General features: G+C 38.8%; 9 protein-coding genes across 19 annotated transcripts; 7 read left to right on the top strand and 2 right to left on the bottom strand.

Annotated features, from left to right (window-relative positions):
* Positions 1–11,753: 11,753 nt before the first annotated feature.
* Positions 11,754–73,435, bottom strand: LOC116178534 (tight junction protein ZO-2-like). Of its 6 annotated transcripts, XM_031498046.1 has the most exons (22): positions 73,317–73,435; positions 28,210–28,373; positions 27,874–28,103; positions 27,536–27,826; positions 24,318–24,602; positions 24,206–24,272; positions 23,999–24,149; positions 23,679–23,952; positions 23,457–23,629; positions 22,290–22,461; positions 22,016–22,238; positions 21,788–21,965; positions 21,363–21,587; positions 19,661–19,885; positions 19,213–19,613; positions 18,691–18,863; positions 18,396–18,624; positions 18,281–18,349; positions 17,939–18,230; positions 16,552–16,898; positions 12,364–12,824; positions 11,754–12,286 (listed from the first exon to the last, which is right to left on the bottom strand). In XM_031498046.1, exons 1-22 carry the CDS (start codon positions 73,428–73,430, stop codon positions 12,063–12,065), a joined length of 4,968 nt encoding a protein of 1,655 aa, XP_031353906.1. In that variant the 5' UTR covers positions 73,431–73,435; the 3' UTR covers positions 11,754–12,062. The 6 variants fall into 6 exon arrangements, with proteins under 6 accessions (XP_031353906.1, XP_031353904.1, XP_031353905.1 ...); XM_031498044.1 differs by having other exon boundaries at positions 18,396–18,863; XM_031498045.1 differs by having other exon boundaries at positions 18,402–18,863.
* On the top strand, positions 32,685–34,692 carry LOC116178536 (farnesol dehydrogenase-like). Its single transcript, XM_031498051.1, has 4 exons — positions 32,685–33,696; positions 33,748–34,212; positions 34,257–34,406; positions 34,459–34,692. Exons 1-4 carry the CDS (start codon positions 33,601–33,603, stop codon positions 34,498–34,500), a joined length of 753 nt encoding a protein of 250 aa, XP_031353911.1. The 5' UTR covers positions 32,685–33,600; the 3' UTR covers positions 34,501–34,692.
* On the bottom strand, positions 40,725–41,796 carry LOC116178537 (farnesol dehydrogenase-like). Its single transcript, XM_031498053.1, has 4 exons — positions 41,596–41,796; positions 41,086–41,550; positions 40,892–41,041; positions 40,725–40,839 (listed from the first exon to the last, which is right to left on the bottom strand). Exons 1-4 carry the CDS (start codon positions 41,689–41,691, stop codon positions 40,798–40,800), a joined length of 753 nt encoding a protein of 250 aa, XP_031353913.1. The 5' UTR covers positions 41,692–41,796; the 3' UTR covers positions 40,725–40,797.
* Positions 71,078–73,288, top strand: LOC116178535 (heat shock protein 68-like). Its single transcript, XM_031498050.1, has one exon. The coding sequence runs from the start codon at positions 71,340–71,342 to the stop codon at positions 73,230–73,232; it is 1,893 nt and encodes a 630-aa protein (XP_031353910.1). The 5' UTR covers positions 71,078–71,339; the 3' UTR covers positions 73,233–73,288.
* Positions 73,436–84,748: 11,313 nt separating the features above from the next.
* Positions 84,749–88,099, top strand: LOC116179567. The gene is made up of 5 exons (XM_031499365.1): positions 84,749–84,752; positions 84,970–85,103; positions 85,152–85,585; positions 86,380–87,061; positions 87,542–88,099. Exons 1-5 carry the CDS (start codon positions 84,749–84,751, stop codon positions 87,713–87,715), a joined length of 1,428 nt encoding a protein of 475 aa, XP_031355225.1. The 3' UTR covers positions 87,716–88,099.
* Positions 88,100–96,226: 8,127 nt separating this feature from the next.
* LOC116179369 (lysozyme-like) lies at positions 96,227–97,148 on the top strand. Its single transcript, XM_031499155.1, has 3 exons — positions 96,227–96,535; positions 96,586–96,851; positions 96,906–97,148. Exons 1-3 carry the CDS (start codon positions 96,484–96,486, stop codon positions 97,047–97,049), a joined length of 462 nt encoding a protein of 153 aa, XP_031355015.1. The 5' UTR covers positions 96,227–96,483; the 3' UTR covers positions 97,050–97,148.
* Positions 97,149–102,814: 5,666 nt separating this feature from the next.
* Positions 102,815–104,738, top strand: LOC116179049 (lysozyme-like). 2 transcript variants are annotated; one of them, XR_004146946.1, is made up of 4 exons: positions 102,815–102,986; positions 103,034–103,305; positions 103,352–103,540; positions 103,590–104,738. XR_004146946.1 is itself a non-coding variant. In XM_031498753.1 (3 exons), exons 1-3 carry the CDS (start codon positions 102,935–102,937, stop codon positions 103,484–103,486), a joined length of 459 nt encoding a protein of 152 aa, XP_031354613.1. In that variant the 5' UTR covers positions 102,815–102,934; the 3' UTR covers positions 103,487–104,738. The 2 variants fall into 2 exon arrangements, 1 of the variants encoding a protein (XP_031354613.1); XM_031498753.1 differs by having other exon boundaries at positions 103,352–104,738.
* Positions 104,739–105,526: 788 nt separating this feature from the next.
* LOC116179047 (endothelial lipase-like) lies at positions 105,527–122,923 on the top strand. Of its 5 annotated transcripts, XM_031498749.1 has the most exons (9): positions 105,527–105,550; positions 108,291–108,685; positions 108,744–108,974; positions 117,827–118,125; positions 121,602–121,850; positions 121,907–122,194; positions 122,328–122,510; positions 122,591–122,747; positions 122,798–122,923. In XM_031498749.1, exons 4-9 carry the CDS (start codon positions 117,912–117,914, stop codon positions 122,898–122,900), a joined length of 1,194 nt encoding a protein of 397 aa, XP_031354609.1. In that variant the 5' UTR covers positions 105,527–105,550; positions 108,291–108,685; positions 108,744–108,974; positions 117,827–117,911; the 3' UTR covers positions 122,901–122,923. The 5 variants fall into 5 exon arrangements, 4 of the variants coding, with proteins under 4 accessions (XP_031354609.1, XP_031354612.1, XP_031354610.1 ...); XR_004146945.1 differs by lacking the exon at positions 105,527–105,550 and having other exon boundaries at positions 107,026–108,685; positions 122,559–122,747; positions 122,798–122,889; XM_031498752.1 differs by lacking the exons at positions 105,527–105,550; positions 108,291–108,685; positions 108,744–108,974 and adding an exon at positions 110,071–110,135.
* Positions 122,924–130,291: 7,368 nt separating this feature from the next.
* Positions 130,292–132,233, top strand: LOC116179131 (cytochrome b5-related protein-like). Its single transcript, XM_031498846.1, has 5 exons — positions 130,292–130,558; positions 130,604–130,995; positions 131,041–131,229; positions 131,277–131,492; positions 131,778–132,233. Exons 1-5 carry the CDS (start codon positions 130,352–130,354, stop codon positions 132,067–132,069), a joined length of 1,296 nt encoding a protein of 431 aa, XP_031354706.1. The 5' UTR covers positions 130,292–130,351; the 3' UTR covers positions 132,070–132,233.
* Positions 132,234–133,154: the final 921 nt, after the last annotated feature.

Raw genomic sequence — 133,154 nt, 5'->3', positions numbered from 1 at the left:
CGTTTCCCGTGGTTGTACGGAGAACTATTTATCGCAGACTCAAATATTTTTTTGCAAAACCTGTAATTTTGCTCGTTACAGGAAATATTTTTACCGTCAATTTTATACGTACACATGGTTTTACACATGCCAATTTTGACTTTTGAAAGATTTAAAATAGGAACAAGTTATGTGACCGTAAAAAGTGTTGTGTGGCGGATTGTAACGATAAAATATCAAAAAGGCATCGTTTCCCATATTTTGAAACAGATTGTTTTGTGCTCGAAACGCGAAGAGGGTTGAAATGTGCTGTTATTTCTCTCCTATTTATAATGTTTGTAGCTTTGAGTATCAATAATATTGGAGCTTTATCACAATTAAAGGATGAAGAAAAGAAACGTGTTAACGTAACGCGTGTCTATTTATTAGTTACCTTACGTACATATTCTGAAGTAGAGGTCGCTACTTGCTATATGGAATTTTCGATACATAACAACACCCCCACTTATCGTAAATTCAATTTTCACTCATTATACAAACCTAAACCTGTAACAAACTTAGCATTATTAATATTACCTAAAGGTTTAGTTAAAATATCTGCCACCATTTCTTTTGTCGACAAATATTGAATATCAATTTTCTTCTCGGCAAGAACGTTCCGCAAGAAATGGTATCGTATGTCTATATGCTTTGATCTCTCATGCGAAATTGGGTTATTAGCTAATTTCTGAGCACTCTGATTATCATTATACATAGTGACACAATATAATTTACCAGTGAGATCAAAAACAATATTTCGTAAATATATGGCTTCTTTAGTTGCCTCACTAAGAGCCACATACTCGGCTTCCGTTGTGGACAATGCAACGGTTTTTTGTTTGCAACTCTTCCATGCAATAGAACCACCTGAAAGTTTAAAGACATAACCAGTATATGACTTTCGATCCTTCTCATCAGAGCCCCAATCTGCATCTGCAAAGCCCACTAAATTTGATTCGTCTTTTGTGAATTTCATTGAATAATGCTTGGTTCCATTCAAATATCTCAATACCCTCTTTGCATTTTGCCAATGAATTTTAGTATAACAATTATTATACTGACTAAGTAAGCTAACTGCGAAAGCAATGTCTGGACGAGTCATTACCGCCACATACATAAGACTACCAATTAATTCCTTATATGGCAAACTGACGTCACAGGTATGATCCTTGACCTTACTTAACTTAATGCCATTTTCTAATGGAGTACAAACACTCTTACAATCTAACATGTTAAAACGTTTCAGAATGGCAACAATATAAGATTCCTGATCAATAGTTATACAGTTTTCGTCCCTAACAATTCGTATCCCCAAGCACTGTCTCGCTTCACCAAGATTCTTAATTTTAAAATGTGAACTTAACTGGTTTTCAAGAAAGTTATATTCCTCCGAATCATTAGTAAAAACAAAAAAATCATCGACATATAAAGCAACTACAGTTAACATGCCATTTTCTCTTTTCTTGGTATATAAACAAGGTTCGTAGTCTGATTTTCTATACGCTATATCAATGAGAACTTGATCTACCTTTTCATTCCAAGCTCGGCTCGATTGTTTCAAACCGTATACTGCCTTTTTCAATTTGAAAACCTTATTTTTATCATCGCTAACAAAGCCCTCTGGTTGCATCATAAATACATTCTCTTTGAGCAAACCATTAAGAAATGCAGTCTTAACATCTAAATGCCTAATTTTTAAATTTAATTGTACTGCTAATGCGATTAAAAGTCTTAAAGTAGAATGTCTCACCACTGGAGAAAAAGTTTCAGTATAATCTACACCCTCTTTCTGAGTGTAACCCTTAGCAACTAACCTCGCTCTATATTCTAAGTTACTTACACTGTCACTTTTCACCTTAAACACCCACTTGCAACCTACAATTGTTGCACCATTTGGAGGATCGACGAGTTCCCAAGTTTCATTTTCATAAAATGAATTCAATTCATCTGTCATTGCCTGCTTCCATCGGTGACCGTCTACCCTGGAAAGCGCTTCAGACACAGTTCTCGGAGGATCCAAGTTATCTGATTCCATTCTCGCACCACCTGCACCAAGATATGTTACGAAGTCCTCGAATTGCTTCTTCTTTGCTGGCCTTCCCGACCTTCTGGGAAGCTCTGAAGAATACGATTGCTCCTGTTCGATGGCTGCATCGGGCACATAGTCACTGTCATAATCGTCGATGCTACGTTCTGGTTCTGAGACATCTGGCACAGAAACATCGAGCGATGTAGATTTCTCGCTTTCTACCCCCACTGCATCGGTGACCTCTTCTGAGTTGGCAATTGGTAAAACGTTCTCCCTCATGTTCTCCATAATTGTCACATCTCGACTTGTTATCAGCTTTCTTGTAACTGGGTTGTAACACCGATATCCTTTGGTGTTATCATCGTAGCCTACAAGTATATGTTTAGTTGCTTTCGGCTCCCATTTGCTCCTCAAGGCTTTTGGGACGTGGACCATTACTACGCTACCATAAACACGTAGATGACTAACGTTTGGCCTCTTGCTGGTCCATAGCTCAAATGGTGTCTTGGAAATCCCTGCAGATACACAACGGTTTTTTAGATAACAAGCAGTATTACATGCCTCGGCCCACAAGAACTTACTGACATTCTCATCGAACATCAAACACTTTGCTTTTTCTACGAGTGTTCGATTGAATCGCTCAGCCATCCCATTTTGTTGAGGCGTGTGGCTGTTTGTTCTCTGATGAACGATGCCCATGTGTACATTTGGAACTCCTTGCTGCAATATTCGCCGCCATTATCTGTTCGCAACACCTTTATACTTGTGTTCTGTTGATTTTCAGCAAAATTTTTAAACTCTTTAAACTTTGAAAATGTTTCATCCTTCGTTTTAATAAAATATATGAAACACATACGACTATAGTCATCAATAAAAGTTAAAAAATACCTGGCACCTCCTAATGATGTTGTCTCCATCGGGCCACAGATATCACTATGAATGATTTGTAAAACTCCTTCTGCACGGCTACCTTTCTTGGGGAATGGAACACGAGCTTGCTTTCCTTGACAACACACCTGGCAATTCGTTATGTTTGCTTGTCCCTTAAAAACAAGTCCTTCAACCAACTCACTAGTTTTATTCAGATAACTGTTGTTAGGATGACCGAAGCGCCTGTGCCATATTTCGCTGCTCGCTAAGAAACCCGCACAACTATCTTGTGTATTTAACTTATACACGTTGTTAATTAAACTAGCAGTTGCTACTAAAACGCCATTGGAATTATAAATTTTACATCCATTGTCATCAAATGATACTCGATTTCCATTGTTAATAAGCTGACAAACTGACAGTAAATTAGTCGTCAAGCCTGGCACATAGTGCACCTTTTTTAACAAAATACGGTGCTTACCATTGTCCGCCACTGTATTTATTTCAACCTCACCCGCACAATCTAGGTAAGTGTTGAACGATTTGCAACAACAATGTCCGATAAATCAGGGCTCACTTTAGATTTCAGCCACTCTCCTTTTGCAGTTAAATGAACACTGGCACCACTATCGACATACCAGTCTGTCACGCTAAACTGTCCCGTTGAGAATACGGCACTAAAACCACTTTCAGATTTATTGTTTGGACATTTTGACATGTAATGCCCATTCTTCTTGCATTTGTAGCAAACTATGCCACTTAAATCCTTTTTGTTTACAAACGTTGAACTTGCATCAGCTGATGACTTTGTCGACGAAGTTGTACTGCTGGTGCCACCTCTCGTTGCCTTTCGGTACGATCTGAAGTTTCCAGCCTGTTTGCTATTCGCTACAAAAGCACCTCTGCCGTTTCCGCTACTTCCATCTACCTGCATATCCAAAAGTTTCGTTTTTATGGAATCTGTTGTAATGGTTATTCCCGAGTGTTCCACGGCCATTATTAATGGCATGAACCTGTCTGGTAATCCTGCGAGCATCAGTGACCCAACCCAGTCTTCGCTTATGTCAAATCCACTGCGACGTAGTTTTTGTGCAGTCTCTATCACCTGGTTGATATATGTCTCCATTGATTCACAATTTTCTAAGCGCAAGGAGATTAAGGTACGAAGTAAGCTTATCTTCCTCGTGAATCCTGAATCATCGTACATGCTTTTTAGTTTGTCCCACACCTCTTTTGCTGTATTGGCATCTTTTATATGGATGTACAAAGATGTGTCTAACGTAAGCACTAACTTTGCCTTGGCTTTGGCCACAACTTCAGTGTTTTCTTCTGTGCCCGAGATGCACTTCGAAAGTCCTTCGAGAACGAAAAAATTTTCGACGGCAAAAGCCCAGTCGTCATAATTTTCACGTCCTAGCAGCTTCGGTACACTCGACATGTAATTGACGGCCATTTTTTTTTTATTAACACCTGCGTTTTTCTACGAATCTACACAACTGTTCTTTCCAGCACCGAAACACCTTTAATTAATATCACTGGTCCCATAACCTAATGTTTGTAGCTTTGAGTATCAATAATATTGGAGCTTTATCACAATTAAAGGATGAAGAAAAGAAACGTGTTAACGTAACGCGTGTCTATTTATTAGTTACCTTACGTACATATTCTGAAGTAGAGGTCGCTACTTGCTATATGGAATTTTCGATACATAACAACAATTTATGCAAGGTATTGAATTTATAAATTACCAACGGTATAGGCGCAAAAGGGTGTAGACTTGAGTTTTATATTTATATAGAAGTAGATACTTATATTGTAATTCCTTTTAGATAATGAATAAAAAATACGTTTTAGATAATTCAACAACTTCCACCCTCGCTTCTCAAGTAACAAGTAAGCACCAGGATCAAGTTAACATTTGTTGTCAAAAACTTGTGTGACAATTTGCTGAAACGGTTTTATTACCTCTTGGAACAAAAAATTTAGTTCTAAAGATATTTTTTAACAAACATATGTAGTCCAAACAGCAATTAAAACCAAATATTTCGTACGACAAATCGTTATGTAAGGATCTTTCTGCATAGTGTTAACATCTACAAAGCGTAAGTTCCACTCACTTCTGAGTTTTATATGTAATTTGTAAACATGTAATTTAAGTTCTTTGATGTGTTAAATAATGTAATGTGATTGTATCTAAATACACTTTAATTTAACAACTGTGTATTCTTTATCGATATTTATGAATTGGATCGAATTGGGGAAATTACTTCACGGCTGGTCACCAGATGGCGCTGCTCTGACTTTGATGCTTTAGTTCACAGTACACCCACCAGGGTCCGCCAAAATACCATACAAATTTGTAACATTGCTGTTTCTATTCTGAGAAGGCCGTATTCTGTGCATTAAACTTGGTATTTCTGTCGGAAACTTTCGAACATTTGCATGCGCATTATACTGACATTTTAACGATTATGATTTTTGATCAAATTTTTGGATTTTGTTCGTACCTCCTCTCTTTCCCCCGCTAGACATTTTTAAACTTGCCACTTTACCGTATAAAGATCTCGCGCTTGCAAAACAAAGAACTGGTTGGGGTACAAGCAGGCAACAAAAGGATAAAAGGATGAAGAAAATGTGATTTTCGTCTCTAGTGGGGAAAGTAAAAACAATTGCTGCGTTAATCTTACTAATGACATTTAAAATTAAAACATACCCGTATCTTTGTTTATTGAATAAACAATGGTCGTATCTAGATTGCTATGAGTCAAACTTCATTACTGCATAAGATAATTTTTCAATTTTGATTGTATAGTTTCAGAAAAAATTATGTGTAAAACTGGAGAAGAAAGTTTTTTCATCTTGAGCTCGTGAGTCAAACTTTGAACTCGAGTTGAAAACTCCACTTTCTTCTCTAGTTGTACAAATAACCATTGTTGATAGCAACATGGAAAGTTACATGGCCTTGGAGGGCAAATTTAACGTTTAAAACTATGGGAGCATTGGTAATTATGAAATCCACAACTCGTAGATCATAGCTCAGGGCTGGTATCTTTCAAAAACCTAATGATTTCAAATTATTTCTTTGGGCTTGCACTTGCCATTTTGTGTTGCAATGATTGGAAAATCATAATCGTGAAATAGTTATTTACATAAAAGTCAGAAAAATGGCAAAATGCTGGCGAGGAAATACTGAAGTACCAGGCCCCAATACTTTAATTTCCGATGAATTATTATTTGTACACCACTTGAAAGCTCTTATCCTCACCACGTATTCGAAAGTTGCGTCGCAGTATCAGCGCCATCTAGCGATCACCTCTCTGGAACCGTACATCCGTATGAGGAACTACTTCGTGCGGGATTTCCCAGCCTATGGTTGAGATTCGAGATCAGTCCCAGCATTAGGCCCATATATATAAGAGAAGTATATATGATTAGGCCGAACCTAAAGGGGGTTGTGGGGAGCGTCGTACCCCCCCAAGCTGCTTACAGAGTCGGCAAATTCGTACAAAAGTCATATATATATAAGAGAAGTATATATGACAAAAGTTGACAAGTCGGCAAAAGTCGCGGGTTTAGTTACCACATGGAACGCATCGAAAGAACCTCGGAAGGAACGGAGAGTGGTTACTTAATTATTGGACAAATATTTTTTTTTTTTTATTTGTTTCAACATCTTATTACGTTATTATACATATTCTTAATTTCTTATTACGAGTTACGACTGGGTATGTTATTCTTTTTCCTTTAAGTAATAAATTTTATTCTCGATTTTATAGTCGGCAAACTTTGGTCTCTATATACCCCCCCCCCCCCCACTCGAGTACCACTAGGTACGGCCCTGGGCCCGCTCCCGTGTCCTGACCAGATAAATTGGAGTGTAATTAACTGAATTGTGAGAACTATTATTATTCAATTTGGTCATTTTGCAAACGGGGTGTATTATTCAAAAAGGCACTGTTTGCCTTAAACTTTTTTTTGATTTTGTTTTCATGATGTTTGCTACAATAAATTCGTGCATTTTCTTTTCATTAAGCAATTATGTGTCAATTTGAGATGAGGGTTTTATTTTTGTGTCAGATTTTTCTAATTTCCTTTTATCCGAATGTTAATCTCAATTCAAAATTTGAGCAGCGATGAATTTGAAGTCAGTGTTAGGATTTTTCTCGTATCGCAACCTGGTTATGTGCCCGTGAAACATTTAAAAAGAAACTAAGTGGTGTAATTTGAGCTAGCTAGGTAGGTGCCTGTTGGATGGTCGTTTTGACTGCATACCATATTGCACACAGCAATACATTATGTAGTATGAACTTTTTTGATACGGTGAGTCATATGGTGGGATTAAATCGTGCTATACTTATGTGAACAGAGTAACTTAGAATATTCTAATAAAATTACATGACCTACGGAGGTAGGAAAGTCATGTGATGTTCCAGACCTGCATTTTTGATGTACCTAACAGAAAATCCATCTGAACTAAATTCAAAAATCAAAATTTCTTCCAAAGAAATGGAAGAAGCAACAAAATACCCCTCTCTGAATCTTTAGAATAATTAATTTCATTAATTAAGTAAAATACAGTATACCTATACCTAAAGTAAAACAGAGATTTTCAAAGAATGCCTTTTATAGCATGGAATGGTGATAGAAATAAAATGCACTTTATCAACGTCCCTTTTAACTGTCTCGTCCAGTAATTCTGAGACTAACTCTCACGCACTGTGACGTCCTTTAATGTGTTTTATTAAAGTCGATTGCCACTTAGTCGTAAACGCACACTCGGTACATTTAAGTTCACCAGAAATGTGGCACACCCTAAAGTGATTGGTTAAATTTGCCTTCCACCTTGTCACAAAGTCGCACCGGTCACAATTAAATTTTTCGAATTCATGACACCCTTTCACATGCTTAATTAATTTTCCTCTCATTCTCGTGGTAAAATGGCAATTGTGACATTTGTACTCGATGAAACCGGGTGGGTCACACTTTACACTTGCGAGATTGGACTTGCCCAAATACCTTTTCCACTTCATCGAGGAGCTGCAATGGTGACAACTGAATGCTTCCAAACCGTGACATCCTTTCGCGTGACTAATTAGATTCGATTTCCAGATTGTGACAAAGTCACACTCGGGGCATTTAAATTTTTCTCTATAACGGTGCCCAGAGTGACGGCCTCTGATATGAGTTCTTAGACTCGTTTTCCACATTGTAGTAAACGTGCATTGTTCACAATGAAATTCTTTTAGCTTGTGGTAACATTTCGGGATCAAAACTCCATTTTCATTTTGTAATTGGTTCAGTTGTAAGTTCGATAGATTCGTTTTTTTCAATATTGCGCCTAGTCTTGCACGTAGTTTATCCTTCAAGTCTCTACAAGTCAATCCAGAGCATTCTTCTGTTGCTACAAAAGTTTCTGTGAACGGATCCCCATTGCTACATTCCTGTTTTATTTCTAAACTGTCGGAATTGTACTCTTGACAATGGACAAGCACTTCGTCTTCTTGTTTAATTTTAACATCAAATTGGATGCAAGGCACTTCTTCTAAATCTAGTGGTTCCTCTTTAATTTGCATTTCTCTGTTTTCTATAGACATGATCCACAACAAAAACAAATGACAAAGAGACGAATAGAACTACTGTAATGAAACTAGAACTACCGGTACGATCATTACAACTACTTTGGAGTCTGTTCAAAGCATACAGGGTGTCTCGGATCGAAGGACACCTGCTTATTAAAAATGGAGATTATGTTTGTAGCTTATGTTATGATGCATCTTCTGCTGGCGTTTCAAACAAATCTTTAGGATGCTTACGGTCAACGCGGGGCCGTAGTCAGGGCAGTGTGCTGAGCCCTGGTAAAAAAATTCAGTACTGATACTCAAAACAACAGAGAAATAAAGAACCGATAAAGCTATATAACCATAATTTTAATAACGCATAAGTACATAAATTTTTTACAACTGATTTTTAAACAATATCAATTAAAATTATAACAATTTTCAACTATTAATATTGTAATGTTGCAATTTAAGTCGGCACGACGTGAAATATTCCAAATCCCCTGCTTTAACGGAGTCGCGTCAGATTATATACGTTAGCAGCAGATGCCACCAACTCACCAGTCACCACCACCACACCTGACACCAGTAATAAACAGTCTATCTATTGGGTCGGTTGTTTCCATATATATAAAAGATCAAATTCTTATTCTATTCTGGATTTGAGTACTTACTTTTAGATCGAGGGATTGATATATATGGTTGTTTCTTATTTGTTGTAACGAGTATTCGGCTGCAGTTTATGGTGGTTACGAAATAAGTGACATTGGAATTGAATCTGATTGTTACGTAGTAAAAATAGTAACTCTACGTATATTTGGTAAGTAACTATGGATTTTAAGATTATGTACCTAATACAAGTTGAATTTAGTAGGTATACGAGTAGAAACAAATGAAGATCAGACATTTCAGATAGTGAAATCAATGTTGAAAACGAAAATAAATCAGAAAATGTTACATCCACATCTGCCAACCTTAGGAGAGCCTATCAGACAAGTTATATTGCCCATTTTTTTAAGTACCTGAGTTTAATTACACGTAAGTATACTTATAATTCAATAATAATAATTTGAAATTGAAAAGTGATATGTTATCAAACATCTAAGGCAGGACCCCCTTACCTTAGTTCTAAACAGCATGGAAATTAAGATGGTCTTGGGGGGCAAATTCAACGTTTACAACAAAATGTGTGGAAATGATCGCATCTATTTATAGATATATATTCTAAAATGAAATCCTTTGAATAAAATGATAGACCATATAAGGTAAAATTACAAATATTAAAAAAAGAGATTCTAAACCGAAGAGTTTTGTGTTAGCAGAGTTCCACCCCTGGAACAGGTAAGTAGCGAATTATGGGCCCTCATTCGAGATTTCTCAGTTTATACTTAGTTCAGATTCGCGAACAGTCCCGGCATTAGGTGTCGTAACTAATGCGGTTACAGTTATTTATCAACGCTGGGGCCGTCTCATTTACGGCGAAAATGTTAGTTTACCAACAAGTCCATACACACATCAAACAATTCGATAATTTCCGCATGTTTAAAAGGATGGTCAACATTTATAAATTTAAGTTGGGGTCAAGACCATATAGTAAAAAAAATAACTGTAAATTCAGTTCACATTTACACCAAAAATGAAAATGATTAAACAATAAAGGCTAACGGAATTTTTCATATATGTGATGCATTGAAGTTAAATCATGCCAATTTCAAAACAAAGATATGAAATGTTAGGTATATACAAAACACAAATAAATTATAAAGAAATGCAGAGATTACTACTTGCATTAAATAACATTCAAGATACTTTAGATTCTGTAAGGTAAAGTGTACGGTACAACTATAACACCCTGTAGATCGGTAACGAAGCGTTTGCGAGCCTATGTTTATATGTATGAACTATTAGTAATAAGCGAAAGAATTAGTTTCTTCTGAATTTACATCATATTTAGGAACACCGTGTATATTATCCTTATGAAACAAATCTCGAACCAAAAGAGTCAATTAGAGTAGACACAAAGGCGAAAATAATTTTTAGGTTAAAATCATTGAACTGCATAAAGTATACTCTTAACTGGAAAGGTGTCAATAACCAAAATCGCGTGTCACCTAACGCAGGCTGTGGTCCTCATTCTTATGTGGCACGTTGTTTGCATAATCATCCTTGTTTGGCACGTTGTTTTGTAAAATGCATAAACACCCTGACGTGAGTAAAACACGGTGAGGTCGACTCATCTCTCTCGTCACGGCGCCCTTGCAACGTTGTTTACACGGTGTCATATTGTTCATGCTTAATTTATTAAACTTCTCGTAGCCAGGCATTAAATATTAGCCTGCGAACAGTGGCTTCTATTCCACAAATTTATAACTGGGGCAAACCTCTAGAAAGTCCTAAAAGACCAATGAGATGTAAGAAACCCGTTAGCGATGTGGATGGTTTCACACAAGTAACGATTCGGAACTCCGCTACGCGTTGTACCATTAAACTCGTTGCGTGTGCTTTAAAGACTTGATTATACCCTATGCCTCCTAATAAACTATTTTTAAAGCGTGTACGTTGAAATGTATCAAATGTTCCAGAGAAGCATGTGTATTTTTACATAATTTCTCTTATAATTATACGTCCAACCAGCTGGAAACATAAACGTTGACTTTTTGGAAAAAATATGACGTCCCTAGAATCTTGAAATTCGTGCCCTGATTTTTATTGTTACACAATTTGAAATGTTATGTGGATTTTCTTTTACTTTTGTTAATTTAGTTCGTGTATTTGCGTGGGCTATGCAAGGGTTTTTGTCCCGAAGAAGGTTTCCCTGTCATCGCCTGGTTGTGTGCATAACATATTTGATATGTTCTCGTCTTTTCTTACGCACAAAATTAAGACTTTGTATTCAGTTCCCTTTCCCATTTGTGTATAAAAAGAACCGCCAGTTTGAACACAGACTGCTATTCATACTCGGAAGTGCCGCGAAATGTCCGTCGTTTTGACATGAAAGTTAACGGTGGCTCTGCTTGTGAGTATGGGGGTAAGTCGCTTCTCGACTTCTGCCGCTAAGTATTGCAGGCATACTGCAGACATTTTTTGTAGTAATTGGTCAATATAGAAGTCGTTTATGTAAGGGGTATCCTACCCACAATGCAGCACTGTCCATATGGCTGCCTACATACGTATTCCCTTCAATTGATTGTACGACGCAATGAAAACATCTTAGCGATGATAAAGTATAGATGGGATGAATTATTGAATTCGTCTTTCGAAATAGCAATAACACAACATTAATAATATTCTACTATATTTTTTTGTAGTACAGTATAAAACTTTCTTAAACTAAATTAAACAAAAAAAAACGATAAAGTTTGTAGTTTGTCGGTATAAAATAAATGTACAAATAAATCGCAAGCGCAACATTCCCAAATTAAATTGCGCAAAATGAACAAAATTACGATCGAATTGTCTAAAACAAAATTGAGCTGCTGAATGCGACTGGTAAAAATTAAACCTAATCCTGTTAAACCTAATAATACAATTATTAGTTAAAACTAAAAAATCACAAAATATTGCAATTTAATAATAAAAGTGACACACTAGAAATGATCGACTTTAACCGAAACTCTATTAGTGGCGTGATTGCTTGGTAACAATATATTATCCCAATCGGTATGTATATCCTTCTCCGAGTCGGTCGCCTTCAAACTTATACCTAGACTGGGTAGAGTATTTGCGTAATGGGGAATACTTAGAATCACAGGCTTCAAAAATTCAGTACCTTGTGGTCCACACATCACTAGTGGCGACAGCATGGTTTCACCTAAAACAGAACGGCTTATAAATGTAAAACGGTCAGAGTGGTCGTAAAACGTGTACACTGGTATTAATTTTGTATACCGTTTTCTAAGTCCAAAGGCGGCGCAGTATTGCAAAGTCGTGGATCGGTGATGACGAAATATACCTCCTGCCTCCTACCTTCGGGTATAGCATTTTTCGGTATATCTAAAGACACCCCCCAGTAATGATTTATCAGCGTGGCCCCGTTCGTGTCCACGACGGCGCACGTCACATCCCTGCTATTTTGTATGTTGCCGTAAATGTGCGCGTCGTCGATTTCTTTTCGATTCTCTACCTTTTTACCACTCTTAGCCGAGCCGTCTTTGTTTCTGTGCTTAAAGAGGAACTTTCTAAAAAGCTGCGGTGTACTTAGGCCGTCTCGCTTACGATGATTAAATGATTGTGTTTTGGTCAGCTTAGGCGTTATTTTGTTTGGCGTGTTGTTAGTAGCGGAGGCATTATTCGTGTAAATGTGAGCAATGTTAGGTTGCGATCCGTAAAAAGCATATTGCCTCTCATCCCTTAAAATAAGAACATGTGTTAATTTCGATCGTGATCTCTTTTATTTCAAGCATGCACATTTTTTTTATTGGTATTACTGGTCAAGCACAAGAATAAGCAAGCCAACAGCCGTTAAGTCTAAAGTTCTCATTAGAGCCGAAAAGAATGTTCTAATTTGTTACAAAATAGCAACCTTTTTGAAATCTGGTTTTATCATTTTGGATTTTTCTTAGAAAACTCATCGGATTTTTTCCATTCAGTTTTCAAAAGAAGTCTTATTTGAAGGATAGGTTCGCTTCTCAGTATATAAAACTAAAAATGCATTGGAAGGTTTGAGGTTGAAACCTTAAACCCATATGCGATGATGAACTCCTGCCAGTCTACAGAGCGGGCGGACAAAATACTAATAATTTCCTGTGTCCGCGCAGATACCGCCCGCTAAAGAAATTCGTTTTTACTTTTCAGCGCAACTCAGGAAAGTGGAGCGCTTATATCCACACATTTCCGTCCTTCTGTCTATCGTTCTGTGTTATACCTCAGTCCCTAGACCTTGTGTCGACCTCGAGTTTTCGCTATATGAAGGCTTATGTGTTCCAGGTGTGCAACTATCAAAACTTAACTTTGGCATTCATTACGTTGTTGCCCTAAATCGTAATTTATACACCAATTTTGTTGGGAGAAACTCAACTCGATTGCTCAACATAGTGTTTTTGCTTTATTTGTTCTCACAGTATAATTTGGTAGCATAACGTTTAATTGATTTAATAAATAAAAATAATAAGCACATTTTCGAAAACCTTTCAGTTTTTCATCTCACGCGCTAGAACGCGATTTAGTGGTTTCGCAGAAAATAAGCGGACTGATGATTAGGGATCCAAAACGCAGATTTCTGTCATTTCTAGACCTTTCTTATACCTATTCTATGTACCTATTGCAGGTAGTCAAGATAATGAAAATGATAATAATATACAGGGTGCTCATTATGTATGGAATATCGCTAAATAACGGCTGTATACGAAATTTTCCTATATTAAGTTGTTTAATATTTTATTTCTCATAATAAGACACCGTTCAGTTGTTTTTATTTTAGAAAACAAATGAGTAATGAAAAACAATTGAATTTTTTTAAATAGCAATGGATAGGTTAGGCCACTGCCTTACAGTTAATGGCGAACATTTTGAAATATTTTTTACTTCTAATTTCGTTTTGTCTTCCAGGTTTAATAAAAAACGTACACCTTCATTTATTTTATTTTGATGTAGGCTATTTACTTAGAGTGCTATTGATGTAATTACTTAATAGTTTTATTGACTATACCTGAATCAAAATCTCCGTTTTGCACACTCAAATGCGTGCCAAATCGGATGTGCTTTAAAGGTTGCTAAGTAGTGTTACTTGAACTATGACTTATTTCTGTAAATGCAAAAGATTTCTTTTACTTGTACCTACCCTTTGTTTAAAGCTTTCACACACGTGTGTAATTTGGGCTATGCGGCCAAATCTGTCCCATTTGTTAATCACAGCATTGTTAGTATACCAATGGGTACTCTATCGCGTACATAGTTGTAGAAAAGGAAAACAAAGGGTCCCTTTTCTTGTTGCGCATCACCCGCTGTAATGTATTGTTTGAAGTTTTGAATGAATGCACCAAAGGATAGAAGATACCTTTGAAATTTCCTTCGTATATGCCAGCATCGTCGATGGATTTAAAACTTTGTATGTAAGATGCTTTCTATTCATCCACGAAAACAACTTTTTTACATTCTTTATACTGGGCTTTACTAGATTTGAATTTTGCACCTACCAACTTTTCTTCTACTTTTGCAACAAGCCATTGAATGGACGGTGTGTTATCTTTTTCAACCGAAACCGTTTTATTTACAAAGAGGGTGAGTTTTAATAGCCGACGTCAATCGACATGGCAATCATGGAATTACATTAACAGCCCACTTAATTAGACATATATTCGAGTAATACGTCAATATGATTTTAATTTATTTTTATTCCTAATCTTTGTGAACGTAAAACCGCGTGACACATCAGTTATAAACGGAATGGAAAATTTACAGTTCTTATCGCACTCGCGTTTTCTCAACCTCTTAACTACCCACAGGCTAGTTTTAGAAAAGGTCACAGTTGTGCCACGGCATTGATAAACTTAACGGATGATATATTCGCACCTACTGATAAAAATAAACTCTCTCTAATAGTAACGCTTGACCTTTCCAACGCCTTCGACACCATTAGTCGTGAAATTTTAATAAGTTTATTATTATTATGTCAGATTAAGCTCGGTGCAAGTACATTATCTTAAAAATCGTAAGCAACTGGTACTACATAATAAATCTGCTATACTACCGATTTGCTGGGGGGTCCCACAAGGCTGTATTCTAGGTCCACTATTATTTATATTATACATCTCGAATTTTTACAAATGTCTACAACATCAATACGCACATGGATTATACATTAATCCTTTAAAATCGCTATCTATGTTGTTTGGAAAAAGTATATACCTATTAGAAGTAATAATTTTTTTTTTTTGAAGAGGGGCGGCTGGGGGGTTGTCACTCATAACGTCATTCTGGTTCCCCCTCGATACCCCCGAAACGGTTTTGCGCGATTTTCAATATCTTCTTTAGTTTGGAAACTATGTCCGACTGCAAGTTTTAAAATTGACACCCTGTATAATATAATAGGTATAAGGATGCTGTAGAACTGCGTTACATGTTCAAGACAAAGTAAAAAATATTGGAGTGGTTCTAGAATCTAGCAGATTTAAAAAGTACGCATCTGAAAATTAATATTCCATAATCGGTTCTGTCAAATAACTTCGAAACCATGTCAGTTAGACAGCGTCATATTAACAAAATCATACTGATTTTTTATGAGGAATTCAAAAATGTCATCAGAAAAGATAGTGCCATTTGAAATAAAAAAGTTCCGGTATCGTTCTGATACAACCGTATGGGTTCCGAATCAAAATTCCAAACCGTTCCTAAGATACTTCTAATGGTCCACGTAAAAACACCACCCTGTATAGGCTTTCATTTCACACCAATTCCATTCATATCTGCCAAACAGTTATTTTTTTAACAAGTCTCAAACTTGAGCCTCCAGTTTGTCCTACATCTTTTTATGTTCTCTGAACAGTTTACTTCAGAAATTAGTAAAACAATTTTTGAAAAAACACAAGAAAAACGTTGTTTTGAATTTTTAAAACAAAGATTCAGTTTAGCTGTTCAGCAGGGAAATACGGCTTGTATTTTAAGCAATCTACCGCCACAGATAGCATTTAATGAAATTTTTTATATTTTAAGTATACGGAATTTTTTTTTTAATTTTTAAAAAAATTGTTTTTTAAACAATTTTATTTGCAATATGTTAATGTTGTAACCTTTTGTTAAATTCATAAATATAATATTCTTTTTGGTGTAGTTTCATGTGCGAGGATCAAGAAATTTCTCATGATTAAGGATCTACCCTTGGTCACATTTAAAAAACGAAAATTTTATCTATACAATGACAAACTGGATAATTAAAACAATTTGTAAGGTAATAGCAATTAGTGTTAATCAGATTAGCTGAAATTAAGTAAAATCAATGATTGAACACGAAAAAAGCAAGCAGAAAAAAAACCACTCCACACAACATACCAATCTACTTCAAACGTCTAAAGAATACAGTATCCTACATAAAAAATAATCAATACCAGTGTACACATTCAAAGAGCGAAACTGACTAACCTCATGTTGTGATGCATGGGTTTACGGTAGAGCTCGAACGCCGACCCCCTCTGCTCCCGCGAGCCTTGCAGGTCGACGATGTTGTGGCGTTCGGGTAGTCTCGCCTCGACGACGTCCGCGCTCTCCATGCTGTACGAGTTGTCGCGCTGCGAGATCGGCGTTATTTCGCTGCGCGACGCGTACGATATGTTCGTGTGACGATGCGAGTCGTACGGCGGCGCCATATCGTACGGTCCGTGCACGGACGAGTTGTATCTGACCGCGGTTTCGGTGTGCCAGTTGTTCGCGGGCGGCATGTTGTAGTAATAGTCGTGTTTGCTGTTCATTGTGGGCGACCGCTGATCTTGCTAAGAACAACGTTAATGAAAAGCGTTCACAAGGAGTCCAAACCATACTGCACAATGACCATAATATAAAATCAGAAATGTTTTTTGGATTTTTGAGTTTAAAAAATGAAAACGTCAAAATGTGTAAAGTTATATGGCTTTTCCATGTCTTACTTGTTAGTCAAGTTATTATACTTGTTATTTTGTACAGTCATCGAAAAAGGTGGACTCGATTTTAATTTAAAGTATTATTGGAGCGATTTCAGCGCAACGAACGTTAATACAGACGGAATATTCGAGTTTTAAGTAGTCATTAGGTTGATCTTGAAGATGCAACTATACGCATGCGCATGTGCCACCTCGGTCGATTGTGGACCAGTCAGTCTGTAGTCGCGATTTCTTTTCGGTGTGACATCCAAACCATTGTCTGCGCTGCAAAAATCCGGGACATGCGACTCAACACTGCCATTAGAACTGTGACTCATGAAATGATTCAGCGGACATGGACGGATTATCGTTTAGATGTCTGTCGTACGACAAGGAGCGTTCACATAGAAACATTAAACTAGGTAAAAAAAGGCCTGTAAGGTTTTCTTTATCTATTTGTGAAAAAGAAATTAAACTATCTTTATTACAGTCGTACACATTAATGTTTAAAATCACGTCCACATTTTTCGATGACCCTGTATGTTTTTATACGTCTTTCAATCTCTCTTCATTTTTCTGATTTCAATATAAATCCATTTGTAACGGTAGCCGAGGGAAAGGTTGATTTTTTTAAAATTAATGTATACGTGGCTTGTAGGCTGATTTTCTTCTTTTAATGTGAACCCTGTGTGGTAAGAGTCCGGTAATCAAAGACAACCCTCTGCTTCTAGCACCTTGTGTGCACCTATGCGGAAAGTACTGCCTTTGACTTTTTCGATTATGACGTTTTTTTAAATTTATTTCTCGATTTCTTCCAGTTTGTGAATTCTGATGCTGTTTTCAAATTTCACTCAAGCGATGGGGGTGGTTATAATTTATGGTCACTGGGCGCTATGGTCGCGCGCCTCACTTACCATCGAATTGCTGTAACTCTTAGCGTGCTGGTACGGCACCGACGGTTGGAGGATGCCATCGTTCGGTCCGTAACCTTGGTTCTTGTATGGCGGCTTGTAGTTTTTGGGTTTGGGGGGAGGAACGGGCTTGTACGCGTTTGGGGGGCCATTTTGGTGCTCGAACCCGTTGGAGTGGTGGTAGTTGTTTTTCACCTGATTGTGATGATGGGGAGGCACGTTGTGGACTGTTAGTTGAGCTTGCGTCAAGTCTTGATGGGAGGTGCGCGTGTAGTCTTGCGAATTGTTGTTGCGGCTGAAAAATGAGCTGTTAATTTCATGCTTACGGGTCCTTTTTAAGCTAACCTATACTTTCCATAATCAGTCTTAGTTTCAACGTAGGTCTTGGTGAAGCTATTCTGTTTTGCTGGCGATCTAAAACGGAGAGTATACAAATGATCTGTGCTTCTTTTAGACTAACCTATACATTTCTTGTCGATCTCGTTCCGAAAGCATGCGCGGGTTGAGGTGATCGAGAGGTGAGGACTCTTTATCGACCTCGTGCGAATTACGCGGACTTTGGTCAGGGTGATCGTTAACATTGTTGACCCCCATAGCGTACTTCAGATCTAACTTGGAGCCCAGCCGATCGTGTCTGTGATTATTTTGATCCCATCTTGCAGGGTACTTTGATGGTGTTGTCGGGTTATCTGAGTCGATTTTAGATAAAGTTGTTTTTAAGTCATCATGCGCGTTCGGGCCTATTCCCGAATTACCTGGAAGTTGCTGTTTATAGGAGTCGTAACTTGACAGCGAATCCGATTTCGAATTCACGCTCCTTTCCAACGAGCCTAATTTATTATTAAAGCTTTCCGCGTTATTATTTTGCTCGTTACTATCGCTTTGTTGGAGAGGCTTCGTCCCAAACAAGCGTTCGTGGGCGGATCGGCTAGAAAAGTATTAACAAATTAATAAAACAATTGTATTTGCAACATAGGAACATTTATACCGCTTCATAGCGAACATGAAGAAAAGCATGTCTGGCGATAACAATCTATAACAAGAATTGGGGAAAGCGAGTGCGTCATTGGATAACGCATTGAAAATTTTGTATACAACGGCATATGGCAGGAAATTTTCAAGACAAGTAATCAGTGCATTTTAATAAATTGGGAAAAATGAATATCAACACAGCGGATCATTGGCATTTTATTCTTTTGCATAATCACAATCTGGAGATACACCGAGTAAAAAGTAGAGGAAGGTCAAGAAAGATAGGATAAAGCAATAGTACCTACCCATTAGTCTTTGTCGGTGTAACCAAAAGTCCAATTGGTTTTACCGCTCGGTCGACCCGCGGCGGCAGATCCGGCGCGGTGGCGTACATACGTTCATCTTTCGGACTGCGTGGGTTCTGTTCGTTTAAGCTATTCCCCTTCGAATGATTGAACATCCCATGTAAAGTACTACTTTGTCTCTTATGGCCTTCTTTGATGTAGTCATTCCGCGGTTCCTTCGAGTAATCATTGGAGTGGGAATATAAACCACTCTGCTTGTAGGGATTTTGAGGGTCCAAATTTCCTGGCACCTCGGGAGTTAGGTTCGGGCCTTGATTCGTCGGATTGGGCGGGGTACTGGGGGGAAGCTGCGATTCCGAATTGCTTTGATTTCCGAATCCGTATCGTGTATCGTAAGTGGGCTGAAACAGATTAAATTAATTTGGCAACGCCGTTTCGGTACACGTACTTGATACGGTGGTAAGACATCGGTTGTGCTACTGTCCGGCATAACAACGCTCGGATCCGAACTGGCCTTTGTGAGTCTTCCCGCATTGCCGTTACCGCCGCCGGACAGTCCCGTCGATACGGGCGGGCCCGGGCTGTGCTCAAGATCGCTTTCCGGCGAGCTCGCGTACGATAAACGCAGCGATGACATTGGGAATAGGAAGTCATCGGATAATGATTCTTCAGGCTAAAAAATATATTACGATACACATCACAAATGCTTGTTAATACATTGGAAACAAGAAGGTTATTGTCAAAAATTAGTGGAGAGCATTGAGAAAGCAGAACAAATTTCACAGTATCATTAGGAATTAGGACATTTTAAATGGTAATGCAAATTGTACTATGTAATAAGTTGGTCTCGATCTTCATGAGCTGTTAACCTTTTTATGTACAAAAATGACAATATCAAGATTGTTACTTTACGCTCAAAAAATAACAAGATGCAAAACCTCTTCTAAATAATAATATGGGTCACCTTATAAACGGACGATATTTATTTGACGCAGTTGCAATACTATACATTTTCAGAACTTGTCACATAAACAAAACTTGAACACGGGACTGATTGAACAAACAGAAATGCTTGGGCACGTTTCGTTGTTTCCAGGAAGTAATAAATAAAAACCGAAATGGATATTTAACTTGTAAAGAAAGCGCTCGGGAAGGCAGTCACTAAGAAAGAAAGAATTAATTAATTCCTCCTCTTATAATTGACTCATTTTAATTGTATCACTTCATGAATATGCATTGAAGTGTTTCAAAGAAAGTTACACTGGTTTAGGTAGGTTGTAAAATGTTTACTGCTGCTGACAGTAAGCCGACCTAGGCGGAACTACTATAATAAAGATTTTATCATTCTATCAGTGAGGCGATTGAGTCTCCAACGTTGGTTCTGCAAACCGCCGGCCATTTCAACCCCTAATACCAGTCTGCGTTTTCGTGGCCAATCGGTGCCGAGTAATGCCATTTATACGTTCGCTAGTAGTAGACCGAAAATTACATTTTACTCCGAAAGTAGGCGAAAAAATGTTTGTTTTGCTATTATGACCAGTAATCAACCTAAATTTTCCACTGATTGACACAATAAACTGTCTTTCAGTACTAGTTATAATATCTATCTACTAAATGTAATTATGTATCTGATTGATGACCATTGTTTCTAACTATGTTCGTTAAGATCTAGGCGACTTAAAGATTTTACCAGTAAATCCTTTTGTATTGGCGGTTTTTTGAATTTTGAATTTGAACTTTCTACAAGAAAACCAAGAAGACAGAATTTGCATTTGCCTACTTTTCTTCTACTGTTAGAAATTCAGCGGATATCTCAAACGCCACTGATAGGATGAAATGCACCCAACTACTGTTAAATAATAAATTTTAAAACGTTTCTAAAAATACACAAACAAATAAATAGAATGAAACAATTAAATTTCCCCAAACACTTCCTCCGTAATAGTCAAATTTTGCACATTAAAATCAATCGGCCGAGGCAAAAGAGGCGGACCCTCTTCGATTTCAACGATTGGAATACCGACATCGTTAAAATTATTATTGTCGTTAAGAAACTCACTGGCGGCATGCACACGGTTATCGAACAGATTAACCGAGTAAGCGTCTGGCACACGTTTATCAGCGTTCAAGCACTCATAAGTTCTACTTGCATAATATTCGTTCGCGTAATGATGATTGCATACGCTGCATTCGCTAGGCACGTGATACAGAGGTTTGGAAACGGGTAGGTATTGGGGGTTGCTGTACATTGAGAGGGGGGCGCGTTTGGAGTGCTTTTTGGGTTTGGAACGTTGACGACTGGGTAGGGAATTGCTACTTCGCGTCGAGAGGTAAGCGATGGGAAAATAGAAATCTGTAAATAAGTCAATGCCCAGCTGAAAAAGAAATAAGAAATTACCACCACCGGAAGAGTTTGGTATTGTCCATTTCAAGTTATAGCTTCCATTCAAAGTAAGAATCACATTAGTGCCATTAGAATGACTCGAAAACTAAACAAGGACGTAAAAGTGTATTGTTTTGGTGCTAATGGGATTCTTGATTTGAATGTACGCTATAAATGCATCCAAGTACAAACCTTAGTTTCGCTCATCCAAACCGCACCGCTTTGTTGCTTGTCGATTATCTCGCGTACTTTTCTGTACCAATTGTCAGTGTTATCGTTTAGGGTTATCGTCGAGCAGAATATGTGATTCCACACCTTATCCAGCTTTTGGCACTGCTCCAAAAGCTTCTTGGAACTTTTGTGCGCCGACCTACAGCAAACGAACAGATTAGCGCGCCCTCTACACAACCGTCAACTCACTTTGGTAAACCTTGCCGCATTTGTTTTATGATTATCTTACTTTCCGCCTTGAAGAACACGACGACCGGATACAGCTGGGCGTAGTTCAACCGCTCGACGGTATTCGGCGTGATGTCGAGAAGCGCGTGTTTTCCAGTAGAGATCACCTCGCGAATTGCGGACAGTCGAATAATGTTGGAGGACATCTTTTGCGGTTTTGAATCGTCCAAATTGCTATCGAGCTCTAAAATAAATATCAGCCAATAGGGGGCGACATTTCAAAATTGAAACTTACGCGGCGAAATGAACTTGTCGGGAAAATCTTTCAGAAGCTTATCCCTGGCCACGTCCGCGATTGGTCCGAAGAGAATGACGGGTCGCGTGAAACCCGGGTGTTTTAGTACGACCCGCTCGTAGGCGGGGAATTTTGATACGGTGTCGGAGAATAAAATATCGTCCCAATGCTCCTGTAATACATACAAGTGTGTATTGTGTTTGCAGCGGACCTAACACTTGCGATAGCACTGATGCCTATCATTAACCTTATGTTACCCATGTTTTAGATAAAGCATTAACAAATGATTCATTACATTTGTCAAAAAGTATGCGAGTTTTTAAAAGAAAATCCAATGGGAAGTTTGAATTCAAAGCACAAACTATGTGACGTCATAGCTCTGATATTAGATCGACCCAGTACAGTGCGGTACACAACGATCCTTCCTTGTTTAACTTCACAAATGCTGGGAACGTGAAAACCTAAAGACAATGATAAGCATAATATTCTTTACCACCCCCGCCATGTGTGCGTAGGTAACGAAGCACTCAGTTCTCAGACCGAAATTTATGAACACGCTGTACATAGATGACTACCAGCTTTATTGAACACCTGATATCTAAAGGCACTTCGTTATTAAAAGTGTTGTTCCGGAACTATTTTTTTTTGAGACGGAAGGCAGAATTACTTGCTTTAATTTCTAGTGCCGTCTTAGCCGCTGATAAGGAAACCAATTGCCGTATATAAGTGTTCAGCCGCTTGATCTGAAATTCCATGTAGCAATAAGTGTTAACTAGATGACCGATTTAAAAATTCTTATCTTGGCAAAACAAGTAAGACTAATTAACCATGGTTAATTAAATGAGTTGCAGTAAGCGGCATCCGATTAAGTCGTGAGTGGTCTTATAAGAAGCGCTGTTAATTAATTTGAATTTTAATTTTTATCGTTATCTATCAAGTAAAACGGCCGGGTGGGAAATCCGTAGATTCTAGAGGTTCATAAGACTATGAGAGCAATGACGTCACTTTCGTTTTCTGGACTATTTCATTTTATTTCTCTGACTTATTAGGTCAGCAAATTAAAGCAAATTAAAGGTATGAATGCTACTCTTGTATATTCATGTAATAAATCAAAAAGAGCAAATGTAAAACTGTTGGCCATACCCAATTGTTAAGAGAGAATATTACCTTCCCCAAACTTTTTGACCGTCTATTAGAGTTCCGCCGTCGCCTGAAAAAGCTTCCTCTCGATTCATTGGCCGACATTTCCTTTTTGGTAGCGTTAAACTGCGCCGTTGCCAGTTCTTCGGCCCGAGACTTGTTAGGTATAATGCCCTTCTGCCCTTGTTGATTATTTCGTCCTGGTGATTTGGAAATTTAACACGCAATTGCTACACGAACAGTACCTACCGATTCGATACACCTGCCAACAGCCCACTACTCCATTATACAAGGTATCAATGACGTGAAAGATGTCACCACTCTTAAAGCTCATTTCGCCCTTAACCGAATTTTCGTAGTGAAAATGCGTCTTAATATAAAAACTGTCGCCCTTCTGCGAGGCGACGATGCCGTCGTACTCCTCCTTGCAGAACTGAACGATCAACTCGATGCGATCCTGAAGGCTCAACAGGAACAGGACGGCCTCCTCTCGTGTCACACCCGTCATGTCCATGTCGTTAACCTAAAAATCGAGCGTGCGCATTCGAAATTGGCACCCTGGCAGCTACCTTTAAAATTTTATCCCCCGGTTGTAAACCTTGCAATGATGCCGGACTACCCGGTTGCACCGCCGTCACGAATATCCCGACGAAATTTCCACCAGTCAAACGAATTCCAACCGATCCCTCCTTATGGAATGTTATGTACCTGGCATCAGGTCTACAAAAAAAACAAACAAAAGACTAAGTGAAGATGGGCGGTTTCAGGCAACGTACACCGGTTGCTTCGTTTTGTGAATAATCGGATCGTCATCGTACAACTGCCTTCGACTACTGTAATAATCTAAAAAAAACCAATTAAGTCACAATTCATTATAGCCGTATGTACCTTCGGGTCTAGGCGGGGGCGGCCGCGGCGGTTCTTCCCGATTTTTCGCCCTCCCATATCCTTCGAGACTGTTCCTGTTCAATTGATTAATGTTTGCCTCCGAAAGGGGCTGTCGCAGTCGGCCGCGCGGCGCCAGGTTGCTTTTGTCGTCCAACGAACTGGGCCCGCCGTTTTGTTCGAGTTTGTCGTCAAATCCGCCGTTCGCGTTTACGTTCGGATTCCTGGTCGGCGGTTGGACATACAAATTTTGATTGGAGTAGCTTTGCGGTGAGGTCAGGAAGTCATCTAAAATTAACAGGTTCCAGCTACCCCCATCAACAATTTTAAGCAGTTGCTCTTTACAACAATCTTCCTATGTTAAATAAATGCAACAATTAAAGTATTATATTTCCTCAAATATAAGGTATAATTTGATGGGGACAAATATTTGCCAAGGAACTACGTTGTATGGATTTAAGAGTGTCTAGAAATCATTTTTAAAACATTTTTTAATCTTTAAGAAAATTTCCTCTTCCTACCAATTTTCAACTGCGGGGTTGTAACTTTCCCAAAACGTAAAATATTTTCATTTCTTTGATAGATTAGGTTGAAATAATCTACAAACCACCCTCGAATCGAGTTTTAAAATAAAACCCCTTCACTTGTTGTAACAGGTGGTGTCTTAAAGGCGTTTTCAAAAGTTTTAATTTTTCTAATTTGTATTTCATTCAACATAGGAAAGTTTACCCATATACCGCTTCTTAGCGAACATGAACAAAAGTATGTCTGGAAATAAAAAGCGATAACAACGCGTGGAATTTTTGAGACAAAACGTTGGTTAGACCGGAGGGGGGTTTTCGGAGACAAGGTTAGACCTTCAAAGAGCTAGCATATTATTTGTGTGGGAGAATGTTATCTTTGCCTAATTGTGTTAACGTGACGTTATTAAGCCCCCCAGGTACGATCTTGAAATGAATAAAAATGTCTAGAAGGCACCTTAATTAAGCGTTTTCAACAAAAAATTTGCGGGCCAAAATTTACCACAATTTTAATTAAACGTTCATTTCATTAATCGAAATCTGAGGTTACGTTAACTTTCTTCTCTACTAACTTGAACTATGCTGCGTTTAACGTGTATATAATTAACAGTTAATGTAATAATAAAAGTATGTACTAATAGGTATAATATACAATAGCATTTTAGGTTTAGTCCGACACTTCCATGTCATTTGAATGCTTTAGGAAAGAAGAATGTGGTATAGAGAGTTTTGCATATGGCAAGGATCGCCTTTCTGTATTGACCACCGAGAGGGGAAACCTTATCAGTCGAAAGGGGAAGGTACATCGTTAGCATCTTCCATAGACCGCCTCTTTGTTAGCGACCGCCGATTAACTTGGACAGCCTTTTCTATATAAGCCGGTGACTAACATCGATCGCCTCATCACTCGAAAGGGGGAGTGACCCCTATTATGGTGTAATTAGAAACACATGTATGGCTATACATAATTTTTTAACGTTTATTAAATCATGAAAATATAAAATAACCTTTAAGAAATTGAAGTTGGAAATCTTACCAACTTAAAAGTAATCGTGAAATATACATAACCTAATATTCGACGAAATTATGTTAACTGTGTATTAAGATTGTGGAAAATTTAGGACTTCTCCTGCAATTTTTGTTGTTGAAAACGCTTAATTAAGGTGCCCTCTAGCCAGTTTTATCAATTTCATGATTGCACCTGGAGGGCTTAATAACGTCATGAAATTGAAGCAGGTTTTCTTGGATGATCGATTCATACGATCTTTTCTTCCGCCACATTTTGCATGCATCATGAAGATAAGGTTAGCCAGGGTAGTGCACAAAGTCAACTGTACCATCCAAGCGATCTGTTTCCATATTTCTAAACGAAGCAGAATGTTCAAGGTGAGATAAGATCAATTTCTTACCAGAAGACAATATTACCCACGTCAATAGCTGTAACTTATTTTACATTTTTTGATTTGTATAAAGTAGTGGCCGGTTATTTTTAGGAATTCTCAGAAGGAATTTCGTTCGAAGTAATTTTAATATTCCTAAAGGAATCGACCCCTGAAAATTATTGGTATGAAGAAAGGATTTGCGTTATTTTGCATTTAATTTCAGTGGTTGGATTAAAATTTTGTTTAGCATTCAAGGGTGTGTGTATATTTAACAGGAGATTGTACCATTATCTGGTAATGATAAATTTCAAAATCATGGACATGTGATCACGAAATAGGCATTGCATTTTTTGTATTTCATTTAATGAATCAAACCTATATTTTATATCCAGCAACGTGTGAAACAAAATTGAAATTGTGTAACGAAGCACCCGTTTTCCGCCTTGAAGTCACCCGTTTTCGTGTATACTCTGTAGATGAATACCCGGAATTAAGAAACGATTTAGTTGGGCGCTTCGTTACGGAAAGTGTCATTATTAGGTTGATACGAATCCTTTCTGCCGACCTGAGAAATTCCAAGAGACAATGGGGGTTAATTAGATGTAGGAATTTAGTTGCAGTAAACGTTATCGAAATCAGTCGTGTGAGGTGTCCTTGGATGCAATCTAATTTTACCAGATGTTTGTAAATTGTCCCGGATTTGTATGATGACCAGAAGCCGAGAAATAAATTAATGAAATTTTAATCTTTGGATGTAGATAACTGAATAAGTACGCTGTGTTGGTTGGGAAAACCGTATCTATATCTTTGGCTTTTTCTTGTACAGTAATTTCTCCCGCTCCGGTAATTGCAAGGTAAGCTTTTCGCTACTTTCTGTTCCATTAATTATAAGGGGGGGATATTGTTTCGCTTTCCTGCATTTGCTTTCCCGTAGATACCGCTACCGAATCCGATTATTTACTATTCCCGCTTAGGGAAATTGCTGTCCGGTTTAATTTTGTTTTAGCAATCACCAGTAGCAAGGCCGTACTCTTGGTGGCGCTCGAGTTCGTCCGTCCGTCCGTTTCGCCGACAGAACACCCCGGTTGCCACCGACGTGTCGAGATTTGTTTGTCTTTATTTATTTTCATTCATCTAATTAGTTCGTCGCAACAATTCGCAAACAAAATTTTTCTGACTAGCTATTCTAATTTTGTGAAGTTGAAGACGTATTGCATGTTTTGCACATGGGAAGATTTGTGTGTAGAACAACGTTAACGTTAAATATCGTCTCGAAAAAATAGTAGAAGTTGAAAAATGTAAAACTAGCAGGTCGTACCTTTGTAAAAATTGTTAACAGCACCAGTTGTGCTCACAGAACTTTGAGTTTGATGCGAGATCGTGGAGGTCTGATTAAAATCTCGAGCAACCGTAATGTGCAGTTTATCCTTTGAGCTATCGATGATCTTCTTCGCCTCTTTTAACGACATCAAATCATTGCAGTTGGTGTTGTTCAGTTTCGTTATAAAATCGCCTTCGTTTAAACTTTGGTTTGTGCTTAACAGCTGCTCCCGCGCTTTCGTCGAGAGCTCCTTTATAAATAATTTACATCCGATCACCACTCCGAAATCTACAACAGTCGATGCAATGATGACACCTGAAAGTGACACCACAAACCTTCTTTTTTGGAATTTTTCGTTAGGGTAACCTTCGCAGGGAGCGGGTTAATTCCTAGCGCCGCCAGTGGAGGCCCCGAGCCTAGGCTGTGGCTGTGCTGATGGTTCGTCACCCGTCTCTTGATCAACAGCACCACCGTATCCCCGGAGTCTCGCAGTACCTGAACCGCTGTTGCGTAATCCACATTTTGCAGAGAGATCCCATTTACGGTTATAATTCGGTCGTTAACGCTAAAATTGTGACCAAAACTCAAATTACCGTTTTTTGAAAATTAAAAAAAAATGCTAGTACAAAGTCGAGAAAATCAGGAAAATTTAAGCAAAGTGAATTACTCACTGAAGCAGTCTTTCGGCAGGTCCGGATGCGAGAACGTCACTTACGGCTATGCTGGGATCACCAGAGGCAAAATGCGGATTGTCCCGTCCTCCCGAAACGGCTATACCGAAACCGTATCCCTGCACTCTTGTAACCGTCACCTGCTTGTATTCCCAGCCGCGTTCCTGGAAAAAAATCATCTTTTGAGTTCAGAGTAACACTAACACCGTTGATTCACCGAAAGTAAAAGCTAATACCTTTTTGGGTGAAACTGTAAACATCTGGCGTTTGATGATGAGATGTAATAATTAAGAAATCGAGAGGTTCAATCGTAAATATTCATTTATTGATATTTGAAAGTGGTATGCCTCATGGTATGCATAATGAAGTTGTAGGTGAGAGGTTATTACAACAACGATTTAAAGAGATCGGCATAAACACTACTGCAATTTTGTTTACTTGCTGGTGCACCTCAGGGGTCCGCCCTTGAACCATTGCTATGTTATTAATATGCAGCGTGTATTTTTATTTTTTATGTTATGAATATTCTATTTGTTTTCTGTATTTTTAATGCAACCAATACCTGTATGGATTGCGCCTGTCCCTCCGAGGGCATGAAATCTCATTACTGAGGCCAGGGAGGAAGCTGCGTTTTTCTTTTATAGCTTTAACGCAGCGTGAACGAAAAGAAAGAATTTTCAGGAAAAGGTTTTTGCACGTTCGGGATACTACCAATAGGTAGCTTCAGTACTATCAACCTGCTAAAAATCGGTATTATTGAAGATGCGTTTTCGTCACCCGTGCGATTGCGATGGTTTTACCATTTGCTATAAGCGCTTACATTTTACCCTTTATTGGGCAAAAAATAACAATTTTGTTCACCATAAAAATTCCGGTTGGGATCACTGGATCCAAAAAAATGCGATATTTCAAAAAATGCCACTCAATACAGTGTGTACTTTTTTTACGGGCCATATATAAACTAAAGTTGATGATTTCTCCGCAATTAAATGTTGTATTGAAACTCTCTTAACGCTGGTGTCTTTTAGAGCTCAAAAAGTGGCAATGAGAAAGTGTTTGCTTTTATTTTTAGCGCATTTTCCATCCATTTTCATTTGGAAGGCGCTATTATGGCCACTTTCTCCGTCCGTCCGAGGCCTTAACTACGCCTACAGGTTTCAAGATATGTTATTTAGTTCGTTTTTTTTTGCATTCGGTTGCTAATAACTCTGGCACCTCAACCAAGAAAAATCTTGAGGATTAATGTGCGCATGCGCAAAGTCAACTGTCTTATTTATGGATATCTTTCAAATTTTAAGCACAGATGCGTCTAGTAAAGAGAAACGTATTGCATATTGTAAAAAACAGATGTGCGCATGCGCAAACTGCGCAATGTCAATTTTCTTAGTAATCGAAATATTTCTTTTAAATTTTAACCACAGATTCTTGCAGTTAAAGCAAACATATCGCATATTTTAAGCATCAGGTCCGTGAATGCGCAGAATGTACATGGTGAGTCAACGATTGCGCGGAGTAACTTAATGCCTTGAAGATAAGATTTTTCGATAGAGTGCTTTTGTATTATAATATGGTTAAATATTCTCCACATTTTAAAAATATTTGGAATTATACAGGGTGCGCTCACAAAGTAGGGCCCCCAAATGGTACATTTTTTAAATGGAACCCCCTGTATTTGAATGCATTTTTGAATTCTACGTGTAATTGTACGTCTTTTCTATTATATGGTTAATATCCGGAAAGCTAGTAGTTTTAAAGATAATTCGATTTTTAAGAAAAATTGAGCATTTGCAAGCATCAGTATATTGTCAAAATTATTACTTAAATTTTGTTTCCAGGTTTTATATCTTTTATCCTGGGTTAAGTAAAAGTCAAATAAATACATCTACTATGAAACATTAAAAAAATAGCTTACAGGGTGTTTTTTTGGTAGATCCAAAGTTGCAAAACTTCATATGAAAAAATCTCACTTTTTTTAAATGGAACACCCTGTATATTTTTCTGTCATCTTTTAGCTCTTCTAAAAAGTTCAGTTTCGTCGAAAGTGAGGTTATATTGTTCCAAATTACATTGTTGTTTTTAAGTTGGTTATAGTGTTCTTAACATGTGCCAACTTTAATTTCTTAAAAGGTTATGTTATTTTTTCATGATATAATAGACGTTAAACAATGATGTACAACTATTATACATGTGTTTTTAATTATACCATAATAGCAGGAAGTAGTTCCCTACATGTTTTACATAAATGAATGCGAGAGATATTCCTTCTCCTCTCGACCGTGTAAGGCAGTGGATGCTAAGCAGCGATTTATACGGAAAAGGCGTTTCAAGTTAATCGGTGATTGCTAACAAAGAGGCGATCCATGGAAGATGCGAGAAATATTCCTTTCCCTCTCGACCGTATAAAGCGGTGGATGCTAAGCAGCGATTTATACGAAAAGGGCATTCCAAATTAATCGATGATTGCTAACATAGAGGCGATCCATGGAAAATGCGAGAGTATTCCTTCCCCTTTCGGCCGTATAAGGCGGTGGATGCTAAGCAGCGATTCAGGAAAAGGCGTTCAAAGTTAATCGGCGGTCGTTACGAACGAATTGGTATATGAAACATGCAGGAACTGCCCGGGTTTCGGTTTCCCCTCTCGGTGATCGATACAGAGAAGTCTATCTTTGTCAGATGCAACCTTCTCTACAACATTCTTCTTCCCTAAGACATTCAAGTTTAGACTGTATACCCTTCGAACAGTGGCCAGTGGGGTTATTAAAGTGCATCCACATGGAAGTGTCGTTTATTTGGTGTAAAAGTCGAACAAAACCTCAAATTGTATTTTATATTATACCTGTTATACTACTTTTATTACGTTAGCTGTTAATGTACACGTTAAACCCAGCATATTTCAATTTAGTAGACGAATAAGTTAACTTATCCTACGCAAATTAGCTGTCACTTAAATTTTTCAGTTTCGCCAACTTAAGAACGACGAAATATAAGTAAAATAACACCCGAGAGGACATCCTGTCATAAAATTGTGTACACCAGATATCCTTTTTAGACAAGATAACCTCGGATATCCTCAGATCTCCCCAGATATTCTCGGATATCCACAGATATCCTCAGTTATCCTTGAGTATATCCCTAGATATCCTCCGATATTCCCTGATATGCATGGCCTTCTAAAAGTATAGTAAAAAGTGATTTGAAACCTCATTTCGAACATCTAACCTAGCGAGAGGTCTAGTTAGTATACGTACAATAAACAATAATAATTTTTTTATTTTATAGCAGATGTTAACTAAATTAACATTTTAATAGGTTTGAATAAGTAGGCTAACTCGCTCTTTAACCGTAAGGGTAGATAAAGTGATTGCTTTAACCTCAAGGATAGATAAAGTGAAACAAATGATGCATTCTGATGACATTGTCATTCTTGTTAAAAATGGGACGCGGAGCACGAAATAAAATGAAGTTGAGAATAGAATACAATATTGTTTCCATGGCAGCGACGGGACATAAGTTTGCTATTTTTGACGTCTAAATTAAATTCCGAATTTTCTTAAGCTTTATAGCTAATGATGGCTTCTGCTGTAAAATAAGGTTTTGCATTATACACGACGATAAAGAGAAACTAACCATCTCGTGAAAGTTAATTCCCTCAATGGTTCCCTTTATCGTTTTGTATAATAAATAATTAAGCTTTCAGCAACATAAATATTTGTATATTTGTAAAAAATACATTAAGAAAAAAAAACAATTCTCTATCGCAATATATAAACACAAAAAAATTATCAAACAATAAATGCGAACACCCTGCATACCTATCAATAATAATTATAATTACTGAATTTTCTTAAGTATTTTGTACTTCTTTTTTATTTTCAGCAAATCATTTCTTTTGATACGAAAAGGATCGGTGCCTATTAGGTCTAGTACTCCGTAGAATATATATTTCTCGTGAACTTGTCTAATATCAGTATTTATGGTTTGTGGCCATACAAACACATCCATATATTGTTTTAAAAATTTCAATTACAATTTAAAAAATGTTGCAAAATGGCACAAGTGCAAAAAATATTTCAAAAAGAAGTTGTGTATCATAAAAACTCGAATAAAAACTGTTTCTAATTAATTAAATGTTTGTTAGCTACTTACGTTCGAAAATAAATGGGATGCGCACTATTATAAACCTCGCTATATCACTCGGGATAGCCTCAGATATCGGGATAACCTCAGATATCCTCGTGCATGTATATCCTCTACCGGATGCCCCCCATCGATAACACCAGATTTAGAGGAAATGAACTGAACTTTTAATTAAGATTGTGGAAAATTTAGGGCTTCTTCCGCAAAATTTTTTTATTGAAAAAAATTAGCGTCATTTATTTATTATTTATTATCCCTCTCTTGTTCTGGGTCCTCAACAGGCTTGCGCCCAATTACAGAGTACCCGCATAATGCTTTTTAGAGGTGCCCATAAACGCTATTGTCCGTGCAGGCCCGTAGCTAGGGGGTGGCCCCACCTAGAATGTGGTCTTGCCCCCACTGGAAATTACGGTTGATGGGTCCTTTACAAAAATTACAGGGGAAGCCTTTATCAAAAATTTCTTAAGCCCCACCGGCCACCCCTGCGACTTCATTCTGGCTACGGGCCTGTGTCCGTGTCTTTCCGTCTGTACTACTATGTACTAGTCCTCCAAGGATATGGATATTTTGGAATGCATCAGTCTAGTTAAATATTCGAAAAGTCTCCCTTTAAAATTTGAGGGGCATTTTATATTACTTTTGGGCTCAACGTTATTGCAAATTAGGTTGGAAAATAAAAGAAACTTTCACGCTGAATTCAAGTAGATACTTTTACATGGATTAGGTACACAACTTTATGCATGGCACATTTGCCCTCCTACAACTGGAGTTTATGGTGGTACATCGGCAGGACCTAGTAGTATCCGGAAGTACACAGAATTACTGGCAGAACAGGGCGAGTACTCCAAGTAATGCCAGTTCCGGTAGTACTAATTCAACCTAGTGGAAATCCAAGGATTGTGCATGTACTTGTTTTAAGTTTCACAAATCAAAATCACATCCTCGATTTACTGTTACCAACATCCACAAAGAAATGCATAAGGTTGAAGTCACATTGTGAAATTTAAATTTCTTCTTTTCGGCGTGACCCGTTTACTTTATAAGATTAGACTTTTAGCGTTGATGAGTGATATCATTGAATAAAGAATCAGATTTATTATTCAATGGTGATATTTAATTACTGAATGCTGTTAGCCTTTCATTAGGAAGTTACCAGCCGATAATGTGCAATTAACAAATATAAACACGCGCTTATCATGAGTTAAGAAGATAACTATAATAGCTTGGCGACCCAAATATTTCGCAGTAGTAGCCATGGAGAAGTTGGAAGGAAAACTTGCAGTGGTGACAGGAACTTCCTCTGGTATCGGCCGGGGAATTGCAATCAAATTGGTGGAAGCTGGACTGCGTGTGAGTGCTTCCCATTGATTTGCATGGTCATAGGACCGAACGCATTTTCAGGTCGTCGGTATTGCAAGACGCGAGGATCGCGGTCGAGAACTTGAGCTGGCTTTGGATGGGAAAAAAGGTCGATTCTATCATCTAACCGCCGATATTACAAAGGAGGAGGATGTGCTCAAGGCGTTTAAGTGGATCGAAGAAAATTTGGGAGTGGTTCATATTTTGGTAAATAACGCCGGTACAATGCGAGAAACTACACTCATCGATGGAAAGACGACGTGCTGGAAAGATATTGTGGACCTTAATATTTTCGGTTTATCCATGATGACAAGGGAGGCTGTAAAATCGATGCGAGCGAACAATATAACTGGCGAAATTATACATATAGGAAGCGTGGGAGGTTGCATATCATCATCCCCTACGAAGGGATCACGAATGTATTGCGCCAGCAAGCATGCGGTACGCAACTTGACAGAAGGGTTGCGACAAGAACTGATCGAAGTGGGTAGCGAAATTAAAATATCGGTAAGAATTACACGCGGCTTTCTTCGAGTAAGACCAAGTTTTAGTGCATCAATCCTGGACTGGTCGAGAATACCGAAATTGTCCAGTACAATGAAGCGATAAAGGGGTTCTTACCCTTACTCGAACATGCACTGAAACCTGAAGACATCGGGGACATGGTTTTGTTTGTACTTTCGCGACCACCTCATGTTCAGGTATTTAGCGCTATAGGTGTATAATCAACGAAATGATTTTGTCAATTCATAGATTCACGACATTCAAGTTAGATCAGTCGGTGAAATAGTTTAAAGAAGTCGATTGGAATACTACAATTAGTTTTTTTAGTCGATAGTCGGAAAAATGGCATATTATTGTTTTGTTTATGTCATCACAAAGCATGTGATTTCCGTACTGTACGGGAATCTTAATTCCTGTACAGTACGGGAAAATATCTATATTCTTGTGAGCATGAAAAAATAAAAGAACAGTTATACACGCAAATGAATAGTTTATTGCCTATTAATATGTACATTAATAGTACAATTATTGCAGGTTCCAATCAAATTTGATAGTCCAGTCAATGTCGACTCTACTTCATAATTAATTGAAGAAGTGGACTCCGTATTTGTTTTGGAGATGGTGCTAGTAGAGACGCCAACATTGCTTGCACCCTTACACTGAATATGTGCGCCAGAAATTGAAGTAACTATTCTCTCTGCCACATCCATTTTATTTTTTAAGGATTCTTCTATATATCCTTCCGCCACATTCGACGATTTCCAACCGCCGTGACGTTTTAAAACAGTCAAATCTGCACCATTATCTACCAAAATTGTCGCAGATGTCCTTCGAAAACAATGTCCCGTGTAAAGGTTTGCATCGGACAGTTTCAAAAAGTTAGCAACGATTTGTGGAATGCTGGCAAATGTATGCACCCCCACTACTTGCTTAAATCCTTTACCATTATGGTATTTGAAGAAAAACCTATTGCAGTGAAAATTGGATGGTCGAACGGCTGCATATTTACGGTATGTTTCTAAATAAGTGTCGTTTACTATAAACGACCGTGGTTTATTGGTTTTGTTGCATGGAATCTTCACCAGTAGTTGTGAACCCAAATCCTCAATGTCCGTAAGCTTTATGTTACATAACTCCTCTCGCCGACAGGCGCCATAAATTCCGAAAATTACCACAACCTAAAAAAATTAAATTATAATCTTCAGGCCTTTCAATTAAAATCTTACTTTAGCCATGAGGTAAGTATCATCTGGAGCGTTCATCATAAATTCTCGGATTTGTTCGTTGGTGAAGACTTTCGACTTCTTTGCTTTGTAACCCACGGATTGCTTTTTCAAATATGCTCGCAGTTTGTTATATGAAGTGATGTCTACATTTTGCTTTAACATAAGAGTGGCCTTCAACATGGAGTAATTTGCCCAAAGTGTTGAGGGTTTCATCTTTTTCGACAAATCAAGAAAATATCCGAGTACCACATTTTCCGAAAACGAATAAGTTCCTTTACTTGATCTATATTCCATAAAACGTTGATAAGCATTTTCATACTTCCCCTCGATTTAGTTGGCAACAGATTAAGAGTAGCTTCATTGACTGCCTCCAAAACTTCAGGTGGTGTTCTACAAAATAAATCTTCATCAAAATTACCATCGATATCCATTTTATATTAATATTGCACATCAACTAATTATAAATTCACTCAAACGAAAAAATTTTCGATTTGTTTACGTCATGTCCATGGTAACGTTCAAACAATGCATGCTCGGAAAACAAACTTGATGTTTGCATTTATTAAACGGTAAATAAAAAAAAGGCGCCGCCCGGGTTCGATCCTCGCACCTATCGCATACAAGCCTAGACTAATGACATTAGACCAAATGACAATTGGTGAAAATTAAATTTAGTTTGAAATGGTATATTTGGTGTTTTAACTATTGGCTATCGACTAAAAAATAGTATGTACAACACGTAGGAAAAGTATATTCCTGGACTCTGATAGTTGTAAGCCTCGGCTAACGCCTCGGCTTACAATCACTATCATCGTCCAGGAATATGCAACTTTTCCTACTTGTCATACAATCTACTATTTGTGTAAATAAATTAAAACAACTCAAATTAGTTAAACCCCACTTGAAACTAATCTTTCCTTGGTCTTAATAAAGACCATACCAGCGTCATCGTCTTTGAAAGAAAGAGAAGCGCAATGTTCCCAAATCACGTTCTTCCTGAGCACATGGCAAAGTATGTGGTCCTTGAGTAAATAGAGAAAAAATATGAATAGGAAGCCCCCGATTAAAATATCGTAGTAAATAACAAAGTGGGGGTGCGCTTGCGCAGAAATGGAAACTTATTCGACATTCTTTTTTTCCCCGCTCACCCTACCTCTTGAAACCTATTAAATAAATTTAAAAAATATGTTAAAAATAAAAAAAAAATTCGATGATGGTCGCGCTAGTGATTGATTAAAGTATATTTTTCATCAGACGTAAGTACCTACTTACCGACCCTTCGACACGTGTTTAATTGTTTTTACTAGACGGACGTAGGTAATATCAAAACTGTATAAAAATCGCTCGATATACGGGGTGGTGATTTGACGAACGCACCATACGGATCCGTACATACTATTATTTCCTTTTGATAAATTCAGAAACATTAAAAATTTAAAAATTAAAAACTGTCGCGTTTATAAAGTCGGTAATGCCATGGAGTTATGAGCTTTGTTAGATCTCAAACTGTCATGGCACCACTGATTTTCTTAAAAGCGCCAGTTTTTAGTTATCCAATTTCTTGGTTTCAAAGTTTAAAAAATTAATAGCCACAGTATAGATGGATTCGTAATTTTTTTTCTTTACAAAAAACCTAAAATAATTAGGGAAGCCAATAATCAGAAATGAAAAAAATACTATTGAAATTCCTATGGTGCGTTGTTCAAGTCACCGCCCGGTATAAGAAAATTAGTTCTGTAAATGCGCATGAGTATTTATGAAAAAAACTCGCGGTATTTTACATCAAACAATAACAATGTATAATCAATTGCGAAAATTCGAGTGCAAAAGGGCAAAGTAATTTTGGTGATACTCAATAATCGAAAAATGTATATTATAAAAATAAAAGGTTCAGCCTAGTGAATTGTAAATGGACGTCAATGCAACAGAGAATGAGTACATTACCTACTTCGATCCCTATGAAGGAAGTGTTTTACTTTTACCTTTTATAAATTTATTATTGTTCGACTTAATGTCTTTATTTTGGCATTTTACAAATGAACAACTGATGGCACAGGAAAATAGATTGCCATACAAAAGAATCAATAGTTCATACAGAAAAAATCGCTATATCTAAATCCTCAAAGGACGAAGTGTACGAAAAAAAAGAAATGTTTTTTCGTGCTCTTGCACTTAACCCAGAAAAATAAACACAAAATTAACAGTAAAGTAAAGAGTTCCCGAATACAGTATTAACCCAAACTATGAATCTTAAAAATAGAAAAGACAATGAGTTAAAAGAAAAAAATGAAAAACGATATAAAGAAAGGAAAATGAAACAAGTGTAAATTGTGCACAACTCTTGCAGATAAAGCGCATTTTTAAAACCGAAATAGCTTAGTAAATGGTTGCGTTATAAGGTAGTAGCATGGTATATTTATCGATGTTTCCTTTCTTGTTAGATGATTAATGGGGAGACCAATAGATATGCTCGTCAGGACAATTCATTTTGCCATTGTGGGTACTTTCCTCCGACAAAACGTTTTCGAGATATTCGCTCGTAGAGTTTTGACATCATCAATAGATATATTTCTTCCAGGCATCTCAATCGGCCTTTGCGAGTATATCCTCCAACAATCTGTGCTTGAAATGTAAGGAATTATTATATCCAGTCCCCTTTCCATCCCCTTTTACAATTAGGTGTCAGAAAGTAGGGCGGGTAGTTGGTAAGAAATAGTTCCTTTTGTTGAGACCTTTAATTGGAATACCATGAAAGATAAAATTAATTTCTACCCCCTCCCACCTCCCTTCAGCCATCGATTGATCTCGGAAAAGAGTCGCGCACGAAAATTATAGTTTGTACAAACCAATTCATTTCGGTGAGACCTTTCATTACGATAGAATACCATGAAGGGTAGAACGTGTGTTCGCCCCCACCCCCCTCCCATTTTCAAAAATTTTACGTGACAGTGGGCATGCGTATGCAAATTCTGAGACTAGTTGGTTGCAGCATGTAACAGTTATGCACATTTTACATTCAAGAACAGCATCTCACGAAATAATTAAGGGGGGGGGGGCTTGAGACAGCGAAATTTGATGGCCATCTGGCACACCTTCCAGATATGGGTACATATTGCAAAAAATTCCAGGACTCTAGGACCATTCCCCTAAAACTAGTTCAAAAACCGCACACGCGGGTATGGACGGACGGACGGACAAAACGCAAACAATAGCACGTTTGGAAAAAAGAATGGCGAGTAAGTTTCCATTTCTGCGCAAGCGCGTTCCAACTTTGTATTTACTAAGATATTTTGACGAAATTTTAATTGGAGAATTCTTTTTAAACACTTGACGGCATTTCATTTTTAGCACATTTTTTAAGAATTAAAAAAATCTGCTATTGTTTGCGTTTTGTATGTTCGTTCGTGCGGACCCACTTCTGCCGTTTTGAACTACTTCTAGGGGCAGTAGTAGCCTATAACGTGAAGGTATGCCAGACGGCCATCAAATTTCGAAGTTTCTAGCCCCCCCCCCCCCCCATGAATTATTTCCTGAGATGCTGTTTTTGAAAGTAAAACGTGCATAAATTTTACATACGACCCTTCATGGTATTCTAATGAAAGGTCTCATCGAGATAAATTGGTTTTTTACGAACTATATAATTTTCCAGTTTTTTTACCAACTTCTTTATCAAAAGAAAGGGTTGGAGATGGGGGAGGGGGGGGGGAGTAGAACTAGTTTTATCCTTCATGGTGGTTCATTAATTTCTACCAACCATAGTCCTCCTACTCGACCCCTTATCGTGATCGGATATATTTCCTTATATCTCAAGAATAGATTGTCAGAAGAGTGTACTCACAAAGGGCGATTGGGATGTCTGGATGACATATATCCATTGGTGATATCTGATATCAAAACAAGAGCGAGCGAATACCTCGAAAACGGTTTGTCGGAGGAAAGTACTCTCAAAGGCAAAATGAATCGACTGGACGAGACATATCTGTTGGTGAAGTCAAAGCTTTCAGTGCAAATATCTGCAGAATGAAGCGTTGGAGGATTTTGAATGTATGCCAGGCGGTCTTTCAGGTTTAAAAAAATGCGCTTTATCCAGGTAGTTTTTTTCTAATATGAATTGCGGAGTGAGCGAGTCCGATCGCCCTTTGAGGATAGACAATCGCTTAATCGCCTCGCCCAGAATTCGAGAATGGCCCACTTCAGTACCTCTGCTATTCATCAACTCCTAATTTTTCAGACACAAGAATGCCAGAGTGGCCTGCTCTCTCGTTTTCGTTAAACCGTGGTGGCGTAAAGCCATATCTATTGTTTCGAAGGTTGTTTTGTCAAAATCCCATTCTACTATAAAATACTCCCAGTGTGGACTGTAGTACAGAGACATATCAATCCGCCCTACGATGCAGTGCAGAGCTGACCTCCTGGGGAGTATGCGTGTTGGTTAGGGTGCAGTGGAAACCCCCGTATCCCTTATATACCTTATATAACTATCGCGCAGTCTTTCAAGTGTCTTAAGAAGAAAAGACATCAAACTGATGGGCGGTAAGCTTTGGGTGTAATCACCTGTGCCATGTCTGGGGGTAAAGACAATTTTTTATCTCTCTCCATTGTTTAGGTATACCTATATCTGAAAGCGATACAGCCCGTATACAGTGACATTTATTACGAAGTAGACATAGGGATTTACGTGTTTTTCCCTATGTCTACTTTTAAGACAAAATCTCTTCTGAAGGGCGCCTAATTTTATGCATCCAAAATAATGTTTTAAAACAAATAAACATTTGGCTGTCATATTAATTAGTTTGAATATTATTGCTCTGGCTTAACACATAAGAAATCTTTTACGCTCCTGTTATACCAATTGACAATATCAACTTCTTCTTCAGTTGAATACATCGCACACGAACGAAAATAAAAATACGGAACCCAAAGCAACAATATTCAAATTAATTAATGTGACAGTCGGATCTTCATTTGTTTTAAGAAGTTATTTTGGTTGCATAACATTAGGCGCCCTTCAGAGGAGATTTTGTCATTTAAAAGTAGACATAGAGAAAAACAATACACATAAATCCCTATGTCTACTTCTTAATGAATAATTACCACCGTATATTCTCACTATTTTTTTTAGTAGGTAGATGACACTAAGTAACATCATTGGGGAAAATTTCGCCATTCTTTCTCAAAGACTGTGCACGGGGAAAATTTGGTGAAACTAAAAGTACATTTAGTGTGGTCTTGATGAAGTGTAAGGGATGATTGCTATGCAACGACTCAAAAAAAATCAGTTGTAAGTGGGGTCTAACTAATTTGAGGTGTTTTAATTCATTTACAGAAATTAATTGGAGTATTCTACTCGTAATTGATTTGTTTAAACTATTTCACCGGTTGGCCTAACCAGAATGTCGTGAATCTATGGATAGACAAAATCATTTCGATGGCTATACATGTATAGATCTAAATACCTGAACATGAGGTGGTCTCGAAAGTACAAACAAAACCATATCGCCGATGTCTTCAGGTTTTAATATTTGCTCGATCAAGGGAAACCACCCCTTTACAGCTTCATTGTGCTCAATAATTTCGGTATTCCCGACAAGACCAGGATTGATGCACTAAAAGTTGATCTTACTCGAAGAAAGCCGCGTGTGATTTTTACCGATATTTTAATTTGGCTACCGACTTCGAGCAGTTCTTGTCGCAACCCTTCCGTCAAAGATCGTACCGCATGCTTGCTGGCACAATACATTCGTAATCCCTTCACAGGGGCTGATGATATGCATCCTGTCAGGCTTCCTATATGTATAATTTCGCCAGCTATATTGTTGGCTCTCATCGATTGTACAGCTTCCCTTGTCATCATTGATAAACCCAAAACATTAAGGTCTAGAATATCATTCCAACACGTCGTCTTCCCATCGATAAGTGTAGTTTCGCGCGTCGTACCCGCGTTATTTACCAAAATGTGAACCACTCCCAAATTACATTCGATCCATTTAAACGCGTTGAGTACCTCTTGCTCCTTTGTAATATCGGCGGTGAGATGATAGAATCTACCTTTTTTCCCATCCAAAGCCAGCTCAAGTTCTCGACCGCGATCCTCGCGTCTGGCGATACCCACAACCTGAAAATGCATTACGGTCCCTGCAAGTCAATGGGATACACTTACACGCAGTCCAGCCTCCACCAATTTGATTGCAATTCCCCGGCCGATGCCGGAGGAAGTTCCTGTGACTATTGCAAGCTTTCCTTCCCATTTCTCCATGGTTACTACTGTGAAATATTTGTGTTGAAGCACGCTATTATAAAGTTATCTTCCTCTTGCGATAAGGACGTGTTATCGACTGTTAAATGAAAAGCAAACCGCCTTACGTTGTGTACCAAAAGTTTCAAGTTTCACAATGGAGCATTTTTTTTGTGGAGGTTGATAACCGTAAATTGAGGATGTGATTTTGATTTGTGACTTAAAACAGTACAGGAACAATACTTGAATTCCACAAGGTTGAATGCTGGGACCCATAGTGTGCTGGAACAAATTTCCATCTAACGATTCATTGCTGGAATCCAGATACTGACATTCAGCAGGCAGTGAGATGGTCTCGTCCGAAGTCAATCCTGGAAGCTGCACTAGAAATTGATGCCACGAAACCATTGATGCACCAATCACACGCAAAAAAAGATAGAAAATCTAGAACACCGTGGAAAGAGTCGCCCTCAATGTTAAGTGCACGCAAAAAGTCCCAGGAACCCAGATTCGTCGGAAAACTAAGCAGGATCGATGAGATGGCGCAATCGTCGATCCGTCCCCGCATCAAGCCCATAGCCAAGACTATAACTGTCGCATCACCCTATGGCTTGATTAATGGAAAACCAAGGAGTATGCTGATGGATACGGGTGCCACGGGGCACATCGGCTTATTAATACCGCATGCCGATTAGGTACTGCAATTAGAGATGTCGCCAAAGTAACATGGATTGACCAATGTTCATATCGCTATCAGGACGACTATCGTGCGCTGGTAGCGGACATCGAGGAAAATATCATCTTGGGTAGGGACATCATGGGCAGATACGGTTTTTAACTTGATCTCAAACAGGGACTATTGAAACTGGAAGATAAAGAATTGGCGTTGTATCAGCGAGAGGACAGGTAGAAGTGACACATTCGTTAAGGAACGGTTGGAGGGAACTGCCACGAGACGATGAAAATAGTCCAAGATATGAAGGAGGAAAATGTGATTGTAGTTGTAGTAAGTAGTCCTTGGGCTTCTTCGGTAGTTCTTATGAAGAAGAAAGACGGTCCTGCCAGGATTGGTGTGGATTTTCGTCAACTAAACAACGTGACTAAGAAGGACGCATATCCGTTACCGAAAATTGTCGACACTTCTGATACGCTGGTTGAATATTCACAACGTTACATTTACAAAGAGTTAAGAGACTTCCAGAAGATAAGGAAAATACGGACTTTCCCTTTGGATCAGGAACCTTGAAGAGTATCTGCTGATCCGAAAAAGACAGCGCGATGCAAGATAGGCCCGCTTCAAAGAATAAACACTAAGTTTACTAGTTTATGTACCGAGTGACCCAATAAGACTGTTCCTCGGCCATATCTCGAGAACCGTTCGTCATATGACTTAGGGGTAAAAAAATTATTGGGTAAATCGTTCATGAAGAATCGCTGGAAAATACTTTCAAGTTATAAAAATGACCAACAGAGGGCGTAACTGCCTTAAATTTTAAAATTGCATTTTCTTTATATTGCGCATGATAAACTAAAATTTTTTTTTCACATTTTTAAAGAGAACCAGTTTATGTATCATTTTCGTAAAAACAAAAACTCAGTTATTTAAAAAACAAAGATGGTGCGAGGCGTTCAATTGTTTTTGCAACAATCTTCTTTAACTTCTTAACGGTTTGACCGATTTTAACAAATTTGGTATGGCTGAAAAGAGCATTCCTTGGGCAATGAGAATCAACCAAAATATAGTTAATCTAGTTGAATCCTTCTCCGCCAGGGGGCTAGTCTCACCGCCGATATTACAAAGGAGGAAGAGGTGCTCAAAGCGTTTAAATGGATCGAAAAAAATTTGGGAGTGGTTCACATTTTGGTAAATAACGTGGGTACGACGCGTGAAACTACACTTGCCCATGGGAAGACGACCTGCTGGGAAGATATTGTGGACCTTAATATTTTCGGTTTATCCATGATGACAAGGGAAGCTGTAAAATCGATGCGAGCGAATAACATAGCTGGAGAAATCATACATATAGTAATCGTGGTAGGTGCCATACCATCATCCCCTGTGAAAGGATTACGAATGTATTGTGCCAGCAAGCATGCGGTACGAGATTTGACAGAAGGGTTGCGAGCAAAACTGCTCGAAGTAGGTAGCGAAATTAAAGTCTCGGTAAGAATCAGGTACTAGCGACTTCCTTCGACTTCAACTTTCAGTGCCTCAATGTTGGATTGGTCGGAGATACGGAACTAGCCGAGCTCAATGAAGAGATAAAGGGGTGGTTTCCCTTTATGGAACAAACATTGAAACCTGAAGACATCGGAGATATGGTTTTGTTTGTACTTTCAAGACCACCTCATGTTCAGGTATTTAGCCCTATATAACCAACGAAATGATTTTTTCAATCTATAGATTCACGATATTCTGGTTCGACCAACCGGTGAAATAGTTTAAAGAAGTCGATTGGAATACTCCAATTAATTTCTGCAAATCAATTAAAACACCTCAAATTAGTTAAACCTGACTTACAACTAATTTTTTTGAGTCGTCCCAAGGAAATCTTCCTCGTATCATTATACTAGAGGTACCATTAGTTTCACCAAATTTGCACCGTGCAACGTCTTGGAAAAAAAATTGCTGTGGCTAGCACAGATACCACCTGCGCATGCGCGTTCTGCTCCAAAGCTTTTCAGCTCTTCCTTTTATGTCTAAGAATATGTGTACCAAATTCCAATCGGTTCAGCCGTTTAGCCGGAAATGAGAATACAGATGGACCGACAGACAGACCGTGCTTGAAAACGTGTATTTCCGTAAATTTTATTCGTTATATTCGTTATGGCTGGCTGGCCGGCTGTCCGGGTGAGATCTCAGCAACTACAATAGCTAGAGACTTCAAATTTTCACTAAAAGCTTTCTGCTATAGTGTAGATGTGCAGGCTCTAGTCTATTTTGAGTTAGATTACTTGTGAGATCGATAATTTAAGAAAATAATTTCGATATGGTGTTCGGAGGTGCTATAATTTTACCGTTAGATAGCGCTACCAGTATAAAAACTTAATTATTTACCCTCAATTGAAATTAAATAATAGTATATTAAGATACAAGTGTATAATCAAGTCTTTAAAGTACGTGCAACGAGTTTAATGGCACGACGCGAAGCGGAGTGCCTTTAACGTTGCAAGTGCTTTAAAGACCAATTATACACGTGTATCTTATAGTATTTTTTATTATACCTGCAGTATAATTTAAAAATAGGAAATACAATGAAATCATATTGACGTTATACTGGAATACATGTCTAATTTAAGGGTCGGTTTTACAATTACACTTTTACGGAGAATAAGATATTCTTGGAATAAGTGCCATAGCAACATGTATGCCATTGGTTGACAAAATGGTAACCAACGCAACCGTCGACATTTATTCTAGGTATAGCTTATTCTCGGTATATACCTTCATTGTAGAATCGGCCCTAAGTGGGCTGGGTGTTCGTAATTTCACGACTGCCATGGAAATGTCACTTGACGTTTGCTTATAAAAATCATCGTCTTTGTGAATAAAACGATTTCCGTTGAGAAAGATAATACACCGTCCATTAAATCTAATAATTTTAAACTTCGCTAATAAAATACTGACCTGTATTACCAAAAATGCGCTTTAATCATGCATATGCTGATTTACAACTTGTTTACCCCAATGCAATACCTTCCTTACTAACGTGCGGGTGGTAAAAAAATAGAATAGCCGTCAAGTGCAGATGCGCAGAAATGGAAATTTACTCGACATTCGCTTTTCTTTTCGTCCACTCCATGTGTTGAAACCCATTAAATAAAAAACAATACAGGTTTCTCTACCAGAGTGCTGAGATCTCACACCCTTCCACGGACGGATGATCAGAATTCACATATAAGCTGTATGTTCCGTGAAAATTATGTTAAACAAGACTTTGAACTCGCTCAAGAAAATTGTAAAAACATTCGCAAAACGAAAGGAACCGCCAAAGATAGAATGATTGAATTTGTAGTTTTAAATTTTTGGGTGAATCCAGATGTGAATCCCTAAACGGGGGGTGTGAAAAAAAAATCAACACCAATTCAAAATTTCGTTTTTGAAAATCCAAAAAATTCAACCGCAATTCTTGATCAGACCACAAAAATGGTTAGACTTTTTTTATCGCATTTTTTAAGAATTAAAAAAAATGTGCTATTGTTTGCGTCTTGTCCGTCCGTCCGTCCGGGCCCACTTCTGCCGTTATGAACTACTTCTAGGGGAATGGTTCTAGAGTCCTGGAATTTTTTGCAATAGGTAGTCTATACCTTGAAGGTGTGCCAGACGGCCATCAAATTTCGCAGTCTAAAAGGCCCCCCCCCCCTCCACCAATTATTTCCTGAGATGCTGTTTTTGAGACTAAACCGTCCATAACTTTTACATACGACAACCAATTGGTCCCAGATTTTGCATGCGCATGCCTTTAGTGGTGCCAAGTTAAACTTTAGAAATTGGGGGGGGAAACACATGTTCTACCCCTTCATGGTATTCTAATGAAAGGTCTCATCGAAGTTTGTACAAACTAGCCCCCCCCCCCCACGAATTATTTCCTGAGATGCAGTTTTTGAAAGTAAAACGTGCATAACTTTTACATACGACAACCAATTGGTCTTAGATTTTGCATACGCATGGCTTTAGTAGTGCCAAGTTAAACTTTAGAAAATGGGGGGGGGGGGGTTAACACATGTTCTACCCTTCATGGTATTCTCATCGAAATAAATTGGTTTGTACAACCTATATCTTTTCCGTGCAACTCTTTTTCGAGATCTGTGAGTGACGGCGCCTGAGAGGGGGAAGGGGTTAAAAATTAATTTTATCTCTCATTGTATTCTAATTAAAGGTCTCAACGAAAGGAACCGTTTTCTACCAATTACTGCCCTTCTTTCTGGCCTCTTATCTAAGTACTAGGTGGAGGGGGAGGGGGGGGGGGGGAACTACTTTTATCCTTCATGGTACTCTAATGAAAGGTCTCAACGAACGGAATTAATTTCTACCAAAAAGGTCATAATTGGTGAAGATTTTGAAGGGGTTGTGGGTGTTATTCTCACCAACTTCGACGCCACTGGAAAAAGTACGGTTTTGAGATGCCCATTTGAACCGCCAGTGTTTTCTACACAAAAAAGGTTTTCTTGGTTATAAGTTCTAAGGTTTTTGGTAAAAATCCACTTTTATGTTGAAAAACATGGTCAATTTTTTAAAATAAATTTTTTTTACTAATTAAACAAAATTTATTTAAACGTTAGAGCAAGTAACAAAATCATAGGCCGGCTATTATCAGCAGTATTCTTTTTAAAACTTCCATTTTCTCATAGTCGTTGGTCAATACGTTTAACAAGTTATGGTGTGGTACTTGGCGATCAGGATGTCTCTCTTGATACAAACGCCTTGCTTATGCCGAATTACCGCTCGCCATTCCGTAAAGGTAATGCATTTCGCACATTTCCGCGTTTGTGTAATTCATTTTCAATTTTTTTATACAAATTTACTTTTTGCAGGTACAAAATAATTGTTATTTTGACAGGAAGTAAGTACCTCTTATTTTAAAATTAAAATTATTCATTTTTTTACTCCCACTCTCGCTCCCACTACCCCTTCAAAATCTTCACCAATTATGACCTTACACAAATTTTTCTGTACGATAAACGGTTCCGGACATATTCGCAAAAAACGATTTTTTCCAATTTCAACACCCTGTATCTCGAAAATTTTGATTTTTAAAGGGTAGGTTAATAGAAACTTTTTTCAAATTTTTTGACGAGCTATCACATCCTGAAGTCCTCCGTATATCGAGGCGCATATATTATGAAACATCCTGTATAGTAGAGTAAAGTTTTTTATGCTGTGCGTTTTGCATATCGAGATAATTAGAAATCTATTTTTTCGGTCAAGCAAAAGTATTGCAGTTGAACATTTTGGTCAATTTGACCAATATGGCGATATCAAACCAAGAAGTTTTTTTCTGTGCCCATGGTGTGCACGCGCGCATGATCACGAGACGTTTTCTTTGCAGCGATAAACTCCAGGGCACAGACCTTTTCCTATTTTTTATGTCGCGCAAGTTCCAAAGCTTGTTTGTTTCTACGTCACAAACAGCTTCAATAAACGTCTATAAAGGTTTCTGAAGCAGTAGAATACGCCAATCTTATCAGCTGGACTATATCGGCTTCGAGTGCTTGCATAGTTTCGCCAGATTTGTGCGTTCGATTCTTTAATTGGGCAAATGTTGCTGCAAATGTATGTCCCCATACAGATTTGGTGTTCTGGAGTCCTGCGGAAAACATCCAATGCACCCGCCTTCGTTCTTTATCGCCGATGGCTTATCTTTCATAGCGCCTCAATGTCTATCGAGATTTCTGGAATGTTCGCTACAATATTAATATCATTTGATATACGCATTGCTGTATCCTCTTCCCAAAAAATATGCAAACTTTATTGCCGACTGTTTACTTCATATCCTACTCGCACAAAGTTGGCAATAGCATTCCAGCAATAGATTTGCATGTTTAATGTGAAGTTAGTCGTTCAACCATAAATATGCAAAACATCAGCAAAACATTGAGACACAATTTAGACTAAAGACCTCCATCACCATAATAAAAAAAGTAATCCATTGCAATCCCCACGCCTAAGAAATGCAACTTTGCTTGTATTATCAAATCCAAAAACAATTACTTAATTTACTCTCAGGTGTCTTCCAACAACAATCATAAAAGGTAATTCACCCTAACGCTTAACGGAACAACTTTACCTTGAATGTATCAACATTTGCTTTCGATTTTTGTCTCTCAACTTTTATTATATGGTTTGCATATTTTTGCATATTTATAACGGAACACTTAACTTGGTCTTAAATATGCAAATATATTGTTGGAATGCCAACGAGTCATCTTCTTCAAATGAAAACTGGATTGGATTCACTGGCTTTAATTTTTTCAATTAATTCAAAAGCGTTTGGTCCAGATCAAAGCAACATTGCGTTAGGCAACTCACAATGCACTTTTGCTCGCATGCGACCAAAGAACTTAAAAGTCATTTGCGTAAAAATGTTTTACATTAGTCACCGTCGACTTCTCTTTGTGTTTTCACATCGACTAATTGGTCTAATTTACAATTAAAATTGCGGCAAAATTCCAATGCGCTTCGAGTAAACATTCTCTTTTATAATTCAATCGTTGAAAGATTGATTAGTGGCACTCATACAGAGTGTTACGAACATTGTAGGGCGTTTTTTTTTTGGAAAGAGAGGAAGTTCACACGGGCTCTACGCATCGCTAATCAAAAGCTCTCTGTAATTTTCACGAAGACAATCCGTTTTCTCACATGCCAGACAATTTGTTTATTATTATAATACAAAGGAGGTTGTTGCGCTGAAATGAATTACTCGAGTGTATGTCATTTTAATAAATTGGGTGTAATTGAATGGATAATGTTTGTACCACACCCACGCCGAACACCTGTACCTGAACCAGTTTTAAATACCCACCCAACGCCAAACCGAGCGTTTTTGCAAAGCGCCATCTAACGGCGGATGCACCCCCACCCCCCTGGCCGAAATGTCAACGGACGAATTTCAATAATAAAAACAAGAAACGTCGTAGTAGCGAAGAAGTCATTCTATTTTTACATTTCCGCACCGAGAAGATTTAGTAGGACAATACGGAGAGCACTTTTCATTTCAATTTGTACGATATGGAGCGGCACTAATACAGTTTTATTAGCGAGGGGTGACGAGTGTCAATTTTAATTTTCATTTTTTTAATGGCCCGCATGGCGGCGAAATATTAATTTGACCTTGAAAACGCCCCCGTCTGATGGATTTTTGAGCGTGACGGAAATCGAAATTGCATTTTTGTTTGTTACTAATCCGCTTTTGATTGGCGCGTTTAAACGCTTCCGGTTTCGGTAGAGGAATGCGCCCAAAAAAAACGCCAGTAGATTTTTTCGAATATTTTGCAGCAAATCAAAGAATTCCTTTTTTTCTCGATCCATAAGTAAGTCTAATGAACTTTTCAAGGCTGCGTAAGGCAGCAGCAGACATAGTCGTTTAGTACAATGTTCAAACTCGAGTATCAACAAATAACCTGTCCGTGTCTGTTGTCGAGCCATTTCTGTTTTCAATACCTAGGTAGGTTGTGATTAGACGCACAAAAAATGGACGACAAATTTTGTTACAGTTTCACTCGATTGCGGCCCAAAAGGGGAGGGCAGGTACCATCTACCCTCCTCGTTTACATTTCTATGTATATAAAAAGCGACCTTCGAGCCGACTTGCACCTGCCTTTGGAATGTTAAAAGATTTATACGTAATCTGCACTAGGATAGAATCTTGCCATCGTCGCCTTAGCAAAGCTGAAACTTACAGGGAGCGGGCAACAAATTACAGTTAAAAAAATAAATTAAATCAATTTCGTAATAATCGACGAACCACAAATTTTCTAATTAATTCCAATGCAAGTGGGCCTTGACATGTGTTTGTTTGACAAATATCAAAGCCGCCTATAATTTAATTATCGAAAAGTAGATCGAGAAACTGTGAATGAGAATAATAATAATAATCAATGCGATGAAAATGGATTGTATGGCATTCAGAAATTCCTCTGTTTTCGCAAGTCATTAATTGTAATTTAATAATTAATTGCGTAAGTATTACTCGAAATGGCCTTTTCGAATATAGGGCATTTTATTTAATAATTAATGTTCTAGCCAATCGAAAAAGTACGAATCGTTTTGGATTCTACGCCTCAAAATTAATAAGAAAAAGTGTTTTCCCGAGAAATTTTGGTGCAGTCGATTTTTGGTAAAAAAGGAAGGTTACACACTGCCTTTTTTTGAGCCCCGAAAAAAAAATTGTCTCAGATCTACCGGGAAAAAAGATTTTCTTATAGAATGTGGCCTGTAGAATCCATAATTACAAACAGTTCCAAGATTGGGCTACTAGTTCAAAAGTTACAGCCCTTTGAATTTTCTTTCGAAATTGGTTTCTAGTCCATAACTTTTGGTAAAATGCATAATTCCGTTCATTGTTCTTTAATTGTGAAAGACTACTTACTACCTACATACCCAATTTGGTCCCAGTGAGAATTTAGGAGTTTAGGAACATTGGAAAATTTGTTTCAAAATTGGAAATCATATCCACTTCTTGGTGTGTCCTCGAGAAAATATTTAAAAAAGAAATGCAATTTTGGAGACTTTTTTGCTCGCTTTTTTTTAAGGTAGCTTCCCAAGGAAACAGTTGCGACCATCGGTTTATTTGAAAAACATGTTTGTTTTGGTGCCCCTGATCAAGCAACTCAAACATCCTGGTATTTCCTCGCGATGAAACATAAGGGATATTATGTTCAGATTAGTATTGTAAAATTTCGGTAATTTATTTATCGTTGCGAATATTCGGGAACTTTCGAGAATATTCGGAAATTTCCGGTAATATTCGTATTTTATAAAATAGAGTATACTAATCTAGACTACGACAATACACCAAAGACCGAATCAATCTTAATAAAGTTATGTTTAAAAACAAAAGCGTCTGGTGTTTTAAATTATTTATTTAACATACATAAAAAAGAAAAACTGTGCAGTCTCAGTTCATATATGCGTAATAAATGTTTTGACCAAATACACCGGATTGGTAAAAATTAACCTGCAAACCAAAGTGATGAATTTATCATGCTGGTAGTGCGTACGTCGAATTTTTACAATATGCGATATGCTTGTCTTTACTAGAAGCATCTGTGGCTAAAATTTCAAAAAAACTACCTCTATAAATAAGAAAGTTCGCATTGCGCAGTCGACGCATGCGCACATCTGATTTTTACAATATGCGATATGCTTGTCTTTACTGCAACTATCTTTGGTTAAAATTTCAAAAAATATCTGAATAAATAAGAAACTTGGCCACAATTTATAAAAATCTTTAAGAAAATTTAATCAAGAAAGGCAAGACATTTTTAGAAACTTGGAAAATCAGGAAAATTTTGGATGGGTTGAATAGGAGCGCACACGAGCAATAATCAAAGCAAAACACAACATCCAGAATCAGTAAGCCAGTAATGTTCAAGAAGAAATACAGCAACAAGCAAGCAAGATGAAGGCATTAATTGAAGAAAGTCACCAGGAAACAAGAAGAGAACAACAGGAAACGAGGAGAGAAATGAAAGGGATTGTCGAAGATGTGCGACAGGAGTTGAAATCCAATCAAGAAAAATGGGAAAGGAATATCAAAGCGGACCAAGATAAATTGAACAAAGAAACTAGAGAAGAAATTAAGAAAAACCTTCTATCAGTGGGAAGAAAATTAGACACCCACACCACAAGAATTGCCAATAGCTTGGATGACCAACGCCATACCATATTTCCGTGAACGAGTAAAGGCTGTGGTTGGTGAACTGGAAGAGCGAGTGGAAGAGGGAGTGAAGAGAAAATTGCCCAACACGATGCAGATATTGGAAGCATCTAAGTCAAATTAGAAGAAAAACGATCTTTTGGAGAAAGAAATTCCCCTCCTTTATTTATAAGGCGGATCTCATGTTACACCAACATCGGAAGAAGTTCCTTGGCAACCTACCTAAAACGCAAACGCCTGGGCCGAACTAAACCGGAACAAGTGGGAAATGTTTGAAGAAGAGTTTTTCAAACAATATTGGCCCGAAGATGTCCAGAGCAAGAGTCTACTGGGATTGGCCACTCCACTTTTATAACAGATTAAGTTGAGAAGGTACAGCAACCACGTTTGGTATTGAATGAAGCCGCCTATACGATAAGCTCAATTGGTCGAAGCACTATCACGTCTCTTCTCCAGGGAAGTAGAAAATGTTCTGATTGGATCAGCGAGTCAACACATTGCTAACACATTAGAAAGCGGCAAATGGCACGGTGACCGGCCGAGAGTAGGCATCAGCCTCTCCCTTGGCCAGCACAGTACTGTGTTTCAGGCAGAGGTGCTAGCCATCACGACCTGTGCGCAAGAAAACCTCCGTAGAGGTTATCGTAACCAGCATATATACATATGTAGTGATAGTCAGGCGGCGTTAAAGGCTCTGTCAGCTGACAGGGTCCGCTCGAATACGATGCTTGACTGTAGGCGAACCCTAGATAGATTAGGTGAGTCTAATAGGGTAAGCTTGATATGGGTGCCGGGGCACTCTGGAATAGGGGGCAACGAAAGGGCGGACGAGTTGGCTCGCGCAGGCAGTAGTGGGGTCCTTGTCGGGCCTGAGCCCACCCTTGGAATTGCTCCCTCAGTTGTCAGGGTCAGGATTAAGAACTGGGCGACCAGTCAATTCCAGGCTCAATGGCAACAGGCAGCTGGACTCAGACAGTCCAAGACCTTTTTAACAGGGCCTCTTGGCAAATCTGAGTCTTCTAAGCTTCTAAACCTAAACAGAAGTCAGGTTAGGAAGATCGTCGGTGTCTTCACGGGACACTGGATGGTCAACTATCACCTGCACAATATTGGGCTTGTGGAAGACCCTGCGTGCAGGTTTTGTGGTGAGGTAGAGGAAACTACCGAGCATGTAGTCTGTTACTGTGACGCTCTGATCAGGGACAGACATAAACTCCTCGGTGACAGTTACTTGGAACCGAGGGAGGTGAGGAAACTAAGGCTAAATAGGGTCTTATCCTTCATTGAAGGGAACGGGCTCTAAGCTTTGGTTGTTTAGAGAGGGGGTTAGCACAATGGGCCGTTGATGAGCCTAAGTGCTGCCTGTAAAGGCTCCCCTGATAGAATAGAATAGAAGCGGCAAATGAAGAAGAAAGATCGTGAAACAATACAAATGGAAGAAGTAATGAAGCAAGAAGAAATGATAATGAACGCCACCACAAGAGAAGGCAAGGTAATTCCGTTGGAGGGGTCTATAATAGTTAATTGGAGGGAAAGGGGAACGTACAGGTACAGAGTAGGAACTATGAAGCAGCAAGAAGGGGATACGGTTGTCCGCATCCGGAAAACTACGAACAGCTCCACTAGCCCCCTGGAGGTTACGAAGGACGCAGGAGCAAACAAATTTAATTAACTTTACAAATTTCCAGAAAATCAAAATAAAAGAAGAATCTAACACAATTGAAGAAGATGAGCGAGTACGGCAAATGACAAGTGACGAAACCAAAGATATTTATAATAAAGACGAAAACGAAGAGGATGAAGCAAAAGAAAGAATGGAGAGTCAGCAGGTTGTTTTAGAGAGTTTGGAGGAGGTAGCTAAAGAGCTAAAGAAAAGTGGGCACCGATAATGAAGATTCAAGGTATCCTTAGAACACAGGCGTTATCTTGGAAACTAAGGAAGAATGAAGAAGCGAGAATGGCTATTTTAGAGCGGGAACATTTGAAGAATCACTTTCACTGCCAGATAAGAAATAAGAGATTACAACGAGAAGTAAAGAAGAATTAGAATTAGTAAAATACTGTAAGTTGTTGAAAATAGAAGATGAAATTGTCGAAGTGGAAGAATTGCCAAATCCGCAATATGAAGTTAATAAAAGGAGAAAAATAATCAAATGATAATTATGCGAAAAGTTGGAATCGTTTATGAGGATAAAGGGCTGAAGAATTGGAAGAGTTTCAACAAAGAAGAAGTTGAGGTTATAAGAAGAAAGTTTCGAAATTGGAAGAAACGGAAGAAAAAGAATTTGTCATATTCCCATTCAAGTTAAGAGTGAAGTCTAGTTTAGTGAAGTGAATTGAAGCTAAGCGAAGTTTTGTGAATATAGTTTCAGTGAAGTTTAATGAAGTTTACAAAAGTTAGTTTTATGGTCAGGTTTTGGGACAACATTGTCTTTTTATGTTTAGGTTTGTTTAGGTTAGGTAGATTTGTTTGTTGGGAGTTTGATTCGGTTTCGATTTTTCTTTGAGTAACTTTAACTAACACAGACCAAAGCTCCCGTTGGTTGTTGTTTTTCTAATCCCATCAGGTTTTCTTCGTTTTAAAAAAAAGGAGGGGGATTGTAACAAGTGTTTGCTTTAGGTTTAAAAAGATTTGGTTTTGTATTTGAGTAGGTACCGCTTCATAGTGAACTGAAACGAAATTATACTCGAAATTATATTTGGAAATGAAAGAACCTGGGGAAAATGAAAGCCGAAATTTGTCATGTAGTTTTTCGGTGATATCTCAGTTAGTTTTGAAGATTTTTCAAAAATTTCTTCAAGAGCTTTCAAAGGTTTGAAATAGTCTCCAAGAGCTTCAAAGAACTTTCTGAAGGCTTTTAAAGACTCGTGCGTTTATTGGCTTTTCAAAAGTTCAATAAGGTAACTCCATGGTCTTTAAATCTTAGTAATCTTACTCACAGCAACAGGTACCTACTTGCTCTCATAACGTAAACAATAATTGCATAAATTACTCTCCCATTTTTGGACCGGCACGCACCTGTCACGTTCTTAAACAGTAAAAGAAGTGGGCCTAAAAGTGTCATCCAAGTGAAAGGAGGCTTAATTTTCTACTACCATTCAGTCTCGCTGCCCACTTTTGATTTTATACCATATCCGATGTAAATTAAATGATGATTTATTAAAAATGTTTTTTAACAACAATTTGGAATGTATAGAAAGTATGGGTGAAAACTTTCCGCGTGTTTCTCGAATTAATTGCGCGTTACGCCGAAGAAGTGAAGGCATCCAGGTGACGGTGGCCTTGAATATTGTTTGTAACGCAGTGGCGTGCCGGCGACCCCGCGATTTCCTTTGACATTTTTCAGTTGTAGTACCCGATAACCCAGAAAAGAGAAAAAAAAACATCGAGTTGGTAACGTCGGAGTACTTTCTCTCTCGCGAGTAATTGCACTTGGAATGTAATTTCTAATTACCTGCCAGGTGTGCCCCGTTTCAACACCCCGAAGCTCAATAAACGCCGTAATCAAAATTCTTTGCCGTTGCGGCACGATCCCATTTGTGACGCAGAAGTCAAGGTCAATTATTATCGATGTGCAATTTCGCAAAAGCGTAAGCGAGCCATTTGTTCGAAGGTCGAAAAAGGAAAGATTCTGCAATGCGGTCGTATGCACTTCAAAGTATTGAGTTATGCAAATTTGCAATGCGAGATACGCGACATTCGCGTGAAAAATCAAGTTCCATAAAATAGCGGCAGGCATGATACGTTGCCAAAAGGAAAAAGTGATCTCGATGCCAAAGAGAGATCGTTCAACTGCTTTTTGTTGTCCAAAAATATTTTAGATAGTGAGAAAGAGAGAGATAAAAAGGCCGGAAGTTTATCGTTGCCAATTTCAAATCTGGTTTCCTAAATAGCAAATGACTAAGTGGAATTGGGACGATTTCAGTACATCCACAATGCTATCACCGATGAATTAAATTCAGCTGTTAACAACATTTTCTGACTGAACAACATGGTATCATAGCTTATACCTCAAACACACGGTATAAGCTTTGTAAATACACGGTGGTTCAAATTCGTGTCTCACGATTGGGAGCACGAGAGACTCAGTGTAGGTTAAATTGGGGCAAAGTTGCCTCTTTATGTGACTAAAAAAAGGCATTTGACATTTTTCAAAAATTTTTGAAAATATCTGAGATATCACCGAAAAAGTCAAATTTCGATTTCATTTTTCCTAGCTTAAACGGTCGGAAATGGACGGTTCCAGTTAGCACCATCTATAAGCACTTTTTTTTCGTAGAATCTGAATTTGTTATCAGAATTTCCATATCGTTGAGTGAAGGAATCACTACTATCTTATTTCTTCTGGGCGCCATATTGGATTTTTACGAAATGAGATTTGATTTTGAAATTTTTCTTGTAAATTTACGTAAAAGTATAGAGTGTGACACGTCATTATTTTTCTTTTTTCATAAGGGATGATCACTTCTCGTAGTCGTGTCACAAATTTATCTACAATCGAGTCTACAATCCTCGAAATCGATGCAGAAATCGCCGCATTTACCCCATAATCCACAGCGCGATCCATGAAATCCCTCCGCATCCAGAAATATTTCCACCTTCGCTGTCTCCCCCTTGAAATCAAAATAAGGTGATGAATTGCACTTGGGCACTGCATACGTTTAAAGTAATAGTAGGAGTTTAGGTCACCCAACATCGAGGCGAAGAAAATTTTTGTGAGGTAGAGCGAGATTTGTCAGGTGTATATCCCCATTTAAGGGGCGAACACGAATTACCACTCTGCATTTGGATGGGTTGGCCAACTACCATGCGATCAAAAATGAGTTGCTCTCGCGTCACCTTTGGAATTTTTGTTTTTGCGATGATTTGCCTTTCAACAAAAATGTCTTATTGGGCAGCATGGAGACCCGTTCTCCCCTGCGTTCTCCTGAGTGAATTTACCATCTGAACTTTCTGGAAGACTAAGCAGCTTTCCCCCAGCTAATATCCCTCAGCATATGAAGATTAGGTTGTCTTTTTCCCAGGACTACACTGGTATATAGAGATTACTACAAGCAAAATTCGCACGAAATCGTGTAAGGGTGCTACCTTTGAATAAAGAAGATAGGGTGCTACCGGGTGCTACGCTCATAAAAAAATTCCCTCCAGGTAAATTCGTGCAAGGAAGAAAAAGGAAGAAAAAACTTCCTCCACGTGAATTCTCAAAATTCCACAAAGAAAATTCACATGAAACCGCGTAAGGGGGCTACGGTCATCGAAAAATTCCCTCCAGGTGAATTGGTGCTATAAAAAATGTTACAAGGAAAAGTAGCTTACATGAATTCACATAAGGAGGATACGGTTATGTAACAAAAACTCCCTCTAGGTGAATTCTCAAAATTCTACAAAGAAAATTCGCAAGGCTACGCTCATAAAACAATTCCCTCCAGGTGAATTCGTGCGGAAAAATTCAAAATTCTACAAGAAAAATTAGCACGAACTCGTGTAAACTACGCTCATAACAAATTCCCTAGAGGTGAATTCATAAATTGGAAAATTCTACAAGGAAAATTCACATGGCCACGTACGAGGTTACGCTCATAATGTAGCGAATATTGTAGAAATCTAGAGCCGAGGGGTTGATCACGAGGGAAATTCTCGTCTTTCATATAGAAAATTTCGAGAAAATAGCTAGGAAATGGACGAAATTAGAGAAAATTCTGGGGAATCATGAGCAAACTGTGGGGAAATAGGAAGAAATTGGAATGAAGAAATTATAGGGAAATATTAGGAAAATTTAAGGAAATGAGGAAATTCCGTAAACATTCTGAAAAAATTTCGAGGGAGATCTAAAGGAAAGTTTAAGGAAATAAAAGGTTTCTATAAGCAAGTAACGTTGCTCATTCCACGTTAATTCAGAAAAATGTTGTGTTAATTTGGGGAAAATCTTTGTCCCCTAAAATAAATAAGAGAAATTCTTGTCTCTCATATAGGAAATATGTAAGGAATGGATGAAATTAAAAGAAATTCAGGGTAATTGGGAAATTTTGAGGAAATCAGAGGAAAAATCTAGAGGCAACTCTGAGGAAATCAAGAGGAAATGTTGGGGAAATTAAGGGAAATAGTGGCCGTTTTTCGGCAATGCGAGAAATCTTTGGCCCCTAAAGTAAGTCGTGATCAACCCCTAGAGCGACATCGGGGCGATATCACGTCGGTAAAAGATTAGTCACCGGGGATATGGAACGAAGACGGATGTGTTGATTATGTGTTTATTCCAGAATGTTTATAAGCGATTTGAATTGTGTTTAAAGGCAGTTCCAACATCGACGCCGAAGTAGTAATACTCCCATTGGCGATCGTGTGTTATAAATCTACATATTATTATAAATTTTAATACAAGTGAGTGATAAATAATGATTAACTGTTATAAATTCACTAATAATTAATTGTAATTAAATTTACGTTAAGTACAATAAAAAAAACCTTGCTCCAGGTGAATATGTACACTGAAAAAATCCTGCAAGGAAAATTCGCTTACGTGAACAATTTGCATAATGTTAGGCTCACAAAAAAATCTGAAATTGACATTGTTTATGAAAATTTCTTTAATTTAATTCTCGATTTAATTACTCAATTGTTTAAACAATCGCGGAACTAAATTGGGTACAAATTCAATTAAACGGTTAATTTGGGGAGGTAGGGGTGTCGGCCTAAGTTCAAACTAGCACCCCTCCAACCCCATTTAAATATAGATTTTCCGTGTAAACTGCGTGGGTACAAATTCCAATGTTGTGAGCATCAATTAGTCTTTAATTAGTCCTAAATTATAGGCACAAAATTTCGAGTACAATTCCAAATTCATGACACGTGGGGCTGGCAACTTTATTGATATATATATCTCGATATATAATAGGGATCGTAATAGGCCTAGGGATTTAGATAAGAGGTTTTCGATGTACTTATACAGGGCGTCCCACGATGTATCTATGTCGAAAAATGTCACAACTCTTGAGCAGATATATTTCTTCCAGATGTCCCAATCGCGCTTTGTGAGTACCCTTCTGCTTCTCCGACAATCTGTTCTTGAGATATAAGGAATTATATCCAATCGCGATAAGGGGTCGAGGAGAGCTCTATTTCAACCCATTGGACGGCAGTGCACCAGGGTATTTTTGTTGATTATTTAAACTCGAACTATCATTAGCCATCTACGAAAATTTGACCGTGATAGTATGTGTCGTTTTGGAGATATAATGAGAGGGTGGCTTGTTCAACCCTTATTGACTCGTATTTCTGCTTGATGAGAGGGTTTTCTATTTAATTGTAAATAGAATTGTTTCAGTATTTAGAGGAAAATGAATAAATGCAAAAAAATGCATTGCAAGGTTCATTTTCGCTTCGGTTAAAGCGAGGGTTAAAGTTGGTAGAAAATAATTATTTTCGTTGAAACCTTTAATTAGAATACCATGAAGGATAAAACCAGTTACACCTCCACCCTGCACCTCCTCTTTGGATAAGGGGTCCAAAAGGAGGGCGGTAGTTGGTAGAAAACAGTTCATTTTGTTGAGACCTTTTAATTAGAATACCAAGAAAGATCAAATTAGTTCCCCCGCTCATTAAAAAAACTCCTCGAAAAACTCCTTCCAGGTGAATTCGTGCATTAAAAAAATTTTAGAAGGAAAACTCGCTTAAGGACCTCTTACACCTAAGCGAGTATGCTCAATTGCTCATAAAAAACTCGCTCCTGGTGAATTCGTAAATTAAAAAAATTCTACAAGGAAAATTCACTTATACGGTCACGCATGAGGTTAGTGTACTAGAGCGACATCGGGGCGCGATCACGTCGGTATACGATCAGTCACCGGCGATAAGGAACGAAAAATACAAAGGAAAATATGACCTTTCGTTCGCTATATACACAAATTGAATTGTGTTTAACGCAGTTCCAACATCGATCCCGAAGTGATAATACTGGCATTCGCGGTCGTGTGTTATAAATCAACATACATACAACTTTGAGTACAAGTGGGCGGTAAATAATAATTAACAACTATTTGACAACTGTTATAAATTCATTAATGATTAATCGTACATAAATAAATCATGTAATTAAATTTAGGTATGTACAATAACAAACCTTGCTCCAGGTGAATATGTACTCTGAAAAAATTCTGCAAGGAAAATTCGCTTATGTGAACATGTATAAGGTTACGCTTAGAAAAAATACATTGTTTATTACAATTTCTTTAAATAATTAATTGTTTAAATCACGAAACTAGCTTGTGTACAAATTAGCCCTTTAAAACTATAAAGTTCACTTGTCAAACGCCCAATTTGGAGAGGTGGGGGTGCTAGCTGGAAATCCAAGTTGCCCCCCTCCCCTCCATTTAAGTATAGATTTTCCGGAAAACTACGCGGGTAGAAATTCTAATTTTGTGGGCCCTTATCAATTAGTCTTTAATTAGTCCTAAATTATACGCACACTAATTCCAAATTCGGAACTGCCAACTTTATCGATAGTACATATAAAATACCCAACAATATTTGTGTCGATAAATAATTGGGCGGCGTAGGGGATTTATATATGTACCTATAGTTTATACAGGGCGTCACACGACGTATCTACATACAGGGTGTCCCTTAAAGGTCTGTACAACGCGCTACCAGGTGTTTTTGGTATCAAAATAGGACGATTTAACCCAACTTACCTCTATCCAAAAGTGCTTCGGTAAGGCGCTATCTACCGCCAAAGATTCAAAAAACAAATCGTTATTTTTATTTTATCGGAAAATGGTTTTGCCGATTAAAATGAAAGTCGGGATGTGAATGTCTAATGTAAAAAGGGTCTTTGTGATATCATCGTTTTGATTGTAGTTGCTATGTAGGTGGTAAAATACTGACCATCCACATCTGAAGAGGTCTAAAACTTTTTAACTACTATTTTGACGGTTCTGAATTTTTAGACACTGATAGACAGTTTACTTGCAAACATTTTTTGTCTCTTGATGAATATCGCTATCGGTGATGGTTTACGAAAAAAAAATAAATGTAGGCATGATGAATGGCATGCACCATACATGCGATTGTTCCTCAAAAAATCAGAAGATGGCTGTTAAACCTTAGAGTGGCGTAACGTTTGTTTGTTGTTTCTTAAACTTTAACAATTTACGTTTTGCTTGAAGACTTAAAACTTTAAAAAATAACGTACCAATGTTGCAAAGGGCACAGTTTAATTTATTACGCCGTATAATGCTTTGTATGCGTGAAAATGGTGGTCACTTTGAACATTTAGTACGTTTAAATTAATACATTACATTGACTTACTCTGTTGTGTTCGTTTATTCTACATTACTTGCTTGCACTACGGTTTCATAGCCTACTTCTTGCTTGCACTTATGGTTTTTGAGGAACAATCGCATGTATGGTGCATGCCATTCATCATGCCTAAATTTTTTTTTTTTCGTAAACCATCACCGATAGCGATATTTATCAAGAGACAAAAAATGCTTGCAAGTAAACTGTCTATCAGTGTCTAAAAATTCAGAACTGTCAAAATAGTAGTTAAAAAGTTTTAGACCTCTTCAGATGTGGATGGTCAGTATTTTACCACCTACATAGCAACTACAATCAAAACAATGATATCACAAAGACCCTTTTGACATTAGACATTCACATCCCGACTTTCATTTTAATCGGCAAAACCTCGGGCAAAACCATTTTCCGATCAAATAAAAATAACGATTTGTTTTTTGAATCTTTGGCGGTAGATAGCGGCTTAACGAAGCACTTTTGGATAGAGGTAAGTAGGGTTAAATGGTCCTATTTTGATCCCAAGAACCCCTGGTAGCGCGTTGTACAGACCTTTTAGGGACACCCTGTATATCTATGTGGCCAATTTTCAAAATATTCGGAGGTCCGAGACTTTTAGTCATATGATGTGTTTTAAAATGTTCAAAATATTTCAATTTTCAAAGGCAATCTCAATAGTGAATTCCCAACAACAATATTAAGCAGTAGCTAACGTAAGAGGATTACCCTGAAGATTAGCAGAACGTTTATTTACATCGGGAGACGTGTATGCAGGGTATCCGTAAACTGAGATCAAAGCAACCGAGGCACGCGAGCGACATCCCTAAGGCCCTAAGGTGTGCAAATGGTAAATAGATTAAAGGTATCTGGTGAAATGTAGAGAAACACAAGTGGTCCAAATACAGATCCCCGAGGCACCCCGCAGATAAATGCCATAAAAAAATTAATAAAATAAATCACTGCGATCAGGATATGAGCAATGCCGATAAGAATACAATCGGCGAATTGTATTTGTCATGATCTGCAGATTTCGAAACGGAGCTTCTGACCTCCGGTCCGCAGCGGAGGTAAATCGTCAATCATTCGCAGATAATTTCCATCTGAAAACAATTTTTACCGACGATAAAATACGGCACTCACAACAAATAAACGGCCGTATCACGTTTGGCGCAATAAAAAAAGCACCCAACAGGTTGTGAATAACAAACAGAAATTCTTTAAATGCCTCACCTCAGGTAAATTCGAGATCAAATTATTATTGACCATAGATTCCATGTTATTATCGAGACGTAAAGAGTGAACTTTAAAAAAATTCCATATTCCTGGCAGTCATTTAAAAGGCACCACGTTGCTTCTGGTCACATAATAACGAAAACGCACTGCTCGCGCGAGAAACTTTCGAAACGGAATCGCACAATTGAATCCATTAACGTGCACTTTAATTTGTTTTGATTGTTAACGGACGACGCCAACTTGTTCGCACCTCACTAGAGCTTTCAATTTTCCTTCACTAACAATCTTCAACTCTGGTCGGTCTTAAAAGTTGAAGAAAGGCGAGTCGTTTCTCCCACCCCATCGATACGTTCAGATTTAGCCGTTAAGAGATTCTTTAACTTTACCCGATTATTGCCAGCAATTGTTTTGAGTCATCGGTTTTTCTTTTTTTTCTCTCGTAATTCGAATTGTTTTTTTCGTTCGCGGGCGTGGGCGTACGGGCAGACGTTTAGGCGCACCTGCTCGTAGCCGTCAATACGGAAGAATTGGTACGCGGCCAGCACGCGGTTTTATTGTAGGAGTTTCTTTGGAAAGGAATGTTCGTTCGTTTTACAAATATTTGAAAGCAAAGGCGGCCGGACGTTCACGATTTATAAATCTTGAAAGACAACAATCTCGAAAGCGCCTTATCTGCCGACAACACGCAATGCAAGTAATTGCCCTGCGGTCTGCATGTCGCATGCGAAGTTTCCATTTTCGTTTTTGAGCGAAGGGTCGATCGTTATCCGTTTTAAAAACGGCCATTATCGGCCGCACGTATTTGCGATGGAATTATTTCTCGAAGCGAAGGTTTCTTTACCCTTGTTACGAGGGACATTTTTATGTAATCTACTTCGATATGAAAGAGCAGCTTTTCAAAATAGTCGGCAACATTCACATCGCCATCAGAAGACAATTTTGGAGTTTCTTGAATTTGGGGAAAAGATAGTATAGTTACAGGGTGCTTAATTCCTGGAAAAGACATTCATCGAAAACTTGTTCAACTACTGTACTCAATCAACAGAATCCCCTAACAATCCCAGAAAACTGTTTCCATTAATTTTTCCGCTGAACACTATGTTTTCGCTTTTTCTTTCATGCATCCACTGCATCGATTTTTGTCTCCTTGGAGGATCCCAGGTTCCATTGCCAGTGATAATAATTAAAACAATATCGATAGCTGGCCTTAAAGCATGCAAATTTTCCGGGCAAATTTCTTGCCTGACAATCAAGTTCCTTTTCCGGTGTAAGAGAGCCTGGGAATCCATCTCACGAACACTTTGTTCATCCCCAAATGGACGTGTATAATTTTCAAAACTATTACCTACTTTTGATAATGATCTTTGCTACTACTTTCTTATTTCTTATAGGCCCCATATTGGACCGGTAACTAGATCTTACTGAATCAACATGATGGCGCTGCATTCAACTCAATTTCTTTTTTGTCTTCTATCTCATTCGGTAAATGTCCAATAATATGAGGTCCATAAGAAAGTAGTAGCCGATACCTTCCACATACAGCGTGTTATGGACATTCTGATAGACTCAGATTCTCCAAAAAAATGCTAGAAGGTTCTAACGGGAATCGTCCGTTTTTTCTATCGAAATTTGGCATTTTCAGTTTTTTCTCAATTGTTTTCAAAGATTACTCAAAAACTTCAAATGTTTTTTTTATTCACGAAAAGTGGCAACTTTGCTCCCATTTCACCTTCTCTCTCGCCCTTATAAAGATCTCAATGGCGAACCACAAATTTTAACCACTGCAACGAAGCACCTGTTTTCGTACAAGGACTTATACCAGTTTTAATAAACGCACCGTGCATTGATGGAAGCTGAACACTCAGTACTTCGACCTCGACTTCGACGAACTCAAACGGGCACTTCGTTACGAGAAACTGTAGCTTCTGGACCTATGTAGTTTGAAAGGTTCCACCCTGTAAATACAACTTGCGACGATACATACATTTTTGAGAGTTGGCAACCATGCAATTTCTAGGAGGGGAAAAAGCTGCCTGCGCGATCTAAAAAACACGAACGGGGGCATCTTGTCTTGAATGGCGGTCGTGAACGCGTCGCTCCATAAATGTTTGTTGTTATTTTGTGTTATTTAATGCAGGTAGTAATTTTTGCATTTCTTTATATCGTATTTGTGTTTTGTACATATGCCACATTTTATAGTTTTTGTGTGTTTGAATCTTTGTTGTTGAAATTTACTTGGTTTAACCGCAATGCAGAATGAAATGTTTAATACCGTTATCCTATTGTTTGTAATCGTTTACGTTTTTGGTGTAATGTTTGCTTAATTTATGTTTATTGATGTTGATTACTTGGTCTTGTCTCTGAAGTTACATTCATATAAGTTTTGATAATTTTATTTTAATATGTGGAAATTACCGATTCGTTTGCTGTATGTACTGACTTGTTGTTTGTTACTAACAATTTTCTCCGTGAATGAAGCAGTCACGGGGGTGGTAAAAACTGTAGTTGAAATTGATGTACGACACCTAATTTCGTGATTGTCTTCGACATTCAACTGTAGGCTCGAAACCCCGAAACCAGGGGCGGGCTACCTATCTTACAGGAGCGGGATTACGCTAATCAAAGCTCTTCAGTTTAGAATCTACAGGGTGATTCCTATAGTACCTGCCACCGTTTGGGAGCGTGTAGGTGGTGCGTAGGGGAGTATTTTGATATAGGACACTTGGGGTCGGAAATCTAAAATAAGGGTGCCAGAGCCAAATTTACCTTCTGGAATTTCGCGCCTGTAGGTAGGCAACCCAACCGGCCGGCGGTGCACACGGAGCGATCTCAGGCGGCGATGTGTGGCTGACACTTGATCAGAATTTTGTTTAAACCCACGAAATCCCGTCTGCAACGACGCGTATCAAGTGAATAAACACTATGGCAATAGTATAATAATAGTTGGCTAGATGTAGGAAGTGCATTGAGAACAACGGTGGCCACGTTGAACACTTGTAAACGTTATTGCTTTTGACTGTCGTTTTCCCTCCTTCCCTCCCATGTCGCTTCCTCGCGCTAACTCGCTCTGCATCGCTCCGCGCGAAACGTCGGTCGGTTGGGTTGCCTACATACAGGCGTGAAATTCCAGAAGATAAATTTGGTTCTGGCGCCCTTATTTTAGATTTCCGACCCCAAGTGTCCTATATCAAAATACTCCCCTAGGCACCCCCTATACGCTCCCAAACGGTGGCAGGTACTATAGGAATCACCCTGTATGTGCGATAAATGAGTGGCGATTCAATAATTTCCATATATCTTGTTTTTAGTTAAATTTGCCTACAATGTCATGTAATTTTCCATCTTGCTTTTAACAAAAGGACTTTATTACACCAAAGATGAGTCACATCCTGTATATTTCACCCTTTCTTAGAATCTTGGTACCTGCTTACCTGACCCATAATTCCCAAAACTTGTTTTTAACCTATTTGTTACCTTTTGAAGTTTACCTCCTACCTTTTGTGATGTTATAATTTTATGTTACTGTAACGTAATTTATAAATTCGGGTTCGATTTATATCAATATTTATTAAACAAAATTAAAACACTATAAAAACAGTACAATTTATATCGACTATTTATATCACACTTCGCAATTTATATCAGATTTTCGCGCTCTATGTTTCGTCCGTACTCGATCTCGTTCGATAGTAAAACTCCCGCGATGTTCGGTCCGCAACCATTTATACACGCAAGCAATGTAAGTCCAGTACATTCTCGAATATTCCTACACAAAATCCCACTATCGCGCGCGTAGAAAATTCCAGAGCGCCAAAGGCGACGTCATGTCAGGAGCGTTTCCGTTACATTACGCATTCACATCATTACAAACAATTAATTTTACAACACAATTTGATATTAATTTGACGGCTGGTTTTTTTTATTGGTAAGTTCTTTTTTTCCCAGCCTATTTCTATTTTGATTTGCTGAACTACCATTTTCAAAGTTTATTTTTGCAATGTAATTTATTTTGGACTTAAATTTTCGAGCTTTTACAATCAATAATAATTGCGATCATTATTAAACAAACTTTGCACAATTTGAGTGTTTTATTTTAAGTTCCTTCCCTACTGCGCTTCAGGTCAAAGCGTTGTCTACAACTAACGTAAGGGGGCCCTGCCTACAGATGTTTGATCACGTGCCACTTATCAAATTTAAGCGGAATCTTGTTTAGTTTTGGAGGGAATAGTCTTTCGGGTGGGCATTTTTAAACGTTGCCGAGTTTATTTCCGTGTTCTTGTAGTGTGAAGTTAGCGTAGAACCTGGGGGTTAAGTTCTTCACTAGGAGACGGTAAAAGTAATTACTTTTATTTCTAGCCGTCGTGTTTTAGCCGCCGATAAAGTAAACCAGCTGCCGAACACATGTTTCTAATTGTTCCCGTACAGACATGTAAATTATTGTTGTAGCATGGGGAAGCAGGGGAAGAATTCATATTTTAGTATTTCAGCTCCCTTCCTTAATTATTAACCGATTTTAGTTTCCCAAGGTTTAGCGGGAACCATCCCGAAAGCTGTAAAGTCATGCAGTTCATTTCATTATCGCAGATCTTTTGCGATTGGCCAGAAATTCCATGTAACATGGGCTATCGAATTTGGAAATTTTAATCCGACCAATTAAGTGAGTATAATTAACCGTAGTTCATTAATTGTGTTGCAACAAACTTCGTGATGTGTCTAGTGCCAAAAGAAGCGCGCTTAATTAACTTAGATTTCAAGGGTAGTCCCAGATTTTTAGGACGTCAAAGAGTAACAGCATGATTTAGAGGTATCTTTTGGCATTTTTTTTCTTTGTTCGCGTGCGTTTTGGGCGTTTTAGTTTTCCAATTTTACGACACCGTACTGTTTAATTTTAAGCTAAGCGCTTGATATTTTCATTCCGTTTGGTATAAACGGATGTTTTTTCCTGCCTTAGCTAGTAGATATCATTAGTTGCCAACTGTAAGTAGAGGGTAAGTCAAGATTTTAGTGCGTTCCCTGGAGACCCCTAGGATTATTACAAAATCAAATCCTAATATCACATACTCGTCGTTTACTTTCTGCCTGTACGCTTCCCTATTTTTCCCCTTAACCCTCCACTCTCACCCCTCTCACGTAATACCAAGGCCAGCTCTGCGAGATCATCACGGTACGCGTATCCAGCAAGCAGTCCTTGTGAATACTGTCTGCGTTTAATGCGGAATTTCAATTATTGTGGGAAAATTGCCCCAGGAAGATTCACTCCAGCAAATCCAATTTCAAAAATTTACCTCCGGGATATTCACTTTCACGAAAGATCGCCATGAAGTAGAATCATCCCCGAAAGTTCTCGAAAACCTCGCCCCCAAAAGATTCCCTCACGGAATTAAGTCCCGCCTTCGAAACAATTGTCCTCAAATATTTGCCTCCAGGAAAATTTTTCCTTGGAGATTCTAAGGTTCACCTAAATTTCTGTGATGATATTCGTCGTCACAGTAAACTCTCTTCTGAAAGGTTTCCGCTAAGATTTTTTGGGAAATTTCAGCTCCCTTGTCGATTTCCACGCGAAAGTTTCGCTCCAGAATTTTCCCCCAAAGTAGATGTGGCACAGCGAAATTGTTATTTGGAACTTGGTCCAAGGAACATTAACGTTCGAAAAAGCTAGACCGTCAAATATTTTCCTTGGAATAATTGCTACCTACTTTATTTTAATTCGTTTCCTATCTAAATATCTACTCTACAAAACTGTTCCTTAGGTGAATATTGGCCCTAGAGAAATTCGGCGCAGTAAATTCGCCCTTAAAAATTGGCGCTTTAAAAACTGAATTCTAAGATCTAAACAGTAAAACAGTAAGAAATTCATGATCTGGCTTTAGAAATTCCATTTTTCTCTTAGAAGGCCTGCAACGAAGTTACATTTTCCGCCTTGACGTTTCATACCTGAAGTTATAACCACACCGTATATTTGTGGAGTCGACGAGCTTTACCGAACATCCGGTAGGTATTTAGAACCGTTTTAAGTTGGGAGCTTTGTTACTAAGTAGTTTCTGCATTTACTTATTTGTTCTAGGAGACGAGTGAGCTGTGTTTTTATTTTATTTGTACTGCCGATAACGCACGTAGCTTCGTAGTGAATTTATCCGTTTGGCAACCGTGCCTGTAGGAATATTTAAATTGTTTTTACAGTCGCCGAAAGTTCTCTTGCCAGAGAAAAAGAGAGAGAATCAATCTTATTAAGTTTTAGGTCCGTTAATTATCGATTAATCGATTTGATTTTTCTAATGGTATACGAAAATCCAGGACTGAAACCGGCAAGGTCGTGCCGTTAACGAAAATATCAAAGTGATAACAGATTGCGCCACTTGGCCTCACATTCCAAGGAACAAAATGTGATTGCTAGACCGCCGAATTTGGAGATTTCATTCCGACTGTTTGGATAAGTATAATTAACCGTTATTAGTTGAATGGGTTACAGATAACCTCTGATTAAGTCGAGATTATATCCGTTAGGTGCGTTCTTAAAAAAATTGAAATTTGACACTGGCTCCATATTTTTCTCATCGGGAGTCGGGGAGAGGCGTAATTAATTAAAAACAGTTTTAATTTTTTGAACGTATCGAAGGTATAATCGTATGAGACGGGAATTCCAGTTCCCTACGCTCCAAAATTAATAAGAAAAAGTGTTTTCCCGAGAAATTTTGGTGCAGTCGATTTTTGGTAAAAAAAGAAGGTTATACACTGCCTTTTTTTGAGGCCCGAAAAAAAATTGTCTCAGATCGACCCGGAAAAAATTTTTCTTATAGAATGGGGCATGTAGAATCCATAATTTCAAACAGTTTCAAGATTGGGCTACTAGTTCAAAAGTTACAGCCCTTTGAATTTTCTTTCGAAATTGATTTCTAGTGTATAACTTTTGATCGACAAGTCTGATCGAAAAAGTAACAATTGTTTTGGATTCTACGCCCCAAAATTAATAAGAAAAAGTGTTTTCCCGAGAAATTTTGGTGCAGTCGATTTTTGGTAAAAAAGGAAGGTTATACACTGCCTTTTTTTGAGGCCCGAAAAAAAAATTGTCTCAGATCGACCCGGAAAAAATTTTTCTTATAGAATGTGGCCTGTAGAATCCATAATTTCAAACAGTTCCAAGATTGGGCTACTAGTTCAAAAGTTACAGCCCTTTGAATTTTCTTTCGAAATTGGTTTCTAGTCTATAACTTTTGATTGAGAAGTCTGATCGAAAAAGTACGAATTGTTTTGGATTCTACGCACCAAAATTAATAAGAAAAAGTGTTTTCCCGAGAAATTTTGGTGCAGTCGATTTTTGGTAAAAAAGGAAGGTTATACACTGCCTTTTTTTGAGCCCCGAAAAAAAATTGTCTCAGATCGACCCGGAAAAAAAATTTTCTTATAGAATGTGGCCTGTAGAATCCATAATTTCAAACAGTTCCAAAATTGGGCTACTAGTTCAAAAGTTACAGCCCTTTGAATTTTCTTTCGAAATTGGTTTCTAGTCTATAACTTTTGATTGAGAAGTCTGATCGAAAAAGTACGAATTGTTTTGGATTCTACGCACCAAAATTAATAAGAAAAAGTGTTTTCCCGAGAAATTTTGGAGTAGTCGTTTTTTGGTAAAAAAAAGGAAGGTTAAGTATTCAAATACTATGCGAAGTATTTGAATACTTTAAAGGATTTGAATACTAAAAAGTATTTACAAAATCGAATACTGCCCAGCTCTGGGGGTTTTAATGCTAAAACGGGCAATAATTCAAAGATTTTAAAAGCCAGTCAATCGATAGTTTTTTCTTAAAGATTCAAACCGTTAATTCTACAAAAATGAAAAAAATTGGGTTTGGATACAATCCTCCTTCAGCGACATTGAATAAGGAACGATAGGCGCCTGATTGTGCACATTGGAATCTTGCTAACGGTAAATACGAAACGAATTTTGAAACGTTGTCATTTTTGGTGTATCCTTGTATTTGAAAACTTACGAGCAAACCACCATTTTATTGATGCAACTATTTGGCGTTAACAAGTTGACCAAAAAATTGAAAACCCTTGGTTAGATTATCACAAGTAGGAGAAAGCTTTATCACCAAGTAAAAATTTGCAGTTTGTTTAATCTCTCAACGTAAAGAATCTTACGTGACTTTTAGACCCGGTGCGCTAGCTAGTTGAAAAACAATAGCGACGATACGGACGAACGAACGGACGGATATAGGTAGCAATACAAAATTATTTCGATTAAGAGAATCGTTAATAATATATAAGTGGGAAAGTCATTCCGGTCACGCGAGTGCCTGAAGTGTATCTTTTAATTTTTCTATTACTTAACCTACAGTAAAAAGGGCTTTATTGGTGGTTTCAGGGGTAGTAGTTTTGACGAAAAAAAAACGTATGAAGTAATGCATTTGCATTTTTCCAATTCGCAATAAATCGAGGACAATCCCACGGAATGGAAAATAACAATCAAGTATTGAATTAACAATTTTCTATTTTTACGTGCAGTGATTCATGCAACATTAAAATAAGTGACTTCGTGTCCTGAGCCAAATCGCCGTAGAACACGCGAATGTCCTGGTACATTCGATTACTTTCCGCTATAGCACAATCAAATTTGAACAAGCTCCCCTTGAAAATCAAATTTGTGGTATAGACGAGTTTAGACGATCGCGTCGAATATATTCGCGCCGATCTTGCTGCGTCTAAACAATTTGAAACGAAATCTAGGCGCGCTTCTGTGAGTAAACAAAGGTGACATCCGTCTAAAAAAAATGGTTGTGCCGGCGATTGGTATCGATTTGGGTACGACGTACTCGTGTGTCGGTGTTTTTCAGCAAGGAAAGGTGGAAATTATCGCCAATGACCAAGGGAATAGGACGACCCCAAGTTACGTCGCCTTCACCGAGACGGAGAGGCTCATTGGGGACGCCGCCAAAAATCAGGTCGCGATGAACCCCAGCAATACCGTCTATGATGCGAAGAGACTGATCGGGCGAAAATTTGACGATCTAAACGTTCAGAAAGATTTGAAGCACTGGCCCTTTAAAGTCGTCAACGAGGATGGGAAGCCGAAGATTAAGGTCGAGTATAAGGGCGAGAAGAAGCTTTTTAATCCCGAGGAGATTAGCTCCATGGTGCTTGTGAAGATGAAGGAGATCGCCGAGGCTTACTTGGGAGGGAACGTCAGAAATGCTGTCATTACTGTGCCCGCTTACTTTAATGACTCCCAACGTCAAGCCACCAAGGACGCCGGTGCCATTGCCGGTATTAACGTGCTGCGTATTATCAACGAACCGACAGCTGCCGCTTTGGCTTACGGTTTGGACAAGAATCTCTCAGGTGAGCGCAATGTGCTAATCTTCGATTTGGGCGGAGGCACTTTTGACGTCTCCATTTTGACAATTAACGAAGGTTCGCTTTTCGAAGTGAAATCAACAGCAGGCGACACCCACTTGGGAGGTGAAGATTTTGATAACCGCGTGGTTAATCACTTCATGGACGAATTCAAGCGTAAGTATAAGAAGGATATGTCCACAAATCCTCGTGCAATCCGCCGTTTGCGCACTGCGGCCGAACGGGCTAAACGCACCTTATCGTCCAGCACGGAGGCATCGCTCGAAATTGACGCCCTCTATGATGGCGTCGACTTTTACTCGAAACTCTCACGGGCGCGCTTCGAAGAGCTGAACGCCGACCTCTTCAAAAGCACCTTACTCCCAGTCGAAAAGGCCCTAAACGACGCCCAGATGGAGAAGAGAAGCATACACGACGTGGTTTTAGTCGGAGGCTCCACACGCATACCCAAAATTCAGTCTCTTCTCCAAAACTTCTTCGGAGGCAAAACGCTCAACCTCTCCATTAACCCAGACGAGGCTGTCGCTTACGGCGCGGCGGTCCAAGCCGCAATCCTAAGCGGTGACCAGAGCTCCAAGATACAAGACGTCCTCTTGGTGGACGTAACCCCCCTGTCACTCGGAATCGAAACTGCCGGCGGCGTCATGTCCAGAATCATAGAGCGTAACTCGCGTATACCGGGCAAGCAGACGCAGACCTTCACGACGTACTCGGACCAACAGCCCGCGGTCACGATACAGGTGTTCGAAGGCGAGCGGGCGATGACGAAGGACAACAATCTCCTCGGCAATTTCGATCTCACCGGCATTCCGCCGGCCCCGCGCGGCGTGCCCAAAATCGACGTCACCTTCGATCTGGACGCGAACGGCATTCTGAACGTCTCGGCGGTCGACGAGAGCACCGGAAAATCGAAGACGATCACCATCAAGAACGATAAAGGCAGGCTTTCGAAACGCGAGATCGAGAGAATGATCGCCGAGGCCGAGACCTACAAGGAAGATGACGACCGCCAGAAGGATCGCGTCCATAGCAAAAACCGCCTGGAAACCTACGTCTACGGCGTGAAGCAATCTGTGGAGGAAAACGGAGACAAGCTGAGTGCGAGCGATAAGGACAGGGTGCTGAAGGAGTGCCAGGCGTGCATCAAGTGGTTGGACGGAAATCAGACCGCCGAAAAAGACGAGTACGAGTACCGCTACAAGGAGATTTCGCGCGTTTGCAGCCCCATCATGAGCAAATTGCACGGCGGTGGTAGTTCGGGAAGACGTGGCAAAAGTGGAGAAGGGCCGATTATTGAAGAGGTAGATTAAGGTTGCGGGTTTATTGTGTATCACTTACTAAATAAAATAGCGTGCTTTTGTTAGTATTGATTTTTTCTGTTATTGGTCACTTACCCTTCTCAGCAGGATATTTCTGGAATTCACGTTTTTCCTTCTCGCCCTCTTCCTTCCCAAATTGTTAATTTTTCCACTTTGTTCCACGAAATTATACCGCTTTCCAGTTTTCATTTTAATTATCGTTGCTAAAGTAAGCACAATTCAATTGGTAACTTGAAATTTGATATTCAGTCTTTTTCGCCCACCAAAAATACAGAGAGATCTTGCACAAGTGTACTATGTGTTGCCTATACGCTTGAATTCAATATCGAATTTTGTTAATTTTTAACGACAGCAGCTACAGAACGGTTTTCTCATGGAAGCTTGGACCCAAATTGGAGAATCCTAAGTGGGTTTAGATACCGGCTACGATTACAAAGAAGCTCCCTGGTCCGAACCTGGATTCAGGAGAACCTTACTTAAGCATCTCCTCCTCCTCTTACAAACTAAAAAACAATACAAAAAGAAAATGTCCAACTTCAGAAATAAGAAAAGAAACGGGCATAGAATTCGAAATTCTGAGAATATAAAAAATCCCAATAATTGCGGATTTTTTCTTACGTTAACATGCCTTACCTAGGCTACAACATGATGCCGGCTCGTGTGGCGCAGTTGAGTTAAAGCTCGGCTGCGGTAGTGGTTCGAATCTCGGTTTGGGTATGGATTTTTGTAAATACGTAAATGCAAAAATAAAAATAAAATAAATAGTTATTGATTATACAAGGGAAAAAAGTTTAAGATTTTAGCTCGAGGTTGTGTTGTGTGAACATCTTAAATGCACCTTGTATAGTGTATGTGCAGTGTAGGAAACGCTCTGGCTCTGGTAGACGTGAATCTAATAGTTGCTTACATTAGGTTTACAATAAATTATAGTTATTATTCCACATCAGGGGCTAGGGCTAGGCCATTGGCGTGTTTTTTCCAATGTTTCTTTAAGTTTTAAGGGATTTCGGGATCTCGCCCCCGAGATAGATAACTTGCCCCTCGTCCGGGGTTTACTAGCTTACAGTTGCTTGTCGAGGTCAATCACGTAATTAGGTGTCGTAACTCATTTAGTTACAGTGTTTGCCACCCCCTGACCGCATTCACGTAGAAATTGTTAGTTACAAACAACAATTCGGTACAGATTCACGTCAAACAATTTGATAATTTCCAGATTTCCACATGTTTAAAAGAACGATCAAAATCTCAGTTGGGGCCAAGACCATGTAATCAAACATAAACAAAAATATAGCAAACATTACACCAAAAATGAATGAACGCGATTTCAAACAAAAGGTTAACGGTATCAAACACATGAAGGTACATTGAGGTTAAATCAAATCAACTTCAAAATCAAATATGTAAAATGTTATATACAAAACATAAATACATTATAAAGAACTGCAAAGATTACTACCCGCATTAAATAATACAATAAAAACAAACATTTACGGAGCGATGCTTTCGTGAACGCCATTAAAAGCAAGATGCCAAAAAACCAACGATGGTACTCTCGAGATGGCGCAGACAGCTTTTCCCCTCCTGTGGTTTACAGTTCTCAAAAATATATGCATCATCGTAGGGCGGATCCTCTCAACACTGTACAAATATTCTCATTACCCTCTATTTTTTTGGTTGTTTCGTTCTTTTTTAAGTGGGACTATTTGGGGGGGGGGGGGGGGGGAATCTTTGTCCCATGTTATTTTGGTTTTTTAAGGCACCATTGTACCCGCCACATTTGTTTTTTAGCGCATTTTTTAAGAATTAAAAAAAAATGTGCTATTTGCGTTTTGTCCGTCCGTCCGGACCCCACTTCTGTCGTTTCGAACTACCTACTTCAAGGGGAATGGTCCTAGAGTCCTGGAATTTTGCAGTAGGTAGCCTATACCTTGAAGGTGTGACAGACGGTCATCAAATTTCGCCGACTAAAAGCCAGCCCCCCCCCCCCCCCCCCCCCACGAATTATTTCCTGAGATGCTGTTTTTGAAAGTAAAACGTGCATAACTTTTACATACGACAACCAATTGTTCTTAGATTTTGCATACGCATGGCATTAGTAGTGTCAAGTTAAACTTTAGAAAATGGGGGGGGGGGGGTTAACACATGTTCTACCCTTCATGGTATTCTCATCGAAATAAATTGGTTTGTACAAACTATAACTTTCCCGTGCGACTCTTTTTCGAGATCAGTGAGCGACGTGGCCGGGGGGGGGGGGAGGTAAAAATTAAATTTATCTCTAATTGTATTCTAATTAAAGCCCTCAACGAAAGGAACCGTTTTCTACCAAATACTGTCCTTCTTTCTGTCCTCTTATCAAAGTACGGGGTAGAGGTGTAGGGGGGGTGGGGGGGGGTGGAGTGGAACTAGTTTTATCCTTCATGGTACTCTAATGAAAGGTCTCAACGAAAGGAATTAATTTCTACCAACCATAGCCCTCCTCCTCGGCCTCTTATCGTGATCGAGTATATTCCCTTATACCTCAAGAACGGATTGTCGGAAGAGGGTACTCACAAAGGGCGATTGAGACGTCTGCAAGAAATATATCCATTGGTGATGTCAAAACAAAAGCTAGTTCGGTTAAAAAAATGCGCTTTCTCTTCACAGGAGTTGTGCACAATTTATACTTGTTTTAAAAATGGGATCATTGTCCCCTGCTCTTTTGGGTTATTTCATTTTATCTTTAGCGCCTTTAATCTCACATTGGCCGGCTGGCTGGAAGGAAATGCGAGCCCGTAGAAGAACGCTTGTAGAAAGATGAGGAGGCTACACAATGTGGGGTCGGCGACATCCGGGCGCCATCACCGAGCGTGGTGTACTAACCTGGTGATGTTTCAGTTTTTTCCTCTCTTCTTCTGCAGTTTCGGTCCGATTGTTTCCAAATGAGTGTTCTAAACGAAGCATCCGTGTTGCGCCCTGAAGTTATGACCACACCCTATATTTGTGAAGTTTTCCAGCTTTGCTGAGCATCCGGTATCGAGAAGCGTTGTAAGCTTGGCGCTTCGTTACCAAGGAATTGCTACTTATTTGCTCGAGAAGTAAGTTGTCTGTGTTTACATTTTGTGTAAAACGCCGATAACGCGCGTAAGTTTTGTATTGAATTGAGCAGTTTGCCAACCGTTCCGGTAGGATTGTTTGTATTGTTCTTGTAGCCTCCGAAAGCTGGTGTAACCGAGAAGGAAAACTATTAATATTTTGAGATTTCAGCGCCGTTAATTAGTTATTAAGCATTTTAAGGGCCGATATACGGTTCCTGTCACAAAATGTGAGGTGTAAGGACATCTTGTAAGGTTTCCCTTTCCGTAGAACTATGTAAAATAGTAATTTACTACTATTATTCCACCTACTTGTTTCCAAGAATAAGTAAAAACGAGGATAGAAACGAGTTCCAAAGTTTGCAGCCATGCATGTGTTTAGATAACGACAGCAGTCGTTGTGCCGGGAAAATACCAATTAAGCCCAGGTGTCAATTGGATTAATGAATATTGAAGTTTGAATGCCCCTAATTGGGTACCTAAGCATTGTTAATGACTTACTTTTTAATGATCTTGGTTCCCTGCTCTTTTGGTTTTTTAAAATGGGATCATTGTCTCTTGTTCTTTTGCATGTTTTTAATTTTTTTCTGAAATTGGACTTACTTGACATGAGTGGGAGATGACCTAAGAAGATTCTGCAAAGATGTTGAGAAGGTTTAGGGACAGCGCGAAAACGTAAAATAGCTAATTGTTGTAATTCTTTCAGGAGAGGAAAAAAATTTCCCCAAAATTGAAAACTAATTTCTTTGTCCTTGTTTGCGTTAATACGTAGGTTAAGACCACTGCAAGTGCATTTTTATGTTCAATTCGTCGTCGGTCTAGACTTAATCGTATTCGTTATTTTGCGTACGTATACTTTTCGGGATCATTTTCTGCACCTATCGATCGCGAACGCCGACGTTAACGCCTTAAATAGCCCGACGCCGACGTCGTACAGTCGCCACCATCGTCCAGAATAGTGAAGACGTTCCATCGAAGGGTTTAATCATGGAAGTGCACATACACACCCTTGTTTGAGCTGTGAATAGGTAAATAAATTCTCTATCTATAATTAGTGGCTCTAGTGATTAGGTAGATAAATGCGCTGCGCAGTTATTATATGAAAAAAACGTGATGAAGGGATCGAACCTCCGCTTCCTGCGGTACGCTTTGCAGATGAAATTATGACGATGGCACATATTGCGAAAAAGAAGTTCAATAGCACTCGTGTCGATGGCATCATATTATCATTATTATCACTTGAACGTTGAGTGATCATGTTTTTTTCCAAAAATAACGCATAAAGTACCTACGTCATGCGGTTACTTTGTGCGGAATGATAATATTTAACTGTAGCATTGATATGATAAGGACAACTGTTTATTATCAAAACAAGTAAAATTTCAGCAACCTATTTAGATTTGGCGTAAATTGTGAGTCGCATTTTGGAATAATTACGTTTTACAATTGCCTTTCAATGGTTTATTCAATAAAGTATCCCATACATTTTGAAATTTGTTTGCGTTTTACTTCACAATCTCACTTTTCTTTCTTTTGGCATATTTCGCGGATTAATCCGATCCGGATCCGGATCCTCGGGTTCGCAGATCCTTCTATTTTTCGGAAGTTTCAGACTTATCAAGTTTTTCAGTGCTTTGGGCTTCTTCATCGGAGCAGTTAGATTTTTAAGATTCCTCAGTTTCTTTGCGTCCTTTTGATTTTTCAAATCCACGGATTGTCAAGATTGTTCAGTCTTCGGATTTTTAATTTTTTTTTTCATTTTTCAGATTCTTAAGGTTTTTTTAGATTCTTCAGGTTCGTCGAGCTCTTCTCATGATTTAAATTTTGAAGGTCAATGAGATGGTTCACATTTTTGAAATTCTTCAGGTTTTTGTAAATTTTTTTAATTTTTGGTGTTCGAATTTTCGAATTCTCTTGTTTCATTTCTTTGAATTTTTGCAATTCTGGAGTTTTTCCAATTATTTCAATTTTTTCTTTTTTTCTTTATATCTCTGAGACTCATTTTGGAAATGAACTTGTTTTTCGGAATTGTTTCGACAGTGTGGATGTGGAAATGTTTAGATTTGTTTCGAAAAAGTCTTGAAATATTTCTGAAATGTCTCTGCTATTCATAAGGGAAGCCCAACCAGGCAGCCCTTAGACACACCAAAGACCCATTGTGCCTACCCCCTTTCCTTCGCAGCAGGTTCAGAGCCCATTCATAAGATCCTGTTTAGCTCAAGTTGCTTCACCTTCCCCGTTTCTAGATAACTGTTGCTAAGGAGCTGATCAGTGACAGTAGGTATGTTACGCCCCATATCAGACAAAAGATTTTTTAATATATATTTGATAAATAAAATATAGAAAATCAAACATACTGTAACGTAAATTTAATTGCGTGCTTTATTTATTACAACTAATTAACAATAAATTTATAACAGTAATTATTATTTATCACTTATCATTTATAACATAACTCAAGCATGTCATTTTCCCCGTAAGGATTGCGTTACATCCGCCTTCACGCTTATCGCCGATGATTAATCTCTCATCACCCCTCGATGTCTATCGGGATTTCTGGAATGTTCGCTGCAATACATAGTGCAACGTAAATTTAATTTTTTTTATAACAAAACACAAGCGGGAGCTTAAATCTTCACTTGGCAACGGTGCTAGAACTAACTATAACTACGGACACGTGGTAATGGACAGGGTAATTCAAAATTCGCTGTAATGATTTTAAGGGCATATTTACCAGCCAAAAAAAAGAAATTCGTTTTCTAGATACAGGGTGTCAAAAGTTTTTTTTAAAATCGGTTTTTATCAATTATTCAAAAACCTTTCAGCCAATTTAAATAAAATGGGGTAGGCTTATTTGTCATCATAAGGGTCTTCCTTCGGTGGATAAATAAAAACAGACTTTTTAAAAAACTTTTACACTCTGTATCTAGAAAACGAAGCAAGTTGGGACATACGATTATATGAAATATTTTTGGCTGGTAAATACGCCCTTAAAATCTTTGCACCCAATTTTTCATCACCCTGTGTAGCAAATCGCGGTCTTTTACGAATGCTTCCGAATCTTCTCGAATATTCTAGAAAAAGCACGTCATATTTTCCGGAAAGAATACGTTACATCCGCATTCGTTTCTTTTCACCGGTGACTAATCTCTGATGCCTATCGGGATTTCTGGAATATTCGCTAAAATATTGTATTTATGTGAAGTGTAGGTAACGAGTGTAATTAAAAGGTATGATTCATTTAAATTATTCTCTCTTTCACAATTTCAAAAATAAGATAATCTATATTTACGCTTACTATCGCTAATAGCATGTACAACCAGTGCGAAAATGTGATGCTGATTTTGATGGCCGATTCACGTCACGTGCTTGAACTTTTCTCCTTTTCAAGCAAATGGAAAAAAGTTCTGATACGCACAGTTCGGACACAGTATCATAATATGTAAGTACGTAGTAAGGTTTCTCAAAAGTTTCGGGAGCTATAAGTTCCAAACGAGTGAAGTAAAGGGTAATAAAAATTGCATTTTAGAGGGTTTAAAACTTTCATACACTGGGGAGTGTACAGCCCGGCAGTCCCCCTCTGGGTGTGCCACTGCTAAACATTGTATTAAACATGTTGCTTTCTCATTTGGTAGTAATAACTAAGATATAGGGTTTTGGTTTTGGGAATGTGTTTTTTTAATTACCTTTAAAATAAGGTGAAACTTGGCCCCCTACAAAAATTCTCCAGGGTAAGAAAGTTTTAAACTATCTAAAAATGTAGTTTTTATGGCCCCTTATTGATTCCAACATTTTGAAATTTTTCTTCACTTTTTGAAGAACTCCGTCCCGGACGTTTTCTGGTATACTTATAAAAAAGGGAAATTTGTAGGATATTTTTTAAAAAAAAGTGGTTTCGGAAAATTGAAAATGCGCCAGAAATTTAAAATGTTTAAAAAATGTCCAAAGTCTTGAAGCAAGGTTTTTCAATAGTCTCGAAAATGTTTAGGAATTTTTGGAAATGTTTCGGAAATACTTAATACGGATCATGTTTTTGATGTCTCCAATGTTTCGGTAATATCAGAAATGTTTCGGAAGTGTAAAAATTGTCCAATATCTTGAAAATGCGGACGATGTTCTGAAAGTGTCAGATGTTTTAGAAATGTTGGAAATTTCGAATGTTTTAAAAAGTTTCTAAACTGTAAGCAATATTGGAAACGCCGACATATGTATATCGAAAGTTTCGAAAATGACCAATATTTTGAAAATCTAGGACAGAAGCTTTGGGATTGAATGTTTTAGAAACGTTGGAAATGCATAAATAATTTTGTAAATATCAAAAATTTTTCGGTAGCGCCGAGAATGTTTTAAAAATATTGGACATGTGTGACAAATTTTGGAAATGTTTCGAAAGTGCCGAATGTTTTGAAAATTGTCATAAATGTCAAAAACTAGGTCATAGCTGTTTTGTAAACATTGTAAATGTTGCACGTTTCGGAAATGTCGAATATTTTTGAAAATGGAAATCTTTTGGAAATTTCGGAAACATCGAAAATGCTTCGGCGGCGCCGAAACGCAATATGTAAGATTGTAAGATAATCGATTATCAGACAAAGAATACTTGTAAAATTAATTATATTTACATTGTAATCAAGTAGATTTGGTTAATTTAATAATTAATCGTATAATGGTCAATAATTTTGCTATCTGTTATCATTAAAAAGCGAATTAAAATCTCATGTCAAAGTTCAATATCATGTCTTTAGTCCATAGGGGAGATGCAATTTATATATGTCGGTAATCGGCACCTTGAATTGTATTTCGACATTTTTTAATTCTATCGAAATGAGAAACTTTCTTTAATATTAAACTTGTTGCCATAGTTTTATATAATAAGAGAGTTTGTTTTGAAGTTTTTAGTTTTTTTATAACTTGTAATCGAAGTGATATTAAACCAATCAAAGAAAAACAAACATAAAACTTTCCCCATACTGGGTAACAAGCCACTCAACCATGTTTAACAATTTTTGCATTGGGGAAAAAAATGACCCCCCCCCCACTATTGATGGAAATACACGTTTTGAAGCACCAGGAATCCGAATCAAACAAAATTTCGATGATGTCGGTCTGTCTGTCTGTACTCTCATTTCCGGCTAAACGGTAGAACCGATGTTGTCAATTTATTTACCGAAGGAGTACATTTTCCAATAACGCCTAAAAATGATATTTTTTGAAATTTTAACTAAAAATGCTTCTAGCAAAGAACAGCTCACATGGGCATTGAATAACGCCTTAATTTTTCCCTTTTTTTGAAGTACCGATCAATGCATGGAAAATGCGCTAAAGTTAGGCGAAGTTACTAGTTAAAATCTTTGTACTTCTTTGTTAGTGATGTGCCATATCTGTTTCCGCCTATCGATAAGTATCGGACACTTATTACCTATCGACGTATTTTACTTATCGGTATGGCGTAATGGCGATAGCTATCAGTAAATCGATAGTTACGACACCTTATTTTTTAAACACTCAAATTTTGTTGCTAGTTCCAATTGTGCCCACTATAGTTCTAGATGGAAACAATATCAGGTCCGGTTCACATATACGCCCAAAACTTAATTTGTTTAAGAAATGGCGTATACGCCCCTATGACTTAATGCTCTCGAATCAGGACCGTAGCCAGATTAATTTATTAAGAACGGGCCAATAAATCTACAGAGCAGGCGGGCGAAATAAAATGATGATAATAATCTATGCATATCATATATGCCCCCAACCCCTGGGTTAACAGGGAAACACACAATATACCTTCCTCTTTTAATAACAAACTATTAAACTCCGTCTTTCATCCTAACCACTTTCTTGATTAATAGTTGACGTTCTTTTGTTAATTTTTTAAAGAAATCCAAAGGTTAAAAAGATCAAATCAGCCATTCCTGTATGAGAGATCATCGAAGACCTTTGTAGCTTTTTGATTCGCGTCATTATTGAAAATGAAGATCATTCACAGCAGTCGAACAACCAAACACTGCAACTGTTGCATATAGCTCGTACGTTTTTTTAAAAAGTTTTTTTTTACCATATAACATTTTGATATAAACTGGATGTTGAAAACGAAAGTATACGGGGTCAGGTAAAGGAATAATCGCACCTCGCACTTCATCTTTTCATTCAATTAAAAAAAGATTAGAAAGAAGTTTTTAAAGAAATTATTTGAACCTTTTTCAATCTGTACACTTTTTTTTTAATTTTTTTGAACATTTGCAATTTTTTTGAATCATTTGAATATTTTTTTTAATATCCTAGTGTGCTATAGTTTTCAAAAGAGAATTTAATATGCTGGCATTTTTAATTGCGACTCCGTATACTTATTTTGAAAACGGTAGATTATGCAACAATCATTTTTAATAAACACATTTCGATACAAACAAAGAAATTATAGGCTTTTATTTAAAAATGGAAAAATGCATCTTTTGTCTATAACTAAAAACAAATAACTGTAGGCTAGTTTGGTTTTTTTCATCGAGTTTATATCAGAATATATATACATCGAGACTGCAATGTCAATTTTTTTCTATTACTTATCGTTTTAGGGTTACCCATATAAACAACCAAATTTGGCCACCCTGTACAGAGAAAATAATTTATACACAATCGTGAATGTAGTCCAATTTTAATATTTGACATAATTCCCAATGCACCTTTCTTTATATCTGATCATTTAACACCATGCAATATTGCGTCATATTAAGCAATGTTTAAGAGCGGGCAAAGTGAGCTCCAAGAGCGAACTAAGTATGGTCTTGCCCCCCTCTGGCTACGGCCCTGCCTCGAATACAACGGTAAACCCGTAAAATATAACATACTATTCTCCATTTTCAATATTCCCTTCGATTTGGGACATTCTGTATAACTTTTCTCTTAAAATTAAAAAAATTGCTTTGCTTAATAGTATATTAAGTAACAAGGGATTAAAAAGAGTTTTTGCTCCTGAAAGAATAGCTTAATACCGATTCCAATACCGACCGATCTGAATCAATTTCGAAATTAATATGCTTTTTATTATTAAAAAAACTGTGAAAAAGTAAGGTAGGCTATTTACGGTTTTATAGTTGCGCTCCCTTGTTTATAACTGTCAACAAAAATTAAAAATTTTCCATTTTCATAAAATCATAGATACCTGTAAACCCTTTTAAAAATATGGAAGAAGAAAGTGACGAAGCATATGAAGCCACCTCTTTCATCCCCTAAGATATCACTTACTTGCTGATAAAGGTTTGTTTGTTTAAAACATTGAATGCTAATGTTTATTGCTTGTAGATTGTGGCAATTGCAGGAGGAATTGTTAAAAATGAACGCAATTAGTATTTGGCATTATATAAGAAGAGATGGATGTACTTTTTAGGGCCCTTTATAGATTGTGCTTTTAATATTACCAATTACCTATATTCTGAAAATAAAGAAATTTCGGAATTCTGAATATTTTACAAGAAAACAAAGGGATTAAAAATTTTTTTAATCCCTAGGGATTAAAATTATCTGTTAATGCACAAAAATTAGGGATTAAATTTAATAAAAACGTGTCGGTATTGGAAAAAAATTGTTATTTGGATTCAAAGGAATATTAGGTATAGGGTTACCTAAATAGGTATCTAGATTTGTGTTACTTTGGAAACCAAGAACAATGAGCGTTACAATAAAAAAAAAACAACAAAAAAGTAAACAAAAAACCCATTGTAGGTAGTTGTATGGTTTTTAAATCTTAATTGAAGGGCGTGTAGCTCCTTCCTGTTCGTGTACGGATGTGACGTCCGCACTTTATTGGAAATACATATGATTAGATCAGGAGGGTAATTTCTGCTTATGAAAAATTCGTTTTACGATTAAAATTTTTCGCATATCAATTACTCATAGTTGACGCATTATTTTTAATTACGAAATCCATTGTTCAAAACCTTCAAGGGTGTATGTACTATGTATCTATACACAATTCAAGATCAGATCAAAGTCCCTACTGCGTGACGAAATAAATGATTGTTTACTTAGATATTTTTCTGTGAAATCCCGATTTCGCATTGTTACCTAATCGTGTTAAGTAAGTAATTGGAAATTTGCTTGATTTTTAGGTACCCCCCGAATTCAAGGCTACGCGGAAGGGTAAGATGATGGACTTTCTACTGTTCGACGTGTTTAAGTTGTGTAAAGCGAAACATTCTAAAAGTGCCGAAAAGTGGACTGATTCTAAGAAAAATAAGTGCTGGTTTAATTAAACATTTCGTATCCGTTCTCGTTGTGTATACGTCATAAAGGACAAGCTTAAGTGGGGGACGGAAACCCTATAAATAGTGACCGTACATTTGAAGTGAAACCAATTCAAGTTTGATAGTGGTAGTGCGTTCGAATCTTAAATAAAAAGAGGAGCGACGAGTTTTTTCGTTTTTATTTGCCCTTTTTCGTTGTATGGGTAAGTCGTTGCATTCATTTGTTTTCTTTTCGTTAATTTGTCAAGGCGACTTTGTTTTATTGATTTAACAAAAGACAATCGTGGCGTGGACAGCTGATGTTTGTATTGTTGCGTGGCATTTCCGCGTGACGTCACCGAACTTACGGGTGATATCACAAAAGTGTACTGTCGCGCCACGACAAAAGATTGCGCTAGATTTACGATTTTAATTTTACAGATCGTGAAAAATTCCAAATACCCTCGTTACTGTGTACAGCTGACCAAAATGGAGCTGTACATGGGATCAAACCTTGCGAGAACAGCGCCTCATCGAAGACCGCTCTGTGCAGCGAGCTGGACAACACCGACAAGGCATACTTACCAACGGTCGGTCGCTGGGGCTGCGAGTGGCCAAGTTGACTCGAAAACGAACATGATTGGGTCTCAGAAACCTCCTTCCTAGGGGGAAGCAAATCCGGTGAGTCCGGAAAATGCGTTCATCACGAGACGTGCTACTGTAACGAGACCTTCTTGATAAACCATCTCGGTGAAAATGGCGTCGTATTTAACAACAACAACACCCTCTCCCTACTCGACGAGTTGCTAGACGCGACTCAAGTGAACGGACCATGGCTAGTGGAGCATCCTCTACCTCTCCCGATCTGGGCGACGGATCCGAAACAGATCCTCAAGTTCGAATCGGTATGGCACTACGAGAAATTTGTGTCCCAGCTCGAGGTGCACATCCAGCAGGTTTTGGAACGACACAATTACAACACCATCGGTAATTTTATGGCGCTATACCAGAGTTTTAAAGGAAGTGGATGTTACAATCTTCGTGATTACCTTCACATGTAAGTTACTTGATCCGCAAGGAGGTTTAACAGTGTCATGTCATGTGCCATCTGTTGACTGGTTTTAGTTAACAGAGGAACAAAATTACAGTTTTCTGGACATTAGACCTATATGCGTCCCTATTTTTTATAAAAAAAAAAAAACAGATTGCGCTATTTTTGACATTTTTACTAGCAGGAGTGATTAGCTCACTTAATTTTACATTTTTTTCATTGTTTCTTATTATCTGTTTCATTTGGAATTTGCTATGTGACACTGTCAAATTAATGGAGAGCGGCAACACCGCATGAAAAAGGGGCGGAGTTATATTTTGGCGGACAGCTCTTTTCTCCACTCTTTATTCATTATCAAATTTAAAGTATTCAATTGAAATGTGGATTATTTTCCTGAGTTTTTAGATTATGTCTTAAATCTGCATTATGGGTGGCACAATGAAGGAGGTAAGTTGTAAATATTTAAACAAACTAGAATTCTATAGTCAGTCTCACCTTGACTTACAATCTCACAGCACAGACTCTTATGGTCCACAATTATGACATTAGACTATGATTTGAAGAAAATTGGCGTATTTGTAGTCTGTATAAATCAGAATCGCCGCGCTAAAAATTCCTATGAGCCATATGAGGATTTATTTATTTATTAGATTTATGAGGTCTGTACATTCTAAATAAATAACAGTCCGCCATCTTGAAAAACTTTTGGGAATCAAACAATTTCAGATCGGAACACTCTGTGTCATATTATACAACAACAACACATTTGAATGATAGCTAAAGTGTCGTCATCCTTACAGGTACTCCCCACCAATCACCTCACTCCATCACACTTGCGTAGGCCTCGCTTTGGAATTGTGGACCAAACTTGTAGAACTCAACGAGAAATATCCCTCCCTTAGCAACTACCTTTACCTAGCGTCTTGCGAAGAAAATATCGAAACCGTCGACGACTACGTCCAACTGGGCGACGGTCTGGAGGCGGTCTCCACCTCCCTAGAGAAAGAGCACGTCCTTCTCGCCTTGCGCTTCGAAATAGCCGGCCGCTACGGCGTTCTGCTCTGCGATCCGGGCTATCACATCAGCCGGGCGATCACCGTCATGCAAGACCAACTTTACCCGCACACCGGTCAGTTTGTCCAATCGCGCGAGGCGCACGCGCGAAAGGAGTACAACTACACCTTTTCGGCGAACTCGACGTTCGTGCAGTGGAGCGAGACTGTGACGAACGCGAACGGCGTCAAGGCGTACGACACGGCGCTCGTCTACATCTCCCGACCGTATCTAACCGCCGTGGACGTCACAGAACGTCGAAACCTCGTCTACAATTTCCGCAGTTTGCTGTCGCGCGATTCCAAGGGAGGCCTCAAGGCCGGCATTTATTTTAAACTTAAAGAGAACCACGACGAATTTACCATTTTCTACCAAAATGGGGGCGTTAAGAAGAGGTTGAAGTACAATTTCGGATCATTCGCGTATCCGGTAAGTCTTATGGTCTGTTGTGTGTACATTCTGAAAATCTTAAAAAAATATAAGAAAATGGCTGCAAAATCCGCCATGAATTAACCAAATATACCGGATTGGTGGAAACTAACCTGGTAACTAAGGTAATGAAGTCGCCTTGTTAGAAACAAGTGCCTAAAGCATTAATTTGTAACCATTGCAAAATCTACGAATTTGGTTAAACCAATCAGCTCAATGACAAATTTGGAAAAAACAAGGCGCATATGGCAACACTGTCTTTATACTATGCGATTAAAAATGAGTTACAAGTCACTTTTGGAATTTTTGTTTACATGGGAAATCGTACTGAACTTGAAGTTCCAAAGGCGACTGGACCGCCACTCATTTTTGATCGCCCGTTATTATAGTCGCTGTAATTTGACAAGCCCATTCAAAATGGCCGAACCATACTTTTTTGTAAGTTAGTAACCCTCAATAATTTCTCCTTTCCATTTGCAGATCGAAGAGACGACAAAGAAAGTGGTGAGAGAGTGCAGTCTCCAATTGAATTTGGCGGAAGACGCGTTGGAATGCATTTTAATATCACTCGCACAGGTACTCTCGGACCAGAGCTACATCAAGCAGCTTCTGGAAATTAATTGCGAAATTAACAATCTCGCAGAAGACAACTAGCAGATAGCAAATACAGATTTACACTTTTCCACTTTAGTTGTAGTTTTCTTTGTTTATTTGGGATTTTTGGGTTTCTGTCACATTCTGTTGAATTTCTTGTAGGTTTAGTCTTGTAATATAATTCCATCGATTGCTTATTAAAGATTTAAGTTGTCGCTTCTGATCTTCTTGTAATACGAAGAGTTTTATTTTGCGATTTTGAAAATGCTGATTCTACTCTTCTAAAACGATGAATTGAATTCTTGAATATAATTAACAAAGGTTATAATCATATTCTCTAGCATACGTTTCAAAGTTCGTTATTGCAGCATGCTCCTATTTAATCCGTTTACATTTATAAGCTGTACTGTGCTATAAGCTGGAAATAAATGAGAATGCTTACGTTTTGCTTTTTTAGAATATCCTGCATTGCACCTCCATTTTGTTCATATATGAACATTATGCATGCTTTCATAAATAGCAAGGGTGGTCATCGTCATCAGTTTTATCAAAGAGTATATACTCTTTGGTTTTATGCATCACAGGTTCTTCCTATCCTTCTTTATTCTCCCTTTCGTCCACAGTTCCGTGCTTCATGTCCTGTATGGATATGTGATCCAATTTGCTAATGGTGGCCAACTCTTTCAGGTACCCAATCATTTTTCCCCAATTGATTTTCAAAATTCTAGTCAATATTCACGTTTCGAAGATAAAACCTTACCTGTAATCCTCTCCTCAATCCTCATCGCTATACTTCCTGTCGCATATAACGATTATGATTGATCATTAGTCTATCTCGCCAATCTACAATCCTTTTTTTAAATATTGTCCATAATCTTCCATTTCACTCAATGGCGATTTCACACAATCAAACGCCATCTCCCTATCAACAAGACAACTTTTTAAAACTGTTCCCCTTCTCCAAGTATCTTCCTCCAATTTTTCTGACAACCGCAACTGCGTCTCTTTTACCCATTCCTTTTTTAAAACCAAACTGTTCCTCTTGCTCACATATTCCTTCTTTCATTTCTCTTTCCATACTCCGCTTCTTAAAGTGCGCCATTTTTCCGTGCCGGCGGTATTATTGTTCTCATAAACTCACCTGGCCGCCCCATTCAAAATCTGTAAACCTTTGCAAGTATTTCTAAAGATCTATTGGATCTATACCTGCAGCCTTACCATCCTGCATAGCTGCAGCTATCTATGCTAGTAAGATGACCCCAATGGCATCTTGGTATCCTTATCCACATCATTTCTTGTGGTTTCTTTTTCCATTCAATTCTGACACTACACCGTACCTGTCTCATCCTCTATTTCTTTTCCGCACGATTCTTTAGATGTTTATTTTCTTTTACACAATATCACGTTTCCTTAACTTTTCAAGCCCTTCTACTTTGCCGTATTAGTTTCCATTCTCTGTATCTCAGCTCAGGTGATCTTCTATGCTCTAGGTATGCTTTTCTTTCTTCCTCGATCTTCTGCTGCTTATATTTCCTTCACTTTTTCCATTATTTCTGGTGTTTCCAAAACTTTTTTTCTTTCTGTGTGGTTTTTAGTCAATGCTTGCATCTTTACTCCGCTATACTTTCTATATTTCTTTCTATTTCCCATAGTATTATTATATAACCTGCCGCTATCTAATGCTTCTAACTTTCTTATTTGATTTTTCATTCCATAGTCAATCCCCATTTTATCCCCACATTCAAGTCCCATTTTCTTATATTTTTAGCAGTCTCAACCGAGGGGAAACGTCAACAAAAATCAGAAAAGTTCGGGAAATTCGATGAACATTTTTGTGAAACCCTTGCACTTTTGATAAATTGTTGAATAAACTTCCTTTTGCGTTTCAATAAGTGTGTGTTATTTGCGTTCCACCTTTCCGATAGTAAACTTGGGTTCAATGACCTGGGTGCGAGTGAGTGCGATCCACGGGCCTCTTAGTTTTGAGGGAAAAAGTTAGCGTTTTGTTTGGAAAGTGTACTTACAGTATCATTTTACTCCTTGTACTAAATTTCATGTCACAATTTGTTATTATTCACATTTTACATAATAGTTATTTAAATAAAAGTCAGGAAAGTGATACATTATTGGCGAGGTGAAGGACGAGGGTCCGAGTACTTTAATTTCCGAGTCAAGTAGTGTCATTTTAGTGACGAGTTTTGAATTAAATTTTACCCGAAATCGTATTTTAGCATAAAATTTCAATTTTTATATAGAACTTTTGATTAATATCAATCTGTCAGTGATGACAGGAGTCATTATAGACATTTAGCAATGTCACAAATGCGGCCGGTAAAGTGACGGTGCGGCCGGTAAAGTGTGACAGGTGCGGCCAATAAAGCGACAGGAAACGTAGTCTGCTCTGCCTCTGTCATGGAAACTAAAATTCCCGGACAGAAAGTAGGCATGAAAATGAAAGTTTCGAAAGTGACCTACTAAGTACCGTTATCTGAATCATGTTTGTTATACTGTGCAGGTGATTATGCCTTTATATTGTTAAGTAATTCTTGCATGTGTACCCTATGGAAGGAGGATTGCAACTCTTGTGTATTAGCATATACGGGAAGAGAGGTCTTCTAATTTGATGTTTTTCTGTATGACTGTTTTAACTATTTCCGCGAAGGAAGTACGTAATACCGTCCGATTATTCGGTGTAAGTATCTGTATCTTAGCATATATGAGGAGGGGGTGCTCTAATTAACATTTCTTCTATATTTATATGTTTTGCCTGGATGATACGGGACTTTAACATGAATACTTATTACTGGCACTCTCTCATGTACTTTTTTCGTGTTAAATTAATTGAAGTCGATGCTGGAGTCAAGCTATATATTTTTGATGCGTTTTTTTGTGTTATATTATGGTTCTATTTTTGTAAATGCAATTTATCATTTTATGAGTTTTGCCTAAATTGATCGTAGGTATATTTGTTTAATGTGTTTTTGTACTGATTCGATAGATCGTGTTTTCCACTTATTTGTTATGCCTCATATTGATTTACTGCATTTGACTCGTTACCTGATTTTATTGTACGATTTGAGATGTTTGGTCTGTATGTTTTTCTCTTTTGCGTTTTGTTGTCGTAGTAGTTGATTTTTTTTTGTATTGAGTGTGATATGTCAGTTTGTTTACCTTAAAAGGTTTCCTTGGTATCGCTTTGTTATCTGGGTAATATACCTATTTATATTTGTTTTTATCTTTTCTTACGCACAAAATTTCTAAATGGAGTAAAAAACTCTGTAAAAACCCAAAAAGCTCGGATAGGGGCGAAAAAAGGAGACAAATGGCCCTGAAATGAAGACCTGAAATTCAATTTAAGGCAACTTGAAAAATGTATAGAACAAACAACAGTGGTATAGAGAGCTATGTTAAATACAAAGATGATTTTGAAAGGTTCCACCCTGTATACGGGGTGGTGACTTGACGAACGCACCATAGGAATTTCAATAGTAATTTTTTAATTCCTGATTATGGGCTTCCCTAGACCCTAATTATTTTAGAAACAAAAAGCCTATTTAGGTTTTTTTGTGGAGAGAATAAATTACGAACAGGGGCGGACTGGGTACTTACGGGCCAGGTGGAATTGCATAGGTTACGGGCCATTAAAGTATTAGTGTAGTAATGAAGGTGGCGGGGGGTAGCTCTGCGGTGCACCACAAAAACATTTTTTTGCTTCATTTTAGTACTCCTTTTTCGGAAATCAATTACAATACAGTTTTTTTTTTAAATTGCAGCTGATAATTAAAACTTTTGATTGAGACGTCCGATCGAAAAAGTACGAATTGTTTTGGATTCTACGCACCAAAATTAATAAGAAAAAGTGTTTTCCCGAGAAATTTTGGTGCAGTCGATTTTTGGTAAAAAAAATTGTCTCAGATCGACCCGGAAAAAAAATTTCTTATAGAATGTGGCCTGTAGAATCCATAATTTCAAACAGCTCCAAGATTGGGCTACTAGTTCAAAAGTTACAGCCCTTTGAATTTTCTTTCGAAATTGGTTTCTAGTCAGGGGCGGGCCAGGTGGAATTGCATAGGTTACGGGCCATTAAAGTATTAGTGTAGTAATGAAGGTGGCAGGGGGGTAGCTCTGCGGTGCACCACAAAAACATTTTTTGCTTCATTTTAAAGTACTCCTTTTTCGGAAATCATTTACAATACAGGTTTTTTTTAAATTACAGCTGATAATTAAAAGTAACAAAATATACAATCCAAACGAGGCGCGTCGCCTATCATTGTATTTCATCACTTTCATGCTACGACAAAAAATGATAAATTTATTGTAAAACACTTCAATTAAAACAGAATTTTTTAATTTTTTAACAACCTAACATCAACCCCAATTAGAGAAACGTGTTAATAACTTATTAATAGTGCAAGAAACTAAATACAGCACATACTTATAAATTTCCAACGGGCCATTATGACGTACAGGCCAGGTGGCAATCGCCACCCGCCCCCCCCCGGGCCAGTCCGCCCCTGATTACGAATCCGTACATACTACCACTATATACGTCGTATATCTGTCCTAAAGGGTAGGTAGCTAGGTGAAGTGATCACTTTAACGGCAAGGTTAGATAAAGTGAAACAATTCATTGTAGGTACAGTGGCCATAATGTGCCATGTCGGCCATGTTTTTTCCAAGTTATTATTTAGCTGACTGGTTTAACCGGATTAGTAGATTTTCCTATGGTTACAATAATACTGTCACAGCAAGATACATTCTTTACCTTGGTTTCTAGGTTAATTTCCACCAATCCGGTGTATTTGGTCAAAACATGGTGGATCTCCTAACTACCAATAGAAAGTAACACCACCATATATGACCATACTGTCTCTATAGAGTCATTGTAATTCATTGGGCATTCCAGTGGCATCTGTTATTCTTATTCAAAATAGGACGCAGAGCACGAAATAAAATGAAGTTCAGAACAGTATGACAGGAAACGACCGGAGAACCTAACCTTGCTATTTTGGACGTCTAAATTAAATACCTACAGAATTTTCAGAAGTTTTTGTGTTATAATGCCCTATTTGGTCTATCTAGGTCAATTTAAAAATCTTTCAAATACTATTTTTGGATGGCCTGAAAAGTACATATAGCGCTCCGCAAATGCGTTGAATGCGTTTCCAAAAGCTTCTCGGACCGTTTCTACCTCCTTGGATAGTTACATAAAAAGTTAAAATTTCCGACAAAGGACTAGAGAGCTCTTCGAAAACTTTGAACGCTCTGGAAAAATTTAGGTTTCTCTGGAAAGTCTGGATGTTAAAACTTACGAGTTCGATCTACGTCATTTCCAGAGCGTAAGAGAAAAAGGAGAAAAAGGCTTGGGGAATTTGGGAAGAGATAAATCGCTTTAAAGACAGAATAGAAAGCTCTGTAAATACTAAAAAAGCTTTAAAACGTTTTCAAACAATTTTAAATATGAAAGGTTATGGATAGCCCTGTTCGAGCTTAAAAGCCGCGGTATAATTGGCTCTGGAAAACCGTTGAATGGTCTACAAGGGCCTAATAACCCTAAAAAAAATGCTAAACGCCTTCAAGTTTTGCGTTCCCGAAACTTTAGAAACGTTAGAGGGCTTTTCTGCCAACAACCCATTACCCATTATTTTTCTTTTTAATTCTAAGAAGCAAAATTTCTTTCTCCAATAAAGCTGTAGTCTTATCTATCAGATTTATTGACAGGCGTAACTCAACTGGCCGTGTGGACCAAGTTCCCAGAAATCAGCAAAAAAAACACGCTACCCAGCGAGTTTGATAACGACGGATGCAAAATAAACAAAATCTCGCGTACTCGGAATAGAACACGTCACATCCCACGACCTCTCGGCGCCTTAAGCTTTCACATGCATTTATACAGTCAGAACCGTATTTAGGAACCATTCGTCCACATATACAAAATCGAAGAAAATGATAGGAAATGCCGTCAAATAAAATTCGTTAACGGGCTCTCGATAGACATCCAGTGGTGTTTAGTGTTTGTAGTAAAGTGGAAATTGTTCATTTTGATAGTGCGCCTTTAATAGTTGCTTGCGGGTTGTATATTATTTCTATGTGTGTAACGAGTGGTAGAAATTTACTGATCGTATTTGCTTTAACTAAAAACCCTTATAGTTGTATGTGATCTATCTAAGTGGCAACCATTTTATCTTACTTAACCTCTTTTCAAACGATACTAATGTAGCGAAGAACGAATGCGGGTGTGACGCAATCCTTATGGGAAAATAGAGGTATTTCTTGTCATGGCAGGGAGGGCACCTGCTGCATTTGACATCTGGGACTGTCATTGTTGAAATGGCGCGACAATTCTGTCAATTAAAAGCCTTCATGTCTCCTCACCCGTTACTCCAAAAAGAGTGAACGCAAGCACCGGCGCAACGTGCTGTAACGCCGTTACCAGAAACGTCGAAGCGTCACCTCAGAGTTAATACCTACAACCGCCAAAAGTGTATCAGGTTTTTAGGCGAATTTTTGAAAAAAAATCCTCTTATGCGATGGTTTATTAGGTCTGTCCGTCAGTTCCTCGTTTAACTCGACAAGGAAAAGAGATAGCGATGTCAATTGATTTCTACGAGTTCAAGGATAAGTGCTATTGAATATGAGCCGGATTAAAGGTCGTGTTTGTGAATGAGAGCGGTGCACAAAAAATTCCTCTACTGAAAATCGTATGCGATTCTTCGTATCTTGTTTTATATTATTTATATTATTTAATTATTTATTATGTTCAGTTCTTAAGTTAATTAAATTTACATAAATTGATTAAATTTGCGTTACAGTAGGTACTAACAATGTATTACTCCATTTTGCATAACACAATTCGTAATCTTACAAATTCCGAATGCAACTATTAGCTGTTTACCATTTAATATTTAATATTCACTTCAAACATTGTTAAATCATTTCTACGTGGGCTTGCACATCAAATATAAATGCAAATAGACAATATAAAGGTGCGAGCTTTAAATGTTCTTTTTCTTGCCAGTTAAACAAAGATTAATTCTTTAACACCCTTAAAGGCACGATAATGGGTTGAATATACAATACCCACAAAAAAATGTGATTGCGTTATTTTTACAGTAAGTAACGTCAGCGAAATCCTTGGGCATGCGACTCGATTTGGGGCTGTTTTTGTAGCGTATATCCAAAAGATTGTCGATCGAGCAAAAAATCAATAGGTGGCGACTCCCGTATTTACTTGATTTATGGATATTCTTTAATAGTACCCAATCAATAATTACACCCAAGAAACCAAAACCGTTTTAAGATATCACATAAGCAGTGCGATCTCATCCCATACATTTGATATTTATGTAAAAACAACACCCTGTAGATTGGATACCCATCCATCAGTCACTACAAGAGGAATTATTAATCACGGCCCACTTATATGAATAAGATCTACTAATTTACGTGACATTTATACTGCGGTATGTATGATTTGTCGCCTCGTTTATGCCACCACTGCCATAAATCAGTTGAAGTTCAAGTGTATAAAGTATTGTACCCAATTCGATGAAAAAAACGGTGTAGGTGACAAAACCTGAAACCGAGTACGCCATACGGGTAGACCCCCCATCGAATCCTGCTGGCAAATAACAACATGTAACAAGAAGTGAAAGATCAATATGACGTCAAAGTCTAATTTCGACAAAATTATGATTATGATGAAAAAAACCGCAGTATTTGGTGTAAAATTAACGTTTATTTTTGGTATTATTACGAAGGGCTGTAAATGAAGGCAGAATTTCATCTTTTTTAATATGTGAAATTGAGATTTTTGTCTTCTTTTGCTATGAAGTGATTTGCACCAAAGTGTGAGGTCTATTTTTCTGGAAAGGTTTGTTAAAAAATCCGTTATATTGAGCTAAAAGCTTTCGATACAAGGAGTGATGAGCCATTAACCGGGCCCCCACCTCCGCCCCTACCCAGAACTTGCTATGAGCCAGATCATAACCCATAAGGTGCATTTCTTTTGTTTTAGCCTACGCGAATTCCACAGTGGATTTGAAGAATTTTAACACTTCGAGGTAAGAAACCCAGGAATGGACAGGAATCCCTGTGCCTACACCAACCTGGGATATCATTTCCATTGTAACCATCTCTTCCTTATCTGTGACGAAAACATTTGATTGAATAAATGCAATTGCTTGTTTCAATGAAAAAAAAAAATGCTACGATCCGTGAGATAACCACGAAATGCATTACATTAGCCTTCTTGGAATTAGGAAAATCCACCTGATGCCATTAAGAACACGCTTAAGTATAATTTAATGGTATTCATTAATGTTAACGGCATTAGAGGTATTTCATCTCGGCTGATTGTTTTCTTTGGGAGCGCCTCCTTTTGTCGTGGCATTGAGGCAAGGTGGTCGTCCTTCCACGCAATCGACATAGGGTGGTACCAGATCGAATATCCAAAAGTTCGACGAAATTCTAAATTTGGACTTCGCAAACAATTGACGTCATTCTTGAACTGATCATAAATAATGTATTCGATTTGTTTTGCGCGTGGAAGGAACTGCAGTGACATTGGCAACCGATTTGCCATCTTCTTGCGCTGAATTTACAGCTAAAGAAAAAAGAAATGCGTAGGGTCAAGGCAGATTAATGTTTAATAGACGAATTTAGTAAGTTGTTAATGTCGTTACTTGGCCGAAGACCATCGGCTTGTTCGTAAATAGCATTTCTTTACTAGTGAACGGAGGGGAAACGCAACTTATAAAAGTTTTAAACAATATCGTGTTTGGCATTTAGTTAGTTAGTAATCAAGCTGTTAGCATAATTTATTTAAAATGTGGAAATATACGATCCTAAGTGTTCTTATATGCGGATATTACTTCATTTGTAAGTTAATTACAAACGTTTTGCTTGTTTAATGACCGTTACATTTTTAGGCGTATCAAGTGAAGAAGGAAAACCGCCCCTCAGCGCGAAATGTTTAGGGTGTATCTGCGAGGCGATTTCGGGCTGTAATACTACCAGAAAGTGCATCGGTGACATTTGCGGCCCTTTTGCCATTACATGGGGATATTGGGCTGACGGTAACAAGCCCACAACCGCCCAAAAGCCGGCCGATGATCCAGAAGCTTATTCGTCTTGTGCCAACGATCCCTACTGCGCCGCATCCGCCGTTCAACACTACATGTATAAATTCTATCAGGTGAGGACTAATTAAAAATGCGAAACGTGTCTCGAAACAATGGCCGTTTTTCAGGATTGCAATGGTGACGGTAAGGTAGACTGCGACGATTTTGCCGCCATTCACAAGTTGGGAGGCTATGGGTGCCGAGCTCCGCTTCCAGATTTTTACCTTCAACGTTACCAGCAGTGTAAGCAGTACGTTGGAGGAATTTTGTAAGGAGAATAGAAGAGCTGAAGATTTCTAAATTGATGTGTAACTACCTTTTCCAATGACCACTTAATCAGTTTTAAGGAAATAAATTTATATGACTAGGAATTTGCCAGTTTTGAATGGAGATGGTGAGGTCATCGGTCCACTCAAAACGCCTTTATTGCTTCAGGACATTGTATATATTTTTAATGATGATAAGCTGTGGCAATGTGACATAGATAGGATTTCGATTCAGGTTGGGTCAGTCCAACCCCCAACTGAAAATGAACGAATTTTTTTAATTTTTTCGGGGAGCATTTGAACCCCTTGGACACATTCTCAAGTTGCGCCTCTGGTGATTATATGTCAATTTGCTCGTCAAACTTAGGTAAACCCATACGGTATATCTGATTAATTGATTTATAACGGGGTTTAAGTACACTTCATAATTATAATGAAAAACAAATAGATAAAAGTCAGGTCTATTAATAGTAGAATTAAATCTGTTGCAAAAGTCCATTATCCGTATCTTAATTTCTCTGATTTATAGTATGATCTGCTGCACCTTAAAAATCAAGGAGCTGTAAAGAGAATTATCATTAACATTGGATTGAATCATACGATAAGTAAACACTTTGTGGAACGATCACTATCTTCTTATTCATGGAAACACATCTATAAATACCTATGAGAGATCCTTATTCGATACTAAAAATTTTTACCGCTATACCACTGAGCGTTATGTGTAGAATATACCTAATTAAAATTCATAGAAATTGAAACGACAGCGTCTGAGCCGGAACGGATTGGAAAAATCGTCCTAAATATGGGTTGAAAATTATGGGTTTGATTGCGATCCATCCAGAAACAGTTAAATTTAAATTAATTAGCGATGATATACCTAATAGCGCGGTAAAATGGTCTTCACAGATGGAACAGTCCATAACGTCATGGCCACTATATTCTTTTGCATCGTGCCATAACGTCAAGCAACTTTGGCAATCAATTTGCTAGATCAAACAAAGATCCATGTTTGATAGAGCCCAAAGTACCTACTTCGTAACTTTTTTTTTTAATTTTTGGGAACTTTGTATAGGTCCTCCGCTTGGCCCTGTAGCGGGGGGGAGTGTGGAACTGTGTTGACTTATATGAGCGTTGTTATTAGGGTGCTATGAGGCCAGATCCTATTTAGCCTTCTAGAAGATGGGTGATCAGTGGACAGTTGGTGTACGATATTATTGTTGTGGCCCTGGAGTCTGTCGTGGTAATTTAGGGCGTGCCTTTGAATTTCGTTAGTGACGAATGAAATGCCAAGATCCTGGTGTAGGGTTTCGTTTGAGAGCGCGGAGGGTTTTGGACTGGAACTGTTGTATTGTCTTAATTCTAGTGGGTTTGGCACATCCCCAGAGATGCATTCCATATGTCGAAATTGGTTTTAACATTGGTTTGTAGAGCAGTAGGTAGCTTGTTGGACAAGGACAGTCGTCCAAGTAGCCAATAGATTTGGCGAAGTTTTACGTTTAGTTTGTAATGGAACTGAATTACAGCATGATTATTGCCATTTATGGCCCATTCTAGATACAAATTGCACTTTTATTAATTATACTGGTCATACTTTGAATTAAATGCATAGAGATTCTACATAAATATGTTGTTTTCCAATTAACAGTACTCCTTTGTTCCAAGCGCTGGCAACATGAATTACTGACCGATTTACGTGTTTTTAATTATATTTAGATACAGTATGATCTCTTAGGGGTGATATTCAATACAAGTATGCAGAACTACATTTTAATTTATAATTGAATTTATTACAGCACATTTCACTTTTGTTTGCATGAATATGTTACTGTTTATTTACAGGGTGCTTCATCTGGGGGCGAGTGACGTACGTAAGTTGGTTGATTGTTACATATTGCACTTGGCATTGAGAATTAATTACTTTTGTAAGAACCATATTTTAGGGTACCTAGTCCTTAATAACGAAAAAGTAAAATGTTTATGCAACCCCTATTTGATAAATGTGGCAAGCTGGCTGGTCAAGAATGCGCGATTCTGCACATATGGGTGCAAGGGTCTTAAGGGATCGTGTTAAGGCAGTTAAGTTGCGTACGCGCTCTGGTCACGATCGTAAGGGATGCTAAGTAGAGCATCGAAAGTATTAGCGAGTTTGGCGTAATAGCCTTTAATGTGAGTGTCTCCCACGTGTAGGTGGTGAATGTATTGTGCAGGCCATCGTGCTGGTCGTGCTTTGTTGTTGGGCTTAGGTAAAACCCCTCGAAGATATCCGGATATATTCCTAGGCTTTTAGAGTGCAGTATGTGTTGTACGTGCCTATGACGCGGTCCCGCGGGTAGCTCCCGTTGATTATACCGCTGAGTGATCATCTACTCGCTCGAGTAGATCATGGTGTCGACCCTAATACGAACCATTCAAGGCCTCATTGCTAGCAAAAAGAGTTCGGGGGTGAGCTTGACCTGGATGTCGTTCCCAGGTAGGGCAATGAGAGGCATGGATCGACGGTGGTTGATCTATTGGCTGAGGGTCCTGATCAGAGGACCGAGGCGGGATGTGTATCCTAAATAATACGCGTGCGCGCGGTGTAACCCTTTCCCAGATAGGTATGAGCTCCATCTTAACCCTTCAACGACGCATTCAACCCCAATCGCCAACCGGAGTGTTCGGAGATCCAGAAGAGCTTTGTGCCAGCTCGAGGCTAACGCCCCCCTGTGAGTTACTTAATTAATTGGTGAGGATCGCGGGTAAACAGTCGAGATGTTTGTTTACATGACCCTTGAGCGCGTGAGTCGACCAGTCAGACTCAATGCTGCCATGCGAACCCTTATGCGTAGATTACAGAAGGACGTTTCTAATGAAACGTGCGAGTTTACAGTAGATTTGTCGCATCTTAATAATGAATTCTGTTATTTTTATTTTTTTTGTTATGTGTGTGAAATATTGATTCTTTGGGAACTCCAGCGGAGCCTGTGATTCAACATTATCTTAATTTACTTGACAACCATCATAATATGCATTCATGCCATTACAGACAACTAATTTTGCTATAAAGTTCAATATTAATTTGTTGGCTGGGTTTTTCTTGGTCAGTTCTTTTTTTCCCAGCCTATTTTTATATTTGTACTCGGTGAACTACCATTTTCTAAATTTAATCATGCAAAGCGAATATATAATAAATAATAAATAAATATTCAACTTTATTTATAACTGAAAATAAACGCAATGTGTAATGAACGACTGTGAGGTACTAAAAGAAAATTAATTGTATTTTTGTAAACTCCCTGTACAATAAAAATACATCGAACTGTGATACGTTAATATGTTAAGGACTTTCAGGCGCGAGTATAAATTCTACTGGCACTCTGTATCCACAATCACCACCTTGATAAAATAAAATTCTCTTCAATAAGTTCATAATTAAATCAATACCTTTCGATGTTACTTCAAATATACAGGGTGATTCCTATAGTACCTGCCACCGTTTGGGAGCGTGTAGGTGGTGCGTAGGGGAGTATTTTGATATAGGACACTTGGGGTCGGAAATCTAAATTAAGGGTGCCAGAGCCAAATTTACCTTCTGGAATTTCGCGCCTGTAGGTAGGCAACCCAACCGGCCGGCGGTGCACACGGAGCGATCTCAGGCGGCGATGTGTGGCTGACACTTGATCAGAATTTTGTTTAAACCCACGAAATCCCGTCTGCAACGACGCGTATCAAGTGAATAAACACTATGGCAATAGTATAATAATAGTTGGCTAGATGTAGGAAGTACATTGAGAACAACGGTGGCCACGTTGAACACTTGTAAACGTTATTGCTTTTGACTGTCGTTTTCCCTCCTTCCCTCCCATGTCATGTCGCTTCCTCGCGCTAACTCGCTCTGCATCGCTCCGCGCGAAACGTCGGTCGGTTGGGTTGCCTACATACAGGCGTGAAATTCCAGAAGATAAATTTGGTTCTGGCGCCCTTATTTTAGATTTCCGACCCCAAGTGTCCTATATCAAAATACTCCCCTAGGCACCCCCTATACGCTCCCAAACGGTGGCAGGTACTATAGGAATCACCCTGTATAACTAAGCTATCACGATACCACGACGAAAGCGTAAAACTAGAACGTGATAGCACAATTGTTCATAAATAAGTTTATTGCTTATGCAATAGGAGCTTTCAATGCGTTCTGAGCACGGTTTTCAATCCAAATAACTTTGATCCTCCCTTCAGCTTAAGATAATGGGCACGGACCGACTATAGAATCCTTATTTAGATCGTTCCTTCGATGCGTAAGTGAAATTTGCCCGCCAGTTGCGCTCTGGCCGACTATAGAATGTTATGCGGTGTTACCAATAGACAAGTAGGGGTTCCGAATTGGCTCCAGTGCCAGACGCCACTACATCACCCCCAATATAAGCAACACCGGTTGGGAATTGGTATGGGAAGGCGCTTGAATTTTTTTGGTCGGGATTATTAATGCGATCTTTTCTAGAACTCGATGCGCATTAGTGTTTCGTTCTGTTCGCGATTTGAATTTTACCCCTGGGGGACACGTAATCTATCATCATGAACCCCACTGTGGCTTTTCTCTCTCGGCTTATTCCCACTTTTTTTAATTTTACAAATGTGCCTTCAAAATAGTTGCTAATCGGTTCTAACGGCCAGCCTTATACATTCTACCAATGGCATTAATCTCTTTCTACCAATTTTTATAAAAATAATTAACCAGAAACCTCTATTGGTCGAAACTAGGTAGCGTGACTTACCTACCCCTGTAATTCTACTAAATCCAAAAATCTTATGTGATGGCCAAAAGGATATTTACAAGCCGACTGCAGCAAGCGTATCTCGGTAATGTGTTCTGGTTTACACGCGCGATGTTCCCCTGGGAAACGACAGCATCATAAGTCCATTTACAGATGATACTGCTGGGGATGCGACTGACATAAGTGGTATCGAATTAAAAGAGCGAGACCACGAATCCCACACCAAAAAGAAGTACTTAGGTCTGGTGCTTAACGGGAGGTTTTATTCACCAGTCTCAGCTAAGCATAGAATAGAAGCTCCTTCTACATCAGCAGATGCTACAATTAATTTAGATGTGCGGGCTGCACCACCCGATTGAAGCCTTTCAAAACAAAGTTTTGAGAACCGCTGTCTGTGTCCCCTGGTATGCAAGAAATGAAGCCAATCACAAAGTCGTCAAGATCAAAACCGTTGCAGAAGAGATACAAAACGCAGCTTTAAAGAAACGCAAATTTTATCACTTTCGGGTATAGGAAAGCCAGGAATGAACAGGAATCTCTGAGCTGACCCCACCTGAAATCTAAAAACTGGAGCAATACGACCTCCTTTCCATTCTAATCATTTCTTACTTGTCCGTGACCAAAACATTTAATTGGGTTACCGTTGGCTACCGTTTTCATTGATGTTCACGCCACTGGAGGATTCCATCTCGGACATTGAGGCGAGGTGGTCGTCCTTCCACTCAACGTTGCCAATCGAGATAGGGTGGGACGAGATCAAAAATCCAAAATTTCGAAAAAATGCTAACAATTGATGTCATTCTTGAACTGATCATAAATTGTTTGGCGGAACTGCAGTTACGTTGACATTGGCAACCGGTTGTTACTATTGCTATCTTCTTGCACTGCATTTACAGCTAACCAAAAAAGAAATGTGTAGGGTCAAGGCAGATTAATGTTTAATAGACGAATTTAGTAAATTGGTAAAGTCGTGCTTGGCCGAAGACCATCGGCTTATTCGCAAGTAGCACTTCTTTACTAGTGAACGGAGGGGAAACGCAACTTATAAAAGTTTTAAACAATATAGGGTTTCGCATTTAGTTAGTTAGTTAGTAATCGACAAGCTGTTCTGGATGCAATTAGCATAATTTATTTAAAATGTGGAAATATGCAATCCTAAGTGTCTTTATATGCGGATATTACGTCATCTGTAAGTTAATTAGTTGTTTTGCTTGCGTAACGATCGTTACATTTAAGGCGTATCAAGTGAAGATGGAAAACCGAAGAATCCCCTCACCCAGGTATGTTTGGGGTGCATCTGCGAGGCGATTTCGGGCTGCAACACTACCAGAAAGTGCGTCGGAAATATTTGCGGCCCTTTTTCCATAACATGGGGCTATTGGGCTGATGGTAACAAGCCCACGATCGCCCAAAAGTCGGTCGATGATCCAGATGCTTATGCGTCTTGTGCCAACGATCCCTATTGCGCCGCGTCCGCCGTTCAACAATACATGTACAAATTCTATCAGGTGAGGACTAATTAAAAATGCGATTCGGATCAATGAGCCGTTTCAGGATTGCAATGGTGATGGTAAGGTGGACTGTGACGATTTTGCCGCGATTCACAAGTTGGGAGGCTACGGGTGCCAAGGTCCTCTTCCAGATTTTTACGTTCAACGTTACCGGCAGTGTATGCTGCACGTTGGATGAACTTTGTAAAGAGAATGGAAGAGCTGAAGATTTGCAAATTGAGTGACATAAAATGTGTAACCACCTTTTCTATATAATAATAACTACTTCATTTACTTTTAAGGAAATAAAATTATATGACTAGGAATCGGCCGGAGGCAGCGATGTCATTGGTCTACTCAAAACGCTTTTTTATCCAGGACATTGACTCCAATAGAGCAGAGTTTTAATATCAGTACATTTTTAATCATGATAAGTAGGGACATTGACAGAACTTCGATTTGGGGTGAGATTAAACTGGGAGGCATTCACGGCGAGTCTCCCAAAGTTAGTGATTGCTTTTGAGCTAACACTAATTGTAAGTGATTCCTTCTCCTTCATACACCAGTGATGGAAAAATGCTAATTTGCTACATTCGTGAAGAGTTATAGTAACCGGATACGGTACATTTGCCTAATTGATTTTTGCACGCCATGACATAATTTATTATTATGTAAGACAAATCGTAAAAACTTCATCCGCCTTAGATTTTCTAGGATTTATAGTTCATATGCATCCTAAAAATGCAAATCTCCTTTCAGGTTTTAGGTACCTATACCATTTGAAGCTTTAGTTTCGAAGTTTCGTGCATACGTGTCATGCTTCACAGATATTAAAAAGTTATACATTTATAACATATAGCCAGATTGTCACTTGTCACCTCCCCATCGAGGTTGGAACTTAAAAATTAAACATGATTCAATTTGCTTATATAGCAAACAGACATTTCTAGAGCATTTTCGAATAAACACATCATATTTTTCCCGGAAAGAATTCACCTTCATTCCTTATCGCCGGATGAGTAATCTTTGGCCGACTTGTTGCCGCCCTGATGGCGCCACGATGTCGCGCTGGGGTATTGGTCTCCTTTCTTATTTCCAATTATCTTTAATTTTTGGGTAAATTGAAACTGATTTACAACCAGATTTGAACGTGGATGATGTTTTTCTATCCTCGATACCACAATTGGATCCTCGAACCATACGAAAAGTGCTATGTGCTCCGTTTTTAAGTTACCTCCTATATCTCTAATGAAATTCGGCACAATAAATGCACCTCTAGAAAATTGCTTCTCCACGTGAATTCGCATTCCAGAAAAATTCGCACTCGCCGGCGTATTCGTCTATTACCATCTTGCTACTAGGAACATTCACTAGCAGCAAACCTGTCCTCTATTTTAAAGTCATTTTCTCTTTTTAGCGCATTTTTGCAAATTTATTTGTTTTAATCTCACTTTGGCTGGATGGCTGGCTGGCTGGCAGCAAATAGAACTCTTGTAGAAAGGCAATGGGTGTACGTGTATCTGCAAGGCCGTGTAATTTGTCAACCTTAGGGACAGGGCTACATGATGTGGGGTTGGCAACATCTGGGCGTCATCCTCGAGCGTAGTTTACTAACGTATATTGATGGAATCTACTAGCACCCGGTACTTCGATAAAGTGAAACGAACACTTTCTTACGAGAAACTGTAGTTCTGTACCTATGTAGATTTGTACTAGGGGAAGGTTAAGGTATTTACTTTGATTTCTAGCATCGTATTTTAACCGCTGATAAGACAACCAACTGCGGAACATAATTGTGAAGTTTTTAATTGTTCCAGTAGCATCCGACAGCCCTCTGCATTGGGTATGCAGGGGAAAAATTAATATTTTGAGATTTTAGCTCCGTTAATTAGGTATTAGCCGATTTCAGTTTCCCAATGTTAAACTAAAACGGGCACTAAAGGTTGATTCTCACTTGTGCTGCACTCAACTCGGCGCCGCGACGCGATGCCGCGCTGCGCAGCGTCCATAAATAGAGATTTCATGTTTTTAAATGCGTGGCGTCGTAAATACATTCATTTAAAACACGAAAAGTTTTTAGCGATGATTTGCAGCGCGGCATCGCGTCGCGTCGCCGAGCTGAGTGCAGCGCCAGTGTGAATCGACCTTAACGCTGCAAGGCCGTGTAGTTTATTTCATTATGGCAGACCTTTAACGATTGACCCAAAATTCCAATGAGCATTACTGGGCTACCGAAATTGGAAATTTTAATCTCGCCAATTAAGTGAGTATAATTAACCGTACTTAATTAATTGTGTTGCCGTAAACTTGCTCTGATTAGATTGGGCCTAGTGCGCTTAATTAATATGAATTTCAAGAAAGCGCTTGATATTGTCATTCCTCTAGGTGTAAAGGGGGTTTGTTGTGCCTTGTGTCGTATTTCTGTAGCTAGTAGATACCGTTAGTTGCTTTGTGCTTCCTTTTCCGCTTTAGAAAATCGCTACCGTTTCCGTGTGCCGTAATTCTGTTTTAGATTTTTGCCAGTGACCGTCACCAACCGGAGAGAACCGTAGCGTTCCAAATTATCTGCATAGACTTCTTATTTTGCGAATTAAAATTGATCTTTTTGGACCCAACTAATTTTTTCTCCGTTTTATTCATATGAAGTTGATTGTGCGCGGACATCGCGGCTATTGAAGCATAGCGTGCCCCAAGCTTTGTTTTATATGTACCTTTACTAAATCATGTCTGTTTGTTATGCTGTACAGGTGATTATGCCTTTATATGATCTTATTAAGTAGTTATTTGTGTATTCACGTGGAGTATACTTTGTAGCTCCTCGTAACTCAAGAGGTTGAGCGCCACCCAGTTCTTTTTAAAAGCTGCCTCTGCCTCTGTATAAAATGAAGATACCAAAGAAAGTTATAAACAAATTAACCAATGAAATGCTGGTATATGTGTCCGCAATAAAAATGAGTATCACTTCATTAAACTTATTAAAGTTACCCCCCATTAATACGCTTACATACAGGGTGACAATTTGAAAACTTACCACCCCCCATATCTTATTAAATAAACGAGATATTTAAAAAAATCAAAATCCGTTTCGGTAATTCGGAGGGGGAATCACAATGACATAGTTGGCGACGCACCCCCTCCAACCCCCTGCGCCCCAGCCACCCCAACTTTTAAATCTTAAATAGTGACCCCCCATGTGTGATACGTCGTTGGAAAGCTCTGAAAAAATGCTTTTCAACCATACCAAATAGCATTACATTTAGGTTAGTAATTATCGTGCAAATCAAAAAATAAACTAATATGATACATTTGAAATCTGTCGTATTTAAAACGCAACCGGCGAACATAGACGAACTAAGACAGAGAATAATTCAAGAATGTCGAAATATTGCAAAACCAACATTTGAAAAGGTTCGACAAGAGTTTGAGAATAGATTATAACTGGCGATCAAAAATGAGTTGCTGTCGAGTCGGCTTTGGAAGTTCAAGTTAAATACGATTTTCCATGTTTATTTTTTGATTTGCACGATAATTACTAACCTAAATGTAATGCTATTTGGTATGGTTGGAAAGCATTTTTTCAGAGCTTTCCAACGACGTATCACACATGGGGGGTCACTATTTAAGATTTAAAAGTTGGGGTGGCTGGGGCGCAGGGGGTTGGAGGGGGTGCGTCGCCAACTATGTCATTGTGATTCCCCCTCCGAATTACCGAAACGGATTTTGACTTTTTTAAATATCTCGTTTATTTACTAAGATATGGGGGGTGGTAAGTTTTCAAATTGTCACCCTGTATATCAAGACTATTGAATTGAAATGGAATATAAATCCCAATGAATGCCAAACCATTAAATCTCCTAATTCAATAGTGATCGATAAATACCAAATTTGGTTCCAATCGGTTCAGCCGTTTAGCCGGAAATGAGAGTACCGACGGACCGACAGACCGACAGACCGACATCATCGAGATTTTGGTTGATTCGGATTCCTGGTGCTTTAAAACGTATATTTCCGTAAAAAAAGTGGGGGATCATTTTTTACTTCCCTCACTATGTGTCTCTAGATTTGCTTATGGTGTAGTTTGACGTTAATTTAGATTCATTGTAAAACGTAGCGTCATTTTGCCTTTTGCCTTCAGGTAGTACACAGTTGTATTTACTTTAATTGTCAAATTCAGTTTTCGTGATAACAAAAGGTAATGTAATTAGTTTTAATTGTAGTTTTTCGCTTTATTATTGTATTGCCGTCAGCTGCTTGTAACTGAGGATAGGTGACTCTTGAATTTGAATTTTCACATTTTTGTTTCTAGAAAATTCCTGGATTCTTTTGGAGAGCCTGGGAAACTTTAGACCTTTAAAAGCTCACAAAGATAGTAAATTTTATATACTATTGGACTCGATTGGACGAGGACGCTATTGGAAGAGAGCGCTGGTGGCATCTAAAAGCTCTCGCAGATCTTCAAAGACCCAAAGGTTGGGTTTTAAAAGGTTTTCGTAAATTATGCAGGAATTTGGGCGGTCTTTTTAGCGCATTTTTTCAAATTTATTTGTAAAAAGGTAGCTTTTAATCTCACTTTGGCTGGCTGGCTGGCAGTAAATGCGAGTCCGTAGAAGAACGCTTTTAAAAAGACGAGGAATGTACATGTACCTATCGGGGCCGTGTAATTAACAACTTTAGGGATGGGACTAAAAGATGTGGGGTCGGCGACATCCACGAGCGTGTTATGCCAACTTGGAGATTTTTCAGTTTTTTTCTCAGATTGTTTTCAAATATGTGTCGTCGAAAAGATCAACGCGCACAACTCCTGCGCGGCGGAATTTGGTTTTTTTTTTCTTAAGGGCGACATAATTCACCTTTTGCACGCCACGCTTCGGGGGTAGTCGACTTTGGGCGTCTAAAAGTTTCTTAGAGCTCGAATCGCCGTCTCTCTTTCTTGTCGCCAATAGAAACTCGAGCTATGAGAAGTCCCCAAAAATTAAGTACCATTTTGCACCGGGTTTTTTTAGCGAAATCCACCAAAATGCGAATTGCGAGTTAACGGGACGTCGGAGGTGGGTTCAGACAAAGAAAATGTGGTACCCTTCGACAAGATCTTCTTGATGGCGGGTCAATACTGGCTAATAAAACACTGATCTGCCACACAAACATGCGCTGATCGATCTCACACGAGGACTTTGACACTTTTTTCCTCCACCTGTTTTGAAAGGAATTCTAAACGGGCAAAAGGCACCTATTAAGAGAACGTCTAAAGTAGATTTTCCTTAGTTTGCGCGCAGGCCACAACGCAAAAATGCCATCGGGTTAACCAAGAAAAAGTAAGCACCTTATTTCTAATCTTATTTGTTATTCTGAACGAGAAAGAGATGGTGGTCTACTTTTACCAGTCTCAGCAGTAAGAGAGGTAAGGGGTTACTTTAGTAGTATAAGAATTCGTATACGTAACAAGTTTCATTTTACAGAGAGTTGGGGATGTAATAAATATTAGCCTGCGAACAGTGACCTTTATTTCACAAATCGGGTAAACTTCTAGAAAATTCTAAAAAAAACAAGACAATGTAAGAAACCCGTTAACGATGTTGATGGTTTCAGGCAAGTGGCGATTTGGGACTCCATCTACGACACATTAAGTTAAAACACACGTTGAATGGTTGAATGTAGATAGGCGTTTATGTCAACTGTACAAAGATTAGGTACATTATATTAAATATTTGCGTAGATATTATAAGTAGTTTAAGTTTGTATTTTAGAACATCTCACGCTTCAATCCCTTTTGCAAGTTCTAAAAGAAAAAGAGCAAAAGTTCTTTAAAAAAAATTGTTGCGAATATTGTTTTTTTTTCCAAAAAAGAAACCACCAAACTCAAAGTCTGTAATGGTAATTCACTAAGAGTGATGGAGGCTGGAGATTCTTGTTTACGACTGTAATCTGGTGTTAAAAACTGATTAGTCTAGACTAAATGCAAAAATTAGTATACAGAGTATCTCAAATTTAGACAATCTCCAGTTTCAGGAGAAGGGGTGCCGCAAGGTTCTATTGCGGAGCAATTATTCTATATTCAGTGCTACACTACAAATAGTATATTAAGTATGGAGAACGGTAAGGGATTTTTACCGTTCGAAGACAATTGTTTGGAGGAGGAGCGAAGCGACGACTCCAATTATTGTCTGAGAACGGTAACCCTTAACGTTCGACGTGCTTATAACATTTTTTGCGCAATCGAAATTAAAATTATCCAACCAATATAAATATGCACTAAGAAATTAACGAGCAGAATAAATCGAAATGATCGAAGTGGTATGGTGTACATCACTAGGTAACCAGTTTAAATGTCAAAATTGAAATTAATAATTTCATAAAAATGTGCATGTGTCTGATGTAGTTTACTAGCTTTGCACTTCCTTTATGACTTTATGAGCGTCTTGTTATAGGAAACAACAGCACAAATTGTACGTTTAATGTACCTAACAATAATTAAAGATTAAATGTAATGTAAGACTGTTGATTTTTAAAAAGGCGTCGGTAAGTATTTTTGCTGTTCTGTTTTTAGATCGGTAAGTAATTTTGGCGTCGTCGTAATCATAGCAACTGGTAAATTCTACGTACTGTCATGGAAACACCCATGGTAAATAGTCAGAAATGACCGATCGCGCAAAAAAGGTTTTAATTATAATTATTGTTAAATGGATAATTATTGAGTGGAGATTTTATCGCATTCGCCTTATAAGAATAGCTTCAATTAGATCGCCCATGGCAAAAGTCATTGAATTTCTATTTACGAAGCGTTTGTTATTGGTGTCATCAGCTCGGACTTCAGTCCATCGAGTTGTTTCGTTCACCAATCAAAATTCAAAGTAAGTGAGCGTCTAAAACGCGCTTCTTGTTCAAATTCCTTTTAGCGCGCATCGAACAAGCGTGGCTCGGAATTTTAATTTCGTTTGACACACGCAACGTCTTCGCGAAATTAACATACGTATTTAAATAAAATAGTTTTGTTAACGATATGGGTAAGTACTTTGTAAACGATTGTCTTTGGGCGGCCTTCGAAACGCTTAAAAGCGATGCCTTCGACGTTTCCACATTTAGTTTTAATGTGTTTGCGTTGAAAAAAGCGGTAAGTTGACCGGTTCCAAAAAAGCTTTTTTTATACAACTAAAATTAATTATTGATGTATTAAATTTGGTGCTAATTTGCGTATACCATCATGAATCATTATTTTGAGATGAAATTAATATCAAACACGTTATTGTGATTATATATCATCATTTAATAAAAACACTTATTCAATATCACTTATTAGATCGAGCAAAAAAAAATCAGTCCAATTAAGTAATAAGTGCGTATATTAAAAGAGCAAAGGGCGAAAATTTTTTTTGAAAAAAGGTGGCGATATGCAAAAAAGGTCGGTAATGCTGATCATCAGATAAATTCTTCCTCATTAAATAATACTTGGGAACTCTGCGTTTTTTCCATGATCGTGATGAACACTTAACTTGTGACGGTGTCAAATTCCTTTGATCTTGGGACTATAATGTAAAAATTTATAAACAATTTGAATACAGAAATCTCTAATTTGCCCAACCATAGAAAACTGATAGCATTAAATGTGCAAGGTGAGTGTTGTCTGGATGGAAAAGTTTCCCCTTCCGAGAAGCAGCCTTTTTTATTATGTTTGTCAAGTTAATTACTTTTACCTTAAGCACTCTGTTATTATAATTAGAATTTTAAACAATTATCAGCGTCTTGTATAGCGTGGGTGATTGCGAAATAATACATTGCAAAAATGGTTAGGCAAATGTCAAAAAAGCTGCGAATTTTTTTGTCAAATTTAGGATTTAGAAATGGAAGAACTTGTAAATAAAATAAGCTTCTGCTGAGACTAAAATATGGAAAATTCAAAACATATTTTTCTAAAAAAAACAACAGCCAAAAATAGCTTGGAAGCTGCGCCCCAAGAAGTACCAGAATTTGGGTTTCTTTACAACCATAACAAATAAAATGATGGAACTGACAGCTTTAGTTAGATTTTTAAAAGGATTTTCGTGTTTTTGTAAAAGTTTTTCGTTTTACCCAAAGGTTGTCGTGAATATAGTTGGCATCCATAATTTAGGACTTAAATTTCGTGATTGGAATTATTTAAACAAATTAATAATATCTAATGTAAATTTCAGATCTAGTATGAAAATTGTCACATTTATAAATTTAGGAATAATTTGTTCCCATGCGAAATGCTTTATAAACAAATTATTTTGGTTTTGAATCACAATACCAGTAATGTTGCAGCGAGAAAGAAGTGAAAAAGACACGGAATACCGTGGAAAGGGCTTAAACAGCTTCAGAAAGAATAAAATTGTTTGGAATTTTTCATTTTAATTCTGTGTCAGTGTGTCATTACCATACCTACCTTACTCTTGAATTTGATTTGAAGCTCATGCTTTTATTCTATTATTGTGATGTGATTACTGATCAGGTAAGTGGAGTCGACGTTATATCTTTACTTCTTGACACAATTAATAGTGGAAAACATGCAAAAAAAAGATTCGCATAGCTACCCTCTCCTTGAAGTGATACAAAAAGAGTAAAAATCGTTTTTCTGAAAAAACCATTTGGTGCTACATAACTCCCCCCTTGCACCCTTTCAGTTATTTGTGACATTTTGAAAAATACATCTTTTGTTTGTTGGACAGTTTTTAAAATGTTGTTTGCTGTTTGCGAGAAAAATATAGCAACAATGACACCTCATATTCACATATTAAATATAATAAATGTCTTCATTGTCTAAAAAAACGGTAATTAGAAATAATTACCTCCAAAAATCTCAATAATGGTTATGTACGGAGAGTAAATTTACATTTAATTTAACGATAACTGCAAAATAGTCCCATCTAGGTCTCCACAGCGGTTATTAGGCGGTAAATGGGCAATGGGAATGAAAAGTAAATTTTTCAAAATTGGGCTTCCTCATTCCATAAAAAAAATGATGTTCATTATGTAATCGATCGACATTGATTATCTTAATTATCGTTCCCTTATTTGTAGAGAATAGAATATTCTGCTAGGTACATAGAAACCAATTTCGAAAGAAAATTGAAAGGGCTGTAACTTTTGATCTAGTAGTCCAATCTTGGAACTGTTTGAAATTATGGATTCTACAGGCCACATTCTATAAGAAAATTTTTTTCCGGGTCGATCTGAGACAATTTTTTTTTCGGGCCTCAAAAAAGGGCAGTGTATAACCTCCCTTAACTTTTGATCTAGTAGCCCAAGTTTGGAACTGTTTGAAATTATGGATTCTACAGGCCACATTCTATAAGAAATTTTTTTTTCCGGGTCGATCTGAGACAATTTTTTTTCGGGCCCCAAAAAAAGGCAGTGTATAACCTTCCTTTTTTACCAAAAATCGACTGCACCAAAATTTCTCGGGAGAGAAAACACTTTTTCTTATTAATTTTGGTGCGTAGAATCCAAAACAATTCGTACTTTTTCGATTAGACTTCTCAATCAAAAGTTATGGACTAGAAAGCTAGGACTGGGAAAGTATCGATCGTCGATACTGACTGTATGCAGGTATCGAAGTATCGTATATATCGATACCGATACTTGCGATACCTCGATACCGCATTTCTGGTATCGCCCAGCCCTAGTACATAATTATGTATTTAGCAGACGAAAACGTAGTCAAGTAATTGTTGAGTTAATTAAGTGCTAATTTAGTGCTTCAATTCGAACTTAGTTCCGCTTTATTTTTAGAAAGACGACATGTCTGTCAGCTATTGTGTAGTTTGCAGAATTCTACCAAGCGATAGAAAAGAGAACCAATACCAAATGCTAATTTGTGAACAGTTGAATGGTAATTTAGTGCTACAGCAGTTTCTGATAGCTACATATACAGGGTGACTATTCCAAAACCGAACATATTAACATGGTTTTACCGATCGTTGCTCCCCATGTTAACTTAGAGCGTTTATAACGACACCAAGATTTTTTTGTCATCTCGTGATATATGAATTAGTTCATTTTCAGATGTACTACTCATTCTTTTATCAAAAATTCGCCAATAAGTCCAATTACCAAAATCATGTTAAGCCTTCACCACTCAGAAAAAGCAGATTCAAACGTTATTCAAGTCGAAATCAATATCAGTTTATGACAACTGTCAATAATTGTTTTTGTGAGATGTATTTCACTAAGGAAAAAGTATCTAGCGAGTGGCTAATATTTTATTTTATTTTATTTTATTTTATTTTATTTTATTTTATTTTATTTTATTTTATTTTATTTTATTTTATTTTATTTTATTTTATTTTATTATTTATTTATTTTATTTTATTTTATTTTATTTTATTTTATTTTATTTTATTTTATTTTATTTTATTTTATTTTATTTTTGGTCTTTATTGTTAAGGGGCGGGGTTTTAGCCAAGACTGCTCTACCAACACTATCGGGCTAGTTGCATTTATAGGGGTTAGAAACCCCTCTTGTAGAATATAAACCTTTCTCTCTACGGCACTGGTAAAATTTTACTATAACGAATGTAACCCAGTACAAAATTCTGTAATCAAATAATTTACACTCCTTATGGATGCTAAATAAAAAATTTAAAACCCACCCAAAACTGACGTTACTGAACTTTCGATGCGCTTATCGTTCATAAAAAATACACAAATTTGTTAACGAGATAAATCCGCGTAAATCGACCTCTTCAGGAATATTAAAAATGACTCTAAAAACGGTCGGTTTCTATTTTGATACAATATACAATTTTTGATTAACTTATTGATGCGTTGAAATGTTCTCCAAGTGTCAGTTCTCCTTGTGAAATGACATCGCAAATCAGCTAGCGGAACGGGCTGGGGAATGCGGTCGGACCTCTTGTATTACCAGTTGAATTGGATTACTTGTTGAAAATTAATTTCGAAAGATGTTTGACGAATTTATATCTAAGATAAACCCGTGCTTCAGATTCCTCACAATTTATTAGTTTCAATTTGCTGTATTTACATGAAAAAATTACCGCAGTATGGAATGTTCAAAATTACTCTTGTATCTTATGGTTTTGCTAGCCAACAAAAGCACGAATTAATTGTCTTTAACTTTTTTACCGGTTGCTCGTATAAATAAATTAGGCGCATAACTTTAATCACTAAACTGTTTTTTTACGTAATTTGCCACTCCAAAAAATAACGCAAGGAAATCTTTTGCACCTTGGACCCCAACGCTTTCGTGGAAACAATTTATTTAAGCGCGAGAATAATAATCCAATTATGCACCGATATGAAAAAATGTTTGCTCACGTATTAATACAGTAACGCTTCACAATATTCCCAACTACACACGAAGAAATTCTTGTTTTTTCTTAATATATAAAAAATATAAATTAGTATATATAGTATAGTAACTCGTAATGCATTTAAAGTGCACCCAAGCGACGAACTTGGGCTGCTCGATCATAGCCAGTAATCTTGAGGAATTAAAACCAATTAGTTCAATTATTATTGGAATCTAATTTAATTAAATATAGGGTATAGTAATTCATCAAGTGGTAGTCGGCGGTATAGGGAACGGACTCGAGCGCCACCAGACGAAAATCTCGCGCCTGGATGAGGTCGGCGGTAACAACACAAGGACGGGTTGGTCTCTGTTGCCTCGGAGTTGGTCTCAATGAGGAGATGCTAAATCCAGGAATTCTGGGGTCAGGTCCAGCAAATGGCGGAGGTCACTTCGGCAATCCTAAAACAAAGTTACAGCCCAACCGGCAAATGTCCTAGCGGAAGAAAACAAATTGAAAAGAAATGACGGTAAAAATGCGAAAGCAAAACGGCAAACAAAACGACAAAAGGATCGGTACGGTGTACGGTTGCAAATATATTAGACAAAAGGCGTAACTTACGGGAATCAAAAAGGCAAAAGATTTACTTGCTTACGATCAGTAAAACAGGCAAAAGATATTACTTACTTACAGCACCCAAAAATTGCAAAAGATCCCTACAACATCAAGCGTTTACCTTATAAAGAAATCCGAATTTTGTGGAGATGGAACAGGAAAAATCCAACTCGTCGCGATTTTTAAATAATTACTCGGCTCCTGTTCGTGCTAAAATTCCCGAACATATGGTAATCGATTCGTTAATTTAAGCGTGCACAATTTGACACCAAAATCTCCTCATTTAATTAGTGCATGCTAATTATGCATACTCAAAATGCTGCATGGACGTTCATTAGCTCATTACAATAATTAACTGTAATTGCAAGTTTTCCGATACAGAAGCCGGTTAATTTTTGCAGGCACGCCGCCAACTGATAACGAGCAAAACAACTCGCTTCGGAATTCGGGAACTCGGGGAACTAAAACGGTCTATAAACAATTACGGCGCTGAAACCAAAAAAAAATTAATTGCCCCTCATCTTCGCCAAGACGAGAGCCTTTGGTGGTTACAAAAATAAATCCAACAGGAATAGTCGTAGGTGGACTAGTGAATTACGGTCTCTCCTTGTCTCCATGGCACCGCGGAAAGTTCTCCAAGTTACGGTTTTTTATGTAACGAAGCCCAAACCAATCGTTACTATACAGGGCGGTCCTCGCAAATGACACACTCAAATCATAAACTCCGGATGTTTCGTTACACCCAGCAATAAATTTTGTCGAACTTGTGGCGCGTTTCTCGAAGAGGCAATAGTTACGCGATCTAAAATGGTCGCGTTGCATTTCGAAAACACTCAAAATATATAATAATAATAATAATATTGCCTTTATTATTCCAAAAAAAGATTTATTCTAGTACATTAAGGGCGAAGTTCAGCACTGCGGCAATGCCACAGTCTGCTCTTCCACTTAACCCCATTACTACATGTATTACTAGAGGAGAAAAAAAAGTATTCAACTAAACAAAAAAAAACAAAAAAAAATAAAGAAGAGGTACTTACTTTAAAACCATTAGCTCTTACTACGCCAACAAATCATTATTTTGCATTATTTACCCATTGATTGCTAGGCCACCTTTCATTAACGAAAGCAACTTCGGTTTGAAGCAACTTATTGACATATCGCCAGCATATTAAATGCTTCTTGGTTAGAAATCGGCATTTTAGAAACGATTACAAATTCAAAAAACTGTACTTTTTGAATGTGAACACAGCAGAATAATTTCCAAATTACGGCTGTTATTATTTCATAATGCATCGTGTTTCATTTGTTTAATTTTCCAAGGCCTACCTAAAAGTGTAGGGTGCTTTTCCAAACAAACTTTCGCGCCATCGACAAATACCGGAAATACGTCAAAAGTAAATTTAAGATACAATTTAAGCATTTTGATTAATTAATTAATTAATTAATCTGATTTTCCCAATATTTGAGGTTAGGAACGAGATTTTGAAAAACGGTTTTCACTCGCCTCTGGGTGTTATTTGGCTACTTTTTCATAAAGAAGAAGTCATCATTCCATTTGATTTTTTTAGGATTTAGTCATGGTGTCAAAACTAGTCCCCTGGCGGAGAAGGATTCAACTAAATTAACTATATTTTGGTTGATTCTTATTGCTTTTTTGAAATAACTGAGTGTTTGTTTACGAAAATGATAGATAAACTGGTTCTCTTTAAAAATGTGAAAAAAAATTTTTAGTTTATTATGCGAAATTTAAAGAAAATTCAATTTTAAAATTTAAGATGGCCGTTACGCCCTCTGGTGGTCATTTTTAGAACTTGAAAATGTTTTCCAGCTATTCTTCATGACCGATTTATCCCATAATTTTTTTAACCCCTGTCATACGACGAACGGTTCCCGAGAGATGACTGAGGAACAGTCTTATTGGGTCACCTGGTACACTTTGATCACGTCGTCAAAACTGGTTGCATTGGTAAAACATGAAAACATCCAAGCAATAAATCTCATGTATTTTCAATGACCACGACCATGACCATGACCTAGAAGTTAAAACCTTTATTTATCTATTGATTTCGTTAAGAATAATCTTTTACAATCGTTATGACGTTAAGAACGCGTCAAAATGTTGGAAATTGTTGAAAATCTTCGGAGATCTTTTGAAACCTTCAGGTTCTTCTATAAATTTCATTGCATTCTTCTTGAAATTGCGACATTTGGAAACTTCAAAATTCCATTTAAAAATAGCTTCAACCATAAATATCAGATTGTTAAAACTATTGCGAAATTTCAAAAACTTCCCAAAATTCGAAAATTGAACCTTTTCAAAGGTGCAAAATTCTAAGGCTCCAAGATTTTAGCTTTCAAGATTTCAGAATTTCAGAATGATGAAGATTGTGGTTACAAATAAAATTTTGCGTGTGATACTGAAGGTGTTAGCTTTTGACGAGTCAAACGATTTATCATTGCAAAATGACGGACTGTTGCAAAATGTGACCCAAAATTAAGGTCACTTCGACCATTTATCAAGTTACCTACTACAAAATGTATCGCACGTGAAGACAATTACCATAATTGCCTAACGCGTCTATTTAAAAATCGTACGTGCAGTCTTTCGCATCCACGAATTTAGAATTATCATAATTGTGTTATTATCTTATTTACAGGGAAAGAGTAACAAACCAATTACGACGCCAAGCAATGGCCCTAATCGATTTCAACGGAAGTTAAATACCTGGAAGCGTACGTGTGATGGACCACAGTCTCATTATGCTCATAGGCATCTTTGTGTGGGCCCTACTACTTAAGGGTGGTGCCGGTCAAAATTCACCAAGCGACCTCGGTCTGCCGCAATACGACGCGATCGGTGCGCTCACGAGGCTCGCGAGCGTTCTGCTCGGACACTTTGTTGGACCGGTCCAGGGGGATTATAACGAGGTGTGCAAAATTTATACAGTTGGAATCGGTAAGCGCTCACCTTTTATTCTAAGTTTATGGCGTAAAAATGACAGGTTCATCTAATCATCAGCTTAACCTTTTTCAAGATCAAATTTTTTCCACGCTCCCGTTTAGTTCGTATACCATATAACAGTAAGAATTCTGGAAATAATTTTACAAAATCCGAAAGGTCACACCCAAAGACCTAGGTGAGCCCGCAAGTTCTGTCCGTCTTTGTGTGATGATTGCCGAGAAAAAATTAGAGGAGACGCAATTTTGGAACTTCAGGGTCCAGATCTATTTTGGGTCATCAGGCTATTTAGCAAAAATGTCCCCTCTAACACCTTATGTTTTTTTGGCATACCTTATTGTTACACCCTGTATACACAAATCCCACTTGCATTACGAACGCAAATATGGCGTCAATTAAAAAAAATTTAAGGGCTTTAGGGCTGCATGGGCCAAGGCTTCCTAGGTTATGGGGACAAAGATGAAATCATATTCCTTGAGGCATTTGTACTTCTCGTGTTTGCGTTCTCCTTGAATTGAACAACCCTGGCGGACACCGAGGTGAGGTCCAGGTATGATTGCGCTGGTGTTGATATTATTTCGAGGAATCTTTAGGACCTTATCACCAGGGACCCGGACCGGACCGAAAAAGAACCGAAAACCGGTCTTTTTTTCTGGACCGAAAACCGAACCGAAACCGTGATTCCTTCAGAAATGGAAACGTATTGAGAACCGGAACCCACATTACTTTTTTCGGTTTTTACGGTTCTTAACAGGTTATTGGAAGTTGAAGGACGTGCCGGCAACCACGTGCTATACTTTCTAAAAGACTAGAACCGCACATAACCGTTATGGACCGAAAAAAAATGCGCAGAACCGAACCGTTATTTCTCTTTAGAACCAGAACCGGACCGGAACCGTTATAAATATTTTCGCTTAAATATAAACAGAACCGTAACCGATATTTCATTTGTGTTCGGGTCCCTGCTTATCATTACATCACTTCCAACTCAAACAGAAGCTAACGGAACGGGACAAAGTTGAGCGTCACACGGACACTGTAGCGATTGCCCTAAGGAGAGCGCAAGCAACAAAGCACAAATTAATTAGCGGTAGCTACGCGAAATCAAATGCAGGAAAAGCAAAGCTGTACGCTCTTTATAAGTATCGCTTACTTTCTAATTTAACGGAACAGTGATGCAGATTAACCTAACGTGACTTGCAAACTGGCAAACATGCAAGGTTTACTTTATATACTCTTCCCAAAATACGAACCGGCCAGCGTATTCGGATAATGCTGTCCAAAAATTAAAACTTCTTTAAGTAATTACTGGGATCGGAATCATCCTAAAAATCGGGGTCATATTCCAAAGTTTCAACTAATTAAGCGCGCTTCTAATGGAACCACTCACGACGAGTTCGGATGCGATACCTGCAACTCATTTCAGTGGGCGAGGTCAAATTACAAAATTCGCTAATCCAATTAGCACCTATTGTTAATTGGAATGTTGAGATCAACCGGCTGGGTTGGCGATAGCCAGCTGATAAAAACGTAGACTGCATAGCCTTGACTAGTTTTCAATTAACATAGGAAACTAAAACCGGGCAATAATGACTTAACGAAGCTGAAATTCTAAAATATTAATTCGCCCTCGTCTTCTAAACCAGCGATTCTCAACCTTTTTGTAATTGCGATCCCCCTATTTTCTGGGTCTGAAGACCGCGGCCCCCTAGTACTTAATCCTGTTGTTAATGCCATTGAGGAACCCAGTTAAATGAACTACACGCTAAACTAAATATTTTTTATTTATTGTTAGCGAGTTGAATACATACAACAGTTATGTAATGCCCTTATACGTGGTGTCAATTTTCAAACAATGTAGTCGGCCATATTTTCCGAACTAAAGAAGATATTGAAAATCGCGCAAAACCGTTTCGGGGGTATCGTGGGTGAACCAGCATGACGTTATGAGTGACAATCCCCCACTCCCTTAACTCCCCCCTCTTCAAAAATCCTAAATGGCAACTCCATGATTGTGACACATCGTTGGAAAGCTACTGAAAAATGCTTTCCAGTGGTTTCAATAAAGTCAATATTCATTAAGACAATTTAACAAAAATTTAATAATTAACAAAAAAAAACTAAATGTTGATATTGAGCGATTTATGGTGTTATTGTCTTTAGCACTTCCAGATTTCGTTAAAAATCCAAACAGATTTGATTGCTTGCTCATTTTGAAACTAAATAAATTAACCACATCACACACATAAAGTTATGGGCAAATTGAAGCGATGTTCTCGACAACAAGAACTTTCGGACGCAACAAATAGTAATAGTAATAGGTAATAGTACTCTTGACGGGAACGGTCACAAACGGTGAATTAATTACAACTATTGTTTACGATTTACTGACGCAGAACTCTAGAAATTAAATCCATTATCTTTAGCTTCTATCTTTAACTCCTAGAACTAAAACGAATACTTTCGGCAAGGCACTCTTCGTAAGCGCCTTCAGATACCAAGTGCTCATATAATGGGTGGTCATGAAAATATGTAAATTTCAAGGCGGGAAAGCTGTGTTCCTGAATTCTTTAAGGGTTTTTTTATTGCTACAGAACTGACAAGGGTTATCTTTTTCAGTGCCCTCAAAGGAAACCGGTATTGATTTGAACACAAAAATACAATTACTTTACTTGCAGTAATTTACAGTAGGGAATTTCCCGTGCGACTCGAGTACGGAAGATTCTGCTGGCATGTCTCTTAAAGTTTCACACCAAAAATCAAAACTCTTGGACCTCGTAAATGAATGCTGCGCGGCTTCTTTTGAAATTTCACTTGATGGCAAAAATTTCGCAATCCGTCGGGACACGAAAATGGAATTGGAAATAAGTCTGCGCACAATAGGTTTTGATTCTCTCGTTCAAAGCTTCACCTACACCCTTTGAAATAGTGAGTAGTTTCACGTAATTTTGTCCTCGCATGGAGGTCACCTAAAGGAAAAATTCATGGCGCGCGCCTCAGATAGGCGGATTAACTTACCTTAGCTCCCTGGCTGAACTGAATGTTTGTCTTGTTCTTCAACGCGCCGCGATCGGTGTTGAGTTTAATTTTCTGAGGGCTTGAACTTAATGTCTTTTCACCAATAAAAACCACTCCGCCAAAGCTTTGAATATAATATTCAAAGGCCAAAGTCAATCTTCCATTGCACTTTTTCTGATTCGCGATACGCGCTCTGATATGTATTCTCTCGCGGCTTCATGCGTAATATCCCCCGGCTGTTCTCAGAACGATCCAAGTTCTACCAATTTTATTTCACGAAACTACGCACGTTTTTGATTTTTAAAAATTTCAATCTCAAAATTAAAAAAAAATTTGAAAAACGTTTCGATCTTACGCTTCGTATTAGGGCTGCCTCGTTAGTTTTACAGTGCGATTCAGTAAAAAGGCCACTTTGTGTGCGTAACACCTTTATAGCTTAATCATCTCTTTTCCAGCCGGAAGTGAAATAAAAGTCAGTCTACGTCCTCACAGCACCTGCACCTACTGCTGTAACTTAATCAGTCCCCATCGTCGCATCGCCCTCCATCTGCACCGAAAGAATCACGAGACAATAAAGATCGATATGAAACGCAAACGCGGCCGCCTCAAAGCATACGGCATCAACAGCAACATCACAACCATGCTGTACATTCACGGATTCACAGAGTACGCAATTGGCGTCAGCGCTCGAGGGGTGTGCGATGGTATTTCTACCTCTTGATTCGATTCGTACCGTATTATTTAACACTTCAATTTACAGCTTACCTGTCACGAGATGAGGACTACAACGTACTCTCCCTGGATTGGTCGTCTTTGGCGGTCTTTCCATGGTACAGCGCAGCGGCGAACAACACGCGAATTGTCGGTAGAGTCCTGGCGAAATTTTTGAAGTTTTACGACGCTAGCGGCGAACTGCCGCTCGAAAACGTGCATGTGGTCGGTTTCAGTTTGGGGAGCCACGTCGCCGGATTCGCGAGTCGAATTTTGAACGGGCGAATGGGAAGGATTACGGCACTGGATCCTGCCTTTCCCGAGTTTCCGCTCGATGGTAAGCTAATGACGTCCGTGTCCTGCCGCCTTCAAAAAGCTCTATAAGTTTCAAGTTCATATGTAACGTTCTGGGCTTGAGACTTGGAGCCTTTTGGAATGAAGGGTTTTGCACAGTTTCAATAACGTTGCAGATAAGTCGCAGATCATCACGAAAGAGGACGCGGGCTACGTCGACGTCATCCACACTGACAGTGGAGGGTATGGAATTCCAATTTCGATCGGGCACAGCGACTTTTATCCGAACGGCGGACGATTTATGCAACCGGGATGCACGGCGTCGCAGTTGGCCGAGGAGGGTAATATCCTTAGCATTGGTAAGTTGAAGCTGCCGGTCCCTCAGCTCTTGTCACGTACATTTCCAGGTAGCAGAGCTGTAATGGCCGTATTTTTGCAGTACTATGCAGCCATTTTCACGCGTGGAGGTTCTACGCGGAATCTGTGATGAATCCTACCGCATTTCCGGCGACCCGGTGCGGTATCTCCGAAAATGGACGCTTGAATAGCTGCCCGTTCACTGTTCATGGGTATATGGGATTCGGCGCCAACAAAAGGTGGTAATCTACACACTGTCCAGGTTACTTATAGTATTTTTTTCTTGCAGTGTTGTGGGAAACTTTTATCTTACGACCAACAATAAATTTCCTTATGGCAAAAGTGCCGAGAGTCAAATGTTTCAAAATGGAACTGTACGATTAGTTTTGTAAAGAATAAATTTTGTTATTCTGCGTTTATTTGTTCTGAGTCCGATTAACATAAAACCTTGCACCAGGAAAATTTGTGTTCCGACCGATCCGAGAGACAAGTCTTTTTTCAATCGACCGTGGAGGCAAAAATACGGCCTTTCCATTTTTTAAATCATTTTATCGACTGTACCTACTCGTGTAATCGCAACATTTTTACTGTTTCGGACAATCTGTCCGAAATGTACGGTGTCTCCAAGGAAGTTTTTGAGCTTTATGTACGTCGACTAAAAATTCCCCTTGAGTCGCCCAACCTTGGAAAACTGGATCACCCACTATTTAGGATGCAAGGAATGGAACAGAAATTTGCTGACGTTAACTCCTAGCTCGTAGCGGAGAGGTTACACTGCCTCCAAAATTCCAAGAAATGTTCGATGGGGCTAATAGGATCCATCGGCCATCTTTAATAATTAGGCGCGTGTAAAGGTCATTAACCCACCAGAATTTCAAAATTACAGAGTTCATGTTTCTCACACCGCCGCGTCGTTGCATCGCTATAAATAATCTGATTCAGTTGTTTTGACCACGGAAAAGACGTTAAGATTGTGTTATCGCTCCTCATCACCCGTCAGACTCTCCACTAACCTTTCCCATGCGATTTATGCGACTCATTCGGTAGCCATTGATTTACAAAACGTAGAGTGCCGAATTTATTAAGAATCCATTGATCTTTAATTGCGACCCTGTAGAATACTTCCCGGGAAACAAGATTGGACGATCCTTTTTGCGGGACTTATCACAACAATCCTGACTGCTGAACGTATTGGACGAGAACGTTGCACCGGGGAGTCTGTGCACGATGATCTTATGATTGTTGCTGGAAGATGTATATTCAATCTTTCTTCTCCCGCGGTTCTACAGAGTGAGCAACAAAGATTGAAGCGTGCCGCTTCAGCTAAATTGGCAATGTGCCGCTCATAGATATGTGATTTGATACAAGATACGAAATACGAATAGACGCAGTCACTGTGCAAGCGCAGAACGTCATTTTCGTATACAATCATCAAGAAGGTGTTTTGATATTAATAGGAACAAGCGGTGATGACGCACGCTTCAATCATTGTTGCTCACACTGTACTTTCTCCCCCAAAACTTGTACTTCTCCTACAACTTACAACATAATCCCATCGAACTTCATACCAGGACTGTGTGAGGTATAGAACACTTCCAAGGGAAACAAGATAGAATGGTCCTTTATGAGCACAAATATCGGCTGAAAGTGTTGGGCGAGAACGTAGCACCCGGTGATTGGGTGTAACCCACAAACTGCATAAGGTTAGCAATCTGTTGTTTGTGTATATCTGTGGCCATGGGCCATGGGGCTCAGTAAGTGGGAAAGTTTTCACTTTAAACTTGAATTGCGTAGCCTCACGGAGCTGTTCTGGGTGCGACGTTGCACGGTTTGTTTATTTGGAAAACTAGCGGCTTGTTTGTGATCGACGCCTAGGATAATCCGTACGAGAATCCAAGCATTTGGTGGATGTTTTCGGAATTCCACATTACATCGCCCTCAAAGTTACGTGAATTTAAAGAAGTGATCTGCAGGAGTGGTTTCTTCACAACGGAAAACCCAGAATAGGAGATAATTACATCAGGAAAGAACGAAAAGGTATCTTGGATTAAAGTGCGTATTACGGAATTTATTCAATTAATGATTTGAATTTGTTTATTTAAACATAGTCACATTGTTTACTAGGATAGGTTAAATTATCTGGCCAGTAGATTTAGATCAGGTTCTTGATTTTTTGATTTTTTGTGCCTCTAGCTATCTGTTTGAACATTATATCATAAGTAGGGAGCAGATTAAATCACAGTACACCAGTTTGGATAGTACAAGTGCCGAACATAAACAAAATAGAGTTTATCTGTTTAGCGTGTGTGGTGAGCTTTCGCCGTCGAGCTCCGGGGTTCTATTCTACCTATGCCGAGGGGAGCCCGATCAGGCAGCACTTAGACACCCCAAAGACCCATTGTGTCTACCCCCTTTCTTTTGAAATTAGGTTCAGATCCCGTTCCTCTCCTCCGGTGATCTTCCTAATCTGGCTTCCATTCAGTTTTAGAAGCTTAGAAGACCCAAACTTGCCAAGGGGCGCTGGTCTGCTCGAGTCCGGTTGCTTGTTGTCACTGACCCTGGAACTGGATTGATCATCCAGTCTTTAATCCTGGTCTTGGCAACGGAGGGAGCAATTCCTAGGGTAGGCCGGACGAAGACTCCACCACTACCTTTACGAGCCAGCTCGTCCGTTCTTTCATTGCCCCTTATTCCGCAGTGAGCTCTCGCTCGAACACTCATGCCTGTCCCCCTTTCTTTTAGGGACCCGTCTGTAAACCACATGAGTCCCGCAGGTTTAAGAAACGGGCAATCGGAGACCACATTTTTTCGTGCGAGGAAGGGATCGGATGCGAGGGCTTCCGCCCAGCTCCGCCCGTGCTCAAGGCTAGCTCGATCCTTCCACTCGCCCCAATCGTTTAACCGTATGGAAGCCTTCCGAGCCTCTGTCTCAACAGTTAAGTGAAAGTCTCTAGTCCCATGGCCAAAACTGGCGTGGTTTTCATAGCTCCAGTAACTCCCAGACAGGCGACTCTCTCTCAATGTGCCTTTTCCAGCTCAAGCGGGAGTACGTGATGACTCCTAATTATTTCACTGGCCTAGGCAGGCCCAGTTGACGTCGTCAAAGAGTGAGCCCATCAAGGTCCGCTGGAGATGGAATAACTTATGTTTTTTCCGGGTTGACGGGAAGGCCATGGCTACTGTACCACCTATCCACCTGTTCAAGAGCCTTCTGCATGAGCTCTTTCACGGTGTTTGGAAACGTCCGCGTAGAGTGCTTAGGAGCCCGCATAGTACAAGGAGAGACAACACCTCACCCTGCGGATGTCCTCTAATAACCGATGAATTCACCTCCGTCCTCCCGACACTGCGTAGAGCCGTCTCCGTGGACAGTACTCCATTCCTTGTGTATGCATCCACCAGCTTCTCCACCAAGAAACGATGACTAATCCTTCGCCATCAAATATTTGACACGACCCGCGGGCTTAGGTAGGTACACAACTCTCACCTTTCTCCAGGGTGTATACCTTAATGACAGGGAGGTTCTAAAGAGTCGCCAGGCCATTCTGTAGAAGATCCGGGAATATCCCGCACATTGTCCCGCACGGTTCTGCACTCTTAAATGGGCTGACCGCCCATCTGAGAGATCCATCGGCAACCACCCGGGCAGCTACCTTCCAGTCTATTGGCCGAGCAGACTCTGTCTCTACGAAGCTTCCAGGGAAGGAGACAGTACTGTCACGCTATAAAACAGTGATAGTCATAACGTGCCTAAATGCCAAATGAAGTTGTAACACGAATGAGGCTCCCTCTTGTGGTTGGCTGTGATGCAAACGCACGCCATGTTGTGTGGGGCAGCACGGACACGAACTCGAGGAGCGACCACCTTCTGGAGTACTTGCAAACAACTGATTTGAACGTATTAAATCAGGGAGCAGTCCCTACCTTCGTCACAGCGCGGAGGCAGGAGGTCATTGATCTGACGCTGGGCTCCTTTTCAATAGCTCACATGATCACGAATTGGAGAGTGTCTGATGAGCCGTCGCTTTCGGACCACAGGCGCATTCTTTTCCAACTGAACCTGGCATTTCACTGCGGGCCCTGTAGGTTTCGGAAACCCCGATCCGCTGATTGGGACTGCTATGTGGCAAAACTGTCGGACCGGTTGGATAGACTACCTTTGCTCTGTCGGAAAGCAGGGCAGGTGGAAGAGGCGGCCGCATTAATAAGCGACGCCATAACAGCGTCCTATGAGGACAGCTGTAAACTGCGTACCTTTCGAGGAAAGAAGAGAACACCTTGGGCGAACTTGGGCGGACTGGAAAGATCTTAAGATCTCCCGGCGCAGCTATAAGGACCATATTCGGAGGTCGAACGAGGATCTTGGAGGACCTTCTGTGGTAACATGGAAGGTCTTCCTGAAGTTCAAAATCTTCGTAAGATCCTTTTGCAGGACCCGGGGCAAAAAGTGAGGCTTCCATGCGGCAGATATACGTCTACAGCGGGTGAGGCTCCCACATGTCTCCTGGAAACACACTTTTCAGGCTTTGGGGACTACTTAACTTCGGATCCATCAAATGGAGCTACTCGGGTCGGTGTAAGGCCGATCGACTGGAAAGTAGCTTTTCGGGTGGTTACCGAGGGAATCTCTGAGATGGGCGGTCAACACGTTCAGCCCATTTAAGAGTGCAGGACCGCACGGGATATTCCCGGCTCTTCTACAGAAGGGCTTGGAGCCGCTGCTCCTACACTTGTTGCATCTCTTCAGAGCCTCTCTGGCTTTAGGGTATATCCCCGAAAGCTGGAAGAAGGTAAGATTTGTGTACCTACCTAAGCCGGGTCGTGCTAAATATGACGTGGCGAAGGACTATAGGCCCATCAGCATATCATCGTTTCTTCTAAAAACGGTGGAGAAGCTGGTGGATGCATACATAAGGAATGGCGTACTGGTAGTAGACCACTACATCCGTTCCAACATGGTTACAGGGCTGGTATGTCCACGGAGACGGCTCTACACAGCCTGGTGTGCAGGCTGGAAAAGGGAATGTCTTCCGGGGGGATAGCTCTGGGAGCGTTTTTAGATATCGAGGGTGCGTTTAACAACACCACGTTCGATTCGATTAGTGAGGCTGCTGAGAGCTTTGGTATTGATGGGTCGATCGTAAGATGGATCCGAGCCATGCTCGAAAGCAGAGTCATTATATCCTCAATTGGGATGACGGAGAAGAGCTCATCGGTTACTAGAGGATGTCCGCAGGGTGCTGTAGTGCCTCGTACTAGACGGGCTCCTCCGCACCTTGAACGAGGGGGGAGCGTATACACAGGGATATGCGGACGATCTCGCGATCGTCATAACTGGGAAGTTTGCAAACACCGTGAAGGAGCTCATGCAGGGGGCTCTTGAATTGGTGGATAGGTGGTGCAGTAGCCATGGTCTTTCCGTTAACCCGGAAAAGACCGAGGTTGTTTCATTTACGAATAGAAGGAGAGCGGATCTTGCTGGGCTCGCTCTTCCAGGACGTCAACTGGCTCTGACCAGGTCAGTGAAATACCTGGGAGTCATCATTGACTCCCGCCTGACCTGGAAAGGGCACATTGAGCGCATAACCAAAAATGCCACTGCATGTCTACGTAGAAGGGCTTTTGGTTGTACATGGGGCTTGAACCCTCGACTGGTACACTGCCGTTACACTGCAGTGATAAGGCCAATTATACTGTATGGTGGCCTACCATTCGCAGGGCAACCTACAGGAAGCAGCTACGGAAGGTCTAGCGACTCTCCAGTCTGGGAGTCATTGGAGCCCTAAAAACCACGCCAACCTTAGCCATGGAGGCACTTCTGGGACTAGAGCCTTTACACTTAGCTGTGGAGGCAGAGGCTCGGAAAGCTTCCATACGACTAAACGATTGGAACGAGTGGAAGGATCGAGGCAGCCTTGGGCACGGGCGGATCTGGGAGGAAACCCTCAGAACCGATCCCCTCCTCGCAAGAAGGGATGTGCTATCTTGCTAAGACCAAAGCGTTATAAATCATTCTCCCGGATAGGGAGCAGTTGTTGAACTCGGATTGCCCGTTCCTCAAACCTGAGGGGCTCGTGTGCTTTACAGACGGGTCCCTAACAGAAAGGGGAACGGGTATGGGTATATATGGTGATCGACCGAGAGCTAGCGTTAGCGTCTCCCTTGGTCAGCATAGCACCGTGTTTCAGGCAGAGGTGTTAGCCATCATGACCTGTGCACAGGAAAACCTCCGTAGAGGTTACCGTAATAAGCGTATATACATATGCAGCGATAGTTAAGCGGCGTTGAGGGCCCTGTCGATAGACAGGTTCCGATCGGCTACGGCGCTTGATTGCAGGCGAACCCTAGATAGATTAGGTGAGTCTAATAGGGTAGGCTTGATTTGGGTGCCAGTGCACTACGGAATAGGGGGCAACGAAAGGGCGGACGAGCTGGCTCGCGAAGGCAGTGGTGGGGTCTTCGTCGGGCCCGAGCGTACCCTAGGGATTGCTCCCTCCGTTGTTAGGGCCAGGATTAAAGATTGGTTAACTAGTCAATTCCAGGCTCAGTGGCAACAAGTAACCGGACTCCGACAGTCCAAGGCCTTTCTAACAGGGCCCCTTGGCAAATATGGGTCTTCTAAGCTTCGAAAACCGAATAAAAGTCAGATTACGAAGATCACCGGTGTCCTTACGGGGCACTGGATGGTCAACTATCACCTGCATAATATTGGGTCCGCGGAGGAGTCCACGTGCAGGTTCTGTGGCGAAGCAAATGAAACTACCGAGCATGTATCTTTCACTGTAACGCTTTGATCAGGGACAGATATCAACTCCTTGGAGACAGATACCTGGAACCGGGGAGGGTGAAGCAACTTAAGCTAAACAGGGTCCTATCCTTCATTGAGAGGAACGGGCTCTGAACTCAGTTGCGAAGAAAGGGGATAGGCACAATGGGCCTCGGGTGTGTCTAAGTGCTGCCCGGTCGGGCTCCCCTGCGAATAGAATAGAAATAGAACACGAATGAGAGTAGGTAATCCGACGCTATGTGTAAACAATATAGGACCTGACGCACCTACGCTACCGTACAGGTTGTGTTCCTACGCTATGATTGAACAGTAGGGCCATTTTTGTAGTAGGGTATATAACTGTCAGCCGAATTTTCCCATCGCAGTTAGAGGGCGTGTTGCCTAGATAGGAAATCGAACATTACACCAAGATCCTTGATTACATGCTTAAGGATAGCAGAATTTATTAAATAATTATAAGGTAATGGTTTTCTGCTGAAAGAGAAGGTTGTTTAATTCATTCGAGAACCGAGCATGTCATTTTGAAAAGAGATGCAATCCTCTAACATAGTTATTTCAGTATAAAAATGTTTAGACCATCAGCGAAAGCTGAGTGGTAACATGCTAATGAGTCGGAGATGTTATTACTGAATAATAAGAAAAAGAGTGGCCCAATGTTCGATCCTTGTGGAACTCCTGAACTGGCTCAAAAGGCTTCAAATTTGAAACCATCACATGTGACAAGTTGGTATCGATTTGTTAGACAGGAGGAAAACGGATAAATTATAAAAATAGAGGATCCAAGTGGTTAGGGTAAACAGCGGCAACTTATTGCACAAAAATCAGAGAAGGATGGCAAGTGCATCAGTGTAGACCTCTTCTTTATAAAGTCATGTTGATTTGAAGCTGTGCAGAACAATATCTAAACTTCGGACTTTGGTTTACAATATCATTACAAGAATGGTGGGTCAAGTTGACTTTAAGCACCTTATCTGTTACTCTTTGACCTCGTGCAAACAAACGTGCATTTTAACAACAATGAATCTGTGATAAATTGACATTGTAATTGCGGAAATCATGTCTCTTGCCACTGAAGTACAGTTATCACTCTCAGTAAAATATCCTACAAATCTGGTAGGGCTAATCACTGGTGACAAGTGGTTGAACAGTAAACGCGAAAGTGATGGAGCGGAAGGATTGTGGAGGATTCACGATGGTCTGTATGACGTCAGTGACTTTATTTCATCGCACCCCGGCGGACCGAGCTGGTTGGAAATGACAAAGGTACAAATTTGGCGCATTTGCCGATTAGTATGTTTACGTTTTCAGGGTACCGACATTACGGAAGCGTTCGAAGCTCACCACGTAAACCTCGTAGCAGAGAAAACTCTGCAAAAGTACTACGTGCGTAAAGCTCTCGCGCCTCGAAATTCGCCCTTTACCTTCGAAGAGGACGGTTTCTATCGCACCCTGAAAAGGAATATCCGACCGATTTTAAAAACCGTTCCAAAAAGTACGATAAGGGCTACCGACTTGGTAATTGACGCATTGGTGGTTGGAACGTTCCTCACAGCAATTTGTGCCTCAAAATTTATGAGCTTGGCCTTCGCATGCGTTTGTGCCTTTTTACTGACATTTACAACAATTGCCGCCCATAACTACTTCCACAAACGGGATAATTTCCGGATGTACTACTTCAACTTATGCCTGATGGACTTCAGGTTTTCCTTCTAGCTTAGTGTACACCCTTTATTCTTTCATTTTAGGGGATGGAGAATCTCTCACGCTTTAAGCCATCACCTCTTCCCCAACACCATTTATGATTTAGAGATGATCACTTGGGAAACGTTAGTACCATATTTCCCCGTGAAGAAGTCCTTCGCTTTTAAATGCAAGGCATGCGTGACGGCTGTCATACTTTGGGTCACTGTCTATTTTATTTCCTACGCATTCAAGTAAGTACTGCCGCTACTAGTATGCCCACAATGCACGCTACTTTTAGGGTGTATACCATTATCAAAACACAAAAGATGTATCTTTCGGATTTGATACCGTTCACTCTTCCACTGGCTATGTACCTCATCAACACAGCTAACCCCTTGGCCGCTGTAAAGATGTGGCTGCTTATTGTTACTGTCGCAAGCTTTATCTTTGGCGTAATTGGATTTAGTGCCGCGCATCATCATCCCGATGCTTTCCACGAAGGCGACGCACCCAGGTACGCCTGCTTCAGACACTAGTCTCCTTATACCGTGTGTCCCAGGGAGAACGCACCATAGGAAAGCAGAATTATTTTTCGCAAAGGATCCACGAGGCCTTTGATATGCATTTGAAGCTATCGTACAACGTACGTTATTGCGCTTGCCTGATGCCGGAAAGAGATTGGCGTGGTACGTTGAACGCTAATTTCAAAGGCCTCGTGGATCCTTCGTGAAAAAATACATTGTCGTTTCCCTATGGTGCGCTCGACCTAGGACAGACTGTATATAAGAAGTAATTACAGAGCGAAGAAATTGGATTGGGCGATTCATCAGTTGGACACGACCTACGATCGCTACAAAGTAACCGGCAATTCGTTCTTGGTACTGACAACGTTCGGAGATCACGCACTCCACCATATATTTCCGACCCTCGACCACGGTGCGCTGAAGTACCTGTATCCGGTTTTTGAGAAGACCATGAAGGAATTTGGTCTCGGTCACCAAATGAGATCGCAGACGGAAATGTTCATTGGCCAGTTTCGACAGTTGGCCAGAGACACGCCGCATGTTTTGCCAGCTGGCTCGAGGAATTAAAAATACTGAAGTAATTATAGTGGTTGATAGTAAATTATAAAAATGCTGTACAATTTAGGGGTTTTCAGATGTTACCAATAACTGGTGCCTTAAAAAATAAGTTATATATAAGATCCGTTCACTTTTAAAAAATGATTTGATCCCATTTGAGGGTCCAATAACAATTTTTATACATTTTTATTTTGATTCATTTGGCAGGATCGTTCGTTTTTCCTCTTCAAAGGAGAAAGTAGCACCGCTTTTTCGTCATTTCTTGTCATTTTGTGTCTCGTGCTACGTTTATGTCAGAGAAGACCTTTTTTGAATTTGAACTGCAATGTTTTCTCAAACGGTCAGCTAATTTGCCGAAAACTGGAGCTGAATGGTCACAACCAATCGCATATGATTCTAAAGCAATGGTAGACTGGATAAGTATCTAAAATCCCCCCTTCCTGTACGTAATTTGGATTCGGCGAGAATAAAGCTCGACGAACGGCCGGTAGTGTTTTACTTGCTACAGTCGATGCCACGTTCCTATGGTCAGCTAGTGACGGTGCTCGAAACGATATCGGACGATCAGTGCACCAACAATGACCCGACCGCATTCGCCGGAATAGGGAAAAGGAACAACAAGGAAGAAGAAGGTTAGGTGCTACATTTGCGGAAAAAATGGACACAAGCCGACGGAATGCCCACATAGAGGACACGAAAAAAATGTAAACAGAGGAAAGGCGAATATCAGAGAAAAAGAAGTAGTGTTCTTGAGTCAGTCGGTGACCGTGGCAAGCGATTCACAAAAGAACACCGTTTGGTGGATTCTCGATTCGGGCGCATCGGATCATATGGTTGGTTCGATTGATTGGTTTCAAAACGTGAAGAAATTGGACAAGCCAATGCTGATGATCAAAGTAGCTTCTGGACAGACGCTTGAGAGCAAGTATTGTGGCGCTGTAGACATAATGTCAAAGGTCGGAAATACACGATTGAGTCAGTAGGGAAGTAAGGCCTATCCGAGACCACTTTCTCCTTGAGTTCAGCGCATGCGCCTATTCTAAGGCATTTGAACTACTGCGCATGCACCAAGTGAATGTCACTGAAGGGTATCG

The sequence above is a fragment of the Photinus pyralis genome, unplaced genomic scaffold, assembly GCF_008802855.1.
Source record: "Photinus pyralis isolate 1611_PpyrPB1 unplaced genomic scaffold, Ppyr1.3 Ppyr1.4_LG8, whole genome shotgun sequence".
Lineage (NCBI taxonomy): Eukaryota > Metazoa > Arthropoda > Insecta > Coleoptera > Lampyridae > Photinus > Photinus pyralis.
This window is presented reverse-complemented; position numbering and strand designations above follow the sequence as displayed.

Excerpts from the sequence above, each read along its gene's own strand:
- LOC116178536 (XM_031498051.1), top strand. The coding sequence starts at position 33,601 with ATGGAGAAGTTGGAAGGAAAACTTGCAGTGGTGACAGGAACTTCCTCT. Across the intron at positions 34,213-34,256 it reads GTAGCGAAATTAAAATATCG|TGCATCAATCCTGGACTGGT; the intron begins GTAAGAATTACA and ends ACCAAGTTTTAG. Across the intron at positions 34,407-34,458 it reads CGCGACCACCTCATGTTCAG|ATTCACGACATTCAAGTTAG; the intron begins GTATTTAGCGCT and ends GTCAATTCATAG.
- LOC116178537 (XM_031498053.1), bottom strand. The coding sequence starts at position 41,691 with ATGGAGAAATGGGAAGGAAAGCTTGCAATAGTCACAGGAACTTCCTCC. Across the intron at positions 41,042-41,085 it reads GTAGCCAAATTAAAATATCG|TGCATCAATCCTGGTCTTGT; the intron begins GTAAAAATCACA and ends ATCAACTTTTAG. Across the intron at positions 40,840-40,891 it reads CGAGACCACCTCATGTTCAG|ATTCACGACATTCTGGTTAG; the intron begins GTATTTAGATCT and ends GTCTATCCATAG.
- LOC116178535 (XM_031498050.1), top strand. The coding sequence starts at position 71,340 with ATGGTTGTGCCGGCGATTGGTATCGATTTGGGTACGACGTACTCGTGT.
- LOC116178534 (XM_031498044.1), bottom strand. The coding sequence starts at position 73,430 with ATGAAAACTGGAAAGCGGTATAATTTCGTGGAACAAAGTGGAAAAATT. Across the intron at positions 24,603-27,535 it reads TGTTAACAATTTTTACAAAG|ATGACTTCCTGACCTCACCG; the intron begins GTACGACCTGCT and ends TGTTAATTTTAG. Across the intron at positions 23,630-23,678 it reads TTGGCAGGTGTATCGAATCG|GACGAAATAATCAACAAGGG; the intron begins GTAGGTACTGTT and ends CCAAATCACCAG.
- LOC116179567 (XM_031499365.1), top strand. Across the intron at positions 85,586-86,379 it reads CTTCGTGATTACCTTCACAT|GTACTCCCCACCAATCACCT; the intron begins GTAAGTTACTTG and ends TCATCCTTACAG. Across the intron at positions 87,062-87,541 it reads TCGGATCATTCGCGTATCCG|ATCGAAGAGACGACAAAGAA; the intron begins GTAAGTCTTATG and ends TTCCATTTGCAG.
- LOC116179369 (XM_031499155.1), top strand. The coding sequence starts at position 96,484 with ATGTGGAAATATACGATCCTAAGTGTTCTTATATGCGGATATTACTTC. Across the intron at positions 96,536-96,585 it reads ATGCGGATATTACTTCATTT|GCGTATCAAGTGAAGAAGGA; the intron begins GTAAGTTAATTA and ends TTACATTTTTAG. Across the intron at positions 96,852-96,905 it reads ACATGTATAAATTCTATCAG|GATTGCAATGGTGACGGTAA; the intron begins GTGAGGACTAAT and ends GCCGTTTTTCAG.
- LOC116179049 (XM_031498753.1), top strand. The coding sequence starts at position 102,935 with ATGTGGAAATATGCAATCCTAAGTGTCTTTATATGCGGATATTACGTC. Across the intron at positions 102,987-103,033 it reads ATGCGGATATTACGTCATCT|GCGTATCAAGTGAAGATGGA; the intron begins GTAAGTTAATTA and ends GTTACATTTAAG. Across the intron at positions 103,306-103,351 it reads ACATGTACAAATTCTATCAG|GATTGCAATGGTGATGGTAA; the intron begins GTGAGGACTAAT and ends GAGCCGTTTCAG.
- LOC116179047 (XM_031498749.1), top strand. The coding sequence starts at position 117,912 with ATGGACCACAGTCTCATTATGCTCATAGGCATCTTTGTGTGGGCCCTA. Across the intron at positions 122,511-122,590 it reads GGGTAATATCCTTAGCATTG|TACTATGCAGCCATTTTCAC; the intron begins GTAAGTTGAAGC and ends GTATTTTTGCAG. Across the intron at positions 122,748-122,797 it reads GGATTCGGCGCCAACAAAAG|TGTTGTGGGAAACTTTTATC; the intron begins GTGGTAATCTAC and ends TTTTTCTTGCAG.
- LOC116179131 (XM_031498846.1), top strand. The coding sequence starts at position 130,352 with ATGTCTCTTGCCACTGAAGTACAGTTATCACTCTCAGTAAAATATCCT. Across the intron at positions 130,559-130,603 it reads GCTGGTTGGAAATGACAAAG|GGTACCGACATTACGGAAGC; the intron begins GTACAAATTTGG and ends TTACGTTTTCAG. Across the intron at positions 131,493-131,777 it reads CACGAAGGCGACGCACCCAG|AGCGAAGAAATTGGATTGGG; the intron begins GTACGCCTGCTT and ends AAGTAATTACAG.